The following is a 144,179-nucleotide window of genomic DNA, read 5'->3' on the forward strand; positions in this document are numbered from 1 at the left end:
TCATAAAAGAGTCTGTAAGTTCAAAGTCTGCACCATGAATGCACCTGGTTAATAAGTTAGACAGCTCCTGTCATTAGGAGACTGATATATGTATCTGAAAACAGGGGCTTATCCTGCTGCCGAAGATTTCTAGTATATCACTCAAATCCTAGTCAGTTGAATGCAGGAGAAGAGAACAATTTTTTCTACCAACTAGAGTACTGTTTTCCAGCAAGGGTTAAGTGAAAAAAAAAAAAATCCACCAATATTCCTAAAAAAAATTACTATTTTTTATTTTATTTTTATTTTTTATTTTTTTCACTTAACCCTTGCTGGGAAACATTACTCTAGTAGGTAGAAAAAAAAATATCTTCTCCTGCACTAAACTGACTAGATTTTGAGTGATATACTAGAAATCTTCTGCAGCAGGATAAGCCCCTGTTGAGTGGGTTTAACCATGAGACCCAGCCGGTCAATTCATTACCCACAGCCATCAAGGTAAGATTGTGTCTCTTCCAGAACTCCCACTTCAACTGCAAGATCTCGTCCATCCTTTAATCGATGATCTCCGTGGGGTTGTCAGTGCTATTCGTAATATTTGTACAGCACTTCACACCATATTGAGTTGCCAAAGTGACACAGTACCCACCCGTCACAGCCGTAACATAATTCAGGACCATCCTGTGCTGGACCAACTCCGTCTTGTAGGCTTGGTACTCCCTGCCCGTATACCTAAAGGTGTCATCATACATCTCAGTGATATTGTCTATCAAGTTCGCAAGCGCATGGATGTACCTAAAATTTATAGTTCCTCTGGCAGTACAGGTGATATCTAATGCGAACAGGAACTGAATCCCGGTGGATTCGTGGATCAAATCGGAGGCTGCATATTCTGCCCTATCTATGAGGTGTCTCTTGATGATGTGTTCATAGTGGGTATGAGTATAAAGAGTCTGAGCGCTTCGGTGAACGTCTTTCATTTTATCGTGGGTTATGGTCATGACCTCTGGTAGTACTCTCCCAATATAACACAATCCCTCAGAGCTCGGAGTTAGCCACTTGTACGCTTTCCTCCCACATATGAAATAGGCATCATCTGGGAGAACATAGGGGACAAAATGTAACATCACCATATTGCAAACTTTCCATGTGAAGAAACCAATCCCTAGTTCTCTCATTTGCTCAGTACAAGTATTGGGCTGGATGATATGGGCACAATACCCCTGCGATACATTTCCAACCCACATGGTTTTGCTTCCACGTATATACCGGTACCGATACAGGTGGCTATCTTGCGTACAAGTTCAGAGTCGATAGGAATCCTATCAGCTCTGTGTGAAAAGGTCATTGTCTGGTTATTCCAAGTCACTTCCCAATTTCCTGATTTTCGGAAATTGGAAATATTAAAACACAACAGGGACCTATCTACGTTGTACTGGTGGAGCTTCAAGCTAGGGGGCCTAGATATATTGAATTTCTTGTTCACCGGTCTCCCACCCTGTAATTCGAGTACCTCATCTATTGCTAAAGAGTATGGTACTAATCCTGACTTACTCTGTCCTTGAGGTATTTGTGAGCACACCCAACATTCTGTCTGGTTTAAGACATTACCCACTAATGAGTGGCAATCACTCAACGGATGTCGGTCCATGTCGATATTAATATTTAACTGACATCTCTGGATGCACTCATCTTCGACTATGTTCTCACAATTCCTACAAATACAATATTCATCAGACAATAACCCCTCACATTGCCTCCGAGCTCCATGACTACCAGAGCGCTTACTGATACCAGCCTTTGCTCGAGTGATGTGCTGCTCCTGAGATCCTACAAATTCATACTCGCCATCAGAACCCATTCCAGATCCTTGCTCGACCTCTCTGGGACCCTCACCAAAACAGATTGTCCTGATCAACAAAATTACCAGCAGAACCCGAAACGCAGTCTCTTGTGATAGATCCATTTCGTTAGGGGAAAGGAGGAAAGAAAGGTGGAGAAAAGAAAGGAAAATGCAGTGGGGGGTGAAGAAAGAAAATGGTGCGACAACCATCCTTGATCTTGTTGCTCTTCGCACTCAGGTGCCGTTCAACAGTCCTGCCTCTCAGCTTTCCCGGAATAGACTCTCTAGTGATATGAGGTTTTCTTCACATTGCTCTTTGTCACAAGTTTTCTCCGGGTCAGCGACCTTCTTGCAGTGGGACGAGTGGACCCAAGTCTCTCTTTCGGCGACTTTTAGTGCTGTTGTGCTGGTTAACAAGACTTGGTACGGTCCTTCCCACCTGTCTATGAGGCAACCTGAGTGTAAAAAATTTTGAATCATCACATAATCCCCAGGCTCAATGGCCCTCATTCCGAGTTGTTCACTCGCTAGCTGCTTTTAGCAGCATTGCAAATGCTAGGCTGCCACCCTCTGGGAGTGTATCTTAGTTTAGCAGAATAGCGAATAAAAGAGTAGCAGAATTGCTATTAAATATTTTCTTGCAGTTTCTGAGTAGCTCCAGACCTACTCCTAGATTGCGATCAGCTCGGTCCGTTTAGTTCCTGGTTTGACGTCACAAACACGCCCTGCGTTCGGCCAGCCACTCCCCCGTTTCTCCAGTCACTCCTGCGTTTTTCTCTAACACGCCTGCATTTTTTAGCACACTCCCGGAAACGCTCAGTTACCACCCAGAAACGCCCCTTTCCTGTCAATCACTCACCGATCAGCAGTGCAACTGAAAAGCGCCGCAGGATCAACAGCAAAACTGCTAAGTTTTTAGTTAAATAATTAAGCGCATGCGCGCTGCGTACAATGCGCATGCGCATTTAGCAACAGATCGCAGCATAGCGAAAATCGGCAATGAGCGAACAACTCGTAATGACCACCAATGTCATGACAATTACCGTTCGGTATGTCAGGAATCACCAGCTTTAGATTTCTTTGTTGATTTCTCAGCTGCTGGCTCATCCTAACCAAATATTTCACAGTTATTTCATTATTGCATTTCAAATCATCCTGGGGGTCTCTTCATTACATGGGGTTGTCAACCAAAAAGAACTTCAAAGGGTGATAAGTTAAGCGGTGACCTGGGAGTGGTTCTGATGCTGTACAACACTAGTGGCAAAGCTTCAGGCCACAACAATCCAGTTTCAGCCATCACTTTGCTCAGCTTGTTCTTAATAGTGCTGTTCATTCTCTCCACCTTTGCACTCGCCTGTGGTCGGTACGGAGTATGCAGCTTGCTATTATTCCCATCAGTTTGCACATGACCTGAAAGACTTCACCTGTAAAGTGGGTACCTCTATCACTTTTAATCATTCTAGGGATACCATATCTGCAACACAAATTCCTGCATGATTTTCTTTGCAGTGAACACAGCAGTAGTTATGGTAGCAGGGAATGCTTCTACCCAGTTGGAAAACACATCAGTACATACTAACACATATTTCAAATTCCTACATGGTGGTAACTGTATGAAGTCGATTTGTATTACCTGAAAAGGTCCATCTGTAGGAGGGATATGGGATGGCTCCATTGGTATTGCCTTACCAATATTCTTCCTCAAGCAAGTAAGATGTGTCATTGCTTTCTTACCTGCATGAGAAGAGAATCCTGGTGCACTCCAGTAGGCTGTTACCAGCTTGCACATACCCTCCTTGCCCAGATGAGTCAGACCGTGTGCCGCCTCAGCTAGACTTGGGAGATATGTTATGGGGGCCACTGGCTTACCGTGTCCATCTATCCAAAGTCCTGAGAATTCCTGACCATATCCCTTCGCCTTCCAGACTGCCTCTTCCTGTAGGGAACACAAATTTTGAATTTTTAATTTAATTATTTCATGTTATCAGTTGTGTGAACTAAAAAAAAATATCTGGATGAGAGAAGAGAGAGAAAATGAAAAGAAAAATGTCAGGTTTGCCGTTCACCGACAGGCCATCACACCATCATGCATATCAGTGTCTGTATACAATCTCCTTTCACCAGTATTCCCATTCTCCACCCTTTGTGCTTGACAAGGCACACTGCAGTAATACTGGTGTCATCCTGCTGGGGAGATATACTGGATTTGGGCAGAACTCTGAAGGACAGAGTAAGCATGTGGTGTTTGAACTGTAATCGGGTCCATGTATTGCACCCTCCTGTAGGTGAACGTAAGAGATGAAGAGGAAACTGTGAAGAAAAATCACATAGAGGTTGGTAACAGATACGTTTGTAGAGGTAAAGAGGATTTTATAAAATTTTGACAACTGGATTGGGCACTATGGGGAATGACTTTCTACTTGGTCTACTCCCTTAAAAAAATCTTTGTGTGTTGTATCTCTACTGGGACTATCCCAGCCATCAATCCAGTGTCCTGTCCATCCTAAGTTCATAGAGAACCCGGTATCTGTGAGATAATTTCCTCTACCTGTGATGGACATGAATCTAGAACAGTGTAATGCAATATTAGTCTTTGAGGGTATCTAACATACCTTGTACTTCCTGAGCGGGAGCACAATATATGTATATTATATTTAACAAAGTTTCTGTTACGTTAATCAGGGGCCATTTCTGCTAGGAAAAAGAAGCAGAAGTTTAGAGGCCCCATCTTAACCCCAGCAAGTTTTGTCAAAGGGTAATGTTGCATTTATTTCGTTCTTCCCATTAACCTAATCTGTGTTTTCTATATGGCTTGTGATTCCTTACTATATGTCCCTTGGTCCTGTCTATGTGTTTAATAATGTGGCTTGTGTTTTCTGTCTAGGGGGTCTATATTGACTATGTGTCCTACTACTCCTACAATCTCTGGCAAAATGCCCTTTTTTTCCTACAAATGTAACATAGTTTTGATCTTTTCCAAACATCAATGGTCTGGGGTTAAGGTAGATGGGACTTTGCTGTAAGAGCCTTTGTATTTTCAGTCCTCAGCCTCTCCTCCTGTTGTTCTCTGCGCCTAACAATATTCTTGTGATGTTCAATAGCACACTCTCTAAGATTAGCTACTGTGACCCCTTTGCAATTTGGCAAAGAAGTCTACACCCTGACCCTCAATGCCTTATTGAGCCCGTCCATTAGCACAGAGACAGCCACCTCCCTGTAATTCTCATCGTTGCCTATATCCGATACCCCAGTCTATCTAGCCATTATTTGAAATGCCCTATGGAAATATTCAGATGTCATTTCACTGTCCTTCTGTCTTATGGAGAAAATTTTGCTCCACTTAACAGCAGTGGGGAAATACAATCCTGGTTGTATGTTAATTCGTTCCACGTTCTCCTGATTGTTTTAGTCAGTCATAGGACTATCCGACTCTAATTTACAATCTGTAATACATTTTTGGGTGTCAGTATTAGGGGGTAGGCATGATTTCAAGAATGTGTATGTTTGGTACTCCCAGCGCTGTACTTTAAACAAAGGACAATTGTACACAGAAAGAGATAAAGTTTAAAAGAGTTTATTTTCTTATAAAAAAGGTATATATGTGTATATATGTCACTGTAACCTACAGATAACCATAACAGAGTAATTTGTGTATTGTACGTACAAAGAATAAAGAATAAAAAATTATAGAGTATATACTCTCAATATAATTAATGTATGCTTATACTGGAAAAAATAATTTCAGAAAATATACATTCCTAATACCGGTATACAACACAGAAAAGATAAAAAAGATAAACAACATATAAAGGAAGAAAAAAGATTGGAAAAAGAGTGTTAAAAAATATATAGAAAAAAGTTTTTTATAAAGACAAGTGCAGTAGAAACGCAAATGCGTTTTACTCTACTGACTGGTGCAGAGAGAATGCCTGGAAACTTTGTCTCCCTTTTATAATGAAAAAGAAAGTCCTGTTTGTAAATGTATCAGATTCTGAAAATAAAGTCTTTCCGTTTTGTTATAAGGGAAAAGGTCTCTTTGTCAGATGTATCAGATTCTAGATACAAAGTATTATATCTCCAGCCAGGGTGTGCAGCAGTGTAAGGCAGTAGTAGTCGATAAAGGTGATCTCCACAGTGCACTCACCGCTATTAGAGTCCCGCTGGAAGGCCGCTGATGGTGTCTCTTGTTGGAGGTTGGAAGCGGGTGTCTGCCGGCTATATATGTGTATAGGCCGTTTTGTATTCGTGTATGCTAATATACGTACATAAATGGAATTGTATATACACATAGAGATTTAGGGATTGACAGTCACCCTTGCATAAAACTATTATGTCAAATGTATTAGGAATACATTTAACATCCACGCAATGAGTATAGAACCTCCCTTTAGATTTATGCATGAAGTGACGCATTACTACATATAGATGTGTGTACACTACTCATATGGGTGTAAATCATACCCTCCAACATGACCCGCCCCACTAGGTACAAAATGCTCAGTTTCTGGACTTCCATCTTAATTTATTATTGCCATCACCTGAGTAGAAACAGCTTTCTTATCATTTAACTAGTTCAACACAGGTGCTGGAAATCATAAATTAAGAGGGAAGTCCAGAAACAGAGCATTTTGTACCTAGTGGGGCGGGTCATGTTGGAGGGTCTGGTAAATTACAAATTGACTATTGAACTATTCATTTAACTATTGAATGATTATATCATTTATTATTTATAGTTTTTTTATATAATAACTATATTATAATACTGTTTAAAATTCTATATATACCATTCACACACGCATATGTGTGTATTTATCTATTGTTTTATCCACCATTTCTTTACCTATATCTCTTCCTCTCTGTATATGTACTCTTGAATAGTATTAAATGTGTTTCCTCTTTCTATTTTTCTTTTCTTTCTGTATACCTCTCTATTATACGTCTTCTGTCCACATCTAGGCTCAGTATATCCATGGAAACGGACCATGGGAAAAGAATCAGTTTATTCAGTTTTTTATTCAGCTTTTTATTTAATTATTTATTTTTTCTTAACAACACGGAGCGCAATCACTTTAGATATAAAGGACAAGTTCTACTATGACACAGAGTTGCATTATAATATATAGATTTGCCCCGTAATATGGTGCAAACAGGGAAGTCTTTTAAGGATATCACAGATGCAGCGCGCATTAAGGGCGGAAGTGATGTAGAATTTAGAACCGCAAGTAAGGGCACAGGACAGGAATAAGAAGACGGGGAAATGGACGATCTGGCATCCTGACGAAGCCTGTTGTATACAGGCGAAACGCGTAGATCGCCGAGCCACGGACTGGGATATACGCTTCAAAACGCTGACCACCGTCGCTCAGTTCATTTGTCTGCCGGCAGACACCCGCTTCCAACCTCCAATAAGAGACACCATCAGCGGCCTTCCAGCAGGTCACTAATAGCGGTGAGTGCACTGTGGAGATCACCTTTATCGACTACTACTGCCTTACACTGCTGCACACCCTGGCTGGAGATATAATACTTTGTATCAAGAATCTGATACATCTGACAAAGAGACCTTTTCCCTTATAACAAAACGAAAATACTTTATTTTCAGAATCTGATACATTTACAAACAGGACTTTCTTTTTCATTATGAAAGGGAGACAAAGTTTCCAGCATTCTCTCTGCACCAGTCAGTAGAGTAAAACGCATTTGCGTTTCTACTGCACTTGTCTTTATAAAAAACTTTTTTCTATATATTTTTTTAACACTCTTTTTCCAATCTTTTTTCTTCCTTTATATGTTGTTTATCTTTTCTGTGTATTAGGAATGTATATTTTCTGAAATTCTTTTTTCCAGTATAAGCATACATTATTTTTATTGAGAGTATATATTCTATAATTTTTTATTCTTTATTCTTTGTACGTACAATACACAAATTATTCTGTTACGGTTATCTGTAGGTTACAGTGACATATATACACATACAGGGCCGGCGCTACCACTAGGCAGCTTTAGGCAGCTGGCTAGGGCGGCAGCCGCTGGAGGGCGCCTCTTATTTAGCCCAACATTAAAATGAAAGATGTTTCTTTAACATCTTTCACTTACTGTACCTGATGCCGGTGACAGCAGCGGCCACCACATTTCCCCCAGCAACCCAAAGCACTGTTAATTTTTTACTTAATATTTCCAGGGGGGGAGGTGATTGAGAACAAGCACACGTGCAATCAGAGGCAGTAGGTGCCCGCTCCTCACCAGCGGCACGTTAACACCGCCAGCAGCGCTCCGGAGCCAGTGACAGCAACGGGGAGCAGTACCTCCCCGCCAGCAGCAGTAGCGCCAAACTGGCTGGCGGGACCATGAGCCGGTAGACATTGGCAGCTACAAGGAGCAGTAACCCCCCACGCCAACCCAGCCAGCGGTAAGATTACTTTGTGGTGATGCGGCATATGGAGTAGGGCTGCCTGGAGGAGTCACTCCCCGAGAACGTGGTAGTGGTCACAGTGTGCACTGGCTACATATATGTATGGACTATGGAGGCAGTCAGTGTATTTATGTATGAGAGAGGTAGGGTATGGATATATATGTGTATGGATGTATGTTTGAGAGGCTATGTATGAGAGAGGCTGTATATGTATGTATGTATGTATGTATGTATGAGAGAGGCTGTATATGTATGTATGAGAGAGGCCGTATATTTATGTATGTATGAGAGAGGCCGTATATGTATGTATGAGAGAGGCCGTATATGTATGTATGTATGTATGTATGTATGAGAGAGGCTGTATATGTATGTGTGTATGTATGAGAGGCCATATATGTATTTATGTATGAGAGGCCGTATATGTATGTATGTATGTATGTATGTATGTGAGGCCGTATATGTATGTATGTGAGGCCGTATATGTATGTATGTATGTATGTGAGGCCCTATATGTATGTATGTATGTATGTGAGAGGCCGTATATTTATGTATGTATGAGAGAGGCCGTATATGTATGTATGAGAGAGGCCGTATATGTATGTATGTATGAGAGAAGTTGTATATGTATGTATGTATGTATGAGAGAAGCTGTATATGTATGTATGTATGTATGAGAGAGGCTATATATGTATGTATGAGAGAGGCCATATATGTATTTATGTATGAGAGGCTGTATATGTATGTATGTATGTATGAGAGGCCGTATATGTATGTATGAGAGGCCGTATATTTATGTATGTATGTATGTATGAGAGAGGCCGTATATGTATGTATGAGAGAGGCCGTATATGTATGTATGTATGTATGAGAGAAGCTGTATATGTATGTATGTATGTATGTATGAGAGAGGCTGTATATGTATCTATGTATGTATGAGAGAGGCCATATATGTATTTATGTATGAGAGGCCGTATATGTATGTATGTATGCATGCATGTATGAGAGGCCGTATATGTATGTATGTATGTATGAGAGGCCGTATATGTACGTACGTACGTACGTACGTACGTACGAGAGAGGCCGTATATTTATGTATGTATGTATGTATGTATGTATGTATGTATGAGAGAGGCCGTATATGTATGTATGAGAGAAGTTGTATATGTATGTATGTATGAGAGAAGCTGTATATGTATGTATGAGAGAGGCTATGTATGTATGAGAGAGGCCATATATGTATGTATGTATGAGAGGCTGTATATGTATGTATGTATGTATGTATGTATGAGAGAGGCCGTATATTTATGTATGTATGAGAGGCCGTATATTTATGTATGTATGTGTGAGAGAGGCCGTATATGTATGTATGAGAGGCTGTATATTTATGTATGTATGAGAGAGGCCGTATATGTATGTATGAGAGAGGCCGTATATGTATGTATGTATGAGAGAAGCTGTATATGTATGTATGTATGAGAGAGGCTGTATATGTATCTATGTGTGTATGTATGAGAGAGGCCATATATGTATTTATGTATGAGAGGCCGTATATGTATGTATGTATGCATGCATGTATGAGAGGCAGTATATGTATGTATGTATGTATGAGAGGCCGTATATGTACGTACGTACGTACGTACGTACGTACGAACGAGAGAGGCCGTATATTTATGTATGTATGTATGTATGTATGTATGAGAGAGGCCGTATATGTATGTATGAGAGAGGCCGTATATGTATGTATGAGAGAAGTTGTATATGTATGTATGTATGTATGAGAGAAGCTGTATATGTATGTATGAGAGAGGCTGTATATGTATGTATGTATGAGAGAGGCCATATATGTATTTATGTATGAGAGGCCATATATGTATGTATGTATGTATGAGAGGCCGTATATGTATGTATGTATGAGATGCCGTATATGTATGTATGTATGTATGAGAGAGGCCGTATATGTATGTATGAGAGAGGCCGTATATTTATGTATGTACGAGAGAGGCCGTATATGTATGTATGAGAGAGGCCGTATATTTATGTATGTATGAGAGAGGCCGTATATTTATGTATGTATGAGAGAGGCCGTATATGTATGTATGTATGAGAGAGGCCGTATATGTATGTATGTATGAGAGAGGCCGTATATGTATGTATGTATGAGAGAGGCCGTATATTTATGTATGTATGAGAGAGGCCGTATATTTATGTATGTGTGAGAGAGGCCGTATATTTATGTATGTATGAGAGAGGCCGTATATTTATGTATGTATGAGAGAGGCCGTATATGTATGTATGAGAGAGGCCGTATATTTATGTATGTACGAGAGAGGCCGTATATGTATGTATGAGAGAGGCCGTATATTTATGTATGTATGAGAGAGGCCGTATATTTATGTATGTATGAGAGAGGCCGTATATTTATGTATGTATGAGAGAGGCCGTATATGTATGTATGAGAGAGGCCGTATATTTATGTATGTATGAGAGAGGCCGTATATTTATGTATGTATGAGAGAGGCCGTATATTTATGTATGTATGAGAGAGGCCGTATATGTATGTATGAGAGGCCGTATATGTATGTATGTATGTATGAGAGAGGCCGTATATGTATGTATGTATGTATGAGAGAGGCCGTATATGTATGTATGTATGTGTATGTATGAGAGAGGCCGTGTATGTATGTATGTATGTATGAGAGAGGCCGTATATTTATGTATGTATGAGAGAGGCCATATATGTATGTATGAGAGAGGCCGTATATGTATGTATGAGAGAGGCCGTATATTTATGTATGTATGAGAGAGGCCGTATATTTATGTATGTATGAGAGAGGCCGTATATGTATGTATGAGAGAGGCCGTATATTTATGTATGTATGAGAGAGGCCGTATATTTATGTATGTATGAGAGAGGCCGTATATTTATGTATGTATGAGAGAGGCCGTATATGTATGTATGAGAGGCCGTATATGTATGTATGTATGTATGAGAGAGGCCGTATATGTATGTATGTATGTATGAGAGAGGCCGTATATGTATGTATGTATGTGTATGTATGAGAGAGGCCGTGTATGTATGTATGTATGTATGAGAGAGGCCGTATATTTATGTATGTATGAGAGAGGCCATATATGTATGTATGAGAGAGGCCGTATATGTATGTATGAGAGAGGCCGTATATGTTAGAGATGAGCGGATACGGTTTTACTCGGTTTTACTCGGTTCTCAAAACGGCATTTTATTGGCTCACTGATGTCACGTGTTTTGGATAGCCAATCGGATGCCGTTTTGAGAACCGAGTAAAACCGAATCCGCTCATCTCTAGTATATGTATGTATGAGAGAGGCCGTATATGTATGTATGTATGAGAGAGGCCATATATGTATGTATGAGAGAGGCCGTATATGTATATATGAGAGAGGCCATGTATGTATGTATGTATGTATGTATGAGAGAGGCCGTATATGTATGTATGTATTTATGTATGAGAGAGGCCGTATATGTATGTATGTATGTATGAGAGGCCGTATATGTATGTATGTATGTATGTATGTATGAGAGAGGCCGTGTATGTATGTATGTATGAGAGAGACCGTATATTTATGTATGTATGAGAATGGCCATATATGTATGTATGAATGAGAGAGGCCGCACATGTATGTATACAATATACAAGGAAGTGCAATGTTGTGTGTGTGTGTGTGTGTGTGTGTGTGTGTATGTATGTATGTATGTATGTATGTATGTATGTATGTATATATAAAGAGGCAGTATATGGATGTACATATGTGAGAGGCAATGTATATATGAGAGAGATAGTGGATGGATGAAAGAGGCTACGTACGTACAAACGTACGTACGTATGCACGTACGAACGAGAGAGGCAGTGTATATATGTATGTATATGAGAGGTATTGTATATATGTATGCATATGAGAGGCAGTGTATGCATAAATGTATATACGAGAGAGGCAGTGTATTTATGAATGTATATATGAGAGAGGCAGTGTACGTACGTACGTACGTACGAATGAGAGAGGCAGTGTATGTATGAATGTATATATGAGAGAGGCAGGGTATGTATGTATGTATATATGAGAGAGGCAGGGTATGTATGTATATGAGAGGCAGTGTATGTATGAATGTATATATGAGAGGCAGTGTATGTATGAATGTATATATGAGAGGCAGGGTATGTATGTATGTTTGTATGTATGTGAGAGGCAGTGTATGTATGAATGTATATATGAGAGGAGGCAGTGTATGTACGTACATACATATGGGAGAGGCAGTGTATGAATGAATGTATATATGAGAGGCAGTGTGTATGTATGAATGTATATATGAGAGGTAGTGTATGTATGACTATATATATGAGAGAGGCAGTGTATGGATGTATATATGTATGTATAAGAGATAGAGGTGTGTGGCAGAAATAAAGGGAGATAGTATGTGTGTAAAAGAAAGCGAGAATGAGAGAGACAGAAAAAGTATATAGATGTGAAGGAATATGAGCGAGACAGAGTATGTATGAATGTATATATGAAATAGGCAGTGTATGGATATGTAAGTACAGTATAGACAGAATGAAATAGAAAGAGATAGGCAACTGGGTAGAGTGACAAAAACCATATAGATGATAGCGGCGCTAATAGTAGGCAATTAGATCAATATAAACATATATATATATATATATATATATATATATATATATATATATACATACATACATACATACATACATACATACATACATACATACATACATACATACATACTATATTGTCTACAAGGACTGTGCCATCAGTTCCTAGTGCCTATTCCGTACACCTATCTGCAGTCCATACATTTAAAGGAACAGACACCACTAAATCTAGCAGCACTATTGGTGATTCTTGGTATTTTAACTTTTTTATTCTTCACTGTTTGTAATGAATTGTTCTTATTAAATTTTTAAAGAAAATTCACCCTTCATTCCATCCATCTATTTGTGGTATATATTTATATTGATCTAATTGCCTACTATTAGCGCCGCTATCATCTATATGGTTTTTGTTGTTTATTCACAGGATTGACTAATCTTGTAACTATAGCGGCAGCTTAATTAGAACAACAGCCCGTTTGCGCCTGAAGCTAACCTTGGTTAAAATTTAAACTGGGTAGAGTGCCATAATCTGGGAAGGGAGAGCCACTGAGTGTGCCCATCAAATAAGGATGTCTCTGAGAGAGACATTCTTGTTGTACTCAATGCAGTTAGACGGCTGGGAAACATATAAGAAGCCGTCTATGCACTTTCACCTTATTGACTGGGAAAGTGGGTAATTGGTGTTGTTGGGGGGCAGAAGGCAGAAGTTTTGCCTAGGGTGCCAAGAAACCTTGCACCGGCCCTGTACACATATATACCTTTTTTATAAGAAAATAAACTCTTTTAAACTTTATCTCTTTCTGTGTACAATTGTCCTTTGTTTAAAGTACAGCGCTGGGAGTACCAAACATACACACTCTCAAATAGGGCTAGTGGAATCCCTTATCCTCCATAGCAGCTTCTTTGAACATAAGGTGTTAGCGCAGCCCTCACAATATCATTTAAATGCTTTCAAGAATATCCACCAATCTTTGTTTGCCGGTTCATGGGTATTACCCAGATCCCTGATATACTTCTGACATCTGGCTAAATGCTTCTGGGGATCGGGGAATTCTGAAATGATTAACCGCAGCTCTGATCTGGGCCATGGGCAATACATTGCATTATTCCTGGTGAGGATTATTCCCTGACTATCGGTTCTCCCATTGGGAGTTACTATTTCCAAGACAGGATGTAATCCTACCATTCCATTCCTAATCTGCTCACTGTGAGGTGTTACTGTCTCTGTGTAATGAACAGTCTCACACTTACCGATGTCTGTGATCTCACCAGTCCTTTCAGTGGGAGACACTGTTACTGCTCTTACTGGTTGGGCCTGGCCCACCTGAGTTTCCTGTAAGGTGACTGCCTGAATGAGGGCTGAGATTAGGCTGGATCCTTCATCTTCCTGTGACCTATAACCTTGGAAAGATTACAAAACAGGATACAACTTGCACGGGTTAGGGTTAACACATTGCTTCTGCGTTCTACTATCAGTTACAGATGTACTATTGATTGTAACCATTTCCTCCCCTTCGACTTGTGTCGGTAGTGGTGTGCTCGTAATCGCTTTCCCGCTAGGTTTGAAACCTGCTGTGCAAGCTAGTTTCTTCTGCATCTCCCCCTCTTGCTGCCATAGGTTTAAACAATCAGTATGTCTGATCCTTTGTTTTCTAGATTCAATCAGACATATTTTAATCCTTATGTTCTGCAGTACCTCTGATTCAAAGCTACCCACACCAGGGAATGATGCCCTATCTTTAGCAGTCATACGTACCCATTCATTGCAAAAAACCTCCATGTGTGAACCATATTTCTCACACATAATAAACCTTGCTGACCCCCTGGGCCGCAATTCTCCAGCCTGAACCCTAGCTACCAAACGTCCACTGCTTGTGCAATTGGATCCCATTGCGGACTTTTTGCCTGTAAATGCAATCACCCAAATGCACAACACAATAGATGGGGAAAGATATCTAACGCTTTCACTCGCTCCTTCTCCGCTGATGTACCACGCCTCACTCCAATAGTGACCACCGCGTACCCAGTGAGTCCCTAACTGGCTTCTATTCACTGGAAGTTTTAGGAGTAACTTACCTTTTCCAGTGAATATCTACCGTTGAAGATTTTCCTGAGAGAGACCAACGAAAACTTCCCTTTTTGATGTACACAAATCACGCTTGCATTTGCTCTACACAGCGCTAATGATACCGCGATTTTACGCAAAGCTCATACAGGGGTATCAAGTTGCACTACGTATCGCACCCACAAACATGTAGTCCAATCGCACAGCGTATAGGTACTTGTTACCTATCCACAATAGGATCACTGGAGTCGAATATACAAGCTGCGCTGCTCAGCCGGAGCTTAATACAAAACCTTTAACTTCAATTCACAATTTCTAAACTTCACAATGCAAAATTCTATATCACGCTCCTCTGCAAATCTCCTCACGATTTGCATGTAATCTCTATCTGTATTAACGTAAGTCAGCCGCCTCACGCCACCAAGCCTCCACTTACTTGGTGTACCCACGGGGCCCGAATTTCCAGGGTTCAACTCCACTCACTCCGCTTTCACTCACTCAAAGACACCTTGTTTTTCTTTTCTGTACAGAAAATTTCCACTCCATTAGTTTGGTTACTTTACCCCAGAGGTACTTACAGTTTTAAACTAAATCTTTAAGGTAACCTGTTTTTGAAATCGGATAGTTATGTGCTATTGTATAAAATGTATACTACCCCGCCTTTTAATTGAACAAAATTGTGTGATTTGTACTTAGCGTCCATACTCCTATGCAACCTTGCGTACACACGCTACCGTGCATGCCTTTTACGCCGTGTGTGCAACCCTATACTTTGTCCATGCCATGTGTACAAATGTACGTCCATAATTCAATAAATCACACAATCTCTATAAATGTGAGCAATACAAACTATAATCACTCACAAACACAACCCACACTTGTTCTGTATAAACCTTTGCAACCAGGCCAGAACTGTGTTTTCTGTCTTTATAATTACTCCCTTAATACACTTATTTCAAATTTATCTATATAGCAAACAAATGTATCCGATTTCACACAGGTCTAAAATGTTTAATAACCTATGGCAACACTATGTGGGGGGAGTATGCAAAATATTGGTACGCTTTATGCACGCTTTCGGCCGCCAAAAAAATTATACAGATTTTTAAATAGCTTTTTTCCTGTTTACCTCCGGGTTCTTTCAGCACCTCTGCAGACCAGACAGAGCAGACGCAATCTAACAGCACAAAATAGAGTTTTAAAATATCCAAGCAACCAGGAAAAGGTTTAACTTATAGATCTATTTCCACCCTTTGCTGATAGATTTAAGTCTGCTATGATCTGCTAGCCTATGAGCGTGTGAAAAACCGGATCGAGTCCCCAATTGTAAATTATGATTTACTTACAGGACTAAAAGCAATACTTTAAAATACACTCAATACACTTTAAAATCAAGCCGCTGTGGCCGCTGTATTCAATCCTTACCCTACATACTTTTTACTCAGTTAGCGTACCACTTTGTATCCACTTTGCGTACACACGCCGCAATGGATGTATAAAGTACACGCAGTGCATACACACACCGACACGCTGAGAGCACAATGCAGCTTCACGTGTGGCTGAAATACACTTATAACCGTAGCAGGGAAAGAGACATGACACCAATTGTATTTAAGAAGTTGAGATCCGACCCGCCAACATATAATTAATAAAAGGGGGTTACAACAAATATACAATTACAATGAGAGAAAAGAGGCTACAATACAATGTTACATACATTTGGTTTCGCATGCGCCACCCAGATCCGGTCCTCAGTCAATCTGGCTAGATGACCTTCAGAGAATTAACCTGAGACCGGCCAGGAGGCCTTGTTTTTATATAATGGTCCAAAATACAATACAATGGGAAATGTATGCTCTTCTTCCATTGGTCCGGGGGTGGGACATATCCTGTGCACTAGGGATCATTGGTCAGCTCAAGCGGTGGGCGATGGCTAAGACTTCAGATATGATTTCTGTTGTTTGCATCTGAGATCCCGCCCTATGACCAGTTAAACCCATCACATTAATCATACATAGATCTGGTATTATTAATAACTTATTGTTGCAATATGTGACAATATTCTTATACCCACCAGATTACTGTTTATGTGACCTGGAACAATATGATCCCACACATGATCTGATTATCCATTTCCATCCTCAAGATATACATATATATATATATATATATATATATATATATATATATATATATATATATATATATACACACACACATTCCTGCTATTACAATTTGTTAGGAAATAAATATATATATATATATATGTATGTATATATATATGTATATGTGTGTATATATATATGTATATATATATATATATATATATATATATATGTGTGTATATATGTATATGTGTATATATATATATATGTATATGTATGTATATATATATATGTATGTATGTATGTATGTATATATATATATATATATATATATATATATATATATATATATATATATGTGTATGTAGCAGTTACGGTTCGGCACTCAAAGTGGGGATAATGTAATACTTGCTGCGGTGCCCTCTAAGGATCTGTGGCAAAATCCAGTATATTGACGGAGGAATCAGCGGCACTCAGCAGACTTGATATTGAAGTTTAAGAGTCTTTAATACGGTCCTACGCCATTTTGGGGACTGCGCCCCGTCTTCAGGGACAAATCATACACGTTTCGGATTTGCAATCCTTCCTCAGATATGCCCTGAGGAAGAATTGCAAATCCGAAACACGTTGGTACCTGTTTCTACTCCCTATCTTGTTTACTACAATATTCGTCATCACGGTTGTCACTGGAAATCTGGACGAGACCAGGGTGGTGGGAAAGAAACCTTTCAAGGAACATAGGGAATTGATCAGAGGTGAGTGTCTCCTATGAGGGACGGGATGGTGTCCAGTTGATGTAACATGTAATGGTGTGAAAGAAAATCCTAAAGATACCTTTTGATGTACATCCCATACTGAACGGAGGTCAGTTTAGAGGTGTGAACCTTAGTGTGGAGGAAGAAAATTCCTGAATATTGGAGATTTTCATACCCAGACATAACCATCATCCTGGGAGGAAATCATTGAGAGACTGTTGCTTATTTAGTAGCGCTTGTGGACTACTCTGCTATTTTTGTATATGTGTATTTGTCAAAAAGTGGTGCTCTTGAGAGTATAGTACAAAGCTGCTACCAAGGCGCAAGATATCCTTCTCCTTTTTCACTTATTACACTGGCCCTGTCTGCTATAAAAATGTGGGTGAATTTCTTACAAATTAAATGCACACTGCTCCTGTATACTGTGAAATATATGAGTGCTGATTTCTTAATAATATTACACTGGCTTTGTCTGCTATAAAAGTTTGGGTGCAGTTAAAAATTAAAAGCACACTGTTCCTGAATACTGTGAAATATAGGGGTGTTGATGTCTTAATAACATTACCCTGGTGTCGTCTGCTATAAAAGTTTTGGGTGCAGTTAAAAATTAAAAGTACACTGTTCCTGTATGCTGTGAAACATAGGGGTGCTGATGTCTTAATAACATTACACTAGTGCTGTCTGCTATAAAAATTCAGGGGTGCAGTTCTTACAAATTAAAGCACACTGCTCCTGTATGCTGTGAAATAAAGGGGTGCTGGTGATGTCTTAATAACATTAAACTGGCCCTGTCTGCTACAAAAGTTTGGGTGCAGTTAAAAATTAATAGCACACTGCTCCTGTATGCTGTAAGAATACAGGGCCGCTGTGAAAATAAAGGACCACTGTTCTGTGTGCTGTAATAATAAAGGGGTGCTGTCCTGTGCTTTGTAGTGTATCACCAGATTCCATTAGAGGCACACCGCTGACAACCTCCTTTCGGAAACTGAGGGACATCACACAATGGCTTACCCCACTTAGACTCTCCTGGGGATTTGTGATATCGGGCAACGCCACTAATATTGTGCGTGCATTACATCTGGGCAAATTCCAGCAAGTCTCATGTTTTGCACATACAATTCATTTGGTGATGCAGAATTTAAAAAAAAAAATGACAGGGCTGTGCAGTAGATGGTGTCGGTGGCCCGAAAAATTGCGGGCCACTTTCGGCATTCAGCCACTGCGTGCCGAAGACAGGAGCACCAGCAAACACTCCTGAACCTGCCCTGCCATCACCTGAAGAAAGAGGTGGTAATGAGGTGGAATTCAACACTCTATATGCTTCAGAGGATGGGGAAGCCTATGCATCCACCTACAATATAGGCAAAGGAGGGGGGATGCACCTGACTCAAGTGCAGTGGAGATTGATTTACGTGTTGCGCAAGGTTCTCCAACTCTTCGAACTTGCCACACGTGAAGTCAGTTCAGACATTGCCAGCTTGAGTCAGGTCATTCCCCTCATCAGGCTTTTGCAGAAGCAGCTGGAGAAATTGAAGGAGTAGCTAAGATGGAGCGATTCCACTAAGTATGTGGGACTTGTGGATGGAGCCCTTCATTTGCTTTGCCAGGAATCAAAGGTGGTCAATCTGTTGGAATCAGAGCACTACATTTTGGCCACTGTGCTCAATCCTAGGTTTATAGCCTACATTGTATCTCTCTTTCCAGCAGACACAAGTCTGCAGAGGTGCAAAGACCTGCTGGTGATAAAATTGTCAACTCAAGCAGAACGTGACCCATCAACAGCTCCTCCTTCATTTTCTTCCACAACTGGGACTGCGAGGAAAAGGATAACATTTCCTAGCCCACCTGCTGGCGGTGATGCAGGGCAGTCAGGAGCAAGTGCTGACATCTGGTCCGGAATAAAGGACCTGCCAATCATATGCAGTGACAGATGTCTACTGTCACTGCATATGATGCTGTCACCATTGAAAGAGCCGTAGAAAACTTCCCCACCGTTGACCGCAAAGTTCCCACCATAAAAACTAATGAAGGGAGCTGTGCGATGCGCTGTCTGAGCTCAGACGCGCATACAGCCAATCAGGAGAGTGCCACGAAGTGGCGCTTCCTGATTGGCTGAAGAGACCTTTCTGTGACAGGAGTCACGGGGGGGTCTCTGTATTCGGGGAAAGGGGTCCCATGTGTAAACATTTGACCCCTTTCAGTCCGCCTGGTCCGGGTGTTCATTTTTTTTTTTTTTTTGCCAAGTACGTGGATTATAATCTGGACACTGGATCAGGTGAGTATAATTTTTTCACAGGTACCCCAGATTCTTCAGTGACGAGGGGGGCTTGGCAGTCGGCGGGTCAACATAGGTAAGTATGTGTGTGTCGGCAGGTGTGAAATAAACTTTTACTTTCACGGTGTATGTCTCCTGTTTTTATTTGGGTATTTATTTTCCAGTAGAACTACAGGTACCAGCGGGTCTGTTTTTCTACCGCATGCTGGTACTTGTGGTTCTCCAAGTACCAGCTTGCGGGGGAGGCTTGCTGGGACTTGTAGTACTACTGGAAAAAACAATATTCTTTCATTTTTGTCAAGGCTATCAGCCCCCCATCCGCAGCCCTTGGATGGGGGGGACAGCCTCGGGCTTCACCCCTGGCCCTTGGGTGGCTGGGGGGGACCCCTTGATTGAAGGGGTCCCCACTCCCCCAGAGTACCCTGGCCAGGGGTGACTAGTTGGATATTTAATGCCACGGCCGCAGGGCGCTGTATAAAAGTGCCACCGGCTGTGGCATTATCTGTCCAGCTAGTGGAGCCCGATGCTGGTGTAAAAAATACGGGGGACCCCTACTCTTTTTGTCCCCCATATTTTTTGCACCAGGCGCAGAGCCCGGTGCTGGTTTTAAAAATACGGGGGATCCCCTGTCATTTCCCCCCCCGGATTTTTAGAACCAGGACCGGCTCGAAGAGCCCGAGGCTGGTTATGCTTTGGAGGGGAGACCCCACGCAATTTTTTTTCTGATTTTTACCATTCCATTTAAAAAAATAATAATAATAAAAAATAATATTTTTAAAAATATATAAATAATACTTGTGCCTCCAAAAAGACAAACCAAGTACCTAATCCCTTCTAATATAAATAGATATGCTATTACCAATAAAAAACACACAAAAAAAAACATGTTTTTAACATTTTTTTATTAGATTCCGCCACCAAAGTGTGGCGGATTGAAAATGACGAATTTACTTTCTAAAAGCACTGTTGTCGAATTTCCAAACTTCAATTGAATATACTTTTGGCGAATTGCCGCATTTGTACCATTGCAGAAATGTCGAATTTGACAAATGTCGAAATTCAAAAAGTCGAATTTGTAAAGTCCGTTTTTTTTGACGGAAAGTACTGAATTGCATTGTCGAATTTTTTTTTTTGGGCGAAAATGTCCCGTTTTTCGACATTTTCGGGAATTCGACCGCAATTGCATATACCCCACAGTGGTAAAGCGGTCAATAATTGTGGGCAATTCCTTTACCATCATCACCACCAGTGGGTCCCTTAGAAAAAGGTTATTTTTTTTTAAGGCAGCAGCAGTTGGAGCAGAAGAATCTGAAGCTGGAGACATTTGTCATGTCATGGGCCACTCGAGCTGACCACTTGCTCACAAGGAGATCTTTGCATCTCTTAAGAACTGGGTAATTTGGAAAGAAAAATGTTGCATAGGACTAAAACCTAGGATCTAGCATGGTTGCCAAAATGTAATGATCCAATGTCAAGATGTTGACAACCCTTGTGTCCTGCCAAAGTGAATAAAGAACTTGATCCACAAATCCAACATACTTATCGGAATCAGTAGCTTGCGCAAAACTTAAAGTAGTCTCCACTGTGCTGGATTAAGGTTACAAGTCCCCCCTTTCCCTATCTTATGCTCTGTTATGTACGCTTGAATGACTTGTTGCTGTCCTTCCAGTTGCTGAAGCATATTAAGGGTGGAATGCCACCTGGTTGCTATCTCTTGCTTCAGTTGGTGTCAAGGCAAATGGAACTTTTCTTACAGCCACTACAATCTTCTACAGTACATACGGTTGCTGACTGACAAAAGTTACCTGAAATTTTTAGGGCCACAAACAGCATATTCTGCACACCCTTGTCATTTTTTTGGGAAACTGTAAACCACCAAGTTTATTGTGTGTGCAAAACATGGTACGTTTTCAAATTCACTCACTCTTAACACTTGTACAGTATTACTTGCACAAATCCTGAGGAGACGGGTAAACCATTTTGCTATGACATCCCTGAGTTTATCCAACAGATTGGCACTGGTATGCCTGTTAGTGAAGCTAGTCATACAGAGAGTAGCCTGCCTGTAAGTGAGCTGCCATTGTGTGTTAGATACTGCTTTTGCTTAAGGTGATACACCCACCAAGTGGGCTGTCAGAGTCATGTAATCTTTATTTGACCAGTACCACTTGTCAACATATCTGTGGGTAGTGGGTAAAATGGCATTTTCTAGTTTCTTTTTAACCTCCCAGTACAGGCAATAAATTGATGTTCTGGTAAACGGGAACCGAGATGGAATTTTGTAGTACAGACACATAATCTCAAATAATTGTCTAAAACCAGATGCATTGATGATGGATGTTAGATGCAGATCTAATGCTATCATAGCCATCATGGCTACCGTATGGTGGCTGTCATACTGGGTTCTCCTGCAAATGCTTGTTTCACATTCAATTGTTTGAAAATACTCCTAGTATTCCTGGGCCAGTATTTACTAAAAATCCGAGTTTGCCCAATTTGTGTTTTTTTTTCTAAGTCCTAATCCGGGAATTCACTAACCACAAATCTCTGCAGTGTTTGGACTATTCGTAATGGTTTGAATGACAACGTTCCGAAATACGAATGAATAGACCATCGGTCAAACGCGGCTGTTATTTCATAGAACACCGGTATTCACTATTCATTCGTATTTGGGTGTTAGTCTCTGAGTGCTCAAATGCGGATCTGAGTGCTCAATTTGCGAATCGTTAAAAAAAGCGGCAAAAAAATAGACCTGCTTTTTTCAGGCGTGTTTACATGTGTTGCAAATAAAAAATCACTCGCACCTGAATTAGGATGCCTATAAAAGGATCTTAGGCCCATTTCAATACACCTACACTCAGAAATGGCAGTAGGACTGTGGGCCAGTGATATATTGTGTGCTGTGGGATTCCTCAGACTCAGACATCAGCCTGTAAGTACCCAGGGCCAAGAAACTGAACATGGTCAGCAGGTTGTACAGGTTCCGCGGAGGCTGCGCAGGCCTCATTTTTTTAGGGGGCGTTTAAACTTGAACGCATTGTCCGATGATAAGGTCATACAGATGTTCCGTCTAAATCGTAACAACATTTTCCATCTGTATGACCTTGTCAAACTGGGCCTAGACCCTTAGACAGCAAACTCTAGCTCTGTCTCAGGTCTGCACAAACTCCTGGCTGTGTTGCACTTTCTGGCTACTGGCAGCTTTCAGGCTGTGTCTGGGGATGTCATAGGAATCTCACAGCCCTCATTTTCGAGAATATTAACACAGGTGATGTATACCTAACTACCCACTCTGTTTTTGCTTGGTTTTAATTACTCAGTGGCCAGTTCTGTGCTAAAATCTCATGTATAATTTTCTATCAAATATACACATAGGTGTTGGCTGTTTTGAAGCCCCACATTGATGCCTCAATCTGCTTCCCTACCCAGGAGTCTCAGTGGCATGCCGTCAGGGTAGATTTCTATGAGCTGGCTGGCATGCCCAATGTGCTTGGAGCCATAGATTGCACACACATTCAGCTGAGACCACCTAGGGGCAGGCAGCACATATATACAAATCGACATCTAGAGCACTCCACAAATGTGCAAGTGGTTTGTGATGCAAATCTCAAAATAATGAGTGTTGTTGCTGGTTACCCTGGGGGCTGCCATGACTCCTTCATCCTCGGTCAGTCATCCCTCTTTGATAAGTTTGAGGACGGACAAATGCCAGATGGATGGCTGCTGGGTATGTAATTTGATATGTGTAGGCCTGTGTATACTTTGTCCAAATACAGGTGCAGATGTATTAACCTGTAGAAGGCATAAGGAAGTGAGAAACCAGTGATGTGTGCAAGGTGATAAAGGCACCAGCCAATCGGCTCCAATATGTAAATGATTATTTAGGAACAGATTGTCCGCTGCCTTTATTACCTTGCACATATCACTGGTTTATCACTTCCTTATGCCTTCTACAGGTTAATACATCTGCCCCACAGTGTGTTACTTATGTGTTGCTGTATCTTAACATGAATCACGTTACTATATCTGTCTTTTAGGTGATGGAGGATATGGCTGTTTCTCTTGGCTTCTAACTCCATTGTCCCGACCTGATACCCCTGCTGAACACAATTACAATAATGCACATAAGTCCACGCGGAATGTGATAGAAAGATGTTTTGGTGTGCTGAAATCTAGGTTTCGGTGTCTGGATAAGTCTGGTGGCCTTTTGTTGTATAGTCCCTCGAAGGTGACTCAAATTGTATTCTGCTGCTGCTTTCTTCATAACATGTGTGTGCAACAACATCTGTCACATGTTGAGGAGGAGGATGAAGAAAGCAGCCAGCAAGCAGAGGAATTAGAGACATCTGGTGATACTTGGAGTACAGATGTAGGGAGGCAGGTTAGGCAAGAGCTCATCACTCGCTATTTCTAAGGTTAGTTTGGTTTGCTTATTTCATTTGTTGTGTAATCATAAATAGATGTTGTCCCATTTTTAAAAAAAAACCATTACTAAGAATGTGTCTGTCTCCTTGAGACATACAAACATACCCTCGCTTTATGCAAAATAAATGTCGCATGTGTATTGTGTTTATTGTAAAACTCAAAACAAAAGATTATGAGTGGCATGCATTAAGTCTGGATAAGTGTTCGTAAACTTGCACTGCTAATTTATTACAAGCACACATAATCCACATAGTAATTTATTTCGTATTTTACTTTATGATTGTGTGTAATGTCCGAATGCACAGGTTCTCAAACTCGGCCCTCAGGACCCCACACAGTGCATGTTTTGCAGGTAACCCAGTAGAAGCACAGGTGTATGAATTACTCACAGACACATTTTAAAAGGTTCACAGGTGGAGCTAATTATGTCACTTGTGATTCTGTGAGGAGACCTGCAAAATATGCACTGTTTGGGGTCCTGAGGGCCGAGTTTGAGAACCTGTGTTCTAAATAAACAGTCCTCAACATATAATATGTTAGCCTTGAGGAATACATGTGTCCCTATGTTTGATGCTCCATCATATTTAAGGGACACAAACTTACTCTCATCAAAAATTTATTTCGTAATGTTTGCTGCAGTAAACTTGCTGATTTGTAAGTAAATACACAGTTTGCCACATATATACATCATTATATACATTATTTGTTTTTTGGTTATAAATTTCTTATTTTTTGGTTTCTGCATCATGTGTAATAACATTATAACTCATTTTTAACACACACAAACATGGCCCAACAATAATGACATTCAGTTTGGCAATGAATTATCTAAATTCAATGACAACATATTAAAAGCTTTTTACGCAACTCAATTGTGTTATGTTGTATAGAGAAGAAAGGTAAAATAGTTAACAATCACATTGTAATTTGTATTGGCTGCAGGATATGAGAATGATTGGAATCTAGAAAGAGTAATGATTAGAAAAAAATCAAGTGGTCTGGTTACTTCAACATTTCCCTCCTCCAAAAAAAAACAAAGGGGGTCATTCCGAGTTGTTCGCTCGGTAAAAATCTTCGCATCGCAGCGATTTTCCGCTTAATGCGCATGCGCAATGTCCGCACTGCGACTGCGCCAAGTAAATTTGCTATGCAGTTAGGATTTTTACTCACGGCTTTTTCTTCGTTCTGGCGATCGTAATGTGATTGACAGGAAATGGGTGTTACTGGGCGGAAACAGGCCATTTTATGGGCGTGTGGGAAAAACGCTACCATTTCCGGAAAAAACGCAGGAGTGGCCGGAGAAACGGGGGAGTGTCTGGGCGAACGCTGGGTGTGTTTGTGACGTCAAACCAGGAACGACAAGCACTGAAATGATCGCAGATGCCGAGTAAGTCTGGAGCTACTCAGAAACTGCTACGAGGTGTGTAATCGCAATATTGCGAATACATCGTTCGCAATTTTAAGATGCTAAGATTCACTCCCAGTAGGCGGCGGCTTAGCATAAGCAAATCTGCTAAAATCCGCTTGCGAGCGAACAACTCGGAATGACCCCCAAAGATGGTAAAGAATAAATGTGCGTACAAATTTCATGTTGTTGTTTGTACCACTTATAATTAATGATGTTGTATAAATTGTCAAGGGGGTAAGTGTTATATATATTTTTCCAAACATACACTTACTAACTATTTTGATTTAATTATCAGAAATGTAAAATTTGTTGTTTTTGTTTTATTTATTTTTTGGGTGCCTACTTGTCCTGCCCTTTGCCTTTTAGCACTGTCATGTTGTCGTGCTCTGGTGGAGCGTCTTGGTGGTGATGAGACTGGCGTGATATTTGGAGTAGTCGTACCAGAACTGCTGCTTGTTTGCTGTTGGTGCATGGATCTGAGTGTTTCATTCAGGTTAGTGAGGGTGGCATTCAGTTCATGTGTAGTAGCATTTTGATTGTCTACAATTCGGAATAAACTTTCATTTATCTTTTGATTGTTTTGAAAAATGTTCATATAACTTTGCTGTTGTCTGTGCTGTTCTTCCATTAGTCTGTGCTGTTCTTCCATTATGTGCTGTAAGTTGGCCATGACCTGTGTAATGTCTGTACGCATGGGTTCCATTATATTGCCAATTCTCGTGGTTTGTTCATTTGGTCTACTCATATTTCTGGTTATTCTTCTGAGGTGACATGGTAGGCTTGCAAACATTTGTGTCTGCCTACGCAGGCAATCTTCATTAGTGGCCTGCTGTCTAGCCCAAATGGTCCAAAACACCAGATCAGGGCCTTGTGTTACTGGTGTTGTTGGGCTGTGTTGTGGTGGTGGTGTGCTTTGCTGTGGTGGTGTACTCACAGGTGCTGGGGGGCTGATTCCTTGGCGTAATGGCTGCATTTCTAAGATGATTGTCTCATCCATGTCACTGTGTTGCTGTTGTTGCGGAGGGATGCTGTTACCAGGACTAGAAGCTGAAATGTAGAAAAAATCTCTGTTAGATATCCATATGTTTGATAAATGAAAACAAATCACTACACATGGAACACATGTCATTCACTGTTGCTTTCAGATATTCTGCCTAGCAACATCATCACTCATAACTTAAATACATACATATGCCTGTTTGTGGCAAATGTGTCTGGTTACTTAATTGTGAAAGCAAACACTTTAGTTTTATTGTAGATCAGACATACTCCACCATAAAAACACATTGTAATCCATAATGTGTTACCTTATAGCTTTTCAAAAACAAACATAGTAATGTTTTTATATGTATTTAGCAATGTGAGGTCAAACACACATGTGAAAATTTGTTAAACAACCTTACTATTTTCAAAAATTAAACATGAGTTTCTGTTGCAGCGTCTTACACATAATGTGCTACTGTGTGGCTCAAGTGGACATACATATCTTTACTGGATGTGGACAAGGCCATTTTGCTTGGATTCCATTTCATGTTTTACTCACTTCTGTAAGTATATTAGTTTTTGATGTGTTTTGACTTAATGCGGTTAAGAAAAAGTTTGATTACGATCTGAAATTGTTTACATTTATTTCAGTTTGATACTCACAATCAAGATGAGGGGAGTGTGGTTGACATCTTGGAGGTGTGTCCAAAATTTGGAGTGGGGGGACCTAACATACTGTCGATAATCTTCGTGGCGGGGTAGCCTGCTGTGGTTGGCCCTGGACATCAGACCTTGCTTTCTTTGCTGCCACAGGTTTTTTGTGGTGGTGTCTTACAGAAGTCCCACTTCTGCTGCTCCAGACTTCTTTTGATGGACCTATTAATGAAAGTGAAATGTTGTTATGGCCATTCCTTTACAAACATACCCTATGCTACAATCGACACTTTACCTGCTTCCGCAGTGTCATCATCATCAGATGTGATGGGAGTTACTGGAGGACGAGTAGTACTGCTTTTTTCAAACACTGTAAAAAAACAAACAAACATTTATTCATGCTATTGTTGAAACATCCATCCATTATGCTTATAAACATTTATTCTTTAAGAAATGCTTGCTTTATTTTTAAGAAAAACATAAGGACCGGAAACAAAAAAACCACTACATGAAACAATAAACATTGTCCAATAGCCATATGCACTATGGAAAGTGCAACACAGGAAAACATGTACAGGACACTGACATAGGCCACAAGTAAAAATACATACATTAACAACCAAAAACACACACATCTTCATTTTGTAATGAAAGGAAAAATATTACAGATGCAATATAAAATTGCTCTGTGATGTGGCACTCCAAACACACATTACCACTATGGGGTATATGCAATTGCGGTCGAATTCCCGAAAATGTCGAAAAACTGGACATTTTCACCAAAAAAAAAAATTCGACAATGCAATTCAGTACTTTTCGTCAAAAAAACGGACTTTCCAAATTCGACTTTTTGAAATTCGACATTTGTCAAATTCGACATTTCTGCAATGGTACAAATGCAGCAATTTGACAAAAGTATATTCAATTGAAGTTTGGAAATTCGACAACAGTGCTTTTAGACAGTAAATTTGTAATTTTCAATCCGCCACACTTTGCTGGCGGAATCTAATAAAAAAATTTAAAAACATGTTTTTTTGGTGTTTTTTTATTGGTAATAGCATATCTATTTATATTAGAAGGGATTAGGTACATGATTTGTCTATTTTGGAGGCACAAGTATTATTTATATATTTCTTAAAATATTATTATTATTATTATTTATTTTTATTTTTAAATGGAATGGTAAAAATCAGAAAAAATTACGTGGGGTCCCCCCTCCTAAGCATAACCAGCCTCGGGCTCTTCGAGCCGGTCCTGGTTCTAAAAATCCGGGGGGGGGAAACTGACAGGGGATCCCCCGTATTTTTAAAACCAGCACCGGGCTCTGCGCCTGGTGCTGGTGCAAAAAATACGGGGGACAAAAAGAGTAGGGGGTCACCCATATTTTTTACACCAGCATCGGGCTCCACTAGCTGGACAGATAATGCCACAGCCGGGGGTCACTTTTATACAGTGCCCTGCGGCCGTGGCATTAAATATCCAACTAGTCACCCATGGCCGGGGTACCCTGGGGGAGTGGGGACCCCTTCAATCAAGGGGTCCCCCCCAGCCACCCAAAGGAAAAATGAAAGAATATTGTTTTTTCCAGAAGAACTACAAGTCCTAGCAAGCCTCCCCTGCAAGCTGGTACTTGGAGAACCACAAGTACCAGCATGCGGGTGGAAAAATGGGCCCGCTTGTACCTGTAGTTCTACTGGAAAAAAATACCCAAATAAAAACAGGAGACACACACCGTGAGAGTTAAACTTTATTTCACACATGTCGACACATACATACTTACCTATGTTCACACGCCGACCTCTGTCCACTTGTCCAAGTAGAATCCACGGTGTACCTGAAAAAAATTATACTCACCTGATCCAGTGTCCAGATTATAATCCACGTACTTGGCACAAAAAAAAAAACGAACACCCGGACCAGGCGGACTGAAAGGGGTCCCATGTTTACACATGTGACCCCTTTCCCTGAATACAGAGACCCCCCCGTGACTCCTGTTACAGAAAGGTCTCTTCAGCCAATCAGGAAGCGCCACTTCGTGGCACTCTCCTGATTGGCTGTATGCGCGTCTGAGCTCAGACAGCGCATCGCACAGCTCCCTCCATTAGTTTCAATGGTGGGAACTTTGCGGTCAGCGGTGGGGTTACCGCGGGTGACCCCACCGCTGACCGCAAAGTACCCACCATTGAAAGTAATGGAGGGAGCTGTGCAATGCGCGTCTGAGCTTAGACGCGCAGAGCCAATCAGGTGAGTGCCACAAAGTGGCGCTTCCTGATTTGCTGAAGAGACCTTTCAGTGACAGGAGGCACGGGGGGGTCTCTGTATTCGGGGAAAGGGGTTCCATGTGTAAACATGGGACCCCTTTCAGTCCGCCTGGTCCAGGTGTTCGTTTTTTTTTTTTGCCAAGTACGTGGATTATAATCTGGAAACTGGATCAGGTGAGTATAATTTTTTTCACAGGTACCCCGGATTCTTCAGTGACGAGGGGGGCGTGGCAGTCGGCGGGTCAACATAGGTAAGTATGTGTGTGTCGGCAGGTGTGAAATAAACTTTTACTTTCACGGTGTATGTCTCCTGTTTTTATTTGGGTATTTTTTTCCCAGTAGAACTACAGGTACCAGCTGGCCCGTTTTTCTCCCGCATGCTGGTACTTGTGGTTCTCCAAGTACCAGCTTGCGGGGGAGGCTTGCTGGGACTTGTAGTACTACTGGAAAAAAACAATATTCTTTCATTTTTGTCAAGGCTATCAGCCCCCCATCCGCAGCCCTTGGATGGGGGGGACAGCCTCGGGCTTCACCCCTGGCCCTTGGGTGGCTGGGGGGGACCCCTTGATTGAAGGGGTCCCCACTCCCCCATGGTACCCCGGCAAGGGGTGACAAGTTGGATATTTAATGCCACGGCTGCAGGGCGCTGTATAAAAGTGACCCCCGGCTGTGGCATTATCTGTCCAGCTAGTGGAGCCCGATGCTGGTGTAAAAAATATGGGGGACCCCTACTCTTTTTGTCCCCTGTATTTTTTGCACCAGGCACAGAGCCCGGTGCTGGTTTTAAAAATACGGGGGATCCCCTGTCATTTCCCCCCCCCGGATTTTTAGAACCAGGACCGGCTCGAAGAGCCCGAGGCTGGTTATGCTTTTGAGGGGGGACCCCACGCAATTTTTTTCGGGTTTTTTTTTTACCGTTTTTAAAAATCTAATCAAAATCCGTCAAATCGGCCGTTTTTCGACAGCGGGACTGTCGAATCCGTTTTTTATTGAATATGTTGAATTCCGGCACCCACTTGCCAGAATTCGACGGTCGAATTGTGTCAAATTAAAACACGAGCGAAAAATTGCTACGATTCGGCGGCAATTGCATATACCCCTATATGAGCCAAAAAAACCCCCCCACAAATAAAAAAATTACACTGCAGTGTTGTCACGGTACAAATACAAACTCAAACTGAACAAACAAATAGTGTTTTTTAAAAAAAATATTACATTCTGTAATAATGACATTACACATGTAAGTGGTTTCCAAACCACTTTCCACTACTCCAGCCTCTAACATGACAACCACTGTTTTTGAAACATTGCACATGGATAAGCTAAATATAAAACATAGTCCAAATCAAAAAATAAAAAATGTCCAAAAGGATAACATTATTGCAGAACAATTCAATGACACACCAAGTCCAAACTACACATGCATAATATACTGGAAAAAAACACATGACCTACAATAAAGTAAGATGTTACATTGGCTTTTGGATAAAACATTACCCAAAACAATGTATTTGCTGACACACACTTAAAGATGGGAGTAATATGCAATGTGACATGACACACATTTAAAAAAAAAAAATAAGGTCATAGAATGTTAATGCAAATACACATGCTCACCATTCTTCCTGGGCCTATTTGAATCCCGGACATGGGTTGCAGAGACTACTTCAGGAGGTATTACACTCCACATGGGCTCCTCATACTCCAGATATCTTGCAATATAGGGATGCCCACCACAGGTTTTTCGAGCCGACTTCGCCTCGGCCATTTTGGACTTGACACGTCGCTTTATGTCATAGTACCGTTTGCGGCACGTGTCCTCCATCCACTTGACCACCCCCTCACTATTCACAGCAGCAACAACTTTCACCCACAACACCGTCTTCCTCCGTGTTGGCACCTTGGCGGACTCAGGCCCAAATAGCTGCCGCTGATACTTCATCAGCTCACTCACCAATGCCACATTTTCAGCATAACTAAACTTTACATTCCGCCCAGTCTTAGTAGTGGTGCGTGGCTGCGGAGCTCTCTGACTGTCACTATCACTGTCACTTGAGGCTGCTGCAGCAACCTCACCCACCTCCTCCACCTCACTAACCTCACTAACACTCACCTCCTCCACTTGACCGACCTCCTCCCCTCACTCACACCCTCCACCTCACACACCTCTGAGTCACACATAATTGTGTGTCTAAACACTTAACACAGAAAAAAAAATAGACAAACAACACACTCCTTCACTACCACTACACAACACACACACACACACACACACACACACACACACACACACACACACTGACAAGGGACTATAAAGAAAAATAACTTGGACAAAAAATGAGACAAAACCACAAAAAACAAGACTACAAGAGTGACAAGATGACTTTCAAACACAATACTACTCTCAGAAATCGCTATCAACACTCCTCACCAAACCACAAATTCACCTACCTCCACAGCACAACCTCCCTTCTCCTCACCACTAACTAAACCCATGAGGTGCGGACGGTTTGGGGGCGTATTTATATGGTTGCGCACAGACACTCCTACATCTGAAACACAAGCAATCACTAACAGGGATGAAAAACGAAACTAAAAGTGAAAATGCGGCCGGGGTCTTAAAAAAAAACCTGCCGCGTTTAACTTAGAAAAAATACAGGAAAAAACAACCAAAAGACGTACGCAAATGACAATGACGGCCGAGAATGGTCCAAAAAACAATGACTGGCATCGACATCGGAAAACACGAAAACCATAAAGTCGACTGCTTCGTAACTTTGCGTATATAGTTTCAAAAAGTTGCATGAAAATGCACCCGATACAAAATGAGTTTAAACACTACACAAATCGACTCAAACACGAATATTAGTAAATATTGCCCCTGGTCTCTATATGAAATTAGTAATACCAAAGGAGAGAAATAAAAAGAAGAGAATCTGGCAGGGGCACAGAATATAAATAATTGTAATAGCTGTCTAAAACATAACATTTACTAGATAGGATATAAAAAAAACAGAAAAGCCCAGACAATACAGGCATTGTTTCAGATAAAAATCGAATGAAGCCGCAAAAATATAATGACAATATATTTGTAACATTGAGCACTAATTGCTATGATATATCAGGAACTGGGTAAATAATAAAGCTGGTTAGCTGAAAACTCAATTTGCATAGCCAAATACCTACAGCACCTGGTGGTATCCCATCCTAGGACTAACCAGGCCCAACACTGCAAAGCTTCCAAGATCATATGAGATTGGGCATATCCAGTGTGGTATGACTCTAGGTGTAACCAGGCAAATACTGGTGAGGGTGACACATTATATTGGAAGCTCAGTCCTAAATTTTAATCCCTCAATAGTCCTGCTACTCTAAAGACTGTACTAAAAGACGTAACAATGACCATCTTTTCTACATGAAACCTAGTTGGGTAAGATACATGTGAAGGATTTAAATCATAGGTCATAACATAACAACAATATGCAACAAGAAATAATTGTAACTCCTCGGTCCAAAAAACAGTTTGATCAAGTGTTCTTATTCAAAATATAGGTCCACAGTGCTTGTGCATCAAAAACGCCCTGGTCACATGTAATTCAGGTACAAACTCTGTGGGCCAATAATATGAATAAAGAGCATACCCCACTCACAGTATAACAGGCCAATGCACATCAAGGCACTGTATCTTTTGTCTGTCAGTCTGTAAAAACCTTTTAGAAGGGGCACGTCCTCCTCAACTCCCCACAGTATGTTCCAAAAAATACAAATGGAGTAAGTAAAAGGTAAAGGCCCTCATTCCGAGTTGATCGCTCGCAAGGCGATTTTAGCAGAGTTACACACGCTAAGCCGCCGCCTACTGGGAGTGAATCTTAGCTTCTTAAAATTGCGAACGATGTATTCGCAATATTGCGATTACAAACTACTTAGCAGTTTCAGAGTAGCTTCAGACTTACTCGGCATCTGCGATCAGTTCAGTGCTTGTCGTTCCTGGTTTGACGTCACAAACACACCCAGCGTTCGCTCAGACACTCCCCCGTTTCTCCGGCCACTCCTGCGTTTTTTCCGGAAACGGTAGCGTTTTTATCCACACGCCCATAAAACGCTGTGTTTCCGCCCAGTAACACCCATTTCCTGTCAATCACACTACGATCGCCGGAGCGAAGAAAAAGCCGTGAGTAAAAATACTATCTTCATTGTTAAATTACTTGGCGCAGTCGCAGTGCGAATATTGCGCATGCGTACTAAGCGGAATTTCACTGCGATGCGATGAAAATTACCGAGCGAACGACTCGGAATGAGGGCCAAAATGTATTCCAAAAGAAAAGGTTCAGAATGTGTGTTCCCAAAACACATCGACATACTAGTCACAAATGTATGAAAAAATACAATCCACAAAAAATTATTAAAATATAAAACCAATCAGGCAAAATTCATCCAGTAAAAGTTGGGTATAGTATACCTCTGAAGCAAAAGTAAAGATAATTGGCTGTTCATACTCCTTGTCAATGCGTTTCGGTCATGGCCAGACCTTTTATAAAGACATACTGGTGAGTGTAAAGAGCCAGATATTTAAAAGAATAAACACCCAATCAGAATTATGGGAAGTGACCTCATCGATTATATTAATTGTATAAACATTATGTCATAATTGTTATAAAAGCAAACATAAGAACAGTGCACAGTGCCAATGCAGTATTTTTACAATACATGATTATATCTAGATGAATATAAATGAATATAAAATTCACAAGGATATTACAGCACATCCATTGCCAAGGCAACCTGCACCCTTAAGATCTGCGTTCCCGGTAAAATGGTGTCCGAAACCTGTACAATGGGACCAAGGCTCAGTACAGGCAAGCTCTAGCTTACAATGATGGTGGGTGATCTACAGTGTTGGTGCAGATAGTAGATAAAGATTGTTTTTACTCCTAAACTGCTTCTCTCGAAACCGGAAGTCCTATTACCCAGAAGTGAAGTGGTGGTGGAAGGCATGCTGGGGCAGGGACTCGTATCCACCGCTGCTAGTCACGTAACTGGATACAGTATAGCAGCCATCTTAGGGTTGGTAAAACGGGATGGGTATGGGTTACCGGCGGCAGGGATCCCAGCGTTCAGCATCCCGATGCTGGAATCACGGTCGTAGAATGTCGGTGGGGGGGCGAGTGCAACGAGTCCTCTTGCGGGCTCGCTGCGCACACCACGCTGCGGTCTCGGTGGAAAAAGTCCCTGCTAGTCGGCATGCACACTGTCGGGATTAGGGGGTTGCGGGATGTTGGTGCCTGTAATGTGACTGGCGGTCTCCTAGCTGCCGGTCACATTACTACATCCCAGTAAAACGTATATCAGCAAGACCCTAATCGCGGACCTATTGTGGTTGGTAGTTGGAACACTGGTTGCCATGGCTTTGGACCAACTTCACAACAGTGGTTAACATGGGTTCCTAAATTAGTGTATCGATAGGACCGACGGTGGAAGATTAACAGTCCATGGGGTATATGCAATTGCCGGCGAATTGCCGGAAAAGTCGAAAAACGGGCCGTTTTCGACAAAACATGTCGAATTGGATTCGACAATGCAATACAGTACTTTTCGACAAAAAACCGGACGTTTCAGATTCGACTTTTTGCAATTCGACAGTTTCAAAATTCGACATGTCTGCAGTGGTAAAAATGCGGCAATTCGACAAAAGTATATTCAATTGAAGAATGACTATTCGACAACAGTCCTTTTCGACAGTAATTTCGTCAATTTCATTCCGCCTCACTTTGCTGGCGGAATGTAATAAAAAAAATTTAAAACATGTTTTTATTTGTGTTTTTTTTTTTTCTAATAGCATATCTATTTCTATTAGAAGTGATTAGGTACTTGGTTTGTCTTTTTAGGAGCCACAAGTATTATTTATATATTTTTTAAAATATATATATATATTTTTTTAATGGAATGGTTTAAAAACCCGAGAAAAAAAATGCGTGGGGTACCCCCTCCTAAGCATAACCAGCCTCGGGCTCTTTGAGCCGGTCCTGTTTCCAAAAATATGGGGGGGGAAATGTCAGGGGATCCCCCGTATTTTAACAACCAGTACCGGGCTCTGCGCCTGGTCCTGGTGCAAAAAATATGGGGGACAAAAAGCATAGGGGTCCCCCATATTTTTTGTGCCAGCACCGGGCTCCACTAGCTGGACAGATAATGCCACAGCCGGGGGACACTTTTATACCGCTCCCTGCGGCCGTGGCATTAAATACCCAACTAGTCACCCCTGGCCGGGGTACCCTGGAGGAGTGGGGACCCCTTAAATCAAGGGGTCCCCCCAGCCACCCAAGGGCCAGGGGTGAAGCCCAAGGCTGTCCCCCCCCATCCATGGGCTGCAGATGGGGGCTGATAGCCTTGAGTAAAATGAACGAAAATTGTTTTTTGCAGAAGAACTACAACTCCCAGTAAGCCTCCCCCGCAAGCCGGTACTTGGAGAACCACAAGTACCAGCATGCGGGGGGAAAACGGGCCCGCTGGTACCTGTAGTTCTACTGCAAAAAAAATACCCAAATAAAAACAGGACACGCACACCTTGAAAGTAAAACTTTATTACATACATGCCGACACACACATACTTACCTATGTTCCCACGCCGACTGTGTCCACGTCTCCGTCTGTCGGCAGAATCTGGGGTACCTGAAAATAAAATTTATACTCACCTGATCCAGTGTCCGGTTCTTTTATTGTAATCCACGTACTTGTCAAAATAAAAAAACGCATACCCAATCCAGACGGACTGAAAGGGGTCCCATGTTTACACATGGGACCCCTTTCCCCGAATACAGAGACCCCCTGTGACTACTGTCAGAGAGGGTCCCTTCAGCCAATCAGGAAGCGCCACGTTGTGGCACTCTCCTGATTGGCTTTGCGCGTCTGAGCTGGCAGACAGCGCATCGCACAGCCCCTCCATTAGTTTCAATGGTGGGAACTTTGTGGTCAGCGGTGGGGTTACCCGCGGTCAGCAGCTGACTACGGGTAACCCCACCGCTGACCGCAAAGTTCCCACCATTGAAACTAATGGAGGGGCTGTGCGATGCGCTGTCTGCCAGCTCAGACGCGCAAAGCCAATCAGGAGAGTGCCACGACGTGGCACTTCCTGATTGGCTGAAGGGACCCTCTGTGACAGTAGTCACAGGGGGTCTCTGCATTCAGGGAAAGGGGTCCCATGTGTAAACATGGGACCCCTTTCAGTTCGTGGATCGGGTATGCGTTTTTTTTTTTTTTGCCAAGTACGTGGATTACAAATATCAGTGGACACTGGATTTAGGTGAGTATAATTTTATTTTCAGGTACCCCGGATTGTCGTCGACATTGGAGACATGGACAGAGTCGGCGTGTCAACATAGGTAAGTATGTATGTGTCGGCATGTTTGTAATAAAGTTTTACTTTCAAGGTGTGCATGTCCAGGTTTTTATTTGGGAATTTTTTTTGCAGAAGAACTACAGGTACCAGCGGGCCTATTTCCCCCCCGCATGCTGGAACTTGTGGCTCTCCAAGTACCAGCTTGCGGGGGAGGCTTGCTGGGAGTTGTAGTTCTTCTGAAAAAAAAACAATATTTGTTCATTTTACTCAAGGCTATCAGCCCCCATCCGCAGCCCATGGATGGGGGGACAGCCTCGGGCTTCACCCCTGGCCCTTTGGTGGCTGGGGGGGGACCCCTTGATTTAAGGGGTCCCCACTGCTCCAGGGTACCCCGGCCAGGGGTGACTAGTTTGGTATTTAATGCCACGGCCGCAGGGAGCGGTATAAAAGTGTCCCCCGGCTGTGGCATTATCTGTCCAGCTAGTGGAGCCCGGTGCTGGCACAAAAAATACGGGGGACCCCTACGCTTTTTGCCCCCAATATTTTTTGCACCAGGACCAGGCGCAGAGCCCGGTGCTGGTTGTTAAAATACGGGGGATCCCCTGTCATTCCCCCCCCCCCCCCCCCCGTATTTTTGCAACCAGGACCGGCTCAAAGAGCCCGAGGCTGGTTATGCTTAGGAGGGGGGGACCCCATGCATTTTTCCCCGTGTTTTTTAACCATTTTGGTACCGTCGGAAAAGTCGAATGCAGGACGCACAAAATCCGTCAATTGGTCCGTTTTTCGACAGCGGGACTGTCGAATCCGTTTTTTATTGAATATGTCGAATTCCGGCGTCGGCGGCTGGAATTCGACAGTCGAATTGTGTCGAATTTAAAAACGGTTGAATTCCAGCCGGAATTCGACCGCAATTACATATACCCCCATGTTTTATTATAGTCCAGTTTATTCTAATTCTATGTCTATTATCTGTACTATAAGAAAACATGACCTATTAATCTTTTAACTGTCGGTTCTATTGGTACACCAATTTAGGAAACCATGTTGACCACTGTTGTGAAGCCTGTCCGGAGCCATGGCAACCTGTGTTCCAACCACCTACCACAATATGGCTGCAATTAGGGTCTTGCTGATATATGTCTTACCAATCCTAAAATGGCCGCTATACTGTATCCGGTCACATGACTTCTGGCAGTGGATGCGAGCCTCTGTGGAGTCACTACCCCAGCATGCATTCCACTGCCGCTTCACTTTCGGCTAATAGGACATCCGATTTTTAGAGAAGCAGTTTAGGATAGGACCAATATTTTTCTATGATTTCAGTGGCTTGTGGTGAGGTGAGGCAGAGCCTTTCCTTTCATACTAGTGTATAAGCCATAGTTTTGACTATATAAAGTATATATGAAAAATACAAAGAATATATTAGAAATATAATCTTTGTATTATTCTAATCATTTTTATAGTCAAAATTCTAAAGTAAGACTATGACAGGTGCACTGCCTCCCCTGCCTATCTTTTCCGCACATCTATGATCATAGCTCACCAAATTTCCAGCAGTATGTACTGCTGCACCTGTGTATAATGCCCACATGAACCCTTGGGCTCATACAGTATATTGTGTGTAAATCTGGCTCTGGTACTAGTCAGTGCCTCCTGAACCATTTAGATCACCGTACATTCCTGTATGATCTTCACCAACAGTATAGATCACTCACCATCATTATAAACTAGAGCTTGTCTTTACTGAGCCTTGATCCCATTATACAGGGTTCGGACACCATTTTACCGGGAACACAGTTCTTGACGGGGCGGGTTGCCATGGCAATGGATGTGCTGTAATATCCCTGTGAATTGTATATTCATTTACTGTATATTCATCAAGACATAATCATGTATTGTAAAAATACTGCATTGGTGCCGTGCACTATTCTTGTGTTTGGCTTTTATAACAATTATGACATAATGTTTACAAAATTAATTTAATCGTTGAGGTCACTTCCCATCAATTCTGATTGGTTGTTTGTTCTTTTACATTTCTGGCTCTTCACAGTCACCAGTATGTCTAGATTAAGGTCTGGCCTTGACCGAAACACATTGAAAAGGAGTCTGAACAGCTAATTCTCTTTATTGGTACTTCAAAGGTATGCTGTACCCAACCTTTACAGGAAGAATGTTGCCTGATTGTTTTTATATTGTTATAATTTCTTGTGGACTGTATTTTTTTTTCATGCATTTGTGACAAGTATGTCCCTTTTGTTTGGGAACACACATTCTGGACCTTTCCTTTTGGAATAAATTTAACCTTTTACTTACTCCGTTAGTGGTTTTTGGAAATTACTATGGGGAGTTGAGGAGGACGTGCCCCTTCTAATAGGTTTTTACAGACTGACAGACAAAAGATACCTTGATGTGCATTGAATAGCCTGTTATACTGTGATTGCGATATGCTTATCTGTCCACATGACCTTTCTGTATGTTAAAGAAACCTTTAAATGTCTATCCTGTCCTGAACCTAGAGTGAGTGGGGTATGCCCTTTAGATATTTATACACACAAGAAGATGACTACTTAAGGTTGCATTAAGAATCCTCTACACTAAAAAGAAACCTTGATAAGCATGAAACTTCTTTCCACAGTGTGATTTGGGGTACTCATGCATCATAAGCACCCTTTTTCCCCCCACACACAGTTTGGGGTGAAACGTCTCTGAAAAATCATGTTTTAGACTGTCCTACACATGTCATTTTTTTCTGTTTATTCATATTTTCATCTTGCCTATGACTTGGAGACAAGTGGTTAAGAGAAGCCAGTGACAACAAAGAAAAATTCCCATACAAGGGAGGTATTGTATATGTTTTTTTAGCTACTGTATGTTGTTGAGCACCCTAGGATTGAGCCTTCCACTTTGTATTATATGTGATGTTTTAGAAATTTGGTGAGATTTCTGGTCATGGCACTCTCTGGAGCAGTCTCTTTGCACCAGTGGAGTGGGAATTTTGCAGCTTTTGTTTTTCTTTGCTCTTTCTTGTTTTTATAGCATACCTAATATATGTTATATTTTAGACAGCTATCTTTATTATTATTATTATTATTATTATTATTATTATTATTATTATTATTTCTTTTCTGTATCTCTGTTGAATAGTGTCCCCTACCAGAGTCTCTTCTTTTTTTTCTCCTTTTGGTATAACTAATCGTGTTATGACTCAGGGGAACATCACTGATAGGCACAATATCATATAACACATAGGGATATTTCGTCAAGGTGTATGGTGAACAATTATGAGCTCACCTCTGATGTTAGTTATTCCAGAGATCACTATCATTCATGTAAAATAATATTACTTTTTCAAGTTCGGTTTGGCTCCTTACATCCTTTGCTTGTCTCTTTCTAGGATGAAACGTCACCCCAGGAGCAGCAGCGTCAGCCCTAGCATGGAAGGATTCTTCCTGGGAAACTTGGATAGGTTGATGATGATGTTGGTGGTGGAGATTGCATGTGCTGGTCCAAACCTCTGGTAGCTGATACTGGACTGCTTGTTATTATTTACAGAATTTTACAGATTTTGATGAATGATTTGCATGAACTCACTGCAAATGACATTACAGAGATAAGGTGCCTAGATGGTTAATGTCTCTACCTCTATTAACTTTGGCCTCACAAATGTTACAGATGCCTTGACAAATGTTTTCAGGTTTTGGGTTAAAATCATTCCACACAAAAGTCATTCCACACAAAAGAGATTTTTTTGGGTCCTTTGACCAGGCATGATGACCATGTCCTTCTTATTTTTATTTTTTTTAAATAGTTTTTATTGCATATATCACATTATACATTTAATAAAAGAAACACACAAGAGTTTATATACAGTACATTTCTCTTATGTCCTAGTGGATACTGAGGTTCTGTACTTTAGTACCATGGGGTATGGATCAGGTCCACTGGAGCCTGGCACTTTAAAACCTTTAGTGTGTGTGCTGGCTCCTCCCCTCTATGCCCTTCCTACCAGATTCAGTTTAGAAAAATGTGCCCAAGGAGCCGGGTGCATTTCTCTGGAGCTCCAGAGAGTTTCCTTTATTTTTAATTTTAGTTATTTATTTTCAGGTATCCATGGTTGGCAACCAGGCTACCTGCTTTGTGGGACTTAGAGGGGGGACCGAACCAACCTCTTGAGGGTTATTGGCCGGGCCGTCTTTTCGTATGGGCTCAATGGGCTCTTTCCCAAGGGCCCCAGGAGTATAAGGGCCCTAGGCTGATAGCTGAGGGTCCCCTCTTTCCAGGGGTACCAGATTTTTGAAAATCGGCCCTGGGGAACCGGAGATATCCAACGTGAAAGCAGTGGTCCCCATCCAAGCTTGTTAATTGCTCTTCCTAGCCAGATATCTCAGGTTCTGTCTGACTTAGAGTTTTTCTGAGGGTATAATACAAAAGCTGGGACTCTGCCGTTTTGCTGGACGCTGGCAGCTTGTCTCTACTATGCCCAGAACCAGAGATATCAGCCTTCCAGAAGCTGGTCCCTGCTCCAGCTCCACGCGCCTGGTATACAGTTTTATATATTCATTGGAGGATTGCTCTGGCTCCTGACCTCTGATCCCCAAGTCCCTAGAACCTTCTGAAAGGTGGGACTCGCTAGTTTTTTTTTATCCCATTCAAAACTGAGAAATATATTTTCAGGAACTTGAGATATCTGCAGTCAAACAACCTGCCCTCCCACCAGAAAATGCAGAATATTAAGCCCACTCCACTATCTACCCCTCCCCTGCGTATTAAACACCCCCTACCACCCCGGAAGTCATGTACTGGGGCCCCTTCATTCAGCCCAATGCCCTCTTCTACAGTTTAGTGTTCTCCCTCCCGCCCCATCTGTGCAGTAAAGGAGCAATTAGCAGAAATTACTGCTCCAGGTCCTACATGCTGAGAGGAAGATATAACACCCCCTAACACCCACGGGACATCAAAGCTGCTGCTGATAGCACCCCCCACCCCTACCGCTGGAGGATGGGTAGGGGGCCCAATGCATTGCTGTGCCCAGGGGCCTACACTGCCGTTAAGACGGCCCTGGTTATTGGTTCGTAATCCCAGCTGACAGGACACTGAGCTACTGAGATGCTGATCACACATCGTTAGTATGTGTGCCCTCGCTGGCAGCTAGCCGCCACCCTCTAACAGATGCCGAAGTTCAAGGTGCAGTGAGTGTTACACCGGGATACCGGTTAGCGGGTCCCCAGTGCAGTTTGGGTGGCATGTCGCGCGGCGGTCACGGGCCACGAGTTCCAGAAATCTCACCTGGAACCGACCCAATGTCTTCAGTTACTGAGAATGATATTGGATACAGTGTCTCAGAAGGTATTTCTTCCGATGGACAAGGCCTTGGCTATCCAAGTTATGGTCCGCTCCATGCCCCGTCCTCATAAGGTATCGATACATCTCTACATACGCTTGTTGGGAAGGATGGTAGCTGCTTATGAGACACTCCAATACGGCAGATTTCATGCCCGGCCATTTCAGCTGGGTCTGCTGTGTCAGGAATCTGCATTTTTCATAAAGTCACTTACCAGTGCTCTGATGTATTGGCCTCCGGAGGTCACATCCTCAGCCTGACAGCATGTTCCATGATTGCCTGCAATGTGCAGAGACTCTCTCCAGTGTGTACCCTGCTTCTGAGACTTCAATTGACATTCAGCCTTCCAAGTGTCCACTTGATACTCAAGCTCCAATTTACTTTGATGGTGATTATGCTCAGTTCCGTGCATTAGCAAGCCAATACCTCGCTGTTACTGAGTCGGGATCTTCAATGAGTATTACTCCAGTCAATGCATCAGATATTTTCTCCTATTCTTCAGAGGTAAAGCATTGGATTGGGCAAATCCTCTAATTGAATCTAAATGTCCAATACTGAATGATCTTGCCACCTTCCTCGAAGCAGTACAACAGTAGTTTGCTCCAAAGTTAGGCCATTCAAAGCCATCTGGGCACTCTACCCATTTTGGAAACAGTCTGCCTGCTGCTAAATCCTCCCCAGCATCTCTGTCTGTGCAAGACCAGGCTACATTAGACCAAACTATCAAAGATTTCCAAGCCGCGAAGAAAGGTAACATCGCAAAGTCAAAACAAGAATCTCAGACTTTGGATTCGAAAGTTGCATATACTTCCGTGTCTCCATTTTACAGCAACACTTATGAAAGTATTGATTCCTCCGGTTCAGAATTTACTCAGTCTTTTGATCAGTCTTCCAGTTCTCAGTTCTTCAATCCAACTCTTTTCAGGCATAATCAGGCTTTGTTGAATCAATTCACCAGAGATTTTAAGAATTACAGGAATTGGAGAACTTCAAAACCAGTTCAAAGTCTACCATCTGATGATGTAAGAGTTGGCTATGCTTCCGTTAACGCCATTCCTGGTGTCTCACATATTTTCAAACTCATTGGACAACAGGTTGACACAGATATTATTGTTCCTAAGCAAAAGACTTCCATATCCATGCTAAACCTGGACTCTGACTCTGAAAGTGAGTTTGTTGATGACGACTCAAGTTACATTATGGGAGGTTCTATCCTTCCTAGCTATGTCTTCTCCCAGGAAGTAAATTCTGTCTCAAATGACCATGAATGGTCTACTTGTTCTGATGACAAAAGTCTTTCTTCTGAAGATGAAAGTTGGGAATACTTTTGAGGACCTCTGCTTTTGTGTATTCCTAAGTTCTTCTTCAAGGATCCTCAAGTTCCTGTGTGGGTGTTCGGTGCCCACCCATAAAAGGGGGGTACTGTCAGAAATCTGCATTTTTCATCACATCACTTACCAGTGCTCTGATGTACTGGCCTCCGGAGGTCACATCCTCAGCCTGGCAGCATGTTCCATGATTGCCTGCAATGTGCAGAAACTCTCTCCAGTATGTACCCTGCTTGCCATACAGCATGTACCCCGATGTATTTCCACCATCTCCAGAGTATGGGCGCCGCCATGAAAACTGCAGTCAGCTGACTTGGTGGTATCTACTCCTGAGCATTGGAGTGCTCACATGACTTGATTCTCCAATCCCTGATGACCAGGGGGTATGTATCCAGAGTTCCTGTTCAGTATCATTGCCTTGAACAATGCGTCACATCCTGTGAACAAGCATCTCCTGGCTTCAATCTCCTGTCTTCAGAGATTCCCCTGTGTTATAGCTCCGTGGAACTACAGGCATCAGCCATCCAGTTTGGTGCAGTTCCATCTGCATTCAGATCCAATCACCAGCAGTCTACAGTGACTTCCTAGCTTCAGTGTCTCTGTGGAACTACAGTCTCCAGCCATCCAGCTCTGCTACATCTCCTTCCACAGTCAGCTTCCACTTCTACATGCAGTAAGAGACTCTGTCCAGGTGTTGCCTCATCATTCTCACCTGTGTGTTGTTAATCTGCATTCAGCACTGTGCTATTGCATCCAGCACTTAAACAACCATCTTGTATATTTCCAACTGTCTCCTGCTATAGCCTTGTTTGGCTCTGTGGACTTTGTGCATATTTACTGACTGTGTGAATCTCTTGCTGTCGGTTTCCAGACTGATTACTGGAGTTACTTATGGCCTGTGTTTACTACCATCAGTTGCATTACCTACCTACTGCATATTGATTCTGTCACCATTGGCTTCCAAGCCGGCCATCGATGTTCACCATCGGCTCCCAGGCCGATCATCGCAGTTTGTTAATTACACTGGTTCCCAGACCAGTTCATTACCTGTGACTGTTATTATACCATTTGTATTACTTACCTCCAGTGTACTGATTTCAGTTGCCATCGGCTCCCAGGCCGACCATCATTATTTGCAAGTTGCTAACGGTTTCCAGACTGTACACCATAAGTTACTTATTGCCTGTGTTATTCCATCACATTCTCCCATCGGTTACCAGGCCGATCCTCTGTCATTGTTTATCATCGGGATATAGACTCTGTTTCACATCGGCTCTCAGGCCGACCATCATTGATTGCCATCGGCTCCCAGGCCGGTCATTACTGTTCTCTAATTACCGCTGGTTTCCAGATCAGCTCATTCTTCGTGACTGTACTTTAAAACCAATGTCAGCTTCCACGCTGTAAAACTTCTGTGTTGTTATTCCTCTTCCAGTAATCATTATATTGCTGTGTGTTCTTAATAAACATCATTGCGCACATGCGCAGGAATTTACTACGGCCTCCTCGTTTCCTCCATCGTACCACCACTGACCCACTAGTGCCCCCTCCGGGAACAGACATTTACACAGACTTGACATGCTGGACAAATGGTCAAGGTCTCACCTTTACATGCATCAGGAAGTGACCTTATCTCCAAAAGCCCAGATATCTCTATTATGGTGGCTACAAGTTCGTCACCTGGTAGAAGGCAGGAATTTCAATATCCACTCGTGGATTCTATTTACAACGGATGCCAGCCTCCGGGGTTGTGGGGCTGTGACCCAAGGGGCCCAGTTCCAGGGGATATGGTCAGTTCAGGAATCAGCTTAGCCGATAAACATCCTGGAACTCAGTGCGATTTACAATGCTCTTCTACAAGTTCCCCACCTTCTGAAGGATCAGGCGATCCAGGTTCAATCGGACAATGCCACGGCGGTGGCATACATAAACTGACAAGGGGGAACAAGAAGCAAAGCGGCGATGCGAGAAGTGTCAAGAATACTCATGTGGGCGGAGGCCAACGCAAGGACCATCTCAGCCATATTCATTCCAGGAGTGGACAACTCGGAAGCAGACTTCCTCAGCAGGCACGACCTCCATCCGGGGTAATGCAGCCTACATCCCCAGGTGTTTCAACAGTCAATTCACCGGTAGGGCTGTCCGCAGATAGGTCTGATGGCTTCTCATCTCAACAAGAAGCTATGCCGTTACTGTTTCAGGATGAGGGATCCGCAGGCTGTAGCAGTGGACGCGCTGACGACACCGTGGATGCACCAGTTTGTGTACCTGTTTCCTCCTCTACCGCTAATCCCAAGGGTTCTAAAAAGACTAGGTAGGGAAAGTGTTCAAGCTATTCTAATTGCCCAGGATTGGCCTTGACGGTCTTGGTACTTGGACCTCCTAACCATGGCTCTGGAGAATCCTTGGCCTCTGCCGCTTCGAAGGGATCTTCATTAGCAAGGTCCGTTCATCTATCCAGACTTACAGCGGCTACGTTTGATGGCTTGGAAGTTGAGAGAGAGATTCTAGGAAGGAAAGGTCCTGCCTCCAGGGTTATTTCCACTATGGTCCAGGCCAAGAAGATGGTTACGTCAAAACACTATCATCGTATCTGGAAGAAGTGTGTTTCCTGGTGTGAAAGTAGAAAGGTTTTTCCCATTGAATTTAGAATTGGTTGTTTTCTACTTTTCCTACAAACGGGAGTGGATTTGGGCTTACGATTGGGTTCCATCAAAGTCCAGATTTAGGCGCTTTCTATTTTCTTCCAGAAACGGCTTGCCGTGTTGCCGGAAGTACAGACTTTCCTTTAGTGATGAGCGGGTTCGGTTCCTCGGAAACCAAACCCGCCCGAACTTCACCCATTTTACACGGGTCCGAGGCATGCTCGGATTCTCCCGTATGGCTCGGTTAACCCGAGCGCGCCCGAACGTCATCATCCCGCTGTCGGATTCTCGCGAGATTCGGATTCTATATAAGCAGCCGCGCGTCGCCGCCATTTTCATTCGTGCATTGGAAATGTTAGGGAGAGGACGTGGCTGGCGTCCTCTCCGTTCATTGTTGAACTTGATTGATTGTGCTTTATTGCTTAATTGTGGGGAGGACTGGGGAGCAGCTGTATAATATAGGAGGAGTACAGTGCAGAGTTTTGCTGATCAGTGACCACCAGTTTTATCCGTTCTCTGCCTGAAAAAAAGGCTCCTTATCTGTGCTCAGTGTGCTGCATATATCTGTGCTCACACTGCTTAATTGTGGGGACTGGGGAGCAGCTGTATATATAGCAGGAGTACAGTGCAGAATTTTGCTGACAGTGACCACCAGTATACATTGTCTGCCTGAAAAACACTCCATATCTGTGCTCAGTGTGCTGCTTTATTGTGGAGACTGGGGACCACCAGTATAATATTATATAGGAGGAGTAGTACAGTGCAGAGTTTTGCTGACCAGTGACCACCAGTATACGTTGTCTGCCTGAAAAAAACTCCATATCTGTGCTGCATTGTAGACAGTATATAGTAGGAGTACAGTGCATAATTCTGCTGACCACCAGTATATAATATATAGGAGTACGGTACAGAAGGCCACTGCTGTACCTACCTCTGTGTCGTCAAGTATACTATCCATCCATACCTGTGGTGCATTTCATTTTTGCACAGTTTGCTGACCACCGGTATATAATATATAGCAGTACGTTACAGTAGGCCACTGCTGTACCTACCTCTGTGTCGTCAAGTATACTATCCATCCATACCTGCGGTGCATTTCAGTTTTGCACAGTTTGCTGACACCAGTATATAATATATAGCATTACGGTATAGTAGGCCACTGCTGTACCTACCTCTGTGTTGTCAAGTATACTATCCATCCATACCTGTGGTGCATTTCATTTTTGCACAGTTTGCTGACCACCAGTATATAATATATAGCAGTACGGTACAGTAGGCCACTGCTGTACCTACCTCTGTGTTGTCAAGTATACTATCCATCCATACCTGTGGTGCATTTCAGTTTTGCACAGTTTGCTGACCACCAGTATATAATATATAGCAGTACGGTACAGTAGGCCACTGCTGTACCTACCTCTGTGTCGTCAAGTATACTATCCATCCATACCTGTGGTGCATTTCAGTTTTGCACAGTTTGCTGACCACCAGTATATAATATATAGCAGTACGGTACAGTAGGCCACTGCTGTACCTACCTCTGTGTCGTCAAGTATACTATCCATCCATACCTGTATTGCATTTCAGTTTTGCACAGTTTGCTGACCACCAGTATATAATATATAGCAGTACGGTACAGTAGGCCACTGCTATACCTACCTCTGTGTCATCAAGTATACTATCCATCCATACCTGTGGTGCATTTCATTTTTGCACAGTTTGCTTACCACCAGTATATAATATATAGCAGTACGGTACAGTAGGCCCCTGCTGTACCTACCTCTGTGTCGTCAAGTATACTATCCATCCATACCTGTGGTGCATTTCATTTTTGGTCAGTTTGCTGACCACCAGTTTATAATATATAGCATTACGGTACAGTAGGCCACTGCTGTACCTACCTCTGTGTCGTCAAGTATACTATCCATCCATACCTGTGGTGCATTTCAGTTGTGCGCAGTATATATAGTAGTAGGCCATTGCTATTGATACTGGCATATAATTCCACACTTTAAAAAATGGAGAACAAAAATGTGGAGGTTAAAATAGGGAAAGATCAAGATCCACTTTCACCCCGTGCTGAAGCTGCTGCCACTAGTCATGGCCGAGACGATGAAATGCCACCAACGTCGTCTGCCAAGGCCGATGCCCAATGTCATAGTAGAGAGCATGTAAAATCCAAAAAACAAAAGTTCGGTAAAATGACCCAAAAATAAAAATTTAAAGCATCTGATGAGAAGCGTAAACTTGCCAATATGCCATTTACGACACGGAGTGGCAAGTAAACGGCTGAGGCCCTGGCCTATGTTCATGGCTAGTGGTTCAGAGTCACATGAGGATGGAAGCACTCATCCTCTCGCTAGAAAAATGAAAAGACTTAAGCTGGCAAAAGCACAGCAAAGAACTGTGCGTTCTTCTAAATCACAAATCCCCAAGGAGAGTCCAATTGTGTCAGTTGCGATGCCTGACCTTCCCAACACTGGACGGGAAGAGCTTGCGCCTTCCACCATTTGCACGCCCCCTGCAAGTGCTGGAAGGAGCACCCGCAGTCCAGTTCCTGATAGTCAAATTGAAGATGTCATTGTTGAAGTACACCAGGATGAGGATATGGGTGTTGCTGGCGCTGGGGAGGAAATTGACAAGGAGGATTCTGATGGTGAGGTGGTTTGTTTAAGTCAGGCACCTGGGGAGACACCTGTTGTCCGTGGGACGAATATGGCCATTGACATGCCTGGTCAAAATACATAAAAAATCAGCTCTTCGGTGTTGAATTATTTCAACACAAATGCGGAAAACAGGTGTCAAGCCGTGTGTTGCCTTTGTCAAGCTGTAATAAGTAGGGGTAAGGACATTAACCACCTAGGAACATCCTCCCTTATACGTCACCTGGAGCGCATTCATCAGAAGTCATTGACAAGTTCAAAAACTTTGGGTGACAGCAGAAGGAGTCCATTGACAAGTAAATCCCTTCCTCTTGTAACCAAGCTCCTGCAAACCACAAAACCAACTCCCTCAGTGTCAATTTCCTCCTTACCCAGGAAAGCCAATAGTCCTGCAGGCCATGTCACTGTCAAGTCTGACGAGTCCTCTCCTGCCTGGGATTCCTCCGATTCATCCTTGAGTGTAACGCCAACTGCTGCTGGCGCTGCTGTTGTTGCTGCTGGGAGTCGATCGTCATCCCAGAGGGGAAGTTGGAAGACCGCTTGTACTACTTCCAGTAAGCAATTGACTGTCCAACAGTCCTTTGCGAGGAAGATGAAATATCACATCAGTCATCCTGCTGCAAAGCAGATAACTCAGGCCTTGGCAGCCTGGGCGGTGAAAAACGTGGTTCCGGTATCCACCGTTAATTCAGAGGCAACTAGAGACTTGATTGAGGTACTGTGTCCTCGGTACCAAATACCATCTAGGTTCCATTTCTCTAGGCAGGCGATACCGAAAATGTACACAGACCACAGAAAAAGAGTCACCAGTGTCCTAAAAAATGCAGTTGTACCCAATGTCCACTTAACCACGGACATGTGGACAAGTGGAGCAGGGCAGACTCAGGACTATATGACTGTGACAGCCCACTAGGTAGAAGTATTGCCTCCCGCAACAAGAACAACAGCGGCGGCACCAGTAGCAGCATCTCGCAAACGCCAACTCGTTCCTAGGCAGGCTACGCTTTGTATCACCGCTTTCCAGAAGAGGCACACAGCTGATAACCTCTTACGGAAACTGAGGAAGATCATCGCAGAATGGCTTACCCCAATTGGACTCTCCTGGGGATTTGTGACATCGGACAACGCCACCAATATTGTGCGTGCATTACATCTGGGCAAATTCCAGCACTTCCCATGTTTTGCACATACATTGAATTTGGTGGTGCAGAATTATTTAAAAAACGACAGGGGCGTGCAAGAGATGCTGTCGGTGGCCCGAAGAATTGCGGGACACTTTCGGCATTCAGCCACCGCGTGCCGAAGACTGGAGCACCACCAAACTCTCCTGAAGCTGCCCTGCCATCATCTGAAGCAAGAGGTGGTAACGAGGTGTAATTCAACCCTCCTTATGCTTCAGAGGATGGAGGAGCAGCAAAAGGCCATTCAAGCCTATACATCTGCCCACGATATAGGCAAAGGAGGGGGAATGCACCTGACTCAAGCGCAGTGGAGAATGATTTCAACGTTGTGCAAGGTTCTGCAACCCTTTGAACTTGCCACACGTGAAGTCAGTTCAGACACTGCCAGCCTGAGTCAGGTCATTCCCCTCATCAGGCTTTTGCAGAAGAAGCTGGAGACATTGAAGGAGGAGCTAAAACAGAGCAATTCCGCTAGGCATGTTGGACTTATGGATGGAGCCCTTAATTCGCTTAACCAGGATTCACGGGTGGTCAATCTGTTGAAATCAGAGCACTACATTTTGGCCACCGTGCTCGATCCTAGATTTAAAACCTACGTTGTATCTCTCTTTCCGGCAGACACATGTCTGCAGAGGTTCAAAGACCTGCTGGTGAGACACTTGTCAAGTCAAGCGGAACGTGACCCGTCAACATCTCCTCCTTCACATTCTCCCGCAACTGGAGATGCGAGGAAAAGGCTAAGAATTCCGTGCCCACCCGCTGGCGGTGATGCAGGGCAGTCTGGAGCGAGTGCTGACATCTGGTCTGGACTGAAGGACCTGTCAACGATTACTGACATGTCGTCTACTGTCACTGCATATGATTCTGTCACCATTGAAAGAATGGTGGAGGATTATATGAGTGACCGCATCCAAGTAGGCATGTCAGACAGTCCGTACGTATACTGGCAGGAAAAAGAGTCAATTTGGAGGCCCTTGCACAAACTGGCTTTATTCTACCTAAGTTGTCCTCCCTCCAGTGTGTACTCCGAAAGAGTGTTTAGTGCAGCCGCTCACCTTGTCAGCAATCGGCGTACGAGGTTACTTCCAGAAAATGTGGAGAAGATGATGTTCATCAAAATGAATTATACTCAATTCCTCCGTGGAGACATTCACCAGCAGCAATTGCCTCCAGAAAGTACACAGGGACCTGAGATTGTGGATTCCAGTGGGGACGAATTAATAATCTGTGAGGAGGGGGATGTACACAGTGAAAGGGGTGAGGAATCGGAGGATGATGATGAGGTGGACATCTTGCCTCTGCAGAGCCAGTTTGTGCAAGGAGAGATTGATTGCTTCTTTTTTTGGTGGGGGCCCAAACCAACCAGTCATTTCAGTCACAGTCGTGTAGCAGACCCTGTCGCTGAAATGATGGGTTCGTTAAAGTGTGCATGTCCTGTTTATACAACATAAGGGTGGGTGGAAGGGCCCAAGGACAATTCCATCTTGCACCTCTTTTTTCTTTCATTTTTCTTTGCATCATGTTCTGTTTGGGGACAATTTTTTTGAAGTGCCATCCTGCCTGACACTGCAGTGCCACTCCTAGATGGGCCAGGTGTTTGTGTCGGCCACTTTTGTCGCTTAGCTTAGTCACACAGCGACCTTGGTGCGCCTCTTTTTATCTTTGCATCATGTGCTGTTTGGGGACAATTTTTTTGAAGTGCCATCCTGCCTGACACTGCAGTGCCACTCCTAGATGGGCCAGGTGTTTGTGTCGGCCACTTGGGTCGCTTAGCTTAGCCATCCAGCGACCTCTGTGCAAATTTTAGGACTAAAAATAATATTGTGAATATTGTGAGGTGTGAGGTGTTCAGAATAGACTGAAAATGAATGGAAATTATGGTTGTTGAGGTTAGTAATACTATGTGATCAAAATGACCCCCAAATTCTATGATTTCAGCTGTTTTTGAGTTTTTTTTGTAAAAAAAAACGGAATCCAAACACACCCGAATCCGACAAAAAATTTTCAGGGAGGTTTTGCCAAAACGCGTCCGAATCCAAAACACGGCCGCAGAACCGAATCCAAAACCAAAACACAAAACCCGAAAAATGTCCGGTGCACATCACTACTTTCCTTAAAGGAGTTCTCCATATGCAACCGCCCTTTGTTTCTCCCACGGCTCAGTGGGATCTCAATGTGGTTCTGTCCTTTCTTCAATCTGACTGGTTTGAACCCTTACATAGGGTGGAGTTAAAATTCCTCACCTGGAAGACGGTGATGTTGTTAGCATTATCGTCTGCCAGACGTGTATCTGAATTGGGGGCCTTATCCTGTAAGTGCCCTTATTTGATTTTTCATGCTGAAGGGACAGGACAGAACTCAGGACCCGGCCTCCGTTTTTGCCAAAAGTGGTTTCAGCATTCCATATCAATCAGCCCATTGTGGTTCCGGTGTTGTACGATGCTTCAATTGGGCCAGGGTCCTTGGATGTGGTAAGGGCTCTGAAGATTTACAAATGGACGGCTCATCATCGAAAATCTGATTCGCTGTTTGTCCTTTATGATGCTACCAAGATTGGTCATCCGGCTTCAAAGCAATCAATTGCTCGTTGGCTTAGGTTGACCATCCATCAGGCCTATTCAGGCTCACTCGACGAGGTCTGTGGGCTCTTCCTGGGCGGCTGCCCGGGGTCTCTCAGCTTTACAGTTGTGAAGAGCTGCTACTTGGTCTGGTTCGAACACCTTTGTGAAATTCTATCGGTTCGACACCTTGGCCAAACATGACCTTCAGTTTGGTCAGGCGGTTTTACAGGGGTCTCAGCCAGGGCCGGCGCTACCATTAGGCAGCTTTAGGCAGTTGCCTATGGGCATAGGCCACTGGAGGGCAGTACCACACGCTGCCACTGAGAAAATGCTTTTATTATTCCCTCAGCTACGAGCTCCTCCCGACCTCTTACTTAAGAGATGGCCGCCCAATTGTTATCAGCTGAGCCGCCACTCCACTGTGTATAACCGTGAGTGTAACCCATCAGGTGATAAGCCTGCTCTTTTTATGTAAAGTTTTTTATAGCATGGACTGTCCGCCCCCACCCAGCCCCCCAACTTGCATATTCCTGCCCCGCTCCATGACAACACTCTGTAATTGTGATATGATGCCCGCACCCCCACCCGCGGACTCGGGCATGATGCCCGCACCGGCACCTCCTCTAACCCGCGGACTCGGGCATCATGCCCGCACCCCCACCCGCGATTGTGGACATGAGCATGATGGTCGCATCCCCCTCCCGCAATCGCGTACTCGGGCCGCATGATGCCCACACCGGCACCCCCTCTAACCCGCGATCGCGGACTCGAGCATGATGGCCGCACCCCCCTCCCGCGATCGCGGGCACGGGCATGATTCCCGCACCCCCCTCCCACGATCACGGACACGGGCATGATGCCCGCACCCCGCTCCCTCGATCGTGGACATGGGCATGATGCCCGAACCCCTCACTCGCGATCGCAGACACGGGCATGATGCCCGCACCCCCCTCTTGTGATCGCGGACAGGGGCATGATGCCCGCAGCCCCCACCCGCGAGTGCAGACTCTATCCCCTCTCCCCATGTTTGCGGACTTAGGCAAGATCCCCTCCCCACTGCGATTGTAGACTCAGGCATGATGTCTGTACCCCCCATCCCTAGCGATTGCGGACTATAGAATGAAGCGCGCACTCCCTCCCCCCACAATTGCGGACACGGGCATGATGCCCGCACACAGCTCCCCCCCCTCCTCGTTTGCAGACTTGGGCAGACTGCCGCATTTTGCACACCCCCCTTCCCGCGATTGAAGACACAGGCATGTAGCTTCCCCCCGCAATTGCAGACTAGGGCATGACATCCGCATTGCCCCCAACACACACACACACACACACACTCCGCGTGCGCGATTGCATTCTGGGATGTTTCTGCCTCCGCCAATTGCAGACTTAGGTATGTTGTCACCCCCCATGCGATTGCAGACTCCCACATGTAGGTGATACGGCATACACCACGTACCATTATGGAAGCATTGTCCCTTATGGGAGTAGTGCAGTTTATCATGGACCCTCTCCTTAACCCTCGGTCTCCGCAGCCTAACCCTAACCCTTCCTCCCCGCAGCCTAACCCTAACCCTTCCTCCCCGCAGCCTAAACCTAACCCTCCCCCGCAGCCTAAACCTAACCCTCCCCGCAGCCTAAACCTAAACCTCCCCCGCAGCCTAACCCTAACCCTCCCCCGCAGCCTAAACCTAACCCTCCCCCGCAGCCTAACCCTAACCCTTCCTCCCCGCAGCCTTACCCTAACCCTCCTCCGCAGCCTAACCCAAACCCTTCCCCGCAGCCTAACCCTAACCTTCCCCCGCAGCCTATCCCTAACCCTCCCCCGCAGCCTAACCCTAACCCTTCCTCCCCGCAGCCTAAACCTAACCCTCCCCCGCAGCCTAACCCTAACCCTTCCTCCCCGCAGCCTAAACCTAACCCTCCCCCGCAGCAGAAACCTAACCCTCCCCCCAGCCTAAACCTAACCCTCCCCCGCAGCCTAACCCTAACCCTTCCTCCCCGCAGCCTAAACCTAACCCTCCCCCGCAGCCTAACCCTTCCTCCCCGCAGCCTAAACCTAACCCTCCCCCGCAGCAGAAACCTAACCCTCCCCCCAGCCTAAACCTAACCCTCCCCCGCAGCCTAACCCTAACCCTTCCTCCCCGCAGCCTAAACCTAACCCTCCCCCGCAGCCTAAACCTAACCCTCCCCTGCAGCCTAACCCTAACCCTTCCTCCCCGCAGCCTAAACATAACCCTCCCCCCCCCCCCCCCCCCCGCAGCATAACCCTAACTTTCCCCCCGAAGCCTAATCCTCCTGGGTATACTTCGGGATCCCAATTCTGTTGATAATTAACAGGAGAAGGCACCGGGACCACAAACCATGCGAGGAGGCCATGGAGCTGCTGGGGCCTGAGGAGGAGTCTGGCAGTGGCACCTTTAACCAGGGCGAAAAGGACTTCCCCAACCCACGGCTGATCCGTCCCTCCCACTGTCGGCCCGTCTGCCCCTGTCATTTCTGACACTTTTTTTTTTTAAGTGCCCCAAATTCACGTTTGCCTTTACCGGGAGCCTGAGCTGCTGTCCCCCACCCCCTCCATACCATCCCATGCGTGACCCCGCCTCACAACTCAATCTCATCCTGCTCAGCCCAGAGAAGAAGAGGTGAGTAGCACACTGACAGACAGCGCAGTGCCATACATGGCTCCTGAGCACCAGCCAGCGTAAGCTCTCCCTGCCCTTGTGTGCTCCGTGCAGACGGGAGTGAGCCGCATCCTCCGCTGTGTGGGACTGTTATCCCAACAGTTTGCCCCTGCCCTCGGTGCTGTGGTCACACAGGGGAGCTTTTATGTGGTTGGGAGCACTGTAACACTACAGAAGTGTGAGGCACAGCACCAAAGTCACACAGCATCGCCCTATAACCGGGTACCACAGGGCTCTTTTCACTCATAGAGAAGTCAAATACGTTCTATCCAATTTGCATGTTTTCAGTGTGTTAAAAATATTACACACATTCATGTAGTCTCCTCTCTCAGCCCCTTGGCCAAGCTCCAATTCTCGCTGAGACGAGTCAATGCAATTGACTTCGAAAAGTAATAACACACTTCTGTCAGGTGCATTGAAAGTGCTGCAAAGTATATCATGTGCAAGGGGCATAGGCAATATGGGGGTGAGAGCAAGCCATACCTATTAATTTATCACCCATGCCAACATCGTATGCATCTCCTATATTTTCTGCAGACATGGACTTTGATGTACTGTATTTGTTTGCACTGTGGGGCAGCACGGACGATGTAATGGTTAGCATTACTGCTATACATCACTGAGGTCATGGGTTCAGTTCTCACCATGGCCCTAACTGTGTGGAGTTTGTATATTCTCCCTGTGTTTGTGTGGGTCTCCTCCGGGTACTCCGATTTCCCACCACAATCCAAAAATATACTGGTAGGCTAATTGGCTCCCAACAATAAAAAAAATAAAAATAAAATGACCCTATTGTGTACGTATAAAATGCTGTGTCTCCATTATGCACAGTGTGGCTTGGGGGAACCAGTGTAGCAGTGTCGGATGGGTCCAAATGACTAGATAGATAGAAAAAAATCTTTTTTACATGCTTCAAAGAGCAGTACCTCACAGTAGAACCCATGTTAGTGGGAACCAAGAAATGTAGGAGAAAGGTGGCAACCTTTGTAACGGGCTCTTTTCACAGCATCTTTTGTATACGACGATGTAAGATCAAACCTCTACATTTTATGTTGAATGTCGCGAACAAATACATTTCTGATAGTCTATTAATAAAAGGCATTTGGTGCTGTGTTTTGGGTGTCTGCTCTGGTGAGAGGGTGTCTTCCAGGTTAACACTCGGCTGAGTGCAATATCCGGCGACCTAAGTTCCAACCAACAACAGTCCCAGGTTGGGGTTATAATCAAGTTCTGCCGGAATCCAGTTGGACTTAAAAAAAAAAAAAAACATTGTAAAATCATAACCCCTAACCTCAATCCAAACTGGTAAATAAACCCTAATACCCTAACCCCGTCACCCAAACTAACACTGATACCCTAACCACTAAATTATCAGGCGGTGGCTGTGGAACTTACAAGAAGCAGTGTCTGCACTCTTACCCTGAGGGGCTCAGTGTTTTGGTGTGTGTGTGTGCGGGGGGGAGGGGGCGCTGACGATTTGCCTAGGGTGCTGAGAAGGCACTGGTCTCGGCACTCTCCCACCCGTTTGGGAGCTTTCGGACTTTCCCATGGTACTAAAGTACAGAACCCAAGTATCCACTAGGACGTAAGAGAAAATAGGAATTTGATACCTACCGGTAATTCCTTTTCTCCTAGTCCGTAGTGGATACTGGGCGCCCGCCTCAGTGCTTCAATCCTGCTTACCTTGGTAAGTTTGGTTGGCCCGCCGTTGCGGTCCCAGTATGCTGTTGGGATAGCTTGCTATCCTGGTTTGGTTGGTGTTGCTATCCTTTGTTCTGGTTCGCGCCCTCCTTTCAGTTATGGTTGTGTGTTGGCTTGATTCCTCACCGCTGTTGTATTGTTTCTTCTCTTGTGGCATGTCCATCTCCTCGGGCACAGTTTTCCTAGACTGAGTCTGGTAGGAGGGGCATAGAGTGGAGGAGCCAGCACACATATACTCACACTATAGGTTTTAAAGTGCCAGGCTCCAGTGGACCCGATCTATACCTCATGGTTCTAAAGTACAGAACCCCAGTATCCACTACAGGCTAGGAGAAAAGGAATTACCGGTAGGTATCAAATTCCTATTTTCCCTCATATTACATATAAACAAACATATACGTGACAGACATATGGATACAGGCATAAAAAGTTTTCCTTTTAATTCGATCTCAGCAACTGATGCAAGTTGTTTCTCCTTTCCAAGGGCCATACGGTATTTACCCTTTAACTCAGAAATCGTTCCCATTACCGCCATTTCTTTACCATCTTAGAGCTATGTGTCTTATTCCAGGTCTCCATTTTTACGGTTTATTTTACTTATTACTAGTGATGAGAGGGTTCGGTACCTCGGGATCCGAACCCCCCCGAACTTCACCCATTTTACACGGTTCCGAGGCAGACTCGGATCTTCCCGCCTTGCTCGGTTAACCCGAGCGCGCCCGAACGTCATCATCCCGCTATCGGATTCTCGCGAGATTCGTATTCTATATAAGGAGCCGCGCGTCACTGCCATTTTCACTCGTGCTTTGGAGATGATAGCGAGAGGACGTGGCTGCATTCTCTCAGTTTCTGTGTTCAGCGTGCTGCAAATATCTGTGCTCAGTGTGCTGAAAATATCTACGTTCTCTGCATGAAAAACGCTCCATATCTGTGCTGCATTGTAGTACATAGTAGGAGGACAGTGCAGAATTTTGCTGTGACCACCAGTATATATATAGCAGTACGGTACAGTAGTCCATTGCTCTACCTCTGTGTCGTCAAGTATACTATACATCAATAACTGTGCTGCATTTTAGTTGTGCGCAGTATATAGTAGGAGGACAGTGCAGAATTTTGCTGACCACCAGTATATATATAGCAGTACGGTACAGTTGTCCGCTGCTCTACCTCTGTGTCATCAAGTATACTATCTATCCAAACCTGTGCTGCATTTTAGTTGTGCGCAGTATATAGTAGGAAGACAGTGCAGAATTTTGCTGACCACCAGTATATATATAGCAGTACGGTATAGTAGTCCGCTGCTCTACCTCTGTGTCATCAAATATACTATCCATCCATACCTGTGCTGCATTTTAGTTGTGCGCAGTATATAGTAGGAGGACAGTGCAGAATTTTGCTGACCACCAGTATATATATAGCAGTATGGTACAGTAGTCCATTGCTCTACCTCTGTGTCATCAAGTATACTATCCATTCATACCTGTGCTGTATTTTAGTTGTGCGCAGTATACAGTAGGAGGACAGTGCAGAATTTTGCTGACCACCATTATATATATATAGCAGTACGGTACAGTAGTCCGCTGCTCTACCTCTGTGTCATCAAGTATACTATCCATACATACCTGTGCTGCATTATAGTTGTGCGCAGTATATAGTAGGAGGACAGTGCAGAATTTTGCTGACCACCAGTATATATATATTTCAGTACAGTACAGTAGTCCGCTGCTCTACCTCTGTGTCGTCAAGTATACTATCCATCCATACCTGTGCTGCATTTTAGTTGTGCGCAGTATATAGTAGAAGGACAGTGCAGAATTTTGCTGACCACCAGTGTATATATATATAGCAGTACGGTACAGTAGTCCGCTGCTCTACCTCTGTGTTGTCAAGTATACTATCCATCCATACCTGTGCTGCATTTTAGTTGTGCGCAGTATATAGTAGGAGGACAGTGCAGAATTTTGCTGACCACCAGTATATATGTAGCAGTACGGTACAGTAGTCTGCTGCTCTACTTCTGTGTCATCAAGTATACTATCCATCCATACCTGTGCTGCATTTTAGTTGTGCGCAGTATATAGTAGGAGGACAGTGCAGAATTTTGCTGACCACCAGTATATATATAGCAGTACGGTACAGTAGGCCATTGCTATTGATATATATTACTGGCATATAATTCCACACATTAAAAAATGGAGAACAAAAATGTGGAGGGTAAAATAGGGAAAAATCAAGATCCACTTCCACCTCATGCTGAAGCTGCTGCCACTAGTCATGGCCGAGACGATGAAATGCCATTAACGTCGTCTGCCAAGGCCGATGCCCAATGTCATAGTAGAGAGCATGTAAAATCCAAAATACAAAAGTTCAGTAAAATGACCCAAAAATCAAAATTAAAAGCGTCTGATGAGAAGCGTAAACTTGCCAATATGCCATTTACGACACAAAGTGGCAAGGAACGGCTGAGGCCCTGTCCTATGTTCATGGCTAGTGGTTCAGCTTCACATGAGGATGGAAGCACTCATCCTCCCACTAGAAAAATGAAAAGACTTAAGCTGGCAAAAACACAGCAAAAAACTGTATGTTCTTCTAAATCACAAATCCCCAAGGAGAGTCCAATTGTGTCGGTTGCGATGCCTGACCTTCCCAACACTGGACGGGAAGAGGTGGCGCCTTCCACCATTTGCACGCCCCCTGCAAGTGCTGGAAGGAGCACCCGCAGTCCAGTTCCTGATAGTCAAATTGAAGATGTCACTGTTGAAGTACACCAGGATGAGGATATGGGTGTTGCTGGCGCTGAGGAGGAAATTGACAAGGAGGATTCTGATGGTGAGGTGGTTTGTTTAAGTCAGGCACCCGGGGAGACACCTGTTGTCCGTGGGACGAATATGGCTATTGACATGCCTGGTCAAATTACAAAAAAAATCACCTCTTCGGTGTGAATTTTTTTTAACAGAAATGCGGACAACAGGTGTCAAGCCGTGTGTTGCCTTTGTCAAGCTGTAATAAGTAGGGGTAAGGACGTTAACCACCTAGGAACATCCTCCCTTATACGTCACCTGGAGCGCATTCATCAGAAGTCATTGACAAGTTCAAAAACTTTGGGTGACAGCGGAAGCAGTCCACTGACAACTAAATCCCTTCCTCTTGTAACCAAGCTCCTGCAAACCACACCACCAACTCCCTCAGTGTCAATTTCCTCCTTAGACAGGAAAGCCAATAGTCCTGCAGGCCATGTCACTGGCAAGTCTGACGAGTCCTCTCCTGCCTGGGATTCCTCCGATGCATCCTTGAGTGTAACGCCAACTGCTGCTGGCGCTGCTGTTGTTGCTGCTGGGAGTCGATTGTCATCCCAGAGGGGAAGTCGGAAGACCACTTGTACTACTTCCAGTAAGCAATTGACTGTCCAACAGTCCTTTGCGAGGAAGATGAAATATCACAGCAGTCATCCTTACTGCAAAGCAGATTACTCAGGCCTTGGCAGCCTGGGTGGTGTTAAACGTGTGTCCGGTATCCACCGTTAATTCACAGGGAATTAGACAATTTATTGAGTTAGTGTGTCCCCGGTACCAAATACCATCTAGGTTCCACTTCTCTAGGCAGGCGATACCGAGAATGTACACAGACCTCAGAAAAAGAGTCACCAGTGTCCTAAAAAATGCAGTTGTACCCAATGTCCACTTAACCACGGAAATGTGGACAAGTGGAGCAGGGCAGACTCAGGACTATATGACTGTGACAGCCCACTGGGTAGATGTATTGCCTCCAGCAGCAAGAACAGCAGCGGCGGCACCAGTAGCAGCATCTCGCAAATGCCAACTCGTTCCTAGGCAGGCTACGGTTTGTATCACCGCTTAAGATGATGTTCATCAAAATGAATTATAATCAATTCCTCCGTGGAGACATTCACCAGCAATTGCCTCCAGAAAGTACACAGGGACCTGAGATGGTGGATTCCAGTGGAGACGAATTAATACTCTGTGAGGAGGGGGATGTACACAGTGAAAGGGGTGAGGAATCGGACGATGAGGAGGTGGACATCGTGCCTCTGTAGAGCCAGTTTGTGCGAGGAGAGATTGATTGCTTCTTTTTTGGTGGGGATCCAAACCAACCAGTCATTTCAGTCACAGTCGTGTGGCAGACCCTGTCGCTAAAATGATGGGTTTGTTAAAGTGTGCATGTCCTGTTTATACAACATAAGGGTGGGTGGGAGGGCCCAAGGACAATTCCATCTTGCGCCTCTTTTTTCTTTAATTTATCTTTGCATCATGTGCTGTTTGGGGACTATTTTTGAAGTGCCATGCTGTCTGACACTGCAGTGCCACTCCTAGATGGTCCAGGTGTTTGTGTCGGCCACTTGAGTCGCTTAGCTTAGCTATCCAGCGACCTTGGTGCACCTCCTTTTTTCTTTGCATCATGTGCTGTTTGGGGACTATTTTTTAAATCTGCCATCCTGTCTGACACTGCAGTGCCACTCCTAGATGGGCCAGGTGTTTGTGTCGGCCACTTGGGTCACTTAGCTTAGCCATCCAGCGACCTTGGTGCACCTCTTTTTTCTTTGCATCATGTGCTGTTTGGGGACTGTTTTTTTTAAATCTGCCATCCTGTCTGACACTGCAGTGCCACTCCTAGATGGGCCAGGTGTTTGTGTCGGCCACTTGGGTCGCTTAGCTTAGTCATCCAGCGACCTCGGTGCAAATTTTAGGACTAAAAATAGTATTGTGAGGTGTGAGGTGTTCAGAATAGACTGGAAATTAGTGGAACTTATGGTTTTTGAGGTTAATAATACTATGGGATCAAAATGACCCTCAAATTCTATGATTTAAGCTGTTTTTGAGGGTTTTTTGTAAAAAAACACCCGAATCCAAAACACACCCGAATCCGACAAAAAATTTTCAGGGGAGGTTTTGCCAAAACGCGTCCGAATCCAAAACACGGCCGCGGAACCGAATCCAAAACCAAAACACAAAACCCGAAAAATTTCTGGTGCACATCACTACTTATTACTGTCTGTATAATTGGTTTCTGTTCTTGTTTACATAGCTGGGCTAGTGCTGCTCTTGCAGCTATAAATTCCTGACCTACTCTATATTTTTGTGAATTCTCCATACTAATTGGGACCATATGTAATAATACCATCTGACAAGTTAATCGGAATTCAGAACCCAATATTTGATTTACTAGATTCTCTACTTCTGACCAAAAGGACACTAATTTCCTACACGACCAGAATATACTGTATGTATGATATCTCCCCATTCTTCCCCACATCTCCAACAAAGATCTGGGGGTATATTTACAAAGATTTGTGTTTTAGCCATTTTTAAGGGTGTATGATCTCGAATGGTATCGGGTGCATTATACTGCAACTTTTTGAATCCTGATACGGTCATTCACTAAGCTGCCGACTTTTCCAAATTCGTATTTTCTGATGTCGATGTGATTCGTAATGTCAGGCAGTGTTTTACGGGAGTGATGAGTAAAACCCTGCCTGACAAAACACAAGGAATCCCGGCAGGATCTGTGAGATCCGTGCAGGGCTTCATTGTGTACCTTAAAAAGGTGTTTAAAGTGTATTAAAATCTGAAAAAAAATTCCTAAGCATAACCAGCCTCGGGCTCTTTGAGCCGGTCCTGGTTGAAAAAATATGGATAAAAAAATTACAGGGGTTCCCCCATATTTGATTAACCAGCACCGGGCTCTGTGTCTGGTCCTGGTGCCAAAAATATGGGGGACAAAAAGCGTAGGGGTCCCCCGTATTTTTAACACCAGCACCGGGCTCCACTAGTCAGAGAGATAATGCCACAGCCGGGGGATACTTTTATATAGGTCCCTGTGGCCCTGGCATTAAATCACTAACTAGTCACCCCTGGCCGGGGTACCCTGGAGGAGTGGGGACCCCTTAAATCAAGGGGTCCCCCCCTCCAGCAACCCAAGGGCCAGGGGTGAAGCCCGAAGCTGTCCCCCCATCCAAGGGCGGCGGATGGGGGGCTGATAGCCTTGTGAAAAAATCAGAATATTGTTTTTAGTAGCAGTACTACAAGTCCCAGCAAGCTTCCCCTGCAAGCTGGTAATTGGAGAACCACAAGTACCAGCATGCGGTGGAAAACCGGGCCCGCTGGTACCTGTAGTACTACTACTAAAAAAATACCCAACAAAAAACAGGACACACACACCGTGACAGTAAAAGTTTATTACATACATGCACACCTCCATACATACATACTTACCTATGTTCACACAAGGCTCGGTCCTCTTCTCCATGTAGAATACTCGGGGTACCTGTGAAAAATATTATGCTCACATAATCCAGTGTATCTTGTGTTGTCTTTATAATCCACGTACTTGGCAAAAAAACAAACCGGAAACCCGACCACGCACTGAAAGGGGTCCCATGTTCTGCTCTGAAGTAACGATGGATACCGGAACCACGTTTCTCACCGCCCAGGCTGCCAAGGCCTCAGTTATCCGCTTTGCAGCAGGATGACTGCTGTGATATTTCATCTTCCTCGCAAAGGACTTTTGGACAGTCAATTGCTTACTGGAAGTAGTACAAGTGGTCTTCCGACTTCCCCTCTGGGATGACCATCGACTCCCAGCAGCAACAACAGCAGCGCCAGCAGCAGTAGGCGTTACACTCAAGGATGCATCGGAGGAATCCCAGGCAGGAGAGGACTCGTCAGACTTGCCAGTGACATGGCCTGCTGGACTATTGGCTTTCCTGGGTAAGGAAAGCAGCGGCGGCACCAGTAGCAGCATCTCGCAAACGCCAACTCGTTCCTAGGCAGGCTACGCTTTGTATCACCGCTTTCCAGAATACGCACACAGCTGAAAACCTCTTACGGCAACTGAGGAAGATCATCGCAGAATGGCTTACCCCAATTGGACTCTCCTGGGGATTTGTGGCATCGGACAACGCCAGCAATATTGTGCGTGCATTACATCTAGGCAAATTCCAGCACGTCCCATGTTTTGCACATACCTTGAATTTGGTGGTGCAGAATTATTTAAAAAACAACAGGGGGGTGCAAGAGATGCTGTCGGTGGCCAGAAGAATTGCGGGCCACTTTCGGCATACAGGCACCGCGTACAGAAGACTGGAGCACCACCAAAAACACCTGAACGTGCCCTGCCATCATCTGAAGCAAGAGGTGGTAACGAGGTGGAATTCAACCCTCTATATGCTTCAGAGGATGGAGGAGCAGCAAAAGGCCATTCAAGCCTATACATCTGCCCACGATATAGGCAAAGGAGGTGGAATGCACCTGTCTCAAGCGCAGTGGAGAATGATTTCAACGTTGTGCAAGGTTCTGCAACCTTTTGAACTTGCCACACGTGAAGTCAGTTCAGACACTGCCAGCCTGAGTCAGGTCATTCCCCTCATCAGGCTTTTGCAGAAGAAGCTGGAGACATTGAAGGAGGAGCTAAAACAGAGTGATTACGCTAGGCATGTGGGACTTGTGGATGGAGCCCTTCATTCGCTTAACCAGGATTCACGGGTGGTCAATCTGTTGAAATCAGAGCACTACATTTTGGCCACCGTGCTCGATCCTAGATTTAAAACCTACGTTGTATCTCTCTTTCCGGCAGACACAAGTCTGCAGGGGTTCAAAGACCTGCTGGTGAGAAAATTGTCAAGTCAAGCGGAACGTGACCCGTCAACAGCTGGGCCAGGTGTTTGTTTCGGCCACTTGGGTCGCTTATCTTAGTCACACAGCTACCTCATTGCACCTCTTTTTTTCTTTGCGTCATGTGCTGTTTGGGGAGTATTTTTTGGAAGGGCCATCCTGCGTGACACTGCAGTGACACTCCTAGATGGGCCAGGTGTTTGTGTCGGCCACTTGGGTCGCTTATCTTAGTCACACAGCTACCTCATTGTGCCTCTTTTTTTCTTTGCGTCATGTGCTGTTTGGGGAGTATTTTTTGGAAGGGCCATCCTGCGTGACACTGCAGTGCCACTCCTAGATGGGCCAGGTGTTTGTGTCGGCCACTTGGGTCGCTTATCTTAGTCACACAGCTACCTCATTGCGCCTCTTTTTTTCTTTGCGTCATGTGCTGTTTGGGGAGTATTTTTTGGAAGGGCCATCCTGCGTGACACTGCAGTGCCACTCCTAGATGGGCCAGGTGTTTGTGTCGGCCACTTGGGTCGCTTATCTTAGTCACACAGCTACCTCATTGTGCCTCTTTTTTTTTCTTTGCGTCATGTGCTGTTTGGGGAGTATTTTTTGGAAGGGCCATCCTGTGTGACACTGCAGTGACACTCCTAGATGGGCCAGGTGTTTGTGTCGGCCATTTGGGTCGCTTATCTTAGTCATCCAGCGACCTTGGTGCAAATTTTAGGACTAAAAATAATATTGTGAGGTGTGAGGTGTTCAGAATAGACTGGAAATGAGTGTATATTATGGCTATTGAGGTTAATAATACTATGGGATCAAAATGACCCCCAAATTCTATGATTTAAGCTGTTTTTTAGGGTTTTTTAAAAAAAAACACCCGAATCCGACAAAAAAAATTCGGTGAGGTTTTGCCAAAACGCGTTTGAACCCAAAACACGGCCGCGGAACCGAACCCAAAACCAAAACACAGAACCCGAAAAATTTCCGGTGCACATCACTAGTAAATACTGGCCCTGGTTGTTCTGGCCAGATTCTATTCAATTTTTATGGAGTTAGATACATCCGATAAAACATTTTCATACATCTTTCAATATGTGTAATTGATTTAGACATCTGGTGCACTGACTGAAACAATTGCGTTCATTGCATCTTATCCATGGATACCCCCAAATCCTGCTACCATCTTTTTTGCCATTTTAACTCAATCTCTGGCTTAGTTTCCAATAATACTTTATACCAGAATGCGATTCCGCCACTTTTCCTTGGGGCAGAGATCTGAGTCAAAACTTTCTATGACAATACTCTGCACACCTAGCTAGGATATGAGTGTACCCAATGTCTAATTGAATCTGATATTTTTCCTTGATCTGTTCAAAAGACATCAATACATTCTCTGAGTATAAATCATTCAATTTATGTATACCCTTATCTCTCCAGTTGTCTAGATTTAAATTGGGGATGATTTTTGTCAATGCCCTCAGTGATAGGTGTCTTAGTGGTGCTCCAGAAAGACCTATTTGTACTATGTAGCCTTCCCATGCTTTTAAAGTTGCAGCTATTGCTTTTAGTGTTGGGGTTATTAAATCTCTATTTTGCCTGGGACAATGTCCTTCTTATCATTATTATCATCACTGGCAAGTACTGCTGCCACTGGTGGCTGAATTACTTTGACACAAACAACATCCTCCTCCTTAATTTGATCAATTTCTTGTCCAACACATTCATCATCAACATCCTTATCAGCATCAGATACACAAATATCCCACTCATCCTGTTTTACTTCCATAGCAGAATCCTCAATTTCTATGTCTAAACCATCACATTCTAACTACTACTAATACAACTACTACTAAATGCCTTTCTGCCATTTCATCCTGGATGACATCTCGCCACCTCAAACTTAATATTTCAAAGACAGAGTTAATTATATTTCCACCGGCCAATAGTAGGTACTAACGTGATATCTCTATCACTGTTGAAAACTCGACTATCTACCCTACCCCACAAGCTCACTGCCTAGGTGTCATCCTTGACTCTGATCTGTCCTTTGTTCCCCACATTCAATCTGTCTCAAGATCATGTTACATGCATCTAAAAAACCTATCCAAAATACGACCATACCTTACATAAGACACTGCTAAAACTCTAATCCACGCTCTCATTATCTCCCGCATTGATTATTGCAATAGTCTCCTAACTGGTCTTCCCAAAACGAGACTCTCACCACTACAATCCATTCTGAATGCAGCGGCGAGGCTAATCTTCCTCGCTAGACGTTCATCGTCTGCAGATATCCACTCTGTCAGTCCCTCCATTGGTTACCTGTATTCTACCGCATTCCATATAAAATACTTTTACTCACACACAAGGCCATAAACCAAACTACACCAACGTACATCACTTGGCTTATCTCAAAATATCTCCCAACAAGACCTCTTCGCTCTTCACAAGACCTGCGTCTCTCATCCACACTCATTACTCGCTACCACTCACGATTGCAGGACTTTCATTGGGCTGCACCCACTCTGTGGAATGCCCTACCACGCACAATAAGACTCTCCTCTAGTCTCCAAACCTTCAAGCGTTCCCTGAAAACTCACCTCTTTATGCAAGCATATCAAATTCCAGAACCGCCCACATAACTTTCATAAACCTTCCTATCAAATTGCATCCACTCTGTACAGTCCACACATATCCTCACATGTCTTCTCATTCTTCACTTTCCCTTCCTCTCGAGCCCGGTTCATCATTGCTGTATGACCATATCATACAGCCCACCAAGAACCTTTGCAATCTGGCGGTCAACTATGCAATAGATAGCACCTTTCCTTGTGTATACATGCCTATTTCCCTATAGATTGTAAGCTTGCGAGCAGGGCCTTCCTACCTCTGACTGTTTGTTATCACCCAGTTTGTTATACCATTGTTATTTCCAATTGTAAAGCGCAACGGAATTTGCTGCGCTATATAAGAAACTGTAAAAAAAAAAAAAAAAAAATACTAATCATCCTCACATTTGCACAGGGTTCAGAAATGGTGGAAGGAGGATTCTCTAGGATTACAGTGTCAGAATCAGAAATGTCAGACTCAGACGTAGCTGACATTGACACCTGTAAACTCTCCTCAAGGATTTGTGAAGTTTCTAACCACACAGTATGTTTTTCAGCCTTAGTGTTCTTTCTTGGGGGGGGGTCACTGATTTATCAGTTCTATAGGTGACACATCTAGGGACCTGTTTGATGTTTGTTGTAAAGCACAAAAGCACGTAATTGTGACTGGAACAAACCATGTGCAGGGTTAACACTGGCTGCTATTGTATGTAGTCCACAAATGCTAGCTTTATTTTTCCACTGCTATTTAAATTTCAGTTTGAACACACAACACCCAAATCAAAACCTCTCTACATATGTTTCATCTTCCCAAACTGCAGTGCAACCTGGTTTTGCCCAGTTGCTTGTTTTTTTCTTTAACTTACAAACATGATTTAAGCACTAGGTGTTGAATGCGCGGTTACAGTAGATGCCTGACTGTGTTTGGCTCTCACTTTCACAAGTTCTGCAATAGGCCTTTTATTGCATGAAACAGCGGTAGCAGGACCACTACTTGCAAAGGAAGGCCATGGTTTGAATCTTTCCTTGCCACCGAGTGTGATGTAAGGCATGTTGTCAATTTTATATTTCTTTTTCATCCACTAGGGGTCACTGGAGTACTCTTGGGATATGGACGGTGCATTAGCAGGGAAGGCACATTTAAATATTTAAATGTGTAACCTCCTCTTCCCTCCTCCATACTACCAAGATCCTCAGTGTTTTTCATGTGCCTCAGGGAAGCACATCATGGGCTCATGGCTATTACACTTTAATTTTATTTTTCCTTTACAGACAATCCCTTCCCCACTTACTAATAAGTGTGGGTCCGGGATTGTACTGCCTCCAGCCGCTGCTGACACGTGGGCGCTTTTAGGAGTAGCACGGCCGTGTCAGCCAGGCAGCATACGATCCCTTCCCCATTTACAGAGAAGTGAGGGTCCGGGATTGAGCGGCCATCTCCTCCACATGAAGGCTCCAGAGAACGCTGGGTGGAGGAGATTTCAGAGCAGTTATTTTTCTAACAGGCGCTTCCAGCACTGCTGCCGCCAGGAGGAAGCAGCGAGGAGGCTGCATATGGTAAGCTTCCAACAGCTACTACAAGGTCAGTGCGCTCCCCCAGTACCGCACGCTCCCAGACACAGGCAGCTCCCAGCACACAGCAGGTGCAGGGAGCGTGCTCTATGGGTACTTTCGCCGCTGGTGCCTGCTCTGTACTCTCCCCGCTGACCGCCCGCTCCGCTGGCTGCCTGATGCTCTCCCCGCTGGCCGCCCCATGCTCCCCGCTGGCCGCACATGCAAACATGCAGGCTCCGTTCTAAAGCCAGCGGTCGCACACTGATCAAAGTGCACTCCCGCTGCCGCTACTCAGTCCAGCCGCGGACAGACAGGCTGCCGCCGCTGGGCTTCTGCTTCTGTCCCCCGCTGCTCTCCAGCTCCCTATCGCTAGCTATGTTCAGCGGGAGAGGAGGTAGCACTGCCGCTGCAGAGGGGGAGTTCGCGGGAGACAGGGGGGGGATTATACGCAGCACTAAGAGAGTATCTCGTGATTATGTATGCATAGAAAGTGTATTGCATGCATATGTTGTAATATCTAAAATATGTATATATGCATGGGGAGTTATTACATATGTATATGGGCATGGAGATTTATTACATATGTATAGATTGCATGTAGATGTGTAATATGTCATATATACATGGAAGGTATATTACATGTGTATATATTGCGTATATATGTTGTAATATGTAATGCATGCAGGATCTGTTGTGGCTAACATTACTGTAATTTGATAATGTTTTTTTCTTATGCTTAAGATATGGTGAAAGCACATGGCACTAAGCACATGGCTGGACACCATTTTAACTCAACTTCCTGCTTCTTTGTCAAGGAAGTTTGCTACGGTCCTACAACACTTCCCCACTAGAGGAGCAGGAGTGTTGTTAGGAATTCTGGCACACAGTTAGTGTGTGTCAGCTGCAATACTCTTCGAGGTTATGCACACTTTAGTTAAGGTTGGTACAAGTGTTATCTAAGAGAATCCACATGCACCGTGGGAATACCAGTCCGCATATGGATATCTACCCTGATCCTATTTGGGGGGCTACATCTAACTGTATATAATGCACTAACAGTAGCCATCAGGGGTCTCATACTAACGTCGGCTGTGTTGCAATCAGACAATTCAATGCTAGACCTTATGCCTATCACACACACAAGGCCACGAGTCACATAGTGAATATTCATAGCCCAGCCAGTCATAACCTCATCAGTCCAGCACAAGGTTCTGAGCTTTAATGACACTAAGGAACCCATTTCAAATGCTGGCATTTCTATTGGATAGAACGCAGCGAGCGCCTGTATGGGTGTGTGTGTGTTCATTGTCTAATTCTATTATTAAGCCATTCTCTATACCAGAGTCTATGACAGCATTTATTTGTGTCAAAACTTTCCAGGTCCCACCTGCAACTACACTCAATGACCCGTCAGAGTGGACATTATGTATATGCTGTAGTTGGGGTTTGGGTTACCGACGTTATAGTGGTATAGACAACGTAGTTGATAGCCAGATCTGGCCTCAGAACAGTTTCTACTGCTTGTTACTCACATTGGTAGATCGGCTGAGGATTTATGCATGACTGCTACTATAGATGTCAGCCAGGTTAGTTCTCTTAGATCAGCGTCAATCTTTGTGGTTGACAGACAGGGGCAGATTCAATAGAAACGTTGCCTTATACGGCAATATGTTATTTACTCCTAAATTAGGAAGATTACAGTCTCACGCTCCAGCGTGAAAGTCTGTTTACGGCTATTGCCACACCAGTTCTTATAAGAAAAACTACACCAGGGTTTAAATCTTGTAAACCTCAGTCCTTTCGAGGCTGTCCTACCACAGACGACACAACTACACGTGGTCGAGGACGTGGTTTTAAAAACCACTCACCGTCGTTCGGACACAAAGGCTGCTGACAAGCCAATGGCATGGCGAGCTGTTAATTGTCTTGTTTCTTCTTTTGTGCTTGCAAATCCTCTGATGTTTCATTTGAAGTTATTACAGAAATTCACAGATCTGTGGATACACAATTTACTGTTTAAAACATAGAGTTCCATTGTCTACCACCTTTGCGGTGGTTTGTCAAGGCAACATCCAAAATAAGCCTGGCTGTGTCAGAGGACACAAAGACAGTTCTGTAGACCGATACTCAGTCTCTAGTGGATTCAAGGTTATTACAATCTTTTTGAAGTACCACAGCCGGAGGGCTCGGTCATAATCCATATTGAACCTAAAAGAGGCTCAATCGGTACGTACTTACTACTTATTTAAGATGGAATTCATGCGGTTAGTGATTGCAGGTTTACGACCACAGAATTCGTATTTTCACTGAAGCTCAAGGATGTGTACTTACACATTCAAATTTTAGCCACCACATCAGGCATACTTACACGTTGGCAGTACAACAAAACCATTATTACTTTCAGGCACTACTGTTTGGCCTCTCACAGCGCCTCGGGTAGTCACAAGGGTGATGTTTGTGATAATAGTTATTCTCAGATCCCGGGTAGTGATAATGGTTCGGTGTTTATATGACCTGCTCATCAAAGCTCCGGCTGAACAACTGCTCCTTCAAAATACATTACTAACGTACAATGTGCTCGTTCAGCATGATTGCATTGATAACTTTTACAAATCAAGCCGGGTTTCGTGTCAAGGAATTGAATCCCTAAGAAAAAAAAAAAAGCACAAAGTATTAGTTCTCTAGTACAGTTTGTGCTCGATCCACAGGAAGTCTTGGTGCACTTGTGCATGCGACTGATAGGAAACATAGGGCTGTCTTTAGAAGCACTCTACTTCGGAAGTGGCATTCACGATCTCTTCTCGCACAGTGGTCAGACCTTTGTCTACCGATTCGTTAGATAGTGCGCTTATATCTAAGGGACAGAGTATCTCTATTCTCGTGGCACCACATAATCAATCTCAACGTGGGGAGATTGGTCCGAGTCTGGACTTACCTAATTCAGTTGACGGACGTAAGTCTCAGAGGTTGAGAGGTAGTAGTCCTACATAGTCTTTCACACCTGGAAAGATTACTGACAATAAATGTCCTGGAACTCAAGTCAATGTACAATACACGGTGACAGGAAGTTCACATGCTCCAGTCTCAGGTGATTCAGGTCCAGTCAGCACCGCAACGGCAGTCGCATAAATCACCAAACAAGAAGGGACTTCACGTCGCATGGCTCTACAAGAAGGGTTCGCATCCTAATTTGTGCCGAGCTTCATCAGGTGATATTGTCGGCAGTTTTCATTCCAGAAGTCGACTACTCAAATACAGTTTCTCAACCTTCAGGATTTTCAACCACAGGGATGGGCGTAAATTCAGAGGTGTTATAGATGTTAGTCCAGCGGTGCAGTTAGCCACAACTGGATCTAATGGCTTGTCGCCAACATCATCAAACACCCGATAGGTGTTCACATCAATAAATCCAAAGGCACTGGCAGTGGATGATCTCACAATAGCGTGGCAATACACCCTCGGTTATCTGTTCCACCTTTTACGCCGATTCTTTGCTGGAGGAGGCGGATCAAACGACAGTCCACACCAGTCATGCTAGTGCTACCTAATGGGCCTTCGGAGTGCCGCGGTTTACTCTCGGGCCATCTGTGGTCGCTGCCGCTACTGCCAGACCTAATACAACAGGGTCCGTTCCTTTAACCTGATTTAGCGCGGCAGAGTTTGACAGGGTGGCGGTTGAAACTGTCTCTTTCAAGACGAGAGGGCATTTCAAAATCGGTGATACAACCATGTTACACCCTTGAAAGCCAGTTACAGCAGCTCATTGTCAGTATTTGGCAAGCTTATATAGGCTGGTGTGAAGTTCAGAGGTGGCTGACTACCTTCAGGATTCTCGTCTTTTGCTGTTGTGACAGACTAGGTTAGATGGAGGACTACATTTACCTACACTAAGGGGCAGGTCTCTGCCTTGTCAATTTACTTTCAAAGGCGCTTGTTACTTTTGCCAACAGTTACTCTTTTCTGCAAGGTATCGTCCCTCCATTTGTACCGCCTACAGCGCCATGAAACTTCAATCTGTTGTTAGATTTCGTACAGTTCTAATTTTGAACCCTTATAACACGGGGAAGTTGAATTTCTACCTTAAGAAACAGTGTTTCTCCTAGCCGTAGCTTCGGCAAGGCGTGTTTCACAATTGGGGGCCTTGTTTTGCAAGCCATCGTATTTAAGATTTCATGATCCTAGAGCGGAATTTCGGCAAATTCCGTTTTTCCTTCCTGAGTTAGTATCTTCTTTTCACATCAGTTAACCAATCGTAGTTCAGGTATTATCTGAACGTACAGGAACTCCAACTACTTTGGATGTGGTACGCGCACTATGCGTTTATGTAAGCCGAACAACAACAGTTGGTAACACGGATACATTGTTGTTTCTCTATGAAGAAGGCAAGATGTGTTGGACAGCTTCCAAGCAGACCTTGGCCAGATGAAGTAAGCTGACCATACGTCAGGCTTATCTTTATGCTAGGCTACAACAGCCTACATCAGTTTCAGTTCATTCCACAGGTTCTGTGGGAACTTAATTGGTAGCAGGTCGTTGAGCTGCTACGATCCCGTATGGCTACATGGTCATCAGTGCACACGTTTGTGCGCTTTTACAAGTTTGATACGTTTATGGCATCAGCTTCTAGCTTTGGCCGTCTAGTGTTCCAAGTGCCAAACAGCTCTCCCGCCCACGGGGGAAACTTTGGTACATCCCAAGAGTACTCCAGTGACCCCTAGTGGATGAAAAAGAAAGTAGGATTTTGGTTGGTACTTACCGGATAAATCCTTTTCTTTGAATCCATAGGGGGCACTGGACGCCCACCCAGAGCAGTTTTTCACTAGCTTGTGGTAAGTTCTGGAAACCTTATGGTAACACGTTATCACCATCTAATTCTGATGTTATAGAGATTGTTATCTTTTATCGTGTCAACTTCCTAGTTGTCCGTTTTGTTAGGTGTCAACTTTATTGTTGTCTGTTATATTAGGTGTCAACTTTATTGTTGTCCTTCCCTGCTAATGCACCGTCCATATCCCAAGAGTACTCCAGTGCCCCCTATGGATTAAAAGAAAAGGATTTATCTGGTAAGTACCAAAATCCTACTTTTTTGGTAGTAAATTTTCCTCTCATATTTAGAGGTAATGTTTTCTTAACTATTATGAAATGCTGTTTAGATTCAAGGTGACCTTTTGTACACCTTCTTTCCTACTGACCACCTTCAGTAGATGTTAAAGAAGTACAATGACTGACAGCAGGGCTGGCTCCAGGCCTACTAGCACCCTGAGTGAAAAAATGTTTAAGGCCCCCCCCATGCGCGCGCCGAAAGCACGCTCTATCCTGGAAAAGTGGGTGTGGCCTCGCAACTTCATATTATCAAACAATAAATAAATATATTTTCACACCCCCTCTGCACACATAATTAGCATGCTTACACATAACAGCCACAGTAGTGTTCCTTACACATAATGTCATCAGTATAGTGCCAGATAGACATGATATGCCTCCCAGCAGTGCCAGATAGACATGATATGCCACCCAGCAGTACCAGATAGACATGATATGTCCCTCAGCAGTGCCAGATAGACATGATATGCCCCCCAGCAGTGCCAGATACACATGATATTCCCCCCAGCAGTGCCAGATACACATGATACGACCCCTTGCAGTGCCAGATACACATGATATACCCCCCAGCAGTGCCAGATACACATGATGTGCCCCCCACAGCAGTGCCAGATACACATGATGTGCCCCTCAGCAGTGCAAGATACACATGATGTGCCCCCCAGCAGTGCCAGATACACATGATATGCCCCCCAGCAGTGCCAGGTACACATGGTATGCCCCCAGCAGTGCCAGATACACATGTCTCCACAGTGTCAGATACATATATGCCCCACAGTGCCAGATACATATATGCCCCCAGTGCCAGATACACATGTCCCCACAGAGCCAGATATGCCCCCAATGCCAGATAAACATGTCCCCAGAGTGCCAGATATGCCCCTAGTGCTAGAAACACATGACCCCACAGTGCCAGATATGCCCACAATGCCAGATACACATGTCCCCACAGTGCCAGATATGCCCCCAATACCAGATACACATATCCCCAGAGTGCCAGATATGCCCCCAATGCCACATACACATGTCCCCACAGTGCCAGTCTTATGCCCACCGTGGCAGATACACATGTCCCCACAGTGCCAGATATGCACCCAATGCCACATACACATGTCCCCACAGTATCAGATATGCCCCTAAAGCCAGATACACATGTCCCCAGAGTGCCAGTCTTATGCCCCGAGTGCCAGATACATATGTCCACACAGTGCCAGATATGCCCCCAATGCTAGATACACATGTCCCCACAGTGCCAGATATGCCCCGAATGCCAGATACACATGTCCCCACAGTGCCAGATATGCCCCCAATGCCAGATACACATGTCCCCTGAGTGCCAGTCTTATGCCCCCAGGGCCAGATACACATGTCCCAACAGTGCCATATATGCACCCAATGCCAGATACACATGTGCCAGATATGCCCCCAATGCCAGATACACATGTCCCCACAGTGCCAGATATGCCCACAATGACAGACACACATGTCCCCACAGTGCCAGATATGCCCCTAATGCCAGATACACATGTCCCCAGAGTGCCAGTCTTATGCCTCCAGTGCCAGATACACATGTCCCCACAGTGCCAGTCTTATGCCCCCAGTGCCAGATATACATGTCCCCACAGTGCCAGATATGCCCCCAATGCCAGATACACATGTCCCCACAGTTCCAGAAATGCCCCCAATACCATATACACATGTCCCCACAGTGCCCCCTCCCCTCCCAAAGTGCTGGTCACCGGTAACCGCACTCCGCACTGCTGCCTGTTTTTTGTTGAGGGTAGGAAGGAGAGCGCAGCATGCACCTCAGCTGCCCTTCAGTCTCCGGCGGGCAGCGGCGATGTCTATCTCTAATTAAGTGCCGGTCCACGAGCCAATCACAGCTTGCGGTCTGGCAGCCATCAGGAGCCTTAGCTGCCAGTCCGCAGCCTCTGATTGGCTAACGGGCCGGCGCCGCTTACATGGGGGCTGCTGTGGGATACAGTGGGAGGTGGGCTGATGGATGAACGCTGCTGCAGGGACCTCACTTCAGGGCAGGCTCCAATATGGCGGCGAGAGCTAGCGGCCCCCATAAAGTGTGGCGCCCTGTTAGGCCGCTCTACTGGAACATGCCTTGAGCCGGCCCTGACTGACAGCAGCTGCAGCACTAGGTTGTTCCTGCTGTTCAATAGGCTAGTCCATGACTGTGCAAATTATTGTTTAATTTGAATATGATAAAAAAATGACAGACTTTGTGAATATACTGGGTTACAAATCACTCAGACACGGTGGTAGATGAAAAACCAACAGTGGTTTATTGAACAGAATGGGTTATAAACAGCTCAGCACACCTCTGTAATCCAATTCCACACAACAATTCCCACCACAGACTCCTGACAGAACCATAGGCCTGCGCACGGTTGGTGCCTGGTGTGCACAGGCACCCCCTAATGTCCGGCACCCCCTGCACTCCACGCCTGCGATAAGCCACCGATCTCAGCCTGCTGCACTGACCAATTGTGCTGCTGCGCCTGCTGGCCACCGCCGCGCACATGCTGCTGTCACTAATGGCTGCCCAGCGTCCGCAGAGGGGGTGATTGAGGTCAAGTACCGCCTCCCGCCCGCTCTCACCAGTCTCCTCCCGAGGCTACGCGAACACTGGGGGGTCCTCAGGTATTTCCCTTCTCATGGGGCTGGACTGGACGAGACTGATGCAGCATCTCCTCTCCTGTCTGCGAGTATGAGGCGGTAGTGGCGGATCCGGTGGGGGGGGATCGGTACGCGGGCGGCTTTAATTAAAGATGGTGGCCAGACGGACTCTCGATGACCCGGCAGGGGCTGGCAGCAATTATGGTGGCTGTGTTTTATTTTTTTGTGAAAGATATGTGTGTGTGTACAGTATGTATAGAGTCTGCTGTGTATCTGTATGCTACTCTGTGTCTACTGTATATGCATGTTGACTACTGTGTATGTTAGTATATCATGTATGTGTATGTATTATATGAGTCTCCTATGTGTATGTATGCTGTGTGTGTATGTGTGTGTATATATATATATATATATATATATGTATATGTGTGTGTGTGTGTGTGTGTGTGTGTGTGTGTGTGTGTGTGTATATATATATATATATATATATATATATATATATATATATAAATGTGTGTGTATACATATGTGTGTATATATACAGTATATATATGGGTGTGTGTGTGTGTGTGTGTACGGAACCCCCCTCCCCATAAAAATCCTGCAACTGCCCCTGCGCCGTGTCCTCACTGTCCTGCAACTGCCGCCACCAGCCACGTCAACATTACAGGCCCAGCCCAGGCAGCGTTCATCTCAGGAGAAATTGGAGCCGCCGCCGGAGCGGAGGACACAGCTGAGCGACCCTGAGACAGTTCAGCACTCAGCAGAGAGGGTAAGCCACGCTATCTGTCTGTGTCACTGAGACACCTCTGTTTAATATATGTTAAATTTGGATTTTTTATTACTATGGATTATTTATATCCCTCAAAATATTTATTATTAATAATGTGTTATACTTTTATAATAACGGTGAGCATTATGGGGGTATTATGTGTATCTGGCACTGCTGGGGGCATACTGAGTGCCATAATGTGAATTACGGGTCATACTCTGTGACATAACATGAGTTTTGGTTCATACTGTGTGGTGTAACTTTAGTTTCAGCTCATACTGTATGTCATAAAGTTAATTACGGCTCATACTGTGTGGGAGAATGTGAGTTTCGTCTCATACTGGGGTATATTTACTAAGGTCCCGATTTTGACCGAGATGCCGTTTTTTCTTCAAAGTGTCATCTCGGTAATTTACTAAACTTAAATCACGGCAGTGATGAGGGCATTCGTAATTTTTTGGAAGTCCAAGAAAAAAATTACGAATTAATACACCATCGGTCAAAACGCGGCTGTTTAAGTATGAATCTCGGTAATTTACTAAGAAGTGCAAAGCAAAAAAAAAAAAAACACTGCCGTGAAAAATTACAACTCGTAAAAAAGTGCTAAAAAAAAACAGACCTGCTTTTTTAATCCGTGATTGTATAGGCATGCAGGGATCCATGAGATCCGTGCAAGTATATCAGTGGGAAGGGGTGGGAAAGTGGTTATTTTCTTAAAAAAAATTGCGTGGGGTCCCCCCTCCTAAGCATAACCAGCCTCGGGCTCTTTGAGCCGATCCTGGTTGCAGAAATATGGGGAAAAAATTGACAGGGGTTCCCCCATATTTAAGCAACCAGCACCGGGCTCTGCGCCTGGTCCTGATTCCAAAAATACGGGGGACAAAAAGAGTAGGGGTCCCCCGTATTTTTAAAACCAGCACCGGGCTCCACTAGCTGGACAGATAATGCCACAGCCGGGGGTCACTTTTATATAGTGCCCTGCGGCCGTGGCATCAAATATCCAACTAGTCACCCCTGGCCGGGGTACCCTGGGGGAGTGGGGACCCCTTCAATCAAGGGGTCCCCCCCCAGCCACCCAAGGGCCAGGGGTGAAGCCCGAGGCTGTCCCCCCCATCCAATTGGCTGCGGATGGGGGGCTGATAGCCTTTTGTGAAAATGAAAAGATATTGTTTTTAGTAGCAGTACTACAAGGCCCAGCAAGCCTCCCCCGCATGCTGGTACTTGGAGAACCACAAGTACCAGCATGCGGCGGAAAAATGGGCCCGCTGGTACCTGTAGTACTACTACTAAAAAAATACCCAAAAAAAGACAAGACACACACACCTTGAAAGTAGAGATTTATTACATACATCCACACAAACATACATACATACATACTTACCTTATGTTCACACGCAGGTCGGTCCTCTTCTCCAGTAGAATCCAAGGGGTACCTGTTGAATAAATTATACTCACCAGCTCCAGGGTCCCAGGCTCCTCGTAGCATCCATTTGTAATCCACGTACTTGAATAAAATAAAAAAACGGACACCCGAGCCACGCACTGAAAGGGGACCCATGTTTGCACATGGGCCCCCTTTCCACGAATGCCAGAAACCCACTCTGACTTCTGTCTAAGTGGGTTTCTTCAGCCAATCAGGGAGCACCACGTTGTAGCACCCTCCTGATCGGCTGTGTGCTCCTGTACTGTCTGACAGGCGGCACACGGCAGTGTTACAATGTAGCGCCTATGCGCTCCATTGTAACCAATGGTGGGAACTTTCTGCCCTGCGGTTGACCGAAAGTGACCTCACCGCTGAGCAGAAAGTTCCCACCATTGGTTACAATGGAGCGCATAGGCGCTACATTGTAACACTGCCGTGTGCCGCCTGTCAGACAGTACAGGAGCACACAGCCGATCAGGAGGGTGCTACAACGTGGCGCTCCCTGATTGGCTGAAGAAACCCACTTAGACAGAAGTCAGAGTGGGTTTCTGGCATTCGTGGAAAGGGGGCCCATGTGCAAACATGGGTCCCCTTTCAGTGCGTGGCTCGGGTGTCCGTTTTTTTATTTTATTCAAGTACGTGGATTACAAATGGATGCTACGAGGAGCCTGGGACCCTGGAGCTGGTGAGTATAATTTATTCAACAGGTACCCCTTGGATTCTACTGGAGAAGAGGACCGACCTGCGTGTGAACATAAGGTAAGTATGTATGTATGTTTGTGTGGATGTATGTAATAAATCTTTACTTTCAAGGTGTGTGTGTCTTGTCTTTTTTTGGGTATTTTTTTAGTAGTAGTACTACAGGTACCAGCGGGCCCGTTTTTCCGCTGCATGCTGGTACTTGTGGTTCTCCAAGTACCAGCATGCGGGGGAGGCTTGCTGGGCCTTGTAGTACTGCTACTAAAAACAATATCTTTTCATTTTCACAAAAGGCTATCAGCCCCCCATCCGCAGCCAATTGGATTGGGGGGACAGCCTCGGGCTTCACCCCTGGCCCTTGGGTGGCTGGGGGGGGGGACCTCTTGATTGAAGGGGTCCCCACTCCCCCAGGGTACCCCGGCCAGGGGTGACTAGTTGGATTTTTGATGCCACGGCCGCAGGGCACTATATAAAAGTGACCCCCGGCTGTGGCATTATCTGTCCTGCTAGTGGAGCCCGGTGCTGGTTTTAAAAATACGGGGGACCCCTACGCTTTTTGTCCCCCGTATTTTTGGAACCAGGACCAGGCGCAGAGCCCGATGCTGGTTGCTTAAATATGGGGGAACCCATGTCATTTTTTTCCCCATATTTCTGCAACCAGGATCGGCTCAAAGAGCCCGAGGCTGGTTATGCTTAGGAGGGGGGACCCCACGCAATTTTTTTTTTAAGTTTTACAGTGTTTTTAAAAAAAAAAAAAAAAAATGAACCCCAGCACGGATCACACAGATCCGGCCGAGATTCATTTTGAAAAAGTCGGCAGTGTTTTGCAAATCACTGCCGTAAAAAACAGAAAAAAAAGACGAATGACATCGACATCGGAAAACCCGAAAAGGCAAAATACGGAAGCTTAGTAAATTAGTCGTAATCAATTCAAAAAGTTGCAATTTTACACTGTCGATGTCATTCGTGATTGAACTTTGACCTTTTTCCGAAAATTACGAATGTTAGTAAATATACCCCACTGTGTGGTGTAATGTGAATTTTGTCTCATACTGTGTGGCATAATGTGAGTTTCGTCTCATACTGTGTGGCTTTATGTGAAATTCGGCTCATACTGTGTGGCTTTATGTGAATTTCGGCTCATACCGTGTGGCGTAATGTGAATTTCGGCTCATACCGCGTGGCATAATGTGAATTTTGTCTCATACTGTGTGGCGTAATGTGAATTTTGTCTCATACTGTGTGGCGTAATGTGAATTTCGGCTCATACCGTGTGGCATAATGTGAGTTTCATTTCATACTGTGTGGCGTAATGTGAATTTTGGCTCATACTGTGTGGCGTAATGTGAATTTCGGCTCATACTGTTTGGCATAATGTGAATAAGGGGCACTACTGTCAGTCGCTGGTGAGCATGGGGACATTTGTGACAAATGCTGGTATCCTGCGGAGGAGGGGTCTGATGGCAAAGAAGAGGCAAATGTGGCTCTGATGGCACAAGTGTAAATAATAAACTTACTTCTTTTATATTAAAATGGAAATGTTCGTCCTGGAATACATACCTCTTTCAGGCGGCCGGGATCCTGGCTGTCATGATCCCGACAGCGGGATACCGGCCACCAGTATGCTGGCAGCGGAGCAAGCGCTAGAAAGCCCCTTGCGGGCTCGCCGGGATCGCCATGCTAGAAGGCCCCTTGCGAGCTCACTGCACTGGCCACGCTGCGGGCACGGAGAATCGCTGCACTCGCCGCAAGATCTATTCTCCCTCTGTGAGTGTCGTGGACACCCACAGAGGGAGAAAAGCCTGTGGCGCCGGTATTCTGACAGACGGTCTCGTGATCGCCTCCCATTTGGCTCAATAAATCTCCTGTACTTTTCAGAGTGGCCCACTCAAAATTAGGGTGTAGTGCTGGGGGGTGCAAGGGGTGTGTGTGTGTGTGTGTGTGTGGGTGGGGGGTGGGGAGGGGAATGCATATGCACCGAGGCCCATCACTCTCTAATTCCTATATGCCGAATAGGAGCTACAATTATTTATGCCCGGTGGAACTTTGAGCACATTACAAAGCACATATTTTTGCTGCACCTTCAAGGAGCATTATTATCCATTAAAGTATACATTTCATCCTTCAGTTTTGAATCTCTATCCTATGGATATTTGAGTCAGACATTGTTTCAGGACTGGTTACATCTTTTGTCCACATAGGATATTTTGGACTCATTCCAAGTTATTTACAAAGTGGGATTGTATGATCATTCTCAAATTATTGTGCTCAGATCATTAATTTGATACCTTATGGTTCTTAAACTGTGTATGTGGTTCAGTTACAGTGTAACTTTTAGAATAATACATTTATGGTTTTAATATAATAAAAAAAATTCTATATCTGCGCTCTCTTGTTTAGTCGACTTTACATTATATTGTTATTATAATTAGGTATATCGGAATACCATATGAGAGCTGCAAACATTATAGTATAATTTGTTAGTGTGATTTCTAAATACTGAAGCGCCTGTATAAATTTTTCTTGTATAAGAATATCAATTTATACATTTTTAAAGAGCAGGAACAATTGGTCAACTCCAATAATATGATTTTTTTTTCCAGTAGACAGATAGGTGGAACCTAAATTACATAATATATCACACATGTCAGGCACCCAGTACTGGACATGGATGGCTGTGTTCTTGCTTCATTGGCCAAATTGTATACATATATTAGAAATGACTTCTATCAGTTCATTGGAAAATATTTCTTGAGGATTAGAGCTATTAGGAGAGAGAATTGACTGCATGGGAAAGGAATGAGTTAAACATCTGGTGAGGGGTGGACCTAGCTGTGAGGAAAGTACAGCCTTTGAAGGGGAGGGTTTAATATATATAGGGAGGGCTAGGCCATTTTTTTTCTCTCTTGTGGTGATTTGCCTTGAGTGGGTGAGTGCTGCAGTGCAGAATTTTCCCACGTTATTCTGGGTGTTTTTTTTTTTTTTTTTTCTCTCTTCGATCACACTGAGAGTTCCCTGCTTTTAGCTCCCCTGCACTCAGTCTTTAATATGGCTTCCCGCCCTCAACGTTCCGCCGGGCCCCCAGCTCGGTACCGTGCTTCTGGCAGTGGAGCTGGGCCGGGGGAAGGGGTGGTAGGCCTGGGGGACGGGGCTCCGTCCCCCAGGGCCTCCACGAGCGCGGGCGGGAGCACAGTGCGGCGGACCAGGTCGGCCTCGCCGCAAGGGGCTGGGCCGGCGATGCCGGGCAGGCGCGGGCGGCGGGGTGGGCCGGAGGTCCGTTTAGGCCGCCCGTAGGTCGACGGGCATCGGCCCTCGCCTCCGGTAGCGGCGGTGTCCGGCGCCCACGGGCGCGCGCATGTGCGTTGCGGAGGGCGCCAGGCGGTGTATCCTAACCCGGCCTCTATCGCTTCCCCCTTGCCGCAGCCGGGTGGAAGTGCCGGGCGGGGAGGGCCTGGCGGGGGTCGTGTGTTCGCCGCGCGGGGCTTGTTACGGAGCCTCGCGCGGCGGGTCTGACTGGTGCGGCGGCCGGGAGCTCTGTGGCGGGAAACAGTACCGCCCACACTCGCCACAGGCGACACCAGCCGCACACGTGTGCGCGCAGCGGCGCCGCCAGCCCCTCTGTCCCCACAGATAACTTCCCGGCAGCCGGAGTCCGGCAGGGGCCGGGGGGGGGGGAGGGAGAAGCAGGGGGCTGACAAGGGACAGTGTTGACCAAGGGAGTGCAGGGTATACACATAGGGACACGGCAGCGAGCGATGACGGGGCGCGCGCACGGGATGCGCGCGTGCTCATCGCGAGCGGCGCAGTGCGCGTACGTCCGCGCGCAGCTTTGCCGCGGGTTTCCCTATCTCCCCAAAACACTCCACCGGAGCCGGGATACAGCGGCCTTCGAAGGAGGAGGGGGGACAGGGAGTGGATTAGTGGCTGCAGGGCTGCTACACGCGCTGCTTGGCATTGCGGCGGGTCCTCCCCAGGGGCGGGGGATAGTACCGATCCGCAAGGGAAGGAGGAGTATTCGGAGGGGGAGAGTGTGGGCAGCGCAGGCTCCGACAGGGGTGCCCCCACTTTCCCGCTGGGGCAGCGGGCGTCAGGTGCCCGGGTCACGCCTGTCGGGCGGCGGGCGCGGGGTCGCACGCGGGCACTGGCGGGAGGTCCCTCGGGGTCCGATGCCGCGTTTTGGGGTGGTCGTAACCCCTCCGGTGCGCTGGCATCGGCCCTGGCCACAGTGGTGGAGGCATTAAGGCCACTAGCCGCGGCTGCCTCCCCGAGGGCGGCTGCAAGTTCCGGCGCACCTGTGGGGGCAGACGGGTCCGGCGGGCGGCTGGCCTCGACGGCGCAGCGAGTGGCACGCGCCTGCCGGGAGCTCGGAGCGGCCGCCGCAGAATTGGAGCAAGGTCCGGGGCAGGACGGGCAGGGGCGCACGGCGGCAACGCCCCCCCCCACGTAGAGCTCGGCATGCGCCGCGAGTGCGGGCTGTGTCCCCCTCTTCTTTCTCTTTTACAGGGGATCACGGGGAAGTAGAGATGGCAGAGTAAGTGGAGGAAGACGTCGGGGTGGACACGCCAGAGGATTCCATGTCGGGCAGTCGACGGCATCAGGTGAGGTGGTGCAGTCGGTATCGGGTTCCCCCACGAGCTCTAGTTCTCGTAGTTCTTCTTCTTCCTCCTCTTCATCTTCTCTGTCGTCACAGGCGTCCGAAGTAAGTAGCACTACTAGGGCGAAGAAGAGGGCGACGAAATTCGCCAAGCGGGCAGCAGGCCAGCAGAAGAGGCGAAAGAGGCTTAGCGAGGAAGCTCGTAGGGCCAAGAAACGCCGCGATTTGCCCGGGGTCGTTCGCTGCGAATACACTGCCGTAATGCGAGGGCTGCGAGATAGCTGCCGCAAGAAGATTCGCAGGGGTGACTTCGTGGATTTGTTTGTCTTGACGAAGGACATGAAGAAGGATTATAAGGCGTCGGCCGCAAAGAAGGGCATCGGGGCTGAGGCATTCCGGACCTTCGATAATTGGCTGGCCGGGTTCTGGGTCTTTCCGGCGTGCTACCTGGAGGACAGGCCGGAAGAGCACATGAACATAATTCGGTACCTGCATCTCATACACGACATGCAGCGCACATCTTCGGGCTCTGAGTGGCGTCGCTATGACCAGGAATTCAGGGAAAAGCAGGACGGTTTGCGGGTCATGGACTTTGGGTTCAAGGATGTTGAGGTCTGGCTCAAGGTCACTCAGGCTTCGCAACAGGCTGAGGAGCCCCGGAAACCGAGGGCGGACGGGCGCCGCGCAGGGTCGTCCGCCCAGGGGTCCGGTGCGGACGGTGGACTGGCCAAGACAGGTGGGTCGGCCGTCCGTGCAGGGGGGCGAGCCGCCACAAGAGGAAAATGTTTCGCGTTTAACAACGCGACATGTTCCTTCGGCAAGCAGTGTCGTTTTTGACACTCCTGCCTGCAATGTGGCGGATCCCACCCAGCCTCCTCCTGCTTCAAAGGCAGTCGGCAGGGTGCGCGGCGTAAGCAATCTTACCCCAGACAGGCCGCGGGCGGGAACGCTCCGCAGAGCTCCAACACCAATTAATTTGGAGACTATGGGCCGGTGGTTGGACTTGTATCCGAATAGGAAGGATGCAAAATTTTTGTTTTCCGGTTTTCAGTTTGGGTTTCGCTTGCCTGTTGCGAGCGAGGTGTCCGTGCGGGCCCAGCGGAACCTCCAGTCTGCCCGAGCCTTGCCGCTAGTGCTGCGGGAAAAAGTGGATAAAGAGGTCAGGTTGGGCAGGATGGAGGGGCCTTTTCAATCGCCCCGGTATATGACTTGGTCATCTCTCCGGTGGGGGTGGTTCCTAAGAAGACTCCAGGCGCTTTCCGGCTCATTCAGCATCTTTCTTACCCGTCGGGGGCGTCGGTCAATGACGCAATACCGCCGGCACATTGCTCGGTGGTGTATCAGTCGTTTGACGAAGCGTTAGAGATGGTCCGCAGCTACGGGACTGGGGCCCTCATGGCTAAGATTGATGTTGAGTCCGCTTTTCGGTTGTTGCCGTTACATCCGGACTCATTCCGTTTTATGGGTTTCCGGATTGGAGCGGAATATTTCATCGACAAATGTTTGCCGATGGAATGTTCCGTTTCATGCTCATTTTTCGAGCGTTTTAGCATGTTTCTACATTGGTGCGTGGAGTCTTCGTCAGCGGGTCACGGGGTCGCCCATTACCTCGATGACTTCCTGTGTGCGGGTCCGGCAAATTCTCCACGCTGCGGCGACTTGCTTTTTAGCATCCGAGCTCAGTTTTACCACTTCGGCGTTCCCGTGGCCGTGGATAAAACAGAGGGACCGGCCTCCTGTTTGTCATTTTTGGGGATTGAAATTGACACTGTAGCGGGAGAGTGTCTGCTGCCTCGGGACAAGGTGTTGAAGCTCCGCAACGCTATTTGCCGGTTCGAGGGGTCGCGTAAAGTCACGCTGCGGCAGGCGCAGTCCTTGCTGGGCATGTTGAACTTTGCTTGTCGGGTAATACCGAGGGGCAGGGTTTTCTGCCGGAAGCTAGAAAGGGCGACTGCGGGGTGTGCCAGACCACACCATTTTGTGCATTTGTCCTCCGAGATAAAAAGGGATTTGGCCGTATGGGCCTCGTTCTTGACAGGATTTCAACGGGGTGTGTATATGGCAGGCGCCAGCGGTGGACAGCGAGCGGTTGCAGCTGTTCACCGACGCAGCAGGTGCCTCTGGATTCGGTTGCTATCTGGAGGGATCTTGGTGCGCGGCCTCCTGGCTGGCGGAATGGCATAGCGAAGGTTTAACTAAGGACCTGTTGCTTCTGGAGCTTTTCCCCATTATGGTGGCGCTGGAGGTCTGGGGCGATCGGCTGGCTCATCGCAGCATTTTGTTCAGATGCGACAATCTGGGCGTGGTGCATGCGATTAATAACCAGAGGGCAAAGTTGCTGGTCGTTCTGCGGGTGCTGGGACAGTTGCTATTGACAGGCTTACGTAGGAACCTGTGGTTCCGCGCGCAGCATGTGCCCGGTCTGGAGAATGGAATTGCCGACGCTTTGTCGCGAGGGCAGTGGGAAAGGTTTTGGTTGTTGGCACCCGAGGCCGACGAGCATGGTTTTCATTGTCCCGGTTATGTTTGGCAGGTGATCGGGCCGGACTGGAGAGTCTAGCGTTGCGGTCAGTCGCGCCAGCCACGCTCAAGGCTTACGGACAAGCTTGGAGCGAGTGGGAGGAGTTTGTTCGAGGACGTAAGCAACAAGGTAAGAGCAGGCATCGGATGATGCTTTCTTTTATTTGGCAGCTGTATGTTTCGGGTAGGTCCAGAGCGGTGGTATCCCGGTACTTGGCTGGTGTTTCGTTTTTCAGCAAACTGTGGGGCGTCCCTGACGTGACAAAAAGCGATGTTCTGCGGAAGGCGATGAAAGGATGGGCGCGAGTCGCGCCGGCGCCACCTGACAGGATGCGGCCCATCGATGTGGCTTTGTTGCCGGATGTCATCGAGGCGGTTGGGGGAGTCGCGTCATCCAGATTTGAGTCTCTATTGTTCAGTTTGGCGTTCTCAATGGCTTACCACGGGGCCTTTAGGGTTTCGGAATTGGTAGCGCCTTCTAAGCGAACAGATTCGCGCATGCTGATCGGGGACGTGGTGGTGGGTGAGAGGTCATTGCTATGCAGATTGCGGCACTCTAAGACGGACCAAGTGGGGGGAGGTAGATGGGTCACCTTGGTTCCGGCACTTGAGGAGAGCGTTTGCCCAGTAAGGTTGGCAGTGCAATATGTGGCAGTGCGACCCGATAGGAGGGGGTCATGGCTGCTGCATTATGACGGGCTGCCGGTGACGAAATATCAATTTCGTTGGATGCTGGGTCGCTGTTTGGCGAGTTTGGGACTTCCACCCGCTGCGTTCGGGACGCATTCCTTCCGCATAGGCGCTGCGACGTCGGCTGCGGCGGCGGGTTTGTCCAGGACTGAAATCCAGGCGGTGGGGCGATGGAAGTCGTCAAGTTACAGACGATATATTCACCCCGTTGCATGAGAGGTTGGCTTGCGCGTGGTATGTTGTTAGTTACATTTGTATAATCATGTTGTTACAGTTCAGTGCGTTATTAGTATTCTGCGTCTGTTTGTCCCCCCCCCCCCCCCTTTTTGTATCCAACTCAGGGATTAGCTACTCCCCGTTGCTGGCATGAGCCGGCAGCGGGGGTCTGGAGTTCTTTTGCGAATTTTTGCCTGACTTGACGGACTGAATTCTAATCCACAATTCGGCTGATCAGTTCTAATCAAAGTCCCTCAGCAGGTTTTTACGCTTTCACCTCCAGCTGAGTTCTTACATGTGTTTCCCATTTTATACCCCCCTTTTCCCCCCCCCTGTTTATTTTTTTTTAAATTTAATTTGAATTTCCCCATTGTGTGTTTATGTTCGCTTCAAATTGGCTAGAAGCATTGTGCAGATCGGCTAGGCCGTGACTTCTGCAATATCGAGAACTAAAAGTTTTTCTTTTTGGCAGATCCTTCAGGTTAATGCAATTAATGAAACTTATTAGTAACCAATTTTACCCCCTTTTTCCCCCTCTTCAGGTTGGTTTTAAGATGATTTGGCCATTTGGGTGGTCGGCCACTCTTATGTATACTGGGCCGCCAAGTTTTTGACCTCGGAGGAGGCTCAGACGTTGCCTAGGGCTCATGGTGTTAGATGGCTTGGTTGGCGAGGGATGATGTGGAGCGAGCTGAGGAGTAGACTAGTCAGTCAGGCCAGCAAGCATGGAGTCCCTAGGGTCCTGGTTGTCCATCTAGGTGGCAACGACCTGGGGAAGAGGACATCCTTGGAGCTGCGGTGGGCCATGATACAGGATCTGGCAAGTGTGGCCGCAGCATGGACCAATTGCGTATTGGTGTTCTCCTTGATGGTGCCAAGGTTGAGTTGGTGGGGTGTGGCGGATGGTCGCCAGATTGATGAGGCCAGAAAGAAGGTTAATGGGGCGGTGGCGAAGTGGGTACTGTCCCACGGAGGCAAGGTAGTTCGCCACCCTAGGATTCGGTTCCGAAACAGTCACCTTTTTCGGCCGGATGGTGTGCATCTATCCAATGAGGTGATGATGCTTTTCCTGGAGGATCTGGGTTTAGTGTTGCAGGAGTTAGGGTAGGTTATGGTGGCGGTGCGAAGACTTTGGGGATGAGTCTTTCGCTGTTGGCGGAAAAGAACGGCAGTTTGTAGTGGTATGGTAAGCTGTAGTGATTTACAGTTTGGTGTGGTTTAGGTGCACTCACCTCCATCGACTTATTGGCCGCTCGACCACCCGTCCGGGAAGGCAGCGGCAGGGCACCCATCAGGGTGGGTAGTCACTGTGGGGGTTGAGTTGTCACCTATTACCGGTTTTTGATAGTTGTAGTAAAATTAGGATGGTTTCAAATTTTTTAGTATTTTAAGGTTAGCTTAGGTTAATAGAGCCGTTCTTTTTTCTGCCACCATATGCCGGCTGGATCGGCATCTTAATAAAATTTTCTATTACAGGTTTGCTATTGGTTAGGGTCAAATAAATAGCTAGCAATTTTTCTGCCAAAATTCAAGTCTCTGTGTCTTTATTTCTAGGTTTGAAGGTAACGAATGCTTTACTTTGAAGGAAGGGGGTCCACCGATTATCACTAGGATGTTTAGGAGAGAGAATTGACTGCATGGGAAAGGAATGAGTTAAACATCTGGTGAGGGGTGGACCTAGCTGTGAGGAAAGTACAGCCTTTGAAGGGGAGGGTTTAATATATATAGGGAGGGCTAGGCCATTTTTTGCTCTCTCTCTTGTGGTGATTTGCCTTCCCACCCTCCCGCCCCTTTTTGGTAGAGGTTCTGGCACGGAGTACCTTGGCGTTGAATTGTTGGCTGGTTTTATCGTTGGCTATTTATTGGCGGAAAAGAACGGCAGTTTGTAGTGGTATGGTAAGCTGTAGTGATTTACAGTTTGGTGTGGTTTAGGTGCACTCACCTCCATCGACTTATTGGCCGCTCGACCACCCGTCCGGGAAGGCAGCGGCAGGGCACCCATCAGGGTGGGTAGTCACTGTGGGGGTTGAGTTGTCACCTATTACCGGTTTTTGATAGTTGTAGTAAAATTAGGATGGTTTCGAATTTTTTAGTATTTTAAGGTTAGCTTAGGTTAATAGAGCCGTTCTTTTTTCTGCCACCATATGCCGGCTGGATCGGCATCTTAATAAAATTTTCTATTACAGGTTTGCTATTGGTTAGGGTCAAATAAATAGCTAGCAATTTTTCTGCCAAAATTCAAGTCTCCGTGTCTTTATTTCTGAGTTTGAAGGTAACGAATGCTTTACTTTGAAGGAAGGGGGTCCACCGATTATCACTAGGATGTTTATACTGTAGAAAACAACAGAGTAACAAGTACCTCCTGGCACCAATGATAAAAGCTCAGTATTCAATACTAGTTTGCCTGCATCTCTCTGTTACCAAAGGGACTACTCCACCCTTTAAAAAACTAAAGGCAACAAAAAGAATCTAGAAAGTGCTGACATACTATAATTAAAAATAATTTTTATTATCCATAAGACATAAAAATTGGTATCTCCTTATGAACCTTTTTAGCTGTTTTTTATATAAGAAAATTATTATTTTTCCTCTTGTTCTTATCCAAGAACACGATGTATGCATACAAACAATTATTACATTCACATCAATATAGAAACAGAAATCTCTCACAGCAACTTGTTACACAGTATAGCTATGCCACCTCTCTCTGATTTCCTGGATTCTCCAGGATTTGGTGGCAACCCTCTAGGAGGCTTTTCCCTTCACCCGGATTCCTGGATTCTCCAGAAATAAGGGGAACCTGGGAGCACCAGCAGTGCTCCTTGGCAGCCGAGGAACTCGGTGAACTACAGTGACTGTCTCGCGAGATGATGACATCAAATATCGCGAGACTGTGTTCAGCCCAGACTGAGCCGAAGCTGCCGTGACACTGCCATCGGCAGCTCTTCCTCAGCGTTTCCCCAAGCTGCGGTGGAGAAGTAATGCCGGCCTGGCTCATGTGAGAAGAGCAACGAGAGCTGACAGGCATGTCAAACATATATTTATAATATAATAAGCATACATGAAACAAATAGAGGCTCAAGTTATATATAGATATATGTATATTTTTTAATCACTAACAGACACCTTTTAGTAATGCATTTGTTTGTTTAACCTGTTAAAGCTTCATATTGATTAGGTTGTGTACAACACTTACACTTTCATGGTTCTTCCCTCTTTCACACAATCTAGTTTTAAGGCACCAAATGCCTGTAATTTATCCAAGTGGCGGCTACTATATTGCTATTTATATATATATATATATATATATATATATATATATATATATATACACTGTTTCATTTAGATTGTTTGTACGTAAAATAATTTATAAATATGGTACATAATTTTATTTACATGAACATTGCTTGGCGCCGGGGGTTTGGGATTGGGGTGGTGGTGGTGGGGGGGGGGGGGGGGTTATGGATTTCCACGAATCGATGATGCATGAGGTGTTAACCCTAGCTATGGTGTTTAGGATAAGATATTTTGTATACGCATAGAAATAGATGCCAGGGGGTATATTTACTAAGATTCGTGTTGTGACCGATTTTAGTCGAAATTGAATTCGACTGACATCGGCCGTACAAAATTGGGACTTTTTGAATCTGTATTCGGTAATTTACTAAGCTTTCGAGTTCTTCCTAATAGTGATGAGCGGGTTCGGTTCCTCGGAAACCGAACCCCCCCGAACTTCACCCATTCTACACGGGTCCGAGGCATACTCGGATTCTCCCATATGGCTCGGTTAACCCGAGCGCGGCCGAACGTCATCATCCCGCTGTCGGATTCTCACGAGATTCGGATTCTATATAAGCAGCCGCGCGTCGCCGCCATTTTCACTCGTGCATTGGAAATGTTAGGGAGAGAACGTGGCTGGCATCCTCTCCGTGTATTGTTGATGCAAATATTTGTGCTTGCTTTTACTTATTGCTTAATTGTGGGGACTGGGGAGCAGCTGTATATTAATATAGGAGGAGTACAGTGCAGAGTTTTGCTGATCAGTGACCACCAGTTTTATCCGTTCTCTGCATGAAAAAAACGCTCCTTATCTGTGCTCAGTGTGCTGCATATATCTGTGCTCACACTGCTTAATTGTGGGGACTGGGGAGCAGCTGTATTATATAGCAGGAGTACAGTGCAGAGTTTTGCTGACAGTGACCACCAGTATACGTTGTCTGCCTGAAAAACACTCCATATCTGTGCTCAGTGTGCTGCTTTATTGTGGGGACTGGGGACCACCAGTATAATATTATATAGGAGGAGTACAGTGCAGAGTTTTGCTGACCAGTGACCACCAGTATATGTTGTCTGCCTGAAAAACACTCCATATCTGTGCTGCATTGTAGACAGTATATAGTAGGAAGTGCATAATTTTGCTGACCACCAGTATATAATATATAGGAGTATGGCACAGAAGGCCACTGCTGTACCTACCTCTGTGTCGTCAAGTATACTATCCATCCATACCTGTGGTGCATTTCAGTTTTGCACAGTTTGCTGACCACCAGTATATAATATATAGCATTACTGTACAGTAGGCCACTGCTGTACCTACCTCTGTGTCGTCAAGTATACTATCCATCTACATTCTATACCTGTGGTGCATTTTAGTTTTGCAGTGTGCTGACACAGTGACCACCAGTATATATAGCAGTACGGTACGGAAGGCCACTGCTGTACCTACCTCTGTGTCGTCAAATATACTATCCATCTAGATTCTATACCTGTGGTGCATTTTAGTTGTGCAGTTTGCTGACACAGTGACCACCAGTATATATAGCAGTACGGTACGGAAGGCCACTGCTGTACCTACCTCTGTGTCATCAAGTATACTATCCATCTACATTCTATACCTGTGGTGCATTTTAGTTTTGCAGTTTGCTGACACAGTGACCACCAGTATATATAGCAGTACGGTACGGAAGGCCACTGCTGTACCTACCTCTGTGTCGTCAAGTATACTATCCATCTACATTCTATACCTGTGGTGCATTTTAGTTTTGCAGTTTGTTGACAGTGACCACCAGTATATATAGCAGTACGGTACGGAAGGCCACTGCTGTACCTACCTCTGTGTCATCAAGTATACTATCCATCTAGATTCTATACCTGTGGTGCATTTTAGTTGTGCAGTTTGCTGACACAGTGACCACCAGTATATATAGCAGTACGGTACGGAAGGCCACTGCTGTACCTACCTCTGTGTCATCAAGTATACTATCCATCTACATTCTATACCTGTGGTGCATTTTAGTTTTGCAGTTTGCTGACACAGTGACCACCAGTATATATAGCAGTACGGTACGGAAGGCCACTGCTGTACCTACCTCTGTGTCGTCAAGTATACTATCCATCTACATTCTATACCTGTGGTGCATTTTAGTTTTGCAGTTTGCTGACAGTGACCACCAGCATATATAGCAGTACAGTACGGTAGGCCACTGCTGTACCTACCTCTGTGTCATCAAGTATACTATCCATCTACATTCTATACCTGTGGTGCATTTTAGTTTTGCAGTTTGCTGACAGTGACCACCAGTATATATAGCAGTACGGTACGGAAGGCCACTGCTGTACCTACCTCTGTGTCGTCAAGTATACTATCCATCTAGATTCTATACCTGTGGTGCATTTTAGTTTTGCAGTTTGCTGACAGTGACCACCAGTATATATAGCAGTACGGTACGGTAGGCCACTGCTGTACCTACCTCTGTGTCGTCAAGTATACTATCCATCTAGATTCTATACCTGTGGTGCATTTTAGTTGTGCAGTTTGCTGACACAGTGACCACCAGTATATATAGCAGTACGGTACGGAAGGCCACTGCTGTACCTACCTCTGTGTCATCAAGTATACTATCCATCTACATTCTATACCTGTGGTGCATTTTAGTTTTGCAGTTTGCTGACACAGTGACCACCAGTATATATAGCAGTACGGAAGGCCACTGCTGTACCTACCTTACTCTGTGTCGTCAAGTATACTATCCATCTAGATTCTATACCTGTGGTGCATTTTAGTTTTGCAGTTTGCTGACAGTGACCACCAGTATATATAGCAGTACGGTACGGTAGGCCACTGCTGTACCTACCTCTGTGTCGTCTAGTATACTATCCATCTAGATTCTATACATGTGGTGCATTTCAGTTGTGCAGTTTGCTGACACAGTGACCACCAGTATATATAGCAGTAAGGTACGGAAGGCCACTGCTGTACCTACCTCTGTGTCGTCACGTATACTATCCATCTACATTCTATACCTGTGGTGCATTTTAGTTTTGCAGTTTGCTGACACAGTGACCTCCAGTATATATAGCAGTACGGTACGGAAGGCCACTGCTGTACCTACCTCTGTATCATCAAGTATACTATCCATCTAGATTCTATACCTGTGGTGCATTTTAGTTTTGCAGTTTGCTGACACAGTGACCACCAGCATATATAGCAGTACGGTACGGAAGGTCACGGCTGTACCTACCTCTGTGTCGTCAAGTATACTATCCATCTACATTCTATACCTGTGGTGCATTTTAGTTTTGCAGTTTGCTGACACAGTGACCACCAGTATATATAGCAGTACGGTATGGAAGGCCACTGCTGTACCTACCTCTGTGTCGTCAAGTATACTATCCATCTACATTCTATACCTGTGGTGCATCTTAGTTTTGCAGTTTGCTGACAGTGACCACCAGTATATATAGCAGTACGGTACGGTAGGCCACTGCTGTACCTACCTCTGTGTCGTCAAGTATACTATCCATCTACATTCTATACCTGTGGTGCATTTTAGTTGTGCAGTTTGCTGACACAGTGACCCCTAGTATATATAGCAGTACGGTATGGAAGGCCACTGCTGTACCTACCTCTGTGTCATCAAGTATACTATCCATCTACATTCTATACCTGTGGTGCATTTTAGTTTTGCAGTATGCTGACACAGTGACCACCAGTATATATAGCAGTACGGTACGGAAGGCCACTGCTGTACCTACCTCTTTGTCGTCAAGTATACTATCCATCTACATTCTATACCTGTGGTGCATTTTAGTTTTGCAGTATGCTGACACAGTGACCACCAGTATATATAGCAGTACGGTACGGAAGGCCACTGCTGTACCTACCTTACTCTGTGTCATCAAGTATACTATCCATCTAGATTCTATACCTGTGGTGCATTTTAGTTTTGCAGTTTGCTGACAGTGACCACCAGTATATATTGCAGTACGGTACGGTAGGCCACTGCTGTACCTACCTCTGTGTCATCAAGTATACTATCCATCTAGATTCTATACCTGTGGTGCATTTTAGTTTTGCAGTTTGCTGACAGTGACCACCAGCATATATAGCAGTACGGTACGGTAGGCCACTGCTGTACCTACCTCTGTGTCATCAAGTATACTATCCATCTAGATTCTATACCTGGTGAGGATGATAATGAAATTTCATTGCCATCTCTTTGGTCTGGATGCAGCTATGGTGTCCGCAAAGAAAAAAGCTTTAATGTGGCAGAAGGTGGTTGATGCTGTGAATAGTGAGGGTGTGGTGAGGCGAATAGAGGAGACCTGCAGAAAGCGCTTTTACGATATCAAGCATTGTGTGAAAACAAAAATGGCGAAGGAGGCCAAGTCGGCGCATCAAACAGGAGTGGGGTGGCCGTTTACTGCCACTTATTTGGAATACGAGGAGCCACTGCAGAACCTCCGGAGGGGAGGTTGTGAGGGGGACATATGTACGGGACTCTGATCGTCCCAGGGTGGCTGGTAAGTGATGAGTTTTAAGATATGAATGTTTTTTTTTTTATTGATTTATAATTTTTTACCACAAAGATCATTTTTTTTTTAGTTTTGCCATCAATATTGCTGTCTTATTTTTTCATCTCATCTTCCATAAAAGATATGGTGATGTGTGTAATGCATAGGTACTAGTGATGTGCACCGGAATTTTTTTGGGTTTTGTGTTTTGGTTTAGGATTCGGTTCCGCGGCCGGGTTTTGGATTCGGACGTGTTTTGGCAAAACCTCCCTGAAATTTTTTTGTCGGATTCGGGTGTGTTTTGGATTTGGGTGGGGTTTTTTTACAAAAAAACCCTCAAAAACAGCTTAAATCATAGAATTTGGGTGTCATTTTGATCCCATAGTATTATTAACCTCAATAACCATAATTTCCACTCATTTCCAGTCTATTCTGAACACCTCACACCTCACAATATTATTTTTAGTCCTAAAATTTGCACTGAGGTCGCTGGATGACTAAGCTAAGCGACCCAAGTGGCCGACACAAACACCTGGCGCATCTAGGAGTGGCACTGCAGTGTCAGACAGGATGGCAGATTTTTTAAAAAAGTCCCCAAACAGCACATGATGCAAAGAAAAAAAGAGATGCACCAAGGTCGCTGGATGGCTAAGCTAAGCGACCCAAGTGGCCAACACAAACACCTGGCCCATCTAGGAGTGGCACTGCAGTGTCCGACAGGATGGCAGATTTAAAAAATAGTCCCCACACAGCACATTATGTAAAGAAAAAAAGAGGTGCACCAAGGTCGCTGGATGGCTAAGCTAAGCGACCCAAGTGGCCGACACAAACACCTGGCCCATCTAGGAGTGGCACTGCAGTGTCCGACAGGATGGCAGATTTAAAAAATAGTACCCAAACAGCACATGCAGCGCACACATGGATAGTATACTTGACGACACAGAGGTAGAGCAATGGACTACTGTACCTTACTGCTATATATATACTGGTGGTCAGCAAAATTCTGCGCTGTCCTCCTACTATATACTGCGCACAACTACAATGCAGCACAGGTATGGATGGATAGTATACTTGATGACACAGAGGTATAGCAATTAACTACTGTACCGTACTGCTATATATATATACTGGTGGTTAGCAAAATTCTGCACTGTCCTCCTATTTTATCCTGCGTACAACTAAAATGCAGCACAGGTATGTATGGATAGTATACTTGACGACACAGAGGTAGAGCAATGGACTACTGTACCTTACTGCTATATATATACTGGTGGTCAGCAAAATTCTGCACTGTCCTCCTACTATAAACTGCGCACAACTACAATGCAGCACAGGTATGGATGGATAGTACAATTGACGAAACAGAGGAAGAGAAATGGATTACTGTACCATACTGCTATATATATATATACTGGTGGTCAGCAAAATTTTGCACTGTCCTCCTACTATATACTGCGCACAATTAAAATGCAGCACAGGTATGGATGGATAGTATACTTGACGACACAGAGGTAGAGCAATGGACAACTGTACCATACTGCTATATATATACTGGTGGTCAGCAAAATTCTGCACTGTCCTCCTACTATATACTGCGCACAACTACAATGCAGCACAGGTATGGATGGATAGTATAATTGACGAAACAGAGGAAGAGAAATGGATTACTGTACCATACTGCTATATATATATATATATATATATATATATATACTGGTGGTTAGCAAAATTTTGCACTGTCCTCCTACTATATACTGCGCACAACTAAAATGCAGCACAGGTATGGATGGATAGTATACTTGACGACACAGAGGTAGAGCAATGGACTACTGTACCTTACTGCTATATATATATATACTGGTGGTCAGCAAAATTCTGCGCAGTCCTCCTACTATATTCTGCGCACAACTACAATGCAGCACAGGTATGGATGGATAGTATACTTGACGACACAGAGGTATAGCAATGGACTACTCTACCGTACTGCTATATATATACTGGTGGTCAGCAAAATTCTGCACTGTCCTCCTACTATATACTGCGTACAACTAAAATGCAGCACAGGTATGGATGGATAGTATACTTGACGACACAGAGGTAGAGCAATGGACTACTGTACCATACTGCTATATATATACTGGTGGTCAGCAAAATTCTGCACTGTCCTCCTACTATAAACTGCCCACAACTACAATGCAGCACAGGTATGGATGGATAGTATAATTGATGATAATGTCGATATTATCTTAAACCATAAAGCTATACCTCTAGATACACTTATATCGTGGAGCCACTATGGCCATTAGGCTGAATACACGCGCTACGCACTCTGTACGCTATTTGCGTACAGAGTCCCATAAGTGGTACGTACTTGGCGTACCCACACCGCGCTGAGTGTACAAAGTACGCACAGCGTGCGCACACACAATTAATAACCTTTAAACCTTATAAGTAATACAATGTAATAATTTGGTTACACTTTAAACCTTTATGCAGCAAAGCACTGCAATGATGTTATAACTGAAACCTTAAGTAGTGCTGACGGTATAAAGTACCCGCAGTGCGTACACCTAATCATTACTTATGAACCTTATACAGTTAAATACGCTTAAGACCCTTGCAGGAAAGTGAGGACACAACACCGATTTGTAGTTGAAACCACAGGGTTCTAAGGCCACCGTGGATTATTTCAAAAGGTAAAACAGTACAAATCATACACTACAGGCTAACAAGATAAATCTAAAACAGAGTAATGGCTACAGAGAATGTACATACGTGAGAATGTTCGCAAGCGCAACCCGGCCGGTCCTCCGCTTGTCAGGTAGAAAGTGTTCAGAGTCTTCTGACCGGCCAGGCAACAATGGGCTTTTTATACACAACTTACATACATAAAACAATGGTCACTGTAATCTCATTGTCCATTGGACACTGAGATGTGTCTTTTCATTACAGAAGAGGTCATAGGTTGATTTGAAAAGATGGGCGATGTCTTTCCCCAACTGCTCTGGTGGGTGGTATCCACTGGATTCCCGCCGCATACATAATATACAGTAAATACAGTTAATATCTATATTCTACTTTTGCACATAACTATACGCTGGAACATGCGATCTTTCTCTAACCAACACCGGAATGTTACCCTTAAACTACCCTACAGCTGGATACTAGACATCACCTTCCAACCTTTATCTGACCCTTCCTATCATGCAAAGGCGAATCCCTTAGTCCTGGAACTGTTTAAACTGTTTATACTCGCTGATGTGGTGTAGGGGAACAATGTGTACAAAATTGGGTTAAATATGTAATGTTCTAATAACCCTCTACGCGCTCACAAACTCCGCCATAAATACCCATACCACGCGCATGATCGCAGGAGCGATCCTACGCAAATTGCGGATATGTGCACGCACGGCGGACTGAGTGCACGAGCAGTGGGCATGTGCATGGGGTTAGTACAGGGTATATGCATTACAATATTTTTCGACTTTGACAGTCCACCCTTTGGCAGTCAACAATAACTGCCACTATCTAAACATTAAACAGAAAAATATACAATACAATATCTACAGATGGTTGGATAAAAATATACAATACATTATCCACAGATGGTTGGATAAAAATATACAATACATTATCCACAGATAATAGGATGGTAGGAGGAGAGGTGTAGGCGGGAAATGTATGACCTAGTGGGATAGTAAAAGCATGTACATATGAAATCCATGTCTGAGGGGCATGTATCATCGTGCCGTATATGTTCTAGATAAGCTTCGAGGTATTGCGAAGTATACATTAAATCCTTCTCATCCCGTATTAAGGGTCTGTAAGTGGGCCAACAAACACTACCAAGCTCTTTTCGGCTTCTTGTTCCAACAAATGGGGTGCACATTTAGTTGATGATACATGGAGAGATGAAGATAAGAAACATATCGAAAATACATTCACATAACATTTGCGTAATCATTCTTGGGTGTTGATTGAAGTCTTCTCCGGATTGGTGTATTTTTGCTGAGGGAAAACAAAGGAGAAACGGGTGAAAGAAACGGACCGTGGAATCACGTCTTATCACAACATTGTCTCTATTGATGGGTCATAAATTAAATCAGTTGCTGTACCAATGCCCCCGCTCCTTAAACTCATCACTTTGGTACCGCGCTTGCGCTGCGTTAAAATTCGAACATACCTAAATATCAAACCAATCATTATGACAACTCCCAGGATACAAAGGAGAAACTTTCCTACACTCACGATAACATTGTGAGCCCATTTTCCTAAACCTGAGAACCAATTTCGTGGGTTCAACCATGAGACCCAGCCGGTCAGTTCATTACTCACAGCAGTAAGGGTAAGGTTGTGTCTCCTCCGTAACTCCCACTTCAATTGCAATATATCGTCCATCTTTTGATCTATGCGGTACGGGTGATGTCTAACGCAAGTAGGAATGGAATCCCGGTGGATTCATGGATCAAATCAGAGGCTGCGTGCTCTGTCCTATCTATAAGGTGTCTCTTAACGATGTGTTCATAGTGAGTATGAGTGTAAGGAGCTTGAGCATTGCGGTGAACGTCTTTCATCTTATTATGGGTTATTGTCATAACTTCTGGCAACACTATTCCAATGTAACACAATCCCTCTGAGTTTGGGGCAAGCCACTTATACGCCTTCCTCCCGCATATGAAATATGCATCATGGGGGAGAACATATGGGACAGAATATGACATTACCATATTGCAAACCTTTCAAGTGAAAAATCTTATCCCTAACTCTCTCATCTGTTCAGTACACGTATCAGGCTGTATGATATGCGCACAGTACCCTGGTGATACTTCTCCAACCCGCATGGTCATACTTCCTAGAGTATACCTATACCAAAAATACCTTCCACCATCGGCTATTTGGCGTATAAGTTCAGAGTCTACGGGTATTCTGTCGGCTCTGTGAGAAAATGCCATGGTTTGGTTATTCCATGTCACCTCCCAATTTCCCGGCTTTCGGGAATTGGAGATGTTGAGATGTTGAAACATACTAAATATCTATCTACATGGTATTGGTAGAGCTTCAAACTAGGGGGCCTATAAATATTAAATTTCTTGTCCACCGATCTCCCACCCCGTAATTCAAGTACCTCATCTATTGTTAAAGGATACGGTACTAGTCGTGACTTGCTCTGACCTCGAGGTACTTGTGAGCACACCCAGCATTCTGTTTGGTTTAAAACCTTACCCACTAATGAGTGATAATCACTCAATGGATGATGGTCCATGTTGATATTAAGGCTGGACTGACATCTCTGGATGCACCCGTCCTCAACTATGTTTTCAGTTTCTACAAATACAATTTTCCTCAGCCAATAACCCTTCACAGTGCCTCCTAGTTTCTTGACTACCAGATCGTTTTCCGATACTCGCCTTTGCTCGGTGGATGTGTTGCTCTTGGAATTCTACAAATCCGTCCTTGCCATCAGAACCCATTCCAGATCCTTTCTCGACCTCTCTGGTACTCTCACCGAAACAGACTGCTCTGGTCAACAACAGGGTCAACAGGAAAACCCGGAATGCAGTCTCTTGGGGTAAGTCAGTCTTGTTAAGGGGAGAGAAAAAAAGGAGCAAGAAGGAGGGGGAAGGAGGGTAATGGGAGATGGAGAAAATAATAAAAAGGGAAAAGAAATTTGGTGCGACAACCGCCTCTGGTCTTGTAGTTCTCCGTGCTCAGGTGCCGTGACAACAGTCCTGCCTCTCAACCTTCCCGGAACAGGCACTCCAGTGATATGATTTCCTCTACACTCTGCTCTTTGTCATGGGCTCTCTCTGGGTCAGCGACCTTCTTACAGTGGGACGAGTGGACCCAAGTCTCTCTCTCTGCAACCTTTAATGCTGTCGTGCTGGTTAGTAAGACTTGGTACGGTCCTTCCCACCTGTCAATGAGGCAACCTGAGCGTAGAAAATTTCGAATCATTACATAATCCCCAGGTTCAATGTCATGACAATTACTGTTTGGTAGGTCAGGAATCACCAGTTTTTAGATTTCTGTTTTGATTCCTCAACTGCTGGCTCATCTTAACCATATATTTTACAGTCACCTCATTATTGCATTTCAAATCATCCTCGGGGTCAATCATTATATGGGGTTGTCGACCAAAAAGAATCTCAAAGGGTGATAGGTTAAGGGGGGACCTTGGAGTGGTTCTGATGCTGAACAATACAAGTGGCAAAGCTTCTGGCCATAACAATCCAGTTTCAGCCATCACTTTGCTCAGCTTGTTCTTAATAGTGCTGTTTACTCTTTCCACCTTCGCACTCGCCTGTGGGCGGTACGGAGTATGCAGCTTACTATTAATTCCCATCAGTTTTACATTACCTGAAAGACTTCACCTGTAAAATGGGTACCCCTATCGCTTTCAATTATCCTAGGGATACCATATCTGCACACAAATTCCTGCACAATTTTCTTTGCAGTAAACGTAGCAGTATTTGTGGCAGCGGGGAACGCTTCTACCCAATTTGAAAACACGTCAATACAAACTAACACATATTTTACATTTCTGCAGGGTGGCAACTGTATGAAATCAATTTGTATTACCTGAAAAGGGCCGTCTGTCGGCGGGATATGGGATGGTTCTGTTGGTATTGACTTTCCTATATTCTTCCTCAAGCAGATAAGACATGTCATTGCTCTCTTACCCGCATGAGAAGAGAATCCTGGCGCACACCAGTAGGCTCTCACCAGCTTACACATGCCCTCTTTGCCCAGATGAGTCAGACCGTGTGCCGCCTCAGCTAAGCTTGGAAGATATGCTCTGGGGGCTACTGGCTTACCTTGTCCATCTGTCCAGAGTCCTGAGGACTCCTGGCCATATCCTTTTGACCTCCAGACTGCCTATTCCTGTGGAGAACACAAATTTTGCATTTCACTTCATTTTTGTGTGTTGACGGTATTGAATACCATCAGTTGTGTGATATCTGTCTGTATGGGGGTGCTGGCTGCTGATTAAGCAGCTTCGTCTGCCCGGCTGTTACCAAGTGACACTGGGTCTTGACTGTAAGTGTGGGCTTTGCACTTCATAACAGCCACTCTGTCAGGTTCCTGTATCGCTGTTAGAAGCCTTTTTATATGGCTTGCATGCGCTACAGGTGTGCCAGCTGCCGTCATGAAATTTCTTAGGCGCCATAGGGCCCCGAAATCATGCACTACTCCAAAGGCATACCAAGAATCTGTATATATATTGGCTGACTTACCCTTAGCCAGTTCACACGCTCTGGTTAGGGTGACCAGCTCAGCAACTTGTGCTGAGTGCGGTGGGCCCAGGGGTTCAGCTTCTATGATGCCTCTGTCATCTACAACTGCGTATCCAGTACACAAGTCTCCCGAGCCCGTCTGTCTGTGGCAACTACCGTCAGTGTAAAAAGTAAAATCTATGCCTTCCAGTGGGTTGTCACTAATGTCGGGTCTTGCAGTGAAAGTTTTGTTTAGATATTCCATACAATCATGTGTGTCAGTGTCTGTACTAAATCCTCCTTCACCATCATTCTCATCCTTCACCCTTTGTGCCTGTCCAGGCACATCTGGGAGATAAGTTGCAGGATTTAGTGCGCTGCATCTTTTTATGGTGATGTTTACAGGGGCCATTAGTGCTAATTCCCTCCTTGTAAACCGTGCTGATGAGACATGTCTGGTTTGGGCAGAGTTCAGTAAGGCTGACACTGCATGAGGTGTATGGATGGTCAGGTTGTGTCCTAACACTACGTCTTTGCTTTTACTCACTAGGAAGGTTAATTTGGTGCCGCACAGGACTATGGAAATTTCATAACAATGGGCTCTTATAAAATTTGTCCCTTGTGAACCAACAGTGCATAAGCATAAGAAATGCCTGTATAGGTAATCAAGGAGTTACTGTTGTTGGTGGTGCACCCAGGGTCAATAGTACATATCGTAGTTACAAAGAAAGAGAGAGACTCTGTGTTGGGGCACGCTTGAAAAATAAAATTTAACTTTTAATTAGAATCTAAGTAAAATCATGGTACACAGATAAACACACATAAATATATTTATGACACTATAGGAGAAGGCCATAAAATTGTTATAGTCTTACTCCACTTGTGTTCTTTGTTAAGAGAAATAATTCTCACACACGAGATAATTAGGAGTAAACAATCTCAGTTGTTAAAACTATTCGAGGTGACCGTGACACCCAGGGTGAAAATATTAGAAATTAAATTACAGCATAACAGGGTATAACAGGACTTAAGATATCTGTGTAATTTCACACTTATATTCAGTAGGCCCAGACAACCCACCTCTCTCATCCAATGTCCACTATATAAGTTTCATATATGACATTGGACAGCAGAAGACGGGCTCTGAACCTATACGTTTCCTAGATCCTATCTTTTCAGTATCTTCTCATCCTGATGCCAGTATACAACTACTCTGCAATGCAAAGGCAACAGAGAGACTGCGCACAATAATGGATAGCAGAAGTACTTCTTTTGGTACATGCCAATAACCATACACCATTGTACTCACAACCTATGTGATATTACTGCCATATTTCACTGGCTACGCCCAACCTCGCCTGATCTTGGAAGCTAAGCAGTGAACAGCCTGATCAGTACCTAGATGGGAGACTGCTAGGGAATATCAGGTGTAGTAATAAATACCCCTGTATTCATGTGAAAAGCAGAGGTGTTGGAGCAACCTTTGACCTATACCGATTTCTCACCTACATTCCTCTTTTTATTCAAATTTTTTTTTTCTGATTATTCTTTATATTCCAATAATTTGTGTTTTCTCATTCACTGCACTTGGTTGTCTTAAATTTAAAATAGCAGATTAACCTTTACCAGGACACATCACCATAATAGGCATTAACATATAGACTAAAGTCTTAGTCAAATTTTATTATATCTAATGCCTATGTACCACAGGCTAACGAATTTACTACCATGTTATGCTGTAATTTAATTTCTAATATTTTCACCCTGGGTGTCACTGTCACCTCGAATAGTTTTAACAACTGAGATTGTTTACTCCTAATTATCTCGTGTGTGAGAATTATTTCTCTTAACAAAGAACACAAGTGGAGTAAGACTATAACAATTTTATGGCCTTCTCCTATAGTGTCATAAATATATTTATGTGTGTTTATCTGTGTACCATGATTTTACTTAGATTCTAATTAAAAGTTAAATTTTATTTTTCAAGCGTGCCCCAACACAGAGTCTCTCTTTTTCTTTGTAACTACGACTTTTACTCACTAGCAAAGCTATTGCTGCAACACTTCGCAAGTATGTGGGGAGAGACCGTGCTACAGTGTCCAACTGTGCACTGTAGTAAGCTACCGGCCTGCTGGCATCACCATGTCTCTGGGTTAGGACACCTGCCGCACACCCAGCACTTTCCGTACCATACAATTCAAAGGGTTTCCCATAATCTGGCATGCCTAATGCAGGTGCCTGTGATAGGCATTGTTTAAGTCTCTCAAATGCCAGTTCGGACTCATCTGTGTGAGAGATCTGATCTGGTTTGTTCGAGGAGACCATTTCCTGCAAAGGTAAAGCCAGTATGGAGAACCCTGGGATCCAGTTTCGGCAGTACCCACACATTCCAAGGAAAGTGCGGATCTACTGCTGGGTTTGTGGCAGAGTCATGTCGCGAATCGCCTGTATTCTATCAGCGGTGAGGTGTCTAAGTCCTTGTGTCAAGCAATGTCCCAAATATTTTACCTTGGTCTGGCACAACTGTAACTTATCCTTTGAAACCTTGTGTTCCGTATTAGAAAGGTGAAACAGTAGCTGTTTCGTGTCTCTCAAGGATGACTCGAGTGAATCTGAACACAGCAGTAAATCATCTACATACTGTATTAATACTGATCCGCTCTCAGGTTGAAAGGATTGTAAACAGTCATGCAAAGCCTGGGAGAAAATACTTGGGCTGTAAATGAAACCTTGGGGTAGGGTAGTCCAGGTGTACTGTACTCCCCTGTATGTAAATGCAAACAAATATTGGCTGTCAGGGTGCAGAGGGACCGAAAAGAAAGTAAAACAGAGGTCAATGACAGTGAAAAATTTCGCAGTAGGGGGAATTTGCATGAGGATGACAGCTGGATTTGGCACTACGGGGAATTGGCTCTCAACTATCTTGTTTATCCCCCTTAGATTCTGCACTAGCCTGTAACCCCTCCCCCCCCACTCTTTTTCACAGGGAAGATGGGACTATTGGCAGTGCTGGACTTCCTAACTAAGATGCCCTGTTGTAGCAAGTGCTCTATGACTGGGTACACTCCTAATTCCACCTCTGGCTTCAGGGGATACTGTGGGATTTTTGGAGCTATCCTACCATCTTTTACTTGCACTACTACAGGAGCTACATTTGCCATTAATCCAGTGTCTTGTCCATCTTTGGTCCAGAGGGATTCCAGTATCTGGGAGATTATTTCCTCTACCTTGGATGGACACTTGTCTATAACAGCAGAGTGTGACATTTAACCTTTGTGGGGTGTCTAACATATCCTGCACTTCCTGAACATGATTCTCGGGTATATCTAAGAAGACACCCTCAGGAGTACAATATATGACACACCTCATCTTACACAATAAATCTCTCCCAAGTAGATTAGTCGGAGCCAAAGCAGCCAGCAAAAAGGAGTGCTTGGTCTGCAAAGGCCCTATCGTAATCTCTGCTGGTCTACTAAAAGGGTAGTGTTGCACTACTCCTGTTACCCCCATTGCTGAAACTGTTTTACCCGTGGTTTTCATACCTACTGTTGAATTTAACACTGACCTGGCCGCCCCTGTATCTACAAGGAAAGGTAGTGATCTACCAGCTACATCAACTGTAACCTCGGGTTCACTTCCAAGGCTAGCAATTAACTTCACTGGCTGCAGACTACAGGTGTGGCCTAACCCCTATTGTATGTTGTGACCCTCCCGCAGCGCGCTGGCAGCTACAATATGTGAGGGGGTAGCTGAGAATTTCCAGAGGTCTGCCAGTCCCTCCTAGGTGGGTACCTCCTTGTTTCCCCTGCGTGTGGCTCATAATTCCTCCTATGCGATCCCTGATCCCAATTACGTGTGTTATGCTGTGAGTCATGTTCTGGTCTAGGGGGTCGATATACGTTATGTGTGCCTTTATAATTACAGTTCCTTGTGTAATGTCCTTCACTCTGGCAATTATAACATTTTACTACATACGACTTACCATCAGGGGTCTGGGGTTTTGGCTGATGTGGCTTCGTTGTCAGGGCTTGTATACTTACTGTCATCAGCTTTTCCCTCTGTGACTCCCTGTGCTTAATGATGTTCCGATCGTGCTCGATAGCGGACTCTCTTAATGCAGCCACCGAGATACCTCTCCAGTTAGGTTGAGTGGTTTGTACCCTTGTTCTCAACGTTTCTTTTAAGCCGTCCATTAATACTGACACATCTACCTCTCTATGATGTACATTTTCCTTAATGTCCTTGACCCCAGTGTATCTAGCCATTTCCTGCAGTGCACGATGGAAATATTCAGATGCAGTTTCACCTTCTTTTTGTCTTATGGAAAAGATTTTATTCCATTTGACAACAGTAGGGAAATATACTCCTAATTGTAGATTGATCTATCGTACATTCTCCTGAGTGTATTCATCAGTGAGAGGTACTTCTATGTCTAATTTACAATCAGCAATGAATTTGGCAGGGTCAATATTGGAGTGTAAATATGCTCGTAGCACTGTTCGCCAATCTTTGTTTGTGGGTTCGGTGGCGTTGCCTAATTCTCTAATAAACCTCTGACATGCTGCTAGATCCTTTCTGGAATCGGGACATTCAGACATAATTGTCCTCAATTCTGTCCGGGACCAAGGACAATGCATAGCAATGTTCCTGACGGGAGTGACTCTCTGAGCGTCAGTCTTCCCATTGGGGACTGCGATCACCCTGACAGGATTTAGTTCAATTACATCATTCTGAGTTGCTTCTACAATGTGAGGTGCAATTGTCTCTGCATAATGTACTGTACCGTACTTACCTGTGGACATGACCTCACCTGTCCCTCCGCTAGGGGCCTTTGCTACTGTTCTTACTGGTTGGGCCGTGCCCACTTGTGTGTCTTGTATGGTGGCTGCTAGAGAGAGTGCCGATATCGTGCTGGGCTCATCTTCTTGGTCGCAGTCCTGAGGGAAGTTTAAGATGGGATACAACTTGCACGGGTTAACATTAATACATTTATCAAGTTCACTCTTATCATATATTAGTATGCCATTGTCTGTAGCCACTTTCTCCCCTGTAATATACGGTGGTGGTGGTGCAGTTGCTATCAGTTTCCTGCTAGGGTTGGAACCGGCTGCGTGAGCTAGTTCCCTCTGCATATCACCCTCTTGTTGCCATAAATGTAAACAGTTTGAGTGTCTGATCCTTTGTTTTTGGGATTTTAACAGACATATCCTAAAACTTAAATTCTGCAACACCTCTGGATTAAAACTGCCTACCTTAGGGAATGGTTCCCTATCTTCCGCGGTCATACGTTCCCATTCATTGCATAAAACCTCTGCGTGTGATCCATATTTCTCACACATTATGTACCTCGCCGACCCCTTGGGCCACGGAATATCAACCTGAACCCTGGTTGATCGTCCCTTACTTGAGCAACTGGCCCCCATCTTTTGCAGGTATTGCCTTCTCAGCTAATTCCTACAAAAAACAAAATACTCAATATAAGGCAACGGTGAAAGTTCAATGAGTGCTCTCACCCACTCACGCCCACGTTGGCCAATACACCTAAACACTGTCGTCAGCGCTGGTACGTACCCAACCTAGGGCCCCTGTGTAACCTCTATTTACTGGAAGTATATGGGAGTGACTTACCCTTCCCAGTAAATATTGGTCATTGGAGATTTCCTGAGTGACCAGAGAAACTCCCTTAAAATAAAAAAAATGTTACACAAATCACATTGCGTGTGCTACACCTAGCGCTTATGATCCCGCGATTTTACGCAAAGGTCGTAAAAGGGTATCACGTTGAGCTAAGTATTGCACCCACGAACACGCGGTCCAATCGCACAGCGTATAGGTAACTGTTATTTATCCGCCGTATGACCAATGGAATCGTTTTTCAGGCTGCGAAACCTCAGCCGGAGCGTATCTGAACGGGCCTATATGGGTTCTACGCCAACCACCTGGGCTGCGCTCTCTAAACAAAAACCTCGCTGACCTTTGGTCTGCGGTACTCTATACCTTCGCTGACCTTTGGTCTGCGATATCTACTACTTTGCTCCTTTGTACTTTAATCAATGTTAACGTGAGCAAGCCACTCTCATGCCACCAAGTGTCCACTCACCTGGTGTGGTCTCCTACGGGATCCCGAATTCCCTGGGTCCACAAAACCTTTATTGTTTGCACACTCACGCTCGTTCACTAATATACACTTTGGTTTTTCTGTACAGAAAATTAACTTTCATTCAGATAAAACAGCCTTAGTGTCAGAGGTAACACAGTAAAAAAGGTTTTTAAACTAAATATTGGAAACTGATCAATTTGTGCTATTATCGCGTGGCTACCGTCTCGCGCCTAAATTAAAACAATGCTATTGTGTGATTTGTACTTAGCGGTCATCCTTTTATGCACGTTGCGTGAACACGCCACGTGTATATGCCTTTACATTGCGTGCGCAGTCCCGTACTCTGTCCGAGACACGTGTACAAAGGCCGTACGTCCGCAGTACTACAAATCCCACACTTCTAGAAATGTAAGCGATATTTAACTATAATCGCTTACTTAACACAACACACAGTTTCTTCTGTATAAACCTTTACAACTAGGCCAGGCTGCGTGTGCGTCTTACACTTACTTCCTTAAATATTAACTCTATATTTTAACAAATTGCAACAAATTTTCTCAGTACAGGTCAAAATGAATCTAATAATCGCTACTTATGGCAATAATGCGGGCAGATATGCAAAGTACAAAATACAGGTGTATGCGTGTGTTGTGTGCGCATTTGGCGCCAAATAGAAATTTACAGATTTTAAAAATAATAGCTTTGCGTTCTTACCTTACGGATCCCTCCAGCATCCCTACAAACCATGCAGGGCAGACGCTTATCTAATCAGCACTAGTGTATCCACCAACCAAGAGAAGGCTTACGGGGAATACCTTTCCGCCCTTTGCTGATAGATAAAGTCTGCGTAAACCTGCTAGGCTGCGGGTATGAGGAAAAACCGGACGATGCCCCCAATTGATAATGTCGATATTATCTTAAACCAAAAGCTATACCTCTAGATACACTTATATCGTGGAGCCGCTATGGCCGTTAGGCTGAATACACGCGCTACGCACTCTGTAAGCTATTTGCATACAGAGTCCCGTACGTGGTACGTACTTGGCGTACCCACGCCGCGCTGAGTGTACAGACACAATTGATAACCTTTAAACCTTATAAGTAATACAATGTAATAATTTGGTTACACTATAAACCTTTATGCAGCAAAGCACTGCAATGATGTTATACCTTAAAACTTAAGTAGCGCTGACGGTATAAAGTACCCGCAGTGCGTACACCTAATCAATATTTATGAACCTTATACAGTTAAATACGCTTTAGACCCTTGCAGGAAAGTGAGGACACAACACCGATTTGTAGTTGAAACCACAGGGTTCTAAGGCCACCGTGGATTATTTCAAAAGGTAAAACAGTACAAATCATACACTACAGGCTAACAAGTTAAATCTAAAACAGAGTAATGGCTACAGAGAATGTACATACGTGAGAATGTTCGCAAGCGCAACCCGGCCGGTCCTCCGCTTGTCAGGTAGAAAGCGTTCAGAGTCTTCTGACCGGCCAGGCAACAATGGGCTTTTTATACACAACTTACATACATAATACAGTGGTCACTGTAATCTCATTGTCCATTGGACACTGAGATGTGTCTTTTAATTACAGGAGAGGTCATAGGTTGATTTGAAAAGATGGGCGATGTCTTTCCCAAACTGCTCTGGTGGGTGGTATCCACTGGATTCCCGCCGCATACATAATATACAGTAAATACAGTTAATATCTATATTCTACTTTTGCACATAACTATACGCTGGAACATGCGATCTTTCAACCTTTATCTGACCCTTCCTATCATGCAAAGGCGAATCCCTTAGTCCTGGAACTGTTTAAACTGTTGATACTCGCTGATGTGGTGTAGGGGAACTATGTGTACAAAATACACTATTTGGGTTAAATATGTAATGTTCTAAAAACCCTCTACGCACTCACAAACTCCGCCGTAAATACCCATACCACGCGCATGATCGCAGGAGCGGTCCTACGCAAATTGCGGATATGTGCATGCACGGCGGACTGAGTGCACGAGCAGCGGGCATGTGCATGGGGTTAGTACAGGGTATATGCATTACAATATTTTTCAACTTTGACATTGATGACACAGAGGAAGAGAAATGGACTACTGTACCATACTGCTATATATATACTGGTGATCAGCAAAATTCTGCACTGTCCTCCTACTTTATACTGTGCACAACTAAAATTCAGCACAGGTATGGATAGATAGTATACTTGACGACACAGAGGTAGAGCAATGGACTACTGTACCGTACTGCTATATATATATACTGGTGGTCAGCAAAATACTGCACTGTCCTCCTACTATATACTGCGCACAACTAAAATGCAGCACCGGTATGGATGGATAGTATACTTGACGACACAGAGGTAGAGCAGTGTACAACTGTACCGTACTGCTATATATATACTGGTGGTCAGCAAAGTTCTGTACTGTCCTCCTACTATATGCTGCGCACAACTACAATGCAGCACCGGTATGGATGGATAGTATACTTGACACAGAGGTAGAGCAAAGGACTACTGTACCGTACTGCTATGTATATACTGGTGGTCAGCAAAATTATGCACTGTCCTACTATATACTGCGCACAACTAAAATGCAGCACAGGTATGGATGGATAGTATACTTGACGACACAGAAGTAGAGCAATGGACTACTATACCATACTGCTATATATATACTGGTGGTCAGCAAATTTCTGCACTGTCCTCCTACTATATACTGCGCACAACTAAAATGCAGCACAGGTATGGATGGATAGTATACTTGACGACACAGAGGTAGAGCAGTATACAACTGTACCGTACTGCTATATATATACTGGTGGTCAGCAAAATTCTGCACTGTCCTCCTAATATATACTGTGCACAACTACAATGCAGCACAGGTATGGATGGATAGTATACTTGACGACACAGTGGTAGAGCAATGGACTACTGTACCATACTGCTATATATATATTGGTGGTCAGCAAAATTCTGCACTGTCCTCCTACTTTATACTGCACACAACTTAAATGCAGCACAGGTATGGATGGATAGTATACTTGACGACACAGAGGTAGAACAGTGGACAACTGTTCCGTACTGCTATATATATACTGGTGGTCAGCAAAATTCTGCACTGTCCTCCTAATATATACTGTGCACAACTACAATGCAGCACAGGTATGGATGGATAGTATACTTGACGACACAGTGGTAGAGCAATGGACTACTGTACCGTACTGCTATATATATATACTGGTGGTCATCAAAATTCTGCATTGTCCTCCTACTATATACTGCGCACAAATAAAATGCAGTACAGGTATGGATGGATAGTATACTTGACGAAACAGAGGAAGAGCAATGTACTACTGTACCATACTGCTATATATATACTGGTGGTCAGCAACATTCTGCACTGTCCTCCTACTATATACTGCACACAAATAAAATGCAGCACAGGTATGGATGGACAGTATACTTGACGACACAGAGGTAGAGCAGTGGACAACTGTACCGTACTACTATATATATACTGGGGGTTAGCTAAAATCTGAACTGTCCTCCTATTATATACTACGCACAACTAAAATGCAGCACCGGTATGGATGGATAGTATACTTGACGACACAGAGGTAGAGCAATGGGCTACTGTACCATACTGCTATATATATATTGGTGGTCAGCAAAATTCTGCACTGTCCTCCTACTTTATACTGCACACAACTTAAATGCAGCACAGGTATGGATGGATAGTATACTTGACGACACAGAGGTAGAACAGTGGACAACTGTTCCGTACTGCTATATATATACTGGTGGTCAGCAAAATTCTGCACTGCCCTCCTACTATATACTGCACACAAATAAAATGCAGCACAGGTATGGATGGATAGTATACTTGACGACACAGAGGTAGAACAGTGGACAACTGTACCGTACTGCTATATATATACTGGTGGTCAGCAAAATTCTGTACTGTCCTCCTACTATATGCTGCGCACAACTACAATGCAGCACAGGTATGGATGGATAGTATACTTGATGACACAGAGGTAGAGCAAAGGACTACTGTACCGTACTGCTATGTATATACTGGTGGTCAGCAAAATTATGCACTGTCCTACTATATACTGCGCACAACTAAAATGCAGCACAGGTATGGATGGATAGTATACTTGACGACACAGAGGTAGAGCAATGGACTACTGTACCGTACTGCTATATATATATACTGGTGGTCAGCAAAATTCTGCACTGTCCTCCTACTTTATACTGCGCACAACTAAAATGCAGCACAGGTATGGATGGATAGTATACTTGACGACACAGAGGTAGAGCAATGGACTACTATACCATACTGCTATATATATACTGGTGGTCAGCAAATTTCTGCACTGTCCTCCTACTATATACTGCGCACAACTAAAATGCAGCACAGGTATGGATGGATAGTATACTTGACGACACAGAGGTAGAGCAGTATACAACTGTACCGTACTGCTATATATATACTGGTGGTCAGCAAAATTCTGCACTGTCCTCCTAATATATACTGTGCACAACTACAATGCAGCACAGGTATGGATGGATAGTATACTTGACGACACAGTGGTAGAGCAATGGACTACTGTACCGTACTGCTATATATATATACTGGTGGTCATCAAAATTCTGCATTGTCCTCAAACTATATACTGCGCACAACTAAAATGCAGTACAGGTATGGATGGATAGTATACTTGACGACACAGAGGTAGAGCAATGGACTACTGTACCATACTTCTATATATATATATACTGGTGTTCAGCAAAATTCTGCACGGTCCTCCTACTATATACTGCGCACAACTAAAATGCAGCACAGGTATGGATGGACAGTATACTTGACGACACAGAGGCAGAGCAGTGGACAACTGTACCGTACTACTATATATATACTGGGGGTCAGCAAAATTCTGCACTGTCCTCCTACTATATACTACGCACAACTAAAATGCAGCACCGGTATGGATGGATAGTATACTTGACGACACAGAGGTAGAGCAATGGGCTACTGTACCATACTGCTATATATATACTGGTGGTCAGCAAATTTCTGCACTGTCCTCCTACTTTATACTGCACACAACTAAAATGCAGCACAGGTATGGATGGATAGTATACTTGACGACACAGAGGTAGAACAGTGGACAACTGTACCGTACTGCTATATATATATATACTGGTGGTCAGCAAAATTCTGCACTGTCCTCCTACTATATACTGCACACAACTACAATGCAGCACAGGTATGGATGGATAGTATACTTGATGACTCAGAGGTAGAGCAATGGACTACTGTACCGTACTGCTATATATATACTGGTGGTCAGCCAATTTCTGCACTGTCCTCCTACTATATATTGCGCACAACTAAAATGCGGCACAGGTATGGATGGATAGTATACTTGACGACACAGAGGTAGAGCAGTGGACTACTGTACCGTACTGCTATATATATACTGGTGGTTAGCAAAATTCTGCACTGTCCTCCTACTATATACTGTGCACAACTACAATGCAGCACAGATATGGACGGATAGTATACTTGACGACACAGAGGTAGAGCAATGGACTACTGTACCGTACTGCTATATATACTGGTGGTCAGCAAAATTCTGCACTGTCCTCCTACTTTATACTGCGCACAACAAAAATGCAGCACAGGTATGGATGGATAGTATACTTGACAACACAGAGGTAGAGCAATGGACTACTGTACCATACTGCTATATATATACTGGTGGTCAGCAAAATTCTGCACTGCCCTCCTACTATATACTGCGCACAACTAAAATGCAGCACAGGTATGGATGGATAGTATACTTGATGACACAGAGGTAGAGCAATGGACTACTGTACCGTACTGCTATATATATATATATATATATATATATATATATATATATATATACTGGTGGTCAGCAAAATTATGCCCTGTCGTCCTACTATATACTACGCACAACTAAAATGCAGCACAGGTATGGATGGATAGTATACTTGACGACACAGAGGTAGAGCAATGGGCTACTGTACCGTACTGCTATATATATTCTGGTGGTCAGCAATATTCTGCACTGTCCTCCTACTATATACTGCGCACAACTAAAATGCAGCACAGATATGGATGGATAGTATACTTGATGACACAGAGGTAGAGCAATGGACTACTGTACCGTACTGCTATATATATATATATATATATATACTGGTGGTCAGCAAAGTTCTGCACTGTCCTCCTACTATATACTACAATGCAGCACAGATATGGAGCGTTTTTCAGGCAGAGAACGTAGATATTTGCAGCACACTGAGCACAGATATTTGCAGCACACTGAGCACAGATATTTGCAGCACACTGAGTACAGATATTTGCAGCACACTGAACACAGAAACTGAGAGAACGCAGCCACGTCCTCTCGCTATCATCTCCTAAGCACGAGTGAAAATGGCGGCGATGCGCGGTTCCTTATATAGAATACGAATCTCACGAGAATACGACAGCGGGATGATGACTTTTGGGCGTGCTCGGGTCAACCGAGCAAGGCGGGAAGATCCGAGGCTGCCTCGGAACCGTTTAAAGTGGGTGAAGTACGGGGGAGTTCGGATCCCGAGGAACCGAACTCGCTCATCTCTAATTGGTACATTGTTTTTTTTTTAATGCTTTTGCAAGCCTTTATATGGTGCCACATGTGTTTTTTGGTTAAAAAAGCATATTGTACAATTTGGCCAAACATGAAGTCAGTGTCTTACAGTTCAATACAATAGAGAATAAGTACAGGGAATATAAACATAGAAGCTTCATTTAGCAGCACATTATAAATTTTATGCTTGGATTACAGGCTAAGGATTTTGTGTTATCAAAGGGATTCTTGTCATGAAGATACGTACAGAAAGAGGATTAAAAGTGCATGAGGGAAGGGAGAGCTTACATAGTTTGTAGTTGTGTTTAAATGTATGCCCTGTGTTTGTGAAAATGTTTTGCTTAGTGTTTTGTAAAATGTACGATATGGCAAACATCAGTTTAGGAGTAATGTGTTGCCACATTTGTATGTAGTGGTTTTTGTAGGTTAAAATTTTAAAGTGCATCCTATCCTTTTGCAGTGTCTAAAAAGTCACAAAGACCTTCTGGCCCTGCCTCCACTCTGACTGAAGCAGAGGATGCTGCTGATGCTGGTAAGTACATTAACCTTGGGTGTGTTTTAACCTGAGTGTTGAACCAAAAATAACTCAAACACTTTGTTTCAAAGGACCGTCCACACACGAATTGCCCCTGCGGAAGCGCAGTCTGGGTGTGTCTTCCAGAGCACCACAAGAGCCTCCACCACGACGACGCATATCCCAGGTCTCAGCCATGCCCCCACAGCAACTGCTGGACAATCCTCCACCCATGTCACCGCATTCCCCTCAGCTGCCTGGTGATTTGATTTGCACATTCATACAACACATATATTTACACACACACTTTACACTACTGAAAACAGTGCTAAATATGCTGTACTATTGTTGGCCTACTTAAGATGCCATGTTGCCCTTAACAACCAATCACAGTAAACTTGACAATTATGTTGCACCTTCAAGAATGGAACACATGAAATGTGAATAAATGAGATGTCTTAAAGTATATCCCACATTTAGGGGAAATGCAAGCTTACTTCAAATTCTGCAATGTTTTCAAACTGATTTATGAAGCAAATTAGTGCATAACTTAAGTGGAAAACAGTTCCTCGCAAACTAAATGGACACTATTGCCTCAAAACACTTAGGACAACAAATGTGAGGTGCATATGTGTAAAAACGAAGAGACAATATATGTGACCAATATAGGCTTAGCAACACACACTAAAAAAAAAAAAAATATTAGCACTAATAAAACAAAACGCTCTGGCAAAAAAAAAAAATATATATACTTACACACAACTGCTTTCTATTTTCAGCAGACACAAATCTTCAGGCAAGTCAGCCAGGGCAACTGCAGGAAACATATACCCGCCTCAATCTCACTGCTATACCACTGCCAGACCCAACAACCACTCAGTTTGCAACTCCGCCCCCTCACCAGACACCTGAGCAGGACAGAAGCCCTACCACACCTGTAGCACAGTCACAAGACCAGGCATTTTGGGACAGCTGGTCCACCCAGTAAGCCAATAATTTAGATTTTTTTGCGTAAGCAAACACAATATATTTCCAGTCTTGCCCATCACGTCCCACGCCTCTGCAGAAGCAACAGCAGACAAACTAATGAGCTCACCCAAATGGCAAACACATTAGAATTAATAAGGGCAGACAATAATCGCATGATCGATACATTCCAAAGAGTCATGGATGACAATCAAAGGCTCCATCAAATCTACTTGCAGATATTGACTGCAACCCAAACCACACAAGACACCATGGTCAGAATCATGGAGAGCCACACGTCTGCAACTAGAGACTTAAATTTGACTCTGACTACACTTATACCCCTTTTCCACTAGCTTTTTAAACATGGGTAAATGCGCGGGGGCGCGCATTTACCCGTGTTTTTTTCCTAGTGGAAAAGGGTCCCCCTGCAAATTCCCGGATCAAGTGATCCGGGAATCCTACCCGGGTAGCTAGCCGGGTTGAACCCGTGTTCAACCCAGCTAGCTGTCTAGTGTGAACGGGAGCCGTGTCGTTCAGTGTATAAGGAGGGCGGCGCTGGGAGATCATGTGATCTCCCAGCGCCGCCCCTGCCGCGTCACTAGCAGCATCACCAACCCGGCAATATGCCGGGTTGGTGAGCGCTGTCTGAAAGGGGGCTGTAGCACAGGTCGTAGCCGTGTCAGGTGAAACGGCTGCGACCCGTGCAACACAGTGGAAAAGGGGTATTACCCAGCATCTCACTCATCAAGGTGAGCACACAAGTTCCATTTCCTCTACCACAACCCTCTTGGTGACACCTGTAATGTCCCCTCCCAGACATTCTGCCAGAAGTCGTCCAGACACCAGCGGTAAAGGCCCATCCACCTCAAGAGGCCGACCTGCAAAATAAATTATCCTAATCATGTTTTCTAATTTTTCTAAAAAAAATGTTATGTTAGCTGAATTTTTGATTTTTCAGTCACAAGTGTGAGAAGTGGTTTTTGTTTGGTAACTAAGTTTTTTTGTAAAACTAATGTACAAGTAAAAACAAGGTACAACATGATACAGTTGTTTTGGTATTGTTAACAATTTACCTAGAGTTGGTTAATGAAATCATATGCATGCTCACAATCAAGTTACATATCTTATTCATGCAGCAGAGGTTAAGTATTTATATTTTTAAAAAAGACATTTACATAACATCATTCTATTAGGTAACGTTATTTTAGGATTATGTTTATGGAAGAGGTTACATTAAGAAACACAAAACAGCACTACATAAATGCTGTGCAAATATAATGTTTACAATAACAGGACAGAATTTTTTAGAAAATTTATAACAATACAAACACCAAAACAAAGTGTACTGTGGAGCAAAACATAACAGGTATCCTACAAAACACACACAATACAGAAACAACCATAAAGGAACCTTAATACACTTACCTTAGTAATTTAAGAGTAGTGATAGATGTCAAGCACGTCGGCCAAAAGCAGTTCTATTTGAACTTAGAACTTTTGTATGATTCGAGGATATTTGCGGCCGAGTTTAAGGTGTTTACAACCAAAAACACAAATACGAATCCTTAGCAAATTACCGTGTTATATTAAATAACAACCGTATTTGACCGATGGTGTATTCATTCGTTTTTGTGTTCGCGGCTGTGTAAGAAAATACGAATGCAACAAACACGGCCAACTTTCTTGGTTAGTAAATTCCTGAGACGCCACTTAGAGTAAAAAACGGAACTCGAATGGATTCAAACTAATTCGGGACCTTAGTAAATATACCCCAAGGTGTTAGCAATTAGCAAGCTGTTGCAACATACTTTCTTATTCCAAACATTCAGTGCAGTATTAGTAATTAGGAGATCTGTATCCAACTGAATAAAGATGTTAAATGTTAACAGCTGTGCCACTTTACAGACACTGGGGGTCATTCCGAGTTGATCGCTCGCTGAATTTGTTCGCTGCGCAGCGATGAGGCTAAAAAATGACACTTCTGCGCATGTGGCGCAATGCGCACACACGACGTACTATTACAACGAATAATGTAGTTTCACACAGGGTCTAGCATTGCTTTTCAGTCGCACTGGCTGCCGCAGAGTGATTGACATGAAGTGGGCGTTTCTGGGTGGCAACTGACCCTTTTTAGGGAGCATTCGGCAAAATACAGGCATGCCAGGAAAAATGCAGGTGTGGCTGGGAGAACGCAGGGCCTGTTTGCGACATCAAATCCGGAACTGAGTGGTCTGAAGTGATCGCAAGCGCTGAGTAGGTTTGGAGCTACTCTAAAACTGCACAATTTATTTTTGTAGCCGTTCTGCGATGCATTCGTACGCACTTCTGCTAAGATACACTCCCAGAGGGTGGCGGCTTAGCATTTGCATGGCTGCGAAAATCTGCTAGCGAGCGAACAACTAGGAATGACCCCCACTGTAACCAGGGACGTGTAGTCAGGGGAGACAGTGCTTCCCCTACCATTAATGATTAAAATAATATAAAGAAGAAATTTATGACACATATTCTGTGTCATAAGTAATTTCTATATATTATGCTAACTATTTCAGTACTTTGAATCAGTTTGGGAGGAACTGATAGCAGTGCCTCCTGTTTACAATAGGAATGGGATAAAACGGGGGGTGGGGCCAAGCACTGGGCCGTAAAAGCCCATTAAAAAACTGAGGGGTCAGGCGGCACTTATGCAAGTGCTTCGTTGACAGGGGAAACCCGCCCCTGTCAGCGAGGCAGATGTGATTGGAGAGCGGATCCATACGCAGTGGGGTGAAGCGGCGGCGGGACCCGATGTTGGAGCTGCCTGTCACTACAGCAGCGGCAGCTCCGGAGGCAGCGGGAACGCCAGAGCTGGGGACAGCGCGGCAGCAACGGGCAGCGCTCGTACCTCTCCTTCCTCGTCCTCCGCCCTCATAACAGCATCACTGGCAGCACCTGCACCCTCTGGGACAGGGGGCCCAGGACCACCCAGGCGAGAGGGGGGGGGCAGTTGGGCTGCGTGGGAAGTGCTGGGCAGCTCACCCCCAGATAACTTGGACTGCAGCTCACCCCCAGATGATCTGGGGGTGAGCTGCAGTCCAAGTGATCTGGGGGTGAGCACGCCTGCGTTTTTTTAGCAAATGCCGTGAAAACGCTGAGTTGCTGCCTAGAAACACCCACTTCCTGTCAATCACACTACGATCACTCGAGTGTTGAAAAAACTTTGCTCGAGCTTGTGTAATTCTACTAAGTTCTTAGTTAAATAACTAAGCGCATGCACTCTGCATACCATGCGCATGCGCAGTTACTAGCAAATCGCAGCATAGCGAAAATCGGCAACGAGCGAATAACTCGGAATGACCCCCAATATACACACATCAACTGTGGGTTATACATCCATATAATTATAGAGGATGATCCTTATATAGTCCTGTTCTACATAATGTCATCCATTGTTTAAAAAGATCTATTTGAAAGCCTTATACATCCACATGTATTCTTTATCATACTGTATTATGTATATTACAACAGCATATTCATCCCTATACAGATATCTTCATATTACCCCCCTCATATATTCGCCCTAGAGTATACTAAGGTAACCACAACATATTGGCAAAAATATATATACTACCGTATATCAAAGTTTTTGTTTCCATATGGATGTATAAGGCTTCCAAATAGATATTTTTAAACAATGGATGACATATTGGACTATACCCCAGAGTACTACACTATTATTTCTCTTTGACACTGTCAGTGTATAATACATGTATTGTGATAATGTAGATGGTCCATCCCCAGAGCTACTGTGTTGTCCATAAAGGGGCTGCTGTGTCAGTCTGTCAAGGGGCTGCTTTGTCTGACAAGGGGCTACTGTGTCCATCCAGGGGTGCTCTGTCAATATAGGGGTGCTCTGCCCCAGTGTAAACAAAATAAAAGCTAAAAAATATAATTGAAACAATATATATTTTTTTAATTCTTTACCCAAGTGTACTATACTATTATTTTTCTGTGACACTGCTGGTCACAACGCAGTGTATCATACATATATTGTGGCACTGTAGGTAGTCCGTACCCAGTGCTGCTGTGTTGTTGTCTATCAAGGGGCTGCTGAGTCCATCCATCAAGAGGCAGCTTTGTCTGTCCAGAAGTGCTCTTTCAATATAGGGGTGCTCTGCCCCAGTGTAGACAAAATAAATGCTAAAAATATACTTTAATTGAATATATCAAGATCCTGATGAAGGTATTAAAGATACCGAAACGTTGATCAGATGTGAGGCCGCTGTGTCCATTGATTTACTGGTTATGACAGTCTCGTGTGTGCCGCTCCTGCTACACTGTATTGAAGGTTTTTCCTACCTGTGTCTGGCACCTGAGAGCATATTGGAGGAAGTGCCGGTACTTGTGGAGATATATATATATATATATATATATATATATATATAATATATATATATATATCATGTATATCATGTATTGTGTGACACTGTAGGTGGAATTGAACTGCAGTGTTATATATTTTTTTATGACTTATACACGTATTGTGTGACGATGTAAATGAAAGTAAACTACAGTGTTATATTAATATTTCTGACTCATACACATATTGTGTGACACTGTAGGTGGAAATGAGCTGCATTGATATTTTATTATTTCTGACTCATACATATATTGTGTGACCCTGTAGGTGAAAATGAGCTAGAGTTTCATACTGTATTGTGTGACACTGTAGGTGGAAGTGAACCACAATGTTATATTATTATTTCTGACTTGTACTCATGATGTGATACTGTAGGTGGTAAATTTTTTGTACAAATTGTGGTGTGTGCTGTACCCAACTTCGTTTGTGCTGCAGCTGCTGCCACCAGTCATGATGATACAAGTCCTTCAACGTCATCTACTAGGGGCTTAAAGAAGCAATATAATTTTACAGTGGTAAAGAAAAATACATAAAAAATAAAGTTAGCTACAGAGAAACATAAAATTGGAAATATGAAACTCACCACACGAAGTGGCAAGGAAAGGCTAAGGCCTCAGTCTTTAATTATGACTCATGTTTCTGCCTCTTATGATGTAAACTCTTCTCCCTGTAGAGGAGATGTAAAAAAAATTAAACTCGCTAATGCTCAGGAACCAACTGTGCGCTCAGGAGCATCACAAATCTCTGAAAAGAGTCTACGTGTGTCCGTGGGTGCCATGTGTGAGCCTGACCTTTCCAATACTGTAATCAAAGAGGAGCCTCCTTCCAACATTTGTGTACCCACTGCAAATGTGGGGATGAGCAGCACAAATCAACATGCTGACATATTGAGAATGCTTCTGTGGAAGTGCACCAGGATGTGGAGAATATTTGTGTAGATGGCGCTAATAAGGATATTGATGATAAGGATGTTGATGAGGCTGTTGTTTGTGTAAATCAGGCACCAGTGGAAGCAGTTGTTGCCCATGACATGAAAAAGCCCATTGTCATGCCTGGGCAAAAGACAAAAACAATCAACCTCTTACTGTATGTGTGGAATTATTGCTACCCAAATCTGGGCAACAACTGTCAAGCCAACTGTACCCTTTGCAAAGCCATACTAAGTAGAGGTAGGGACCTTAACCATCTATGAACCTCCTCCCTTTTATGTCACTTGCAGCTCATTTATCAAAGGTTTTTGACAAATTCAGATACTTTGGCTAAAAATTTAACAACATCCATTCCAGCATCACCTAGTCCCCATCTCTCATTTAGATCCAAGTGCCTGCAATATCCACCACTTAACACCTTCATCGTCAATATCCTCAATCATGATTGGAAGTAGTCTTGCATCCAATTTCATAAGCATGACTGACTTCTCTCCTATCCGGTTTAGTCAGAAATAGTGATGTGCACCGGACATTTTTCGGGTTTTGTATTTTGGTTTTGGATTCGGACGCGTTTTGGCAAAACCTCCCTGAAATTTTTTTGGCGGATTCGGGTGTGTTTTGGATTCAGGTGTTTTTTTTACAAAAAACCCTCAAACAGCTTAAATCATAGAATTTGGGGGTCATTTTGATCCCATAGTATTATTAACCTCAATAACCATAATTTCCACTCATTTTCAGTCTATTCTGAACACCTCACAATATTATTTTTAGTCCTAAAATTTGCACCGAGGTCGCTGGATGACTAAGCTAAGCGACCCAAGTGGCCTACACAAACACCTGGCCCATGAAGGAGTGGCACTGCAGTGTCAAACAGGATGGCACTTCAAAAAAATAGTCCCCAAACAGCACATGATGCAAAGAAAAAAAGAGGTGCAATGAGGTAGCTGTGTGACTAAGCTAAGCGACTGCTATATATTATATACTGGTGGTCAGCAAAATTATGCACTGTCCTCCTACTATACATACTGCGCAAAACTTAAATGCACCACAGGTATGGATGGGTTAGTATACTTGATGACACAGAGGTAGGTAGAGCAGTGGATTACTGTACCGTACTGATATAATTCTGGTGGTCACTGGTCAGCAAAATTCTGCGCTGTCCTCCTACTCTATACTACAATGCAGCACAGATATGCAGAGCCGGCCTTAGGCATAGGCAAACTAGGCAAATGCCTAGGGCATTTGGTATGCTTAGGGGCACCAGCAGCTTCTGCTGATTAAAATGATATGTGGCATGCCTATATTCTGTGTGTGACTGCGGCTGTATCTGCATATAAAATGCTACGTTGCAGTTTATTCCTGGAAATCACTGTAATGTAGCATTTCGTATGCAGATACAGCCGCAGTCGGATACAGAATATAGGCATGCTGCATATAATTTTAATCAGCAGAAGCTGCTTGTGCATCCTAGCCACATAGTAATGCAAATAAGATGCATTTTCATAAACAAAAGGTGCCCAACGTTAGCAGAGCTGCCAGCTGACTCATGCCAGGCATCTCCTGCAGAACTAGCGGTGGTGCTATGGGGCACCAGCCAAAATGTTGCCTAGGGCATCATATTGGTTAGGGCCGGCTCTGCAGATATGGAGCGTTTTTCAGGCAGAGAACGTATAATACTGGTGGTCACTGGTCAGCAAAACTCTGCACTGTCCTCCTACTATATAATACTGGTGGTCCCCAGTCCCCACAATAAAGCACACTGAGCACAGATATTTGGAGCACACTGAGCACAGATATGGAGCATTTTTCAGGCAGAGAATGTAGATATTTGCAGCACACTGAGCACAGAAACTGAGAGAACGCCAGCCACGTCCTTTCACTATCATCTCCAATGCACGAGTGAAAAATGGTGGCGACGGGCGGCTCCTTATATAGAATACGAATCTCGCGAGAATCCGACAACGGGATGATGACGTTCGGGTGCGCTCGGGTTAACCGAGCAAGGCGGGAAGATTCGAGTCTGCCTCGGAACCGTGTAAAATGGGTAAAGTTCGGGGGGGTTCGGATTCCGAGGAACCGAACCCGCTCATCACTAGTCAGAAGGATCCTTGAGTGCTATGCCTTCTGCTGCTGCTGCTGTGAGTGAATTTTCATCCCAAAAGGGGACCAGGAAGACTACTTGTAGTAGTTTAACAAAACAATTGACTGTTAAATAATCCTTTGCAAGGGGGAGCAAGTATGTCAGCAGTCACCAAGTTGCACTGTGCATTACTGACATCATAACAGCTATGCTGGTATTAGATGTGCATCCAGTAGTGGGTTTTAGTCAGTTAATTGAGGTCCTGTGTTCCCACTACCAAATCCCATCTAGATTTCCCTTCACTAGAAAAGCAATCCGTAGTATGTATAGGAACATTAAAAAAAACTTAATTAGTCCACTTAACCACAGATATGTGGACAAGCGGAACAGAGCAAACTAAAGATTACATGACTGTGACAGCCCACTGGGTAGGTGTATTGCCTTCAGAAGCCCCAACAGCAGCAGCATCTAACAAAGGCCAGCTCATTTAGAGAGTAGGCTGCTCTGTGTATCACTGGTTTCACTAAGAGGCATACCACTGACAACCCCTTAGAAAAAATTATTGCAAAATGGCTTACCCCGCTTGACTCTCCTCAAGATTTGTGATTTCAGACAATGCCACCAATATTGTGAGAGCATTACAGCTGGGTGAATTCTAAAATGTCCCATATTTTGCTCACACAATTTATTTGGTAGTGGAATATCCTTTAAAAAAATGACAGGGGCATGCGGGACATGCTCTCTATGACCTGAACAATTTCAGAACATTTTTGACATTCAGCAAGTGCATGTTGCAGTGCCTGCAAGTACTGTTGAATTTGCCCTGTCATCAGCTGAATCAAGAGGTAATAACTAGGTGGAATTCTACCCTTTATATGCTTCAGTGGATGGAGGAGCAGCAAAAGGCCATCCAAGGCTACACAATGACATAGGGAAAGGAAGGAGAATGTACCTTAATCAAGCACAGTGGAGAATACTTTCCATGTTGTGCAAGGTTCTCAAACCCTTTGAAGTTGCCATATGTGACGTTAGTTCAGACATTGCAAGCTTGAGTCAGGTAATTCCTCTTATCAGACTCTTAGAAAAGCAGCTTGAGAAACTGAAGGAGGAGCTGAAACAAAGGGATTCCACTAAGCTTGTGAGACTTGTAGATCAAGCCCTTCATTCACTTTGCCAGTACCCAAGGGTTGTCAATCTCTGGTAATCAGATCACTATATTTTGGCAACCATACTTGATCCTTGGTTTAAGTCATACACTTTGTCTTTCTTTCCAATGGACACAAATCTGAAAAGATGCGAAGAGCTGTTTAGTAAATTGTCAGCTCAAGCGGAATGTGAGATTGAAATATCTCCTCCTTCAGTTTCTCTGGCAACTTCAGCTGCCAGGAAAAAACTAAATTAATGATATTGAGGTTAATAATACTGTAGGAACAAAGGGCCTAATTCAGACCTGATCGCATCAGCAACATTTTTCTCTAATGGGCAAAACCATGTGCAGTGCAGGGTGGGGGTGGGGGGAAGGGGCAGATATAACATGTGCAGAGAGAGTTATATTTGGGTATGGTGTGTTAAAACTAGAGATGTGCACCGGACACTTTTCGGGTTTTGGGGGTCATTCCGAGTTGTTTGCTCGCTAGCAGTTTTTCGCTGCTGTGCAAACGCTATGCTGCCGCCCACTGGGAGTGTATTTTAGCATAGCAGAAGTCCGAACGCTTGCATCGCAGAACGGCGACAAAAATATTTTGTGCAGTTTTAGAGCAGCTCAAAACCTACTCAGCGCTTGCGATCACTTCAGACCATTCAGTTCCAGATTTGACGTGACAAACATGCCCTGCGTTCTCCCAGCCATGCCTGCATTTTTCCTGGCACGCCTGCGTTTTACCAAACACTCCCTGAAAGCGGTCAGTTGCCATTCAGAAACGCCCACTTCATGTCAATCACTCTGCGGCAGCCAGTGCGACTGAAATGCATCGCTAGACCCTGTGTGAAACTACATCGTTCGTTGTAATAGTACGTCGCAAGTGCACATTGCGCCGCATGCGCAGAAGTACCGATTTTTAGCCTCATCGCTGTGCAGCGAACAAATGCAGCTAGTGAACAACTCGGAATGACCCCCTTTGTGTTTTGTTTTTGGATCTGGATCTCCTTTCGTGTTTTGGATCTGGATTGGTTTTGCCAAAACCACCCTTTCAGGTTTTGGTTTTGGTTTTGGAACTGTATTTTATTTTTAAACACAAAAACAGCAAAAACTCAGAATTTTTTTCTTTTTTTTGTTCCTATTGTATTATTAACCTCAATAACATTCATTTCCACTCATTTCCAGTCAATTTTGACCACCTCACTGCTCACAATATTGTTCACCGACATAGGCCAAAGCCTGGCTGGCTAAACTAAGCAACAGAGCAGCCGCACAAACACACGGCAGTAATTTACAAATTAGTACTGTATTAGCAATAACCAATCAAACCAATTCACAAGTACGATCAATAGAAAACAATCCAACACAGAAATTTCCTGAGAATCGTGTGTACAGTATCATTGTTTTAAAGTAGTTACCAAACAGCAAAGAAAAAAAAACAGAAACCATGTGTAAATAAGCAACACCAGACATTGATGCCCCCTACACAAGTGCACATGCCCTCAGCATATGTTTATTCTCAGTGCCCAGTATGTACCTCCCTCCTGGGGGCCCTGGGTCACTGATAATTGGCACTCTGTGACAATGTAAAGCCCCGATCAATCAGCCTTTTTGTCGAGCAAACCCCCCAAATCTCCCCAATTATAAAAAACAGCATTCCGTACCTGCGTAGTAGAGTGCGGAATACTTTGGGACACACCATTACATATTGACCAGGTTACAGTGCTGGTTGGATACAGTGCAGGTCAGACACATACAAAGCGGGTCATATACAATGCAGGTTACAGCGTGGGTCAGATACAGTGCAGGTGGATACAGGGCAGGTCGGATACAGTGTAGGTGGAATTGATTGCGGGTTGTATATAGTACAGGTCGGATACAGTGTGAGTTGGATACAGTGTGGGTCGGAAACAGTGCAGGTTACAGTGCGGGTTGGATACAGTGTACGTTGGAGTGCAGGCTGGATATAGTGCGCATTGGCTACAGTGCAAGGTCAGATACAGTGCAAGATACAGTGCAGGTCGGATACAGTGCAGGATACAGTTCGGGTCAGATACAGTGCAGGTCAGACTGTGGGTTGGATACAGTAGAGGCTACAGTGCAGGTTGGATACAGTGCGTGTCGCATACAGTGAGGGATGGCTACAGTGCAGCATCAGATACAGTGTGAAATACAGTACAGGTCAGAAACAGTACTGGTCGCATACACTGTGAGTTGTATATATTGTGGGTCAGATACAGCGTGGGCTGGATAAAGTGCAGGTTACAGTGCGGGTCAAATACAGTGTGGGTTGGTACATCACAGGTCGGATACAGTGTGGGTTGGATACAGTGTGGTTTGGATACAGCGCAGGTCAAATACAGTGTGGGTTGGATACAGTGCGGGTCAAATACACTGCGGGTCGGATACAGTGCGACTTGGGTACAGCGCGGGTTTCAGTGCAGGTCAAATACAATGTGGGTCGGATACAGTTTGGGTCAGATACAGCATGGGTTACAGTGCAGGTCGGATACAGTGCAAGTTAGATACACCAATAGTGCACTTACTGTGAGAGAGGGTCCTCAGTGCGGGGTTGTCAGTGGTGTCTTCAGTGTGGTGGTGCCAGCAGTGTCGGCAGTGCAGGGGTGACAGCGGTGTCCTTAGAGTGGTAGTGTTTGCATTGCAGGGGTGCCAGCGGGAGTCCTCAGTGCGGTGGATACAGTGCGGTTGTGTCGGCATTGCAGGGGTGTCAGCGGGAGTCCTCAGTATGAGTTCGATACAGTGCGGGTCGGATACAGTGTGGGTCGGATACAGCACGAGTTTCGGTGCAGGTCAAATACAATGTGGGTCGGATACAGCACGGGTTACAGTGCAGGTCTGATACAGTGCAAGTTAGATACACCAATAGTGCACCTACTGTGACAGACGGTCCTCAGTGCGGGGTTGTCAGTGGTGTCTTCAGTGTGGTGGTGCCAGCAGAGTCGGCAGTGCAGGGATGCCAGCGGTGTCCTTAGAGCGGTAGTGTCGGCAGTGCAGAGGTGTCCTCAGTGCGGCAGTGTAGGCAGTGCATGGATGCCAGCAGTGTCCTCAGTGCGGTGGTGCCGGCAGTTTCAGCAGTGCAGGGGTGCCAGCAGTGCCCTCAGTGTGGTGGTGCTGGCAGTGTTGTCAGTGCAGGTGTGTCTGCAGTGTCCTCAATACGGTAGTGTTGGCACTGCTGGGGTGTCAGTGGTATCCTCATTGTGAGGTTGCTGGCAGTGTCGGCAGTGCAGGGGTGCCAGTGGTGTCCTCAGTGCAGTGGTGCTGGCAGTGTCGGCATTGCAGGGGTGTCAGCGGTGTCCTCAATGTGGTAGTGTCGGCATTACAGGGGTGTCAGCGGTGTCCTCAATGCGGTAGTGTCGGCAGTGCAAGGGTGCCGGCGGTGTCCTCAGCAAACTCTCCCAACAGCTATCAGTTTATATATACTTCATGATCCATCCATCTCGAACTTGGGGGGTAATTCCAAGTTGATCGCAGCAGGAAAGTTTTTAGCAGTTGGGCAAAACCATGTGCACTACAGGGGGGGGCAGATATAACATTTGCAGAGAGAGTTAGATTTGGGTGGGTTATTTTGTTTCTGTGCAGGGTAAATACTGGCTGCTTTATTTTTACACTGCAATTTAGATTTTAGTTTGAAAACACCACACCCAAATCTAACTCTCTCTGCATATGTTATATCTGCCCCCCCCCCCCCCCCCCCCCTGCAGTGCTCATGGTTTTGCCCAACTGCTAAAAACTTTCCTGCTGCGATCAACTTGGAATTACCCCCTTGGTGTAAATATACTTACCTGCACACAGATCCAGTGCAATACTTACTCATCCTGGGTCTTGTAGTTCCATTAGTTTCTGCAAGTCTCATCAATTATATTTATATAAATTGATCCATTGTGACTAATGTGATTTTTTTAACTATACTGTTGGTGATGTTTTCTTATAGATGTCATTATATGCATATATTATTTATTTGGATTTTTAGCTATTAAATTAAGTGCATTTATTACTTGTGTCTTGGCTGATCTTCCGTACAATTGGCCAATAAATATATATTTCTTATTATATTAGTGCTGTTCCACTTGTTGAATGTTTTTGATTGAATGTTTTCCAGAAGTAAAAACCTATAATATGCTGGCATAATATAAATAAATGTTTAATATGTTTTAAATAAATTTTTCTTTTTGTCTTTATTGAATAGGATTGGTCTTTTGGTATTGCTTTATTCTTTTCATCGCACTTAGGACATCTTTATTGCGCAAACTGTACACTAGTGGGTTTAGTAATGGAACCAAAGTAACAAACATGACTGCGAAGAGCTTGTCTAGTTCTTGAGCATATTGCATGTACAAGCACAAAGCTGAACAATAGTACACTACGACAATTGTAATATGGGACGTGCAACTTGAGAAAGTCTTGCGTCTCCCAACTGATGACTGAATTTTAAGGATGGTGAAAATGATGCAGCCGTAGGAAGTCAAGATCAGTAGAAGTGGAACAGCTCCGATGAACATCCCATCTATGGTAATGAATTTTTTCAAGAACGTGGTGTCATTGGGTGAAGCAATTATCAGAGCTTTCAGGTCACAGAAGAAATTGTTGACTTCATTAAAATGATTGAAACTCAAGCCACTTACAAAACAAGTAAGTATTAAAGCATTGATGGCAGCCATAAACCATGCAGGAAACGCTAATAACACACAAACAGGTTTACTCATAATGAGTGAATAATGAAGCGGGAAACAAATTGCTACATAGCGATCAAAGGCCATTGATGTTAATAGGAAACTCTCTGTATCAGCAAAGAAGAGAAATAAATATAACTGGGCTATGCAGGCAGCATAAGACACCATATGGTAACCAGTTTGAGTAATATACAACAGTTTGGGGAGAGTGGTGGAGACATATAAGATATCCAACACGGACAGATTACATAGGAAGAAGTACATGGACGTGTGCAGCTGGGACACAAGACATACCAGTGTAATAATAACAAGGTTACCAGCGACAACTATCAGATAAATCAGTAAAATTGTTATAAAAAGCACAATCCTCCCCGTTTCTGATGTGGAGAATGCAAGGATGTTGAATTTAATCTGTGCGCTGTCATTTGTTAATTTTCCTATCATTTTATGTCCTGAAACGTACATTATAATAGTTGATTATTCCGTGACTTAAAAATGCATTGGGGCAGATGTATTAACCTGGAGAAGGGATAAAGAAGTGATAAACCAGTGATAAGTGCAAGGTGATAACGCACCAGCCAATCATTTCGGAATTGAAAAATTACAGTTAGGAGCTGACTGGCCGGTGCATTATCACCTTGCACTTATCACTGCTTTATCACTTATTTATCCCTTCTCCAGGCTTAATACATCTGCCCCATTATGTGCTAACACTTTCTCAACCCCACTGACCTATTCACATTGATAACCTTAGATGTAAAAGGGGAAAAAACAGGTTTCAAAGTGATCTTATGAAAAACCATGGAACTGCCTGAAAAAATGTAATAAAACACTCACTTAACAATACAAAACTGAATGAGGAATGAATATTTACAAACTGACTGCATGACCTTCCAGGGCTTTGTTACCAGAGTCTATAGTTCAACCAACATGCTAAATTAGTTACCAGGAGATTTATAATATGATCATGGGTCCAAAGCATACTTGCCTACCTGACCCTCTCCAGGAGGGAGAAAATGCTCTGTTCCTGGACTTTCCTGGTAATGTATGATTGCCATCACCTGTGGTGAGCTAGTTAATTGATAAGAAAGGTGTTTCACCACAGGTGTTGGCAATCATACATTACCAGGAAAGAACAGGAACAGAGCATTTTCTCCCTCATGGAGAGGGTCAGGTAGGCAAGTATGGTCCAAAGCACTGCAGTGTCAGCAGTCCGAGCTCAGAACTTACTGAGCCTCACCGGAACTAGAGATGTGCACCGGAAATTTTTCGGGTTTTGCTTTTGGATTCGGTTCCGCGGCCGTGTTTTGGATTCGGACGCATTTTGCCAAAACCTCCCTGAAATTTTTTTGTCGGATTCGGGTGTGTTTTGGATTCGGGTGTTTTTTTTTCAAAAACAGCTTAAATCATAGAATTTGGGGGTCATTTTGATCCAATAGTATTATTAACCTCAATAACCATAATTTCCACTCATTTCCAGTCTATTCTGAACACCTCACAATATTATTTTTAGTCCTAAAATTTGCACCGAGGTCGCTGGATGACTAAGCCAAGTAACCCAAGTGGCCGGCACAAACACCTGGTCCATCTAGGAGTGGCACTGCAGTGTCAGACAGGATGGCACTTAAAAAAATTGGCCCCAAACAGCACATGATGCAAAGAAAGAGAAAAAGAGGTGCACTGTGGTCGCTGGACGGCTAAGCTAAGCGACACAAACACCTCAATATCACAGGAATTATTTATTCTACTTCTAATCAATGGTATTATTGGTCCAAATCACTGGAAGAAAATGACAAAATCACTGAAATTATTCGTTCTAATCAATGGTATTATTGGTCCAAATCACTGGAAGAAAATGACAAAATCACAGGAATTATTCGTTCTAATCAATGGTATTATTGGTCCAAATCACTGGAAGAAAATGACAAAATCACTGGAATTATTCGTAAACATTTGTAGAAAGTCGCTGCTTTCTGATTACAGAAATGCTCAGATATTCCTGCGAATCCACAATCCCTTCCCAGAGGAAAAAGAAATTGAGAAAACGTTGTTTGAGAACATTTGTTCTCTTTCTCTTACAAAGGAACAAACCACTTTCCAAGAAGACTGACGTTTTTGGGATTATGGAGACATAATGTTTTTGAATATAAATACTAAAGCAGGTGGTGTATTAGAGCAAAATAGTGCAAGAGACCAGCCATGCAGTTTCTGAAATATTATGACAAAATATTACTGTATTTCATAAGCACTCATTCCTAACTCTGCTAAGTACTGTTTGGTATACTGTATCTGGCTTCCATGAGGTAGTTGTCCATTATTTCAGCTTCCATTGACCTTTTGAAAGCAGTAGAAGTTATCGATTCTTTCCCCCCCCCCCTATTTTTAATTTTCTCCTGCATAGCCCAGTAAAATGTTGCAATGTTAAGTATTGACTTGTGCCTTCTGGGGGTCCACTTCTTCACCAAACCCAGCCAAATCTCATCCTAACCCTCTGTTCCACGTTCTCTATTTACCCCATCTGTGTCACCCATGTCTGTCTACCCCTCCCCTTTAGATTCTAAGCTTTCACGAGCAGGGCCCTCTTCCCTCATATGCTTATCCTTTGTCTTACCTTAATAATCTTCAACTGTACCACATCCAGCAGTCTTCTGCCCCCTGATACTTATTCCAGTGTCATCTGCTGATGTAACTATGTTTATTTACCCTGTACTTGTCCTATACTATCATCAACTGTAAGTTGCTGTTTTCCTGTTTGATTATTTATGTACTCTGTAATTGGGCGCTGCAGAACCCTTGTGGTGCCATATAAATAAAGGATGATAATAATAATAATAATAATAATATAGGTTGTATAATCCCCAGGTGGATCTCACACATCGCTCAGTACAGATTACGGGATGTATAAAATCACCACGTGTATAACACACGTCGCACAGTACAGTATACATACTGGTCACAATAATGCAGCACAGAGATAGTATACTTGACAGAGCTGCAAGATACACAGCAATGGCCTACTGTACTGTACTATATATGTATACTGCTGGTCACCAAAATGCTGCACAGTCCTACTATATACTGCTCACAATAATGCAGCACAGAGATAGTATACTTGACACAGAGCTGCAAGATACACAGCAATGGCCTACTGTACTGTACTATATATGTATACTGCTGGTCACCAAAATGCTGCACTGTCCTACTATATACTGCTCACTATAATGCAGCACAGAGATAGTATACTTGACACAGAGCTGCAAGATACACAGCAATGGCCTACTGTACTGTACTACTATAATACTGGTGGTCCCCAGTCCCCACAATGCAGCACACTGAGCACAGATATTTGCAGCACACTGAGCACAGATATGGAGCGTTTTCAGGCAGAGAACATAGATATTTTCAGCACACTGAGCACAGACATTTGCAGCACACTGAGCACAGATATTTGCAGCATACTGAGCACAGATTACGGAGCTTTTCAGGGAGAGAACGCAGCCACGTCCTCTCCGTTCAATCTCCAATGCACGAGTGGAAAATGGCGTCGATGCGCAGCTCTTTATATAGAATACGAATCTCGCGAGAATCCGACAGCAGGATGATGACGTTTGGCCGCATTCGGGTTAACCGAGCAAGGCTGGAAGATCCAAGGCTGCCTCGGACCCGTGTAAAATAGGTGAAGTTCGGGGGGTTCGGATCTTGACGAACCGAACCCGCTCATCTCTAACAGGAACCATCACATCTTCTAGGTTCATTGGAACTCCTACGGAGATACACAACCAGCTTGCTGTTCTTCACATTGTGGGCACAGTAGTGTTATACTGGCAACCTAAAGCCTATGGGCTTCTTTACACAGAATTTCCCTGAATTTTATCAAGTACATTCTATAAAATGATTGATCAAATCTGGTTGGTTGCTACGGACAACTTGTCCACTACTTGTCCACTTCTCTTTAAAAGGTTTGATACTTCTACCCAGTGTCATCTTACTTGCCACATCCAATGCATGGAGACTAAAAATGCTGATTAGGAGACAGCACATATAAACTAAATAGTGCCAACATAAAGGTAGAGTGGGAGCATCTTTTCTCCGGTTCCATAGCTTTGTCCTCAACTCCTCGCAGGTAAGGGATGCACAGAAAAACATAATGGCATAGACCTGCTGTTATTATCTATTGGAGACCAAACGCATATCCTGGAATTCAAATTTATTAGTGGAGGAATAAAAAGCATCGGCCGACAGAGCAAACATCGTCATTGCATCCACTTCTGATTCAGGCCCATTGTTTCTATCCTTTTAGCACACTATAAGAAAAGTTATATATCACAATGGAAGTATCGGAATCAGCTAATTATTAGAAATTAACATTGGACCTTATTCGGGTGTGTCAGCAAACCAAAAAAGCACACTAATGTGCTAAAGCATGTTGCACTGCAGGTGGTGTGTTCAAACTGAAATCTAAATTACAATATAAAAATAAAGCTGGATAACATTTGTGGGTTACACGCAAAAGCAGCCAGTATTTACCATGCAGAGAAACAATATAACCCACCCAAATATAAATCTCTCTGCACGTTACATCTGCCCCACCTGCAGTGCAACATGGTTTTGCCCATTAGTGTGCTTTTTTGTTTTGCCAACAAACCCCCTTTATCATCTACAGCATTTAGTTTCCTGCTAGTGCTGATTATGGGTGCCTGTAGATATCTATATATATAAATGCAAAAGCCCTCACTCACTCACTGACTGACTGACTGACTGACTGACTCATCACTAATTCTCTTACATCACGATATGTTAGGAAGATGAAATGTAACATACGTATTTTTCAAGTGGGAAATAGGAAAACTACATAATTATAATTTTAATAAACCTCCCCTAAGGGGATGAAAAGGGGGTTGACATAATGACATCATAATGGATGCGAGGCTTGCGTTGCGTTAACGATAACGCCCAAGCGGACAATCAGATCAATATTTGGATTGCACCTCCGGTGGGTAGAATTTAATACACTACAAAAATGTTCCTGTCACTTTTTACCGTATCTGCTACGGGTGCTTCTTGGGTAACGACAAAAATCATGGAATAATATTTACTTACATTAAGACATCTCAATGTTACATCTCTATAGATTTACCAAATTTTTAACACTCATGTATATGTACAACCGTGAAAATCAGATACTCCTGTGCGGAGAATGGGTAAAACAGATAGTCTATTATATATTTGTGGTCTGCTTTTTACTATGTGGTTGTTCGTATGGGATCTAGTTAAGTATCCGGCAGTTAGGAGAACATCGGCCACAATACCTCCCCTTACATTCTGCCTCTTTACAATCCCGATGGTTGGCATGCCGACCAATAGGGATTATTCCCACTCGTGGGTGTCCACGACACCCATAGAGTGGGAACAGAACCTGCGGTCACCACCGAGCCTGCAGCATGGCAAGCACACCAACAATAACACATTTCTTGTTCATAAAAAAAAAGAAAATAAGAAAATATTGAGTATGATTACTTCAAGTCACTATTTATGTTTTAAATTGTGCTTTAAATGGAAACACACTGTAATAACAAACATTACATGTTACTGACAGATTATGTATATGATCCGATAATGTTTTGGATTTTTGTGTTAAAATTCAATCATTCAATGTATAAGCAATCTTTTCTTAATTAATGCTTTCAAAGTAGACAGCTCTCCTAACAGAACCACCAAAATTAATAATAATGTCATCAGTTTTGGTCTACAATCTTTCCTGGTTTATTTGTGTTGTCAGATGAGCTGCCATGTTACCTGGTTGTAATGATGTTTTCACATTCAGATGCTGCCTGTTATTTTCAATACACACACAGGTTTCCTTTTTATGATGTCCTAGATCATTAGGGAGTTTGTTCTAAATAAACTCATTCAGCAGAAATTGTATCATGTGGGAGTTGTTTATATATTACTACTGATTACAAAAATTATATTGTGTGCATCCAAATAATAAAGCATAATAAGTAGATTGTTGTTTCAATATTTGTTCTTACATTTTGTGATGGTGACCTGGTATATAGTAAACTTTCTCGATTCAAATATTTTTCCAAAAACTGGTATCCTAATGATAGGTCAACAGTTAAAAGGTCGATATAACAATGGTCTACACAATATGAGGGTTTTTTTTCAACTTTTTCATACTTTACCTTCCACTAGGACTATGATTGGGAATTGTAACCTGTGCTGAGTGCAGAAAGAGGGGAGTTGTGCACCATGTCCAAAGTTCACTCGCCATGTAAGGGGACGTGGTTCCACTAATTGAGGTACCACATGCTGGAAAGGAAAATTTCACACCAAAAAAATATTACAAAACCACATCAACCTTTTCATGTGTCGACCATTTCCGTGTCAACCATTTGACCCTTTCGACCACTTGGCCATGTCAACCTTGTTCACGTCGACCATTTGGTGTTGACATAGACATAGTCAACCTTTTGAATGTCTACTTATTTAACCAGAAACGTAAAAATGCACGCAGAAATTGGGCAGGCACAGTTTGAAAGGTAGATCAACAAGGTGGAGTTATTACTGGTTAAACCCTGCCAAACTCTCCGCCATGTTTTGTAAAAACATTAACTGTAGGTGCCTGGTATCATGACAGCGACAGTGTTGGTTTGCCAAGCAAGGTATAATAGCATATGAATTTACTAAAGGTGAGCTGCAGGTCTCCATTAAAATTCACCAGTCATTCACTCTACAACTTATTTTATACTGTAGTCTTTCTGGGACTCAGGTACAGATGTTCAGAAAACCAACCAAACTACTGTACACAGTGTATATGATGGATGAAAAAGAATAATTTTTGGGAATTGCAAAAATTAAGGAAAACCAAGTTCCATCATACCATTAACACAAAACACCTTGATAAAAATGCTGGCTGATTGGGATTATCTCAAAAACTGTAATTCATATGCAATAAAAAAGAGGATTGACTGCCTAGTGAAGCAATGGCACTGCTGTTGAAACATCCTGTTGGCTTGGATCCCAGTGGTTCAGTGTAATGGAGTGATCCCAAGAGTCCTTGTGAAACTAAAAAGTTGTAGAATGTAGAGGCAGGGCAAGCCTACAATTTTAGCCTGGATGCAGAAATTAGTAAAGGCTCTAGTTCAACTCCAGACCAAGTTTGGGTATACTCTTAACAATAACAGTCATACCCACATGCAGTATTCCACTGCAGTATGAATGCACATCTCATGGTGGTTATTGGCATTGGTTTTTGCAATATTGGTTGGAGTTGGATTAGAAACGTACTCGTTATAGAGCAGTTCCTATGGGTGTGGTATAACAGATAGTCAGTGTCTAGTTAGACAGGCAATAGATAGACAACTCATGTTAGACAGTCAAGAGGTCGACAGGGTCAAAAGGTTGACAGGGTCCAAAGGTAGACATGAAAAAAGTAGACAGTACAAAAGGTCAACAGGGTCAAAAGGAAGACAGGGTCAAAAAGTTGACACGAAAATGGCATTTTTGGGGTTTGTGTGGATAGTTTTGTCACCTGGGACCCCCAATTGTAGAAAGGCATTCACTCGCCACGCTTCAGGCTCGGTGGCTCGCTGCGCTCGCCACAGGGTTTATTATCGACTCTATATCGACATGGATAGAGAATGTATGAAAAAATCCAAATACATGTACAATTGAAAAAAAACCTGTGTCTACCTTTTTTATGTCGACCATTTTCATGTCAACCTTTTGACCCTGTCGACATTTTGAATGGTCAACCTTTTGACACTGTCGACCTTTTGACCCTGTCGAGCTAATGTCTGTCTAACATATGGTGTCTATCTATTGACTGTCTAATTAGACACTATCTATCATCCGGATTCCAGTTCCTACAACAAGATTAGAAACCCATTATGACAAAAGCTCTAAAATAACTCAGTATGAAGAACCTACGGGGATGTCAATAATACCATCAGAACATTGGTGCTACTGTACCCAACAGCAAGTTAACAATGCTTCAAGTGTACTAGGATAGCAAGGCCTTACAAGTGCTACCTAACAGACCTGAGGTGATGAGTAAGGTGTCAGCATGGGGACATATCTGGAGGTCCATTTCACTGGGGTGCAGCTCATACACTTTCACAGAATGGCTACACTATGCAGAGTAATCAGAGTTGGATGAAACAACATTTTTGGAGATGATCTAGGACATGGCATAACCAGCAACTTTGGCAATTCCATCATACAGAAACAGCTTCAGTGAGATGCACCTCACCATCATCATCACTGTTTAATTGTAAAGCATTTTAAAACTTTTACAGCACCTAAAAGTGGGAGTAACAAGAATTTGCAGAAATAAATAAAAGGTATAGAGGACTTTCTCAAAAGATCTTATATTCTAGAGGGAGAAGGTAATTCTAAGGCAATGTGAGTTATAGGACTTGTAATAGACATTGAAGTGGAGCTGGTAGAGCATGTATAAGTTGAGGACAGGATAAGCTACAGTGTAGAAGCAATATGGGAGAGCAATTGAAAGATTGTAAATTGGGGTGAGAGTTTGATCAGATATGGTAGTTATTTCCAAAAGTGTGGAGCAGTTTTATAGAAGTCTTGGAGGTGGGAGTAAAAAAGTGGTTACCAGAGAGGAGGAGATATTTAGGTCTTAGGAAGAAATGGGTAGCCAGTGTACAGAGTGGTGCACCAGTTGTGAAAATACTAGAGTCTTGCCATTATAATAAGATGGATTGTTGAGGGAAAGATGGGTGAAAGCAGGCTGGAGAGTAGAAGGTTGCAGCAGTGAAGTAGCAGAAAATTAGAGAAGGCAAGTAAGGTGCTAGCGTGCATAAAAAGGGGAATTGAGACAAGGGATTCGGATGTAATCATGCCGCTGTATAAGGCATTGGTACATCCGCACCTGGAACATTGTGTTCCGTTTTGGGCACCATTGTATAAAAAGGACATCAGTGAACTCGAAAAAGTTCAAAGGTGAGCTACTAAATTGATTAAAGGCCTAGAAGGACTGGACTATAAGGAAAGACTTACTAGTCTGAAGATGTATACACTAGAAAAGAGGTGCCTAAGAGGAGATATTATTAATATCTTCACATATGTAAAGGGACATCACAAAGAGTTATCAGAGGAATTATTTATTAAAAGAACACAGTTTAGGACACGTGGGCACTCGCTGTGACTGGAGGAAAGAAAGTTCCGAACGCAACGGAGGAAAGGGTTCTTCACTGTTAGGGCAATCAGGATGTGGAATTCCCTGCCAGGGAAGGTGGTAATGGCGGACTCTGTAATTGGATTTAAAAAAGGAATGGATACATTTCTGAATGAAAAAGCTATCCAAGGTTATAATACTTAAAATATCAATGTGGTTAATCCGGGGGTAACATGAGTTATAGTAGCTAACTAGTCATAAAACATTATTCAGCAAGTATGTAGAATCATCACAACTAAAAACAGGTTGAACATGATAGACAGTTTGCCTCTATTCAACCTCAAATACTATGTTACTATGTTACTATTTTCCGGTAACATACTGAGTAAAAATTGTGTACTGTATTCTGGTAAAATTTCTAAGTAGAAGGGGACAAGACAGCAAAAGGGACTTGTAGAGTGATGCTGAGAAGAGTATGGAGAATCAAACAAAGAAAGTGGGCTTTGGGTACAGGTTTCACATTTCAGAGTTAAGAACCAATTACCAGTCCAGAGCTATCACTTTGAAACCCTCCATATCCCCATTGGCCACCTCTACACCCTCAAAGTGTGTAGGTACTTATCTGTTATTGCAGCTGGCGTTCACCTCCAGAGGTTCCCACTGCTCTGAACATCCATCTTGGGGGTATATTTACTAAGGTCCCGATTTTTTCTGAGTTTTTTTTTCTAAGTGTCATCTCGGGAATTTACTAAACACCAATCTCGGCAGTGTTGGGGCTATTCGTATTGTTTTTCCCGGCAGAGGTCACAAATACGAATGAATAGACCATCGGTCAAATGCACCTGTTATTTTATACAACTCGGTAATTTAATAAGAATTTGTATTCTCAATCACTGCCGACAATAGCCAAACACTGCCGGTAAAGCATAGACTTCGTAAAAAAAAGCAGTTTTAAAATAGACCTGCTTTTTGGTGGCGTGTTCAGATAGTCATGCACGGATCAGTGAGATCCGTGCATGCTTATCTGTGGAAAGGGGTCTGAAAGAATTAAAAATCAGAGGAAAAAATTGCATGGGGTCCCCCCTCCTAAGCATAACCAGCCTTGGGATCTTTGAGCCGGCCCTGGTTGTTTAAATACATGGGAAAAAATGACTGGGGTCCCCCCGTATTTAGCCAACAAGCACTGGGCTCTTGGGCCGGCCCTGGTTACAAAAATATGGGGGACAAAAGCCTCAGGGGTTCCTTATATTTTTAAAACCAGCACCGGGCTCCACTAGCCGAGAAGATAATGCCACAGCCGGTGGACACTTTTATATAGGTCCCTGCGGCTGTGGCATTACCCCCCCAACTAGTCACCCCTGGCTGGGGTTCCCTGGATGAGTGGGGACCCCTTAAATCAAGGGGTCCCCCCTCCAGGCACCCAAGGACCAGGGGTGAAGCCCGAGGTTGTCCCCCCTATACCTGGGCGATGGATGGGGGCTGATAGCCTTTGTTTGTGTAAAAAAAAGAATATTGTTTTTTGTCGTAGAACTACAAGTCCCAGCAAGCCTCCCCCGCAAGCTGATACTTGGAGAACCACAAGTACCAGCATGTGGGGAAATAATGGGCCCGCTGGTACCTGTAGTTCTACAACAACAAAAAATATCCAAATAAAAACAGAACACACACACCTTGAAAGTAGAACTTTAATTAACAGACATACACACTTACACACTCACACATACTTACCTAGTGTCCCACAGAGCCACTCGGTCCCCTTGTCACCGTAGTATCCAATTGGAAACCTGTAAAAAAAAAAACAAATACTCACCTATTTTCCAGAGATGATCGGTCCTCTTCGTTCCATGTAGAATCCACAGGGTTAAAAAAAAAAAACCCGGTCCAACGCACTAAAGGGGTTCCATGTTAAGCTCTGATGATAAAATGGTCATATGCCCTTCTGATAAGAGAGGCTCCATTACCATACAAAATAAGAGCGATTACATTATGGAGATTGATCGCCAGTTGGCTGACAGAAACACATACAGGAAGTTAGTTGGGGATCCAACAGTAACATTTAAGAAAGAACTGGATTCATTCCTCAATAGAAAATTACTAGATGGTGAGATTTAAAAGGATTTGGTGCAAATGTTAATACTTGAGTTTCCTATAACCCCCATCTTGTATACTTTACCAAAAGTGCACAAGTCACTAATTAATCCACCACGGAGACCGGTCATCTCGACCAGGGGTTCACTCTACCAACCTGTAGCTGTGTTTTTAGATCAGGTTTTACAACCATGTGTCCAAAATGAAAATGCATATTTGAAGGACACGACGGATTTATTCAATTTAATTGAGGCATTACCCCTAGTAGGAGATGATTGGCTTTTGTGTACAGCAGACGCAAATAGCCTTTATACGTGTATACCACACGAAGATGGATTGCGGGCTTTACGTATGCTGTTAACAAATAATATCCATTATAAAGGACCAAATGTGGATGTGATTATTGATTTATTGAGACTCGTGTTAACTAGAAACTATTTTTATTTTAATGGACGTTACTATTTGCAAGTGGCGGGTTGTGCCATGGGATCTGCTGTGGCCCCCACCCTTGCAAATAGTTATATGTTCATGATGGAAAAGGACAAATTCTTACAAAGAGAATCCTTTTGGATTCAGAAGCTGGACACAATGTCCCCAAATGGGTTAAATGAGCAGCTTAGCTTTGCCTGCTTTTTATAAATGTTTTTGTAACATATGTATCCTTTCTAAATTTGAATAGTAATGTGAAAGAAAACTTTGTATTCACATTACCTGTATTTTAGTATCTGTTCTGTGTAAAGAGATTAATATATTTACAGTTTGTCTGTATTTTGCAATGCACAAATATACATGTTCACTTACCTCAATTATGAGCTAATATCTTAAGGTAATGATTATTTATATATATATATATATATATATATATTTATTAGTGATGAGCGGGTTCAGTTCCTCGAGATCCAACCCCCCCCCCCCCGAACTTCACCCATTTTACACGGTTCCGAGGCAGACTCGGATCCTCCCGCCTTGCTCGGTTAACCCGAGCGCGCCCGAACATCATCATCCCACTGTCGGATTCTCGCGAGATTCGTATTCTATATAAGGAGCCGCGCGTCGCCGCCATTTTCACTCGTGCTTTGGAGATGATAACGAGAGGACGTGTCTGCATCCTCTCAGTTCTTTCTTTGTACAGTGTGCTGCAAATATCTGTGCTCTGTGATCTGCAAATATCTGTGCTCAGTGTGCTGCAAATATCTACGTTCTCTGCCTGGAAAACGCTCCATATCTGTGCTGCATTGTAGGAGGACAGTGCAAAATTTTGCTGACCACCAGTTTATATAGCAGTGCGGTACAGTAGTCCACTGCCCTACCTACCTCTGTGTCGTCAAGTATACTATCCATCCATACCTGTGGTGCATTTAAGTTGTGCACAGTATATATAGTAGGAGGACAGTGCAGAATTTTGCTGACCACCAGTATTTAATATATAGCAGTACGGTATAGTAGTCCACTGCTCTACCTACCTCTGTGTCATCAAGTATACTATCCATCCATACCTGTGGTGCATTTTAATTGTGCGCAGTTTATATAGTAGAAGGACAGTGCAGAATTTTGCTGACCACCAGTATATAATATATAGCAGTACGGTACAGTAGGCCACTGCTCTACCTACCTCTGTGTCATCAAGTATACTATTATAAATGCCAAATTGCTTTCTCACAAATATTTAAAATGCATGCTCTAATATATATTGTAAACGCCTGCACCTCTTATTACCATATACGATAAAAGTACGCTGTACATCGCAAAACACTGCATCCCATAAGAGAAAACAATACACCCACACATTATCTGAGTTCCTAAGTTCATTGATGTATATATTTGTTATTAAAAGGATATGGATTCAATATATATTACAATGTACAGTATACCTATAGTTACATGGTTACACTCACACAGTAAGCAGTTAAAACATACAGTTACATACAGTTACATACAGTTACAGGTACAGGCCAGCATACAATACCATCTCCCTCAATGCACTTTATAATCGCTCCAGTTCCTCCATCTTTAGCTGTGTCTCAACTCCAGCTAACAGCAGCAAAATATTACCAACACTCCATCTTGCTCAGCATCTGGGACAAAACAGGAAGCTCTCCTATGTGGCATCAGCTATATCTCTGAGACCGTTGGGGGTATACAGATCTCTTGTGTCTAGGGGAGGGAACTTTCTCATTCATGATGAGTCACTAGTCTCTTTGTATATGCTAATCAGGTTCAGCCTTGAAGACATCCAAAGGGCTGGCCTGAGCTTCCTGTCCACTACCTGTTTGGAATTTCTATTGTTCTAATAAAAGTGATTTTAGCTTTTATACATTTAATCATAATTATTTGTTGCAATGTCCTACAACTTTATAACAAGTATCAAATGAATCTACACATTAATCTGGTTGCTTTAATAGTAAATATGACAGGTCTATCTTGCTTCGTTCAAATAATACACATACATGACATTACTTCATTATATAATTTTAAATCATCATTGTCACGATCCGGGTATCTGGACGCCATTTCTTACCCATCAGATGCCTCCTAAGGCTGGCTCAGCGCTCCAGGACCGGATCCCATCTGTTATCCTGATGTGTACATTCCTGTATCCTCTCCTGTCACTCTGGGACGCTGTCACAGTAAACGCCATATTACACCTGGCATGGCGTCTCCCGCGGCCTCCGCCGCCGTCCCTGAACTTCTGCATGCAGAGTGTCTGAGTGGCGATTACGTCAGCCGCGGCCTCCGCTGTGTCCGCGTGGTTGGATGTGCATCTGTCA

The 144,179-nt window shown here is 44.2% G+C and overlaps 1 protein-coding gene, 1 long non-coding RNA gene and 1 pseudogene across 3 annotated transcripts; 2 read left to right on the top strand and 1 right to left on the bottom strand.

Annotated features, from left to right (window-relative positions):
- Positions 1-7,081: 7,081 nt before the first annotated feature.
- On the top strand, positions 7,082-117,489 carry LOC134935035 (uncharacterized). Of its 2 annotated transcripts, none has more exons than XR_010179854.1 (3): positions 7,082-7,271; positions 115,928-115,999; positions 116,074-117,489. It is a non-coding gene; the product is annotated as an uncharacterized LOC134935035 (long non-coding RNA). The 2 variants fall into 2 exon arrangements; XR_010179853.1 differs by lacking the exon at positions 7,082-7,271 and adding an exon at positions 40,571-40,665.
- On the top strand, positions 103,999-104,117 carry LOC134937280 (5S ribosomal RNA; annotated as a pseudogene).
- A 12,200-nt stretch (positions 117,490-129,689) lies between the features above and the next one.
- Positions 129,690-130,628, bottom strand: LOC134934495 (olfactory receptor 1G1-like). The gene has a single exon (XM_063929928.1). It carries the CDS (start codon positions 130,626-130,628, stop codon positions 129,690-129,692), a length of 939 nt encoding a protein of 312 aa, XP_063785998.1.
- Positions 130,629-144,179: the final 13,551 nt, after the last annotated feature.

The sequence above is a fragment of the Pseudophryne corroboree genome, chromosome 6 (genome assembly GCF_028390025.1).
Source record: "Pseudophryne corroboree isolate aPseCor3 chromosome 6, aPseCor3.hap2, whole genome shotgun sequence".
NCBI lineage: Eukaryota > Metazoa > Chordata > Amphibia > Anura > Myobatrachidae > Pseudophryne > Pseudophryne corroboree.

Coding starts and splice junctions, on each gene's coding strand:
- LOC134934495 (XM_063929928.1), bottom strand. CDS start 130,628: ATGATAGGAAAATTAACAAATGACAGCGCACAGATTAAATTCAACATC.